The following is a 121,403-nucleotide window of genomic DNA, read 5'->3' as shown; positions in this document are numbered from 1 at the left end:
GGTCACTCTCTTTCAGCTCAACTCAACTCAAAGATTGTTATTGGGCAAATAGCAGGAGGAAGAAGTAATAGATAAGTTGATCACGTCTATTAAAATAATAAAAGTGGGATTTTAAAAAAATCTTAAAACGAAGCTTGCTTTTGTATTCTTGAATAGCTATATTTTTCCAAAGTGTGCAGAAAATATTGCCAAATAGGGATTATTTTTAGTGATTTAGGTTGCTTATGTGTGTTCACACAAACTTTAATACATTTAGTGGCTGCTGCCATCTTATGGAACTAAAATGTACAGTATTATAGTTCACGTCTATGGCTTTCGGCATATTTGCTGTTTTAGGCTACACAGAATATGTTGCAATATTTTTAGGATCAGACTCAATAATAATAATGAGAGTTAGAGGTTTAAATATATTTCTCTTTAATTATAATAGGCATTCTATATTCACTGAATATTCACAGATAGAAGCAAAGAAAATGGTGAAGGTGGCTCCTTATATATACAAAGGGTGGAGCCAAGAGTGGGAGTGGTGAATTATGAATACATTAAGAGTCAAAGAATAAGTTAACCCCTGATATCCCATATATACATTATTTACACATTAGGGAATAAGGCATTTACATCTGACAAATCCCCCTCTAAATGCCGGTTCGCTATACAACACCAATTACATTCAGATTCAGGACAATATAAGACATACAATTTGGAAGTTAAGTATTTGTGCTGTTTAGAAGGTAAAGGCTTCGTCAATATGTCAGCTAATTGTTCAGAGGTATCACAATGCACTGCTTTGATAAATCCATCTTGAGACAATTGTCTCACATGCTTAAATTTTATATCTATATGCCTGGATCTTTGTCCAATGGCATCGGATCTAGATATTTCAATGGCCGCTTTATTGTCTTCATGCATAACAAAAGGCAAAGCAGGTTTTTTCCAAACATCTGAAATTAAATCATTAAACCATACAAGGTTATTTGCAGCTTTGGATAAACAAACATATTCCGCTTCTGTGGTTGAAGTGGCTACCAGTTCTTGTTTACCAGTGTACCAGTAAACTGGACAGTCATTTAACAGAAAAATATAACCAGAAGTACTTTTTCTGCATGATATATCTCCAGCCCAATCCGCATCTGCGTAACATGTAAGTCTTGGTTCTTTATTATCACTAGGTTCTAATACTAGGCAAAAGTCTAATGTACTTTTCAGATATCTTAAAATTCTTTTGACAGCTTCCCAGTGATACATTGTTGGTTTGCTAACGTGCCTTGATAATAAATTGAGTGGTAATGCAATATCTGGCCTGGTCCAATTAGATATTTATTTATTTATTTATTTATTTATTAGATTTCTATACCGCCCTACTCCCGAAGGACTCAGGGCGGTGCACAGCCAAACAATAAAAACACATACAATACAAAATTTAAAAAATAGAATAAAATCAAATTAAATAATTTTGGCCCCGACAAATTTAAAACCCCAAACTTTTAAAACCAATTTAAAATTGAATATATAAATACTAAAAAATATTTAAAATTTTAAAAATCTTTTATAAAAGAGGGGGAAAATTAGGCTAGGCCGGCCTGGTGAAATAGTAAGGTCTTTAAGGCGCGGTGGAAGGTGCGCAGATCCGGGATCCTCCGTATCTCTGGGGGGAGCTCGTTCCAGATAGTAGGTGCCCCCACAGAGAAGGCTCTCCCCCTGGGGGCCGCCAGTCGGCATTGTTTGGCTGACGGCACCCGGAGGAGCCCCTCTCTATGGGAGCGTACCGGCCGGTGGGAGGCTATTGGTGGTAGTAGGCGGTCCCGCAAGTACCCGGGTCCTAAGCCATGGAGCGCTTTAAAGGTGGTAACCAAAACCTTGAAGCGCACCCGGAAGACCACCGGGAGCCAGTGCAGCTCGCGCAGGAGAGGTGTTACATGGGAACGCCATGTCGCTCCCATTACCACCCGCGCGGCCGCACTCTGCGCCAGTTGGAGCCTCCGGGTGCTCCTCAAGGGGAGCCCCATGTAGAGAGCGTTGCAATAGTCCAGGCGGGAGGTGACAAGGGCATGAGTGACCGTGCGTAAAGAGATATATAAAGAAATGAACCTATGACTGATCTATAAAATGTATTATCCTTGAATTCAGGGGAAGATTCATCAGTATTTCTAAGGAAATCAGTTTGCATAGGAGTGTCACAGGGTTTGGCATTGTTTAAATTGCATTTGTTTAGAAGTTCAATAATCTTATCTTTCTGAGTAAGTTTGAATCCCCTTCTAGTTTTGTTAATTTGTACACCAAGGTATTTGTTTACTTTACCTAGAGATTTCAACGAGAAATGTTCATTTAACTTGTTTACAAAGATTTCTCTTCTCTCTTTGTGTTTTCCTATATATAAAATATCATCTACATAAATCAATACAAATTCAATGTGATCATCACTCTTTTTGACAAAGAAACAGTTATCAGCAGTGGTAGCGTTGAAATCCATGGTCTTAAGTACTTTTACCAAGCAATCGTACCATCTTTTGCCAGATTGCTTTAATCCGTATAAACTCTTGTTCAATAGCCAAATTTCATTTTTATTAGTGTATTGACTGTGAGGTGCTCTTACATATATTTCCTTATCTAGTTTTGCGTGTAGGTACGCAGTCTGTATGTCATATTGAAATACATCAAGATTGAGTGCGGATGCTACTACTAGAGCTGTTTTAACACTCTCTGTTCTTACTGTGGGGGAGTATGTGTCAGTATAGTCCTCCGGATATTTTTGTGCATAACCTTGTGCAACCAATCTAGCTTTGTATAAGGTATTGCCTCCTTCTAAGTTCTTAATTTTATAAATCCACCTGGTACCAATAATTGTTTTATCTTTAGGTGCAATCGCAGGTGTGAATACATTTAATCCTTGCAAACTTTCCATCTCTTTTTTCATAGCTAGTTCCCATTTTTCCTTTTCTTCACGAGGGAGTTTTAATACTTCCTCATATGTATTAGGTGTTATTTGTTCACCATCCATATGCATTATGTAATCTCTGTATTTATTTGGTATTTGATTTCTGTTGTTCCTAATAGCTCTTTCTGGTTTGCTATGGTAGTCATGCAAATATCTTGCTTCCTTTTTTGTTAATGTGTCTGTCTTTATTTTGTGTTGACTATTTGTCCATGTTTTGGTTTTGTTTTTATTTTTGTTGACATTTTGATTTTCTATTGTCCCTTCCTCACGAGATTTGGTATCTTTGCATTTATTTGGAAATATTTCATTAAGATGTAATTTAGACCAGTTGGCCTGTTCATGGAACACAGCTGTTCTGGAAACTATAAATTTATTATTATTATCAATGAATCTGTACCCTTTGGTGCCAGTTTCATATCCCATAAATCTTAGTCTTCTGGATACGTTTTCTCCCTTTCTTCTCAACTGTTTGGGTATGTGTACGTCTGCAGTGACCCCAAATATGTGCATGTGTGCTAATTTTGGTTTCCTATTATACATCACCTCATATGGTGTCTTATTCACAATACTGGACCAGGTTCTATTTTGAGTGTAATTTGAATAATGTAGGGCTTCTGACCAAAATTGTTTGCCTAAACCAGCATCCTCTAATGTGCACCTAATCATGGTTTGTAATGTGGAATTCTTTCTCTCTGCAATCCCGTTCTGGAACGCAGAAAATGGACTAGACGTGTAATGTAGCATTCCTCTATCCTTTAACCATTGGGAGAATTCTTTAGACATGAATTCACATCCCCTATCTGTCATAATTTGTTTTATTCTGATATTATGTTGTGTTTCTATGCGTTTGTAAAATTCCTTAAATTTTTGAAAGGTTTCATCCTTGTGTTTTAATGTGTAAACAAAACCATAGCGACTGTAATCGTCTACTATTGTTAGGAAGTAACGTTTTCTATAAGTGATTGATGGAGTTAATGGGCCAACTAAGTCCATGTGTACTAAGTCAAAAATTTTGTTAGTTGATCTGGTGGATTTTTTTGGCCTGGGACTAGTTTTTAATTTAGTAGATTTACATACTGAGCATTCCAAATAATTTTCACAATTTTTTATTTTGACACCTTCTGCGTGTTCAGTCATTTTTTGTACTACAGGAAAACTTGCATGTCCTAACTTCCTATGTAAGATATGAGCACACTCGTCATGAATTGGTTTACCTATTTTTGGTTTCTTCTCATTGTGTGTATCTGTGTGATCATGAGATATTTTACATTCATCATTGTCACTGTTACTAATATTTTCATCATCTGCCTCAATACAATCTTCCATATTTGAATCAATGTTATGTAACCATCTTTCTTTTGTTATCAGATAGGGTAGGCCTCCTTTAATCATCACAGTGCCTACATTTGTTTTATTCTTCTCTAAAGTTGCTTTTCCCTTTGAGAAAACTATATTGATGTCAGAATCTCTGCTTAGTTTTATGGCACTTAGTATGTTATGAGGTATTTCTGGTATTAACAATACCCCCTCTATTTTTCCTAGACCAGGCAAGGTCACATTCCCTCTGCCTAATACTTGAACTTTTTCTTGATTAGCTACCTTTATTACAAACTTATCTTCTGTAAATGAAGACAATATATTTTTGTTATTAGTGGTGTGATTAGTTGCCCCAGAATCAATAAGCCAATTATTGTTCTCATTTTGTTGCGTTTTAGTGCTGTCTTGTTTATTTATTCCATTCAGTGAACCAGATTTTCTCTCTTTTGAATTTTCTCTGCCCCCTCTACTTTCTCTGTAATTTGGTGGGCTTCTATATTTATGTCTATCTGTGGAAGACTGTCTATAATTGTATTTATTCCTATATTCTGACCTATGTCTTTCCTTTGAAATTTTGGGACAATCTCTTCTATTGTGTTCCCTGGACCCACAATTGTGGCATTTAAAAGTTTCATTATATTTTTCTTGGAAAGCTACCTTCCTAAAAGATTTGTGTTCTGTGTGATTGCTATAACGATTTTTTCTTGAATTGTCTTCTGCTATCAATTTGTTAGACAGACTTTCTATTGATAAATATCCTAGATTGATGGTGTCTAAGTGTGACATAAAACTATCCCATGATGAATCAAGTGAGTTGATAATAACACTTTTCATTGTTTGATCTGAAATCACTTCCCCCCTCAAATGCAGCTCAGCTCTTATTTTGTTTAAAGATATTAAATGCTCACTTATGGAAACCCCTGGTTTTACTCTGGAAGAAAAGAAGTCCTTAGACATTCTTGTGGTGGTAGCTACACTATCGCTGTGAAACAAATTAAACATGCATTGAATTATTTCTGAAACAGTTAGATTTGGTTTGATGCTATGATACATTGCAGGAGACACGCTAGATATTATTAAGAAAAATGCCTTATGGTGTAAACAATCTATTTTTAAAGTCCAAGGTCTTCTTGGGGGACTAGTGATAAAAAATAGTAAATTTTCTTTCATAAAGACAACCTGGAGCTGTTGATACCATTCTTGTAAATTAATGCCATCAACCCTAAGTTTTGGGAAGTCACTGGGTAAGTTACCCACATTATTTTGTCCATTACTTACAACCTGAGGTAGTCCGTGGTCTCGCAAGTGTAGGAAATTGCAAAACGGCATGGGGATGCTCGCAACGAGTCTGCGCGGTTCTCTGGCCAGTTCAAGTCTTTCCGGACCGTCTACGTAGTTTCGCACATGCGCGTTGTTCATTTCTTCTTTGACGTCGTCGTGGAAGGTTCTCTCCATTGTAGCTCGCTCGCTCCGCTCCTCTTCAGACGAGTCGGTCTCTGGCTCGGTCTTAGGAGTTCTGATGGCGGCGACTGTTCTTCTCTTTCTTTTGGGTGCGTTGGCACTTGCTTCGGTCTGCGGTGTAGGGCGGAATCGACATGGCTCTCTGGGCTCGGGCGTCGTCGTTCTCGAAGTCAGGATGGGAGCGTGCAGGTCTTGAAGTATCGGCTTGTTCGCTTGCTTCTTCGTTGGCGCTTTGGAAATTTTTAATTTTGGCCCAAATGCAGCAAAAAGCGTCTTCATTGCTGACTTTACTTGTGATTTCGTTAAGTCGTCTTCATTTTTTGATTCTGGCTCTTCCGAAGAGTTTGAATCCTCCTTTTCACTTTCGTTGTCTGATAACGTTTTTCGCGCCAGAAATTTTGAACTGAGCATTTTGATTGGCTCTGCTTCGCTCACTTTGGAGGCTTGTTGAAACCAAGATGGCTGCCATTCAAAATTTCGCGCGGGATCACATTTTTTCTTTTTCATAACGACTTTCTCTGTAGTCATATCACTCACAGTTTTTTGGTCTTTGGGTTTCTCTTTAGCGATGTTTTTCTCTCTCGCTGCTCCGCTGTTCTTCAGCATTTCTTGGAGGTTCGCGATGAGGCTTTCATCATTCTTCTGGCTTTTTAATAACTTCAGTATCTCTGACCTGAGTTCGTTATTTTCTATTTCGATTTCCTCCTGGCCATCATTTTCATTTATTAATTCTTCTTCTTCAGTGGTGTATTCTTCGGATTCTCTCGAAATCGCGTTTGTGGATTCGTTGATTATTTCTTGTTCAGTTTCTATTTCTTTGCTGTAGGCCCTGGTGTTGGGCCTATCTTTCTTAGACATTTTTAGGTATTTATTGAGTCAATTAACCATCCTCTGCTACCAGCTTGTTGCAATATTTTTAGGATCAGACTCAATAATAATAATGAGAGTTAGAGGTTTAAATATATTTCTCTTTAATTATAATAGGCATTCTATATTCACTGAATATTCACAGATAGAAGCAAAGAAAATGGTGAAGGTGGCTCCTTATATATACAAAGGGTGGAGCCAAGAGTGGGAGTGGTGAATTATGAATACATTAAGAGTCAAAGAATAAGTTAACCCCTGATATCCCATATATACATTATTTACACATTAGGGAATAAGGCATTTACATCTGACAGAATATTTTCACTGACTGCCTGTGTTCAATTCTGGCAAAATAAAGAGCACCAGTTTTATGGTATAGTTAAGTGTTCTGCCCCAGCTACAGACCCCAAAGAACGCAGCATACACGAAGTCCGTTCAAACCTTATTTTACTAAATAAACCAGTTTTTTACAACAACGGCTGTTAATTAACTGCATTAACAGCCGCCAAGAATTCAAAGAATAATAACTGAAAGCTTACTGTGGTTGGCAGACTGCCCAGAAGCAATTTGCAGGAAGCTGATAAGATAAGCAAGACAAGACATGAAGGTATGTGAACAAAGTTGTTCCCTGCAAATTGCTTCAGTCAGTATTCCTCCTTAAATAGGCTAAGGGAGTGGCCAATTAGCCCCAAGCCTTACTCTCAAGGAGACTTCCTCCTGAGGAGCCATTCCTGCCTTTTGGCAGCTCTGCACCCCCGTGCATCAAGAAGAGGCTCCTCCTCTTCATCCTCTTCACTTATAGGAGCTTCTGGAGGTTCTGAAGGCCCTGGCTGAATCCCCACCTCTGGCACCACATCTTCTCCAGCCTCCTCATTGTCCAACTCGAGTGCTAGCTGCACAGGCTGCTGGCGCAGCACCACACCAGCCTCCTCGCTGTCTGAAACAGCTACTAGTTGCACAGGCTGCATACGGGCCACAACAGTTAAGTAAGAAGGTAAGAAATGGTGGAAGGTATTAGTAGCTCACGTGATAGGTAGCTAAACCAACCAACGACGGTGTCAACCACCAACCAACTCACATTACCTCCAGCCAGGGTGACCCCACCACCAGATGACACTCACAAGGCGTGACCAGTTGGTTACGTGACCAACTAACCACATATACCTATAAAAGCAGAAGAGAAGTGAAATAAGACGCTTCAGCTGATGTTTCGCTCATGTTACCTAGCATGGTGACAAAACGTTTGGAAACTAAGCAAGAAGCTTGGAGAACAAACCACCACCAAACATAAAGACTTCCCCTGTCCAGTCGTTTCTGACTCTAGTCTAGGGCATGGTGCTCATCTCCGTTTCTTGGCCAAGGAAGCCAGCGTTGTCCGAAGACAATTTCCATGAACATGTGACTAGCATGGCTATAATCTAAAGCTGAACTGAACACTGTTACATTCCCACCAAAGTGATACCTATTTATCTACTCGCATTTGCATGCTTTTGAACTGCTAGGTAGGCATGAGTTGGAGCAAGTAACGGGAGCTCACCCTATCACGAGCGCCTGGGTCTCGAACCTGGGCTGTCAGCTCTCCAGCTAACAACCTCCGCATCTTTAACTGCAGAACCATTGCGCCCCTTATGATTAAGTACTTTGATCTGTGTAAAAGTCTAAATGGATGATGTAATGGTAAGTGTTGAATATTCAAATACAGTCAGTCCCTAGTGGCCAAGTTAGTTACTACCTATTCTCTGATTGGTTGGAAGATGACAGCTCCGGGTATAAAAGGGAGCTGTCAAGCGCGGGAGTTTCGGCATGTTATGTATATTGAAGAGAGTTGAATAAACATTACTGTTGCTTAATTAATTAATTAATTAATTAATTACTGATTTACAGTAAATATAATAGCAATAGTAGGCAGCCGTTAATCTGTTCATCCATTTAGCAACAGACTCGCACATAAATAGCCACATGTTTAGCGACAAGTTAAGTGCTCATAATCTCATTTTTTTAAAAAAAAAAAAATTCCAGCTGCTTGTAGAATTTTTAGCTGCATCCCAAGCTTTGCTTAAACGGATGGCCATGAAAATGAAGAAATGGCACATTTATCTCATGTTCGTCATATGTGACACACTTCTAAATATATGTAATCTCCACAAAGGAAGAATTAGGACCCTAGATACGATTTAGAGCAGTTGGTGGGTTTATCCTTTTCAAAGGTGTCATTTTTAAGCCAGTTTAACAGTTGATGGCATACCGTGTTTTCCCAAAACACGCCTTGTGTCAGGCGTGCCTCCTTTCAGATTTCAAGAAAAAATAACCCCGACTCCATTTTCATAGATAAAGGTACTTTTACTGAAATTGAACTGAATGCAACCAATGAAAAGCAAGATCTGAGGCATAGGCGTGAAAATCCCATATAGAAAGCATCCCCTCCCAACTGTCCAGCGTAAATCATCCAATCCAAAGGTCTTCTAAGGATCAGGTGGAAGCACATGTCTGGCAGCGTCATCATCTTGGAATGCCACGACTGTTGACCTGATATCAACTTCAAAGAAAACTTCAAACAGAGCCTTGGTAGTACAGTGGTTTAATGCACCCTGTTATTAACACAGCTGCCTGCAATTTCTGCAGGTTCGAATCTTACCAGGCTCAAGGTTGACTCAGCCTTCCATCCTTTCCAAGGTAGGTTAAATGAGGACCCAGTTTTTGGGGGCAATAAGCTGACTTTGTATAAATATACAAAAGTATGAAGGCGATTGCTTAACACATTGTAAGCCGCCCTGAGTCTCCGGAGAAGGGCGGCATATAAATCAAATTTAAAAAAAAGAAAGAAAGAAAAGAAAAGACTACAGCTAAGATTCACTTTCATTTTCCCCTCCAGCATGCTTCCCCCCCAAGCTCTCCTAACTCCCCCTCCCCTCCGTTTCCATGGCAGCCGAGCAAGCAAGCGTTGAAAGAGCGGAGGCTGGCACCTTGTCTTATATTTTTTTGAACCCTGAAATAAGCTCTTGACCTTATTGCCATGCACTCAAAAGCCCAATTGGGCATTTATTATCAGGGGATGTCTTATTTTAGGGGAAACAGGGTAGTTCTTATTTGATAAAGGGATTCCTTCTCAAGCAGAGAAACTTGAGATTAGTTCAGTAGCAGATATTCTAAATTTGATCACCTTTCTTTTAAAAAATACATTTAGAATCCTGGTTGTGAAACTGCACAGGTGACACGAGTATACGAGTTGTGGTTTAAAACCACAAGTCACCAATTGTGTGAGCCGTTCTTTAAATCGCAGTCAGCAATAGTTTCATTCAAGGGAAACTGATATTTGTTGCAAGTTAGGGCTGTAAAATACTTCTTTTTCGTCCATCCTAAATCTCTAGCCCCGTGATGGCAAACCTATGGCACGCGTGCCACAGGTGGCATGCAGAGTCATATTGGTGGGCATGCGAGCATTGCCCTAGCTCAGCTCCGGAGTGCATTCATGTGCCGGCCAGCTGATTTTCGGGCCTTCTGGGCCCACCGGAAGTCGGGAAACGGGCTGTTTCCGGCCTCCAGAGGGCCTCCGGGGTGTGTGGGGAAGGCCGTTTTCGCCTTCCCCAGGCTCGTAGAAAGGCTCTGGAGCCTGGGGAGGGTAAAAAATGGGCCTAACAGGCCCATCGTGCCATTGTGTGCCAAAAGCGGGGGGAGTGCAGGGGGGGGTCGCATGTGCATGCGTGGGGGCGGGGCGCATTGAATTATGGGCATGCGCATGCACAACCCCCCCCGCTCCCTCCACTTTTGGCATGTGACGGCAAAAAGGTTAGCCATCACTGCTGTAGCCAGTCGGCTTTCTTGAGTCATATAAACCGCTAGTTTTGGACCAGGTTAATAATTCACTTTCCGTTATCCAGAAAACATGATGGTTTACCTTCAGATGCCATTCTTATATCTCCCCCCTTTATGTTTAATTTAATGTATTTATTTATTCAATTTACAGGTAGTCCTTGACTTACGTCCACAATTGAGCCCAACATTTCTGTTGCTAAGCGAGACAGATGTCGAGGGAATTTTGCCGCATTTTGCGACTCTTCTTGCCACGGTTCTTAAATGAACCACTGCAGTTGTTAAGTCAGTTAAGTGAATCTGGCTTCCCTCTTGACTTTGCTTGTCAGAAGCTCACGAGGGGATCACGAGACCCCAGGACACTGCAACCGTCATAAATACGAGTCAGTTGCCAACCGCCTGAATTTTGATCATGTGACGATGGGGATGTTGCAATGGTAAGTGTGAAAAACGGTCATAAATCCTGTAGTAACTTCAAATGGTCATTAAATGAACTGTTGTAAGTTGAGGACTACCTGCATACGCCACCCATCTCATTAGCCAAAGGGATTCTGGGGCAGCTTGGAATACAATAAAAGCAGAAATATAAAAACATTAACAGGTAACAGGTATTATATAAAACGAATAACCAGGTATACGAGGTGGGATCTTCTCTCTTACTGCTCCAGCTTTAAAGACCCCCATCGGGGCCCAAAACCAGTTAGCAGAGCCAAGGTTTTAAGGTTTTTAAGGAAAGTTACAAATCAAACTTTTATTGTGGTCAGTCTTCAGGGATCTTCTTCAGGTCTTCTTAACAGGCAGGGTAATTGAATATTGCTGGATTACCAAGGAAGCAGTTTTCCATCCACGTTCACGAAAGTGCCAGTTTCTTTCTCAGAGAGGTGGGCCAGTGTTTTGAGAATTTCTTGTACACCGTCCTCAGCTGTAGTTGGGGCTCTCAACTGGAAAGAAAAGAAAAGAAAAGAAAAGAAAAGAAAAGAAAAGAAAAGAAAAGAAAAGAAGGGAGGGAGGGAGGGAGGGAGGGAGGAAGAAGGGAAGGAGGAAGGAAGGAAGGAGAAGAGGAGGGAGGAAGGAAGGAAGGAAGGAGAAGGGGAGGGAGGGAGAGAGGGAGGAAGGGAGGGAGGGAGGAAGGAAGGAAAAGGAAGGAATGAAAGAAGGAAGGAGAAGGGGAGGGAGGGAGGAAGGAAGGGAGGAGAAGGGGAGGGAGGGAAAGAGGGAGGGAGGGAGGGAGGAAGGAAGGAAGGAGAAGAGGAGGGAGGAAGGAAGGAACGAGAAGGGGGAGGAAGGAAGGAATGAAAGAAGGAAGGAGAAGGGGAGGGAGGGAGAGAGGGAGGAAGGAAGGAAGGAAGGAAGGAAGGAAGGAAGGAAGGAAGGAAGGAAAAGAAACAAAAGAAAAAACAAAAGAGAAATAAAAGAATAAACATGAATGAAATATGCCAACTTTTCCCCTAATTTATTTGCAAATTCAATTTTTTTATTTTGCATAATTAATTTTACCTCCATTTCTCTTACTGATGTCGTAAACTTTTTAATTAGTTGTGAAATAACTTTCTTTTTCATTCTTTTTTTCATTTTTATCCGATGCAATGAGATACTTAATGGACTGCTTACTATAAGATGGTAATAGTTGAGATACGTAAGCCATGATTAAGAAATAAATGTTATGGCAAAAATAGAATATATAAAATTGTGTTAAAGATGGAACAAAAAGCTGAACAAATTTATGACCGGATCAATGCTCTGTTCCGAAAAGATGTATTGTATGTTTGTCTGTGTGGTTTAAAAAATTTTTTTAAAAAAAAATTGCAAAAAAAAAAAAAAAGATACTTAATGGACTATTCAACATCTTTCGTTTAAAAAAAAAAAAATCCCAACCGAGTCTAATGAACAGAGGACAAAATGTATTGCCACAAAACCTATTCCTAGCTACTGACTTAAAAAAAGAAGAATTGGACAAATATATGATTTTTTTATTCTGTAGGACTTTCTTGTCCAACAATACTCTATTGCCAAATTCATAACAATAAAAGAAAACAGTATTAAGTGATCAGGTGGCTTTCTTGATATCAAAGAAAGAATGTTACTTCATTAAACTGTTTTTTTTTTTCCTGGTTCAATTAAGGCCAACCCCAAGACTTTTTCCCCCCTGTTCTGTCCCCATCCCCACACACACACAAACAGCCAGCCAGGGGTTAAAGAAGTACTTGGCACACACCAGGTTCATTATCAGGAACTTGGCAGCAATACGATAACCGTCTGCCAAGTGCTTTACTACAAGAAGAGGGAGTGTTCCTCCACCAGATAACACCAACGAATACACACAGTTTTCAAAACAGTCCAGCTCAAACATGAAACCTTCAGCAGATTCGGCGTTGTACAAAGTGACTAGCCAGAAGTTAGCTTTGTCCGTCACAGAGTCTAAATGGCCACCACACTCTCTTATATAGCCTGTGAGGTGTGGTCCAGTGACTCAGCTTAATCCCTGACGCGCCTCCTCATCTGCTGCAAACGTTTATCTCGCCTTCGTTGGCGTGGATCCAGGAACGACTTATCACCCTCATCGCTGTCATCGGAGACACCTGGCTCCTGGTCAATTTCCTATCCCTCGGCAGACACCTGAGGCATTGCCAGAGAGGAGGGGCCTGGAGAGGGAGGCCTGGCTGGCTCCTCTCCTTCATGTTCGGAGCCTTCTTCCTCCGATAAGATGGGCTTGGGGGTCGGAGCCACAACACCCCCTAGCTGTTAAAAAAAATACTTTTGAATGTCCAGAAAGTGAATTAGTGTAATAGCATGTTAATGTAGCAGCTCATATACAATGGATCAGGGGTCTCCAACTTGGCGACTTTAAGACTTATGGACTTCAACTCCCAGAATTCTTCAGGCTGACTGAGGAATTCTGGGAGTTGAAATCCATAAGTCTTAAAGTTGCCCAGGTTGGAGATCCTTTCAGTAAATGTATTGACTTTATGGGGAGAAAGACTCCGCTACAAATCACTTACTGTTTCGTTTCCACTTCCCATATCTGTCTGCAGCCATCCAGGGTGCAATGCAACACACAGGATCTCGTCTTGGGCATATTGTAGGGACTGGCATCGGTTGAGCATGTTTAAAGCAGCCTAGAAGTGGGGGGGCATTGTAGAAAGAGGACGATGAATGGCACATCCTATATCTGCAAAGAATATTGTACGTTGTGCAGCAGCTGCCCAAAAAGCCAATGCAATCCTAGCAGTAGTGAAATCCAAATTTATTTACTACAGGTTCTGTGGGCGTGGCTTGGTGGGCGTGGTGTGGCTTGGTGGGCGTGGCAGGGGAAGGATACTGCAAAATCTCCATTCCCACCCCACTCCAGGGGAAGGATACTGCAAAATCTCCATTCCCTCCCCACTCCAGGGGAAGGATACTGCAAAATCCCCATTCCCACCCCTCTCTAGGGAAAGGATACTGCAAAATCTCCATTCCCACCCCTCTCTAGGGAAAGGATACTGCAAAATCTTCATTCCCACCCCACTCCAGGGGAAAGATACTATTCCCACCCCACTCTGGGGCCAGCCAGAGGTGGTATTTGCCGGTTCTCCGAACTATTCAAAATTTCCGCTACCGGTTCTCTAGAACCTGCTGGATTTCACCCCTGAATCCTAGGCTGCATTAACAGAGGAGTAGAATCAAGATCACATGAAGTGTTAGTGCTACTTTATAACGCCTTGGTAAAACCACTCTTGGAAATACAGGTAGTCCTCGATTTACAACAATTCTTTTAGTGGCCTTTCAAAGTTACAACGGCACTGAAAAAAGTGATTTAGGACCTGGTTTTCTCCGGTTCTTGAGAACCAGTAGTAAAAGTGGTGGGAGACTCCGCCCGCCCACCCTGACGTTATATTTGGCAATTTGTGCATGCACAGAAGCTTCTGCGTGCGCGCTCCTGTTGCAAACCGGTAGTAAAGTTAAGTAGAACCCAACCCTGCTCCATTGTGATTGTAAATCGAGCACTACCTGCATTGTCTGAGATTTTATATGAAAATCTATACATATAAGATCTATAAATCTGATATTTATACGACAATCTGGGCAGCGGCCAAGTCTTCTCCAAACCTTGCTGCAACGATAGTTGGGGATTTGCCCAATATCCCATGCCAGAAGGTTCGTGATGGAGCCGCAGTCACTGGATATATTCACAATTGCAGCTTTGCTGCAGCTCATGCCTTTCAGCAGACTGTCCTTGGATGCCTTCCTCAGCAAAGGTAGGAAGACCTGAAGAAAAAGAGTGGGGGAAATTAAAAACAGAGGCACGCTATGGCCGGGTATGGAAAAGTTCACCCTGGGAATCTGCAATAGCAATAGCACTTATATACTCCTTCACAGTGCTTTCCAGCCCTCTCTAAGCAGTTTTTATAGAGTCAGCCTCTTGCCCCCAACAATCTGGGTCCTCCTTTTACTCACCTCGGAAGGATGAAGACTGAGTCAACCCTGAGCCTGGTGAGATTTGAACTGCCAAAACTGCTGGCAGCCGGCAGTCAGCAGAAGTAGCCTGCAGCACTGCACTCTAACCACTGCGCCACCGTGGCTGCAAATGATAGTCCAGAAATTATTGATCCAAGGCTGTCTTATACTTTTATAATCCTGGTGCAAACTTCTGCCCTTTCCTAATTGAGAAAGCTACACCTGATGAAACACATTTCTTTTTATTGTTATTATTAGTTTATAATATAAAACACAAAAATCGGTTCTTTTGGTGCAGTAGAATAAGATAATAGCATCAAACCTCAACTTTTTTACTTTTACATAACAGTATAAACAAGCCATTTCTACAACAACAAACCTGTCTAATCAGTAAAACTCAAGAGCCTTGGTAGTACAGTGGTCTAAGGCACCCTGTTATTAAGCTGGTTATTAAGACCAGATGCCTGCAATTACTGCAGGTTCGAATCTCGCCAAGGCTCAAGGTTGACTCAGCCTTCCATCCTTTCTAAGGTAGGTAAATTGAGGACCCAGTTGTGGAGGCAATAAGCTGACTTTGTATAAATATACAAAAGGATGAAGGCTATTGCTGAGCACATTGTAAGCCGCCCTGAGTCTCCGGAGAAGGGCGGCATATAAATCAAAATTTTTTAAAAAAATCAAAGTTTCATTTTTTCCCACACCTCAAGCACAAAGTCCAGAAGCGGTTTCCAAATAGAAACAAAAGAAATTGTGTGGGGGTTTTTTAACCAAAGCCACTAGTTTAGCCATCTCTGCTAACTCCGTTAACTTTTGCAACCATTTGCCCATTGTGGGAATCAAAGTGCCCTTCCATTTTTGCTCATAAACCGATTATCACATTTTTTTTTATTTTTTAAACAAACAAACAAACTATACATCTTTGATCAATTCAGTGTTTCATCTGAGTACATATTTTGTGCCCTCTACATCCTCCTCCATCATTTTCATGCTGTGTTTCAATCCCTTTATTTCTTCATTTTGGCTTACATTTCTGTTTAATACTTCTAATGTCAATACAAATAGCAATGGGGATAAAGGGCATCCTTGTCTTGTTCCTTTCATTATATTAAACTTTCTGTCATATCTCCATTCATCATTACCTTTGCTGACTGTTTATTATAGATTGTTTTTATCATATTTACGAATCTCCCCCCCAAAATCCATGACTTGTAGTTGCTTTATCATAAATTGCCAATTTACGGTGTCAAACTCCTTCTGTGTATCCAAAAATATCATTGCCATTTGTTTATCTGAATGTACTTCATAATATTCCAGAGTATTCAAGATCGTCCTCATGTTGTCTCTAATCTGTCTTTTGGGTAAAAAAAACCATTTTGATCCATAGGTATAAATTCATTGAGCATCCTTTTTAGTCTACTCGCCATTATTGATGCAAATATTTTATAGTCTGCGTTCAACAATGAAATCGGTCTGTAATTTTTAATCTGTTGCAAATCTGTATTTTCTTTAGGTATGTTGGAAATGAATTCAACCAACAAGCACGGGTCGATGAAAACAAAGAGACTTTATTAAAAGAAAATAATAAAAAACAATTTTGCAAAATAGGGTGGTATCCCAGCAGATATCAACAAGGAGTTTGAGCCAGGAAGCCACACCTAAAGTTTCAAAAGCATTACATTTTATAGTTCCCTATCCCGACGCCCCCCCATGCCCCTCCTACATCGCATCCAGTGACCGATCACGGCTAATCCAAAGCACCTTTTAGAGAGAACATCATCTCTTTTCCCTAATTACATATTTATCAAAACACCTCCCCATAACTACCCATACAATATTTTGCAAGGATAGCTCTTTCTTATCTCTACTGCCCTAGCATTAAGGAATGTCCCCTTTTTCAAGGCCTCTTTCTAAAGGTCCTAAAACAAAAGAAGATTTATTCTAACACAGCATTGTTACATATTGGTCAGCATGTTCTCCAACTATCTTAAAGCAGAATAATATCTAACAAATTTACCAGAGTAGCAGAGTTGGGAGGGACCCTGCAGTCTTGCCAGGTGTCCACTATTTGAGCAGACAGTCTGCTTTTTTCACATTATGTTCACTATTTTTTTTCACAAAATAGTGGACATTTTTTTTATTCAAAAGCTTTATGGTGAAATGGTACGTAATCTAAAGCTGTACAGTAAGAGAATAAGGATAGGAGAATCGCGTTTTGTCTTTTTTTTTCAATAAGTTAGAATGAGACAAAGATCGAATATCCATTGAACTCAATGAAATTTCTGCCTTAGAAGAAGTTTATGTTCATCTGCAGGGTGATTCATCCCTTGATAAGTGGACGTACTTTTTCAAGAAAGAGCCAGCTCCGAGTTTACTGAAACTGTTTCAGTATTGTGCAACAATTCCGATATCAAATGCAAACGTTGAACGAATGTTCAGCGTCATGGGAAATTTGTGGACTGACAAACATAACCGACTGCTTGTACAATCAGTTCGAAGTGAACTTTGTATATCTTTTAATACTTCTCAACGTTGTACTGAAATTAAAGAATTATTCCTTAAACACAAAGAATTGATCAAAGCTGCGCAGTCAAATAAAAAATACACACGACAGCAAAGTAAAATGTAATTTAATATTTTACATATTATTATATTTGATGTTTTGAATTTTAAGTAAAGTTTTGAAGTGATTATTTTAATACGTGTTAAAATGTTTGTAAGAAAATATATAATTTAATTGTAATTTTTTTTTATTTTTTTACTACTTAACAGCCCCCCCCCCCCCGCTTGTCCGCTATTTTTTGGAAGCAGACCTGGCAACCCTAAATCCAACCCCCTGCCTAAGCAAAATTGAATCTTTACTTATATGCATTTCTAACCTATATACCTACATACTATTTTATTTTTGAATTTTCTCATATCCTACAGGTATAAGGGTAATATATGCCTCCATCCATGAGTTTGGTATCTTTGCATTTACTACGAGTTCCTTAAATACTTCCAACATTACATTGCTTAGTACATTTTATAGTATCTTGTATAGATCTGCTGGTCGTCCATCCGGACCCGGTGTTTTCTCATTCTTTTGTTTTTTTAATTGCTTCTGTTAGTTCCATCATCGTTATTCTTTCTTCTAGTGCTTTTTTATATTTTCCAGGTATTTTAGGTAAGTCTGATTTTTCTAGATTTTGTTCTGTCTTTTCTCCAGATAGTGACTCTCGTTTATATAATCTCTCATAGTAATTTTGAACTATTATTTTCTTTTCTTCATTTCTATAACATATAGTTCCTTTCTCATCTGGTCCTTAGCTGGTTAATTAATTTTCCTCCTTCTCTGTTTTTCATTTTGTATGCCAACCACCTGCCTGGTTTATTTGCATTTTCAAAAAAGTTCTGTTTGGAAGCCTTTGATTTATTTGCCAGAATCTCTTGTTCAGTTAAGTTCATTTCATGTTTTTTCAAGTCCATTTGTTTTTTAATTTTATAATTTTGTGTGTCTTTTTGTAGCTCCTTCTCCAGCTTTTTATACTCCTAACTTTTTTTGTGCTGGTCTTTTCTTTTTATTCTTTTTTCCCAAATATGTCATTACCAGCCCTCTAATATATGCTTTCACTGTATCCCATACATTTTGGAGTGATGTATCCTCTTTTTTGTTTACTTTAAAGAAAAGGACCAACTTCTTTTCCATAAATTGTTGAAATTTTTTTTCCTGTAAAATTGTCTGGTTCAAAGTCCATCTCGACCTTTTCTTTTGCCCTTTCCATTCAATTGTAATCGGATTGTGGTCTGCCCATATATTTGTTTAAATATTAACTTCTTGTATATTAACTAATAAATCTGTTGACATCCACATCATGTCTATTCTAGACCATGACATATGCCTATTTGAGTAAAAAGTATATTATTTTTCTTTCAGATGTCCTTTTCTCCATGCATCTTGTATACTTAATTCCTCAACCATTGTGAAAAAAGTCTTTGGAAGTGTTTTCCTAGATTTCTTATTTATCTTTGTTGTTTTATAGTCCAAACCTACGTCTATCACCGCATTAAAATCACCCATTATATAAATATTTTCATATTCAAATTCTAGTATTTTTCCGTGTAATTTCCCATAAAATTCTTCTTGATTATCATTTGGTGCGATAATGCTATCAACAGTATTTGTTTGTAATTCATTGTTACCTCCACCATAAGTATCCTCCCTTCTTCATCAACAAATATTTGCTTGGGTTCCATTTTTTCTTTAATATATAACGCTACCGCTCTCTTGCTTTGATCTATCAATGAAGTAGATAATACTCCCAGTTTTGTATGTTCTAATGGTTTTTTGTGTTGTTTTCTGCTATGAATCTTGCAAATATATAATATCCATTATTATATGTTTGTTTAGTCTATCTAACTTATTTAAAGTTCTATTCCTTTTTATCGCCGAATTTAATCCATTTATATTTATTGATATTGCTTTTATTTCTTCTTCTATGATTTACTTGTTAATAGTTTTTGTCACTCTTGTCGCTCTTATCTGTCTCTGTTCTTTTGCATCTTTTCCCATTGCTCCTTCTCTTATTGCTCCCTCTTCCTGTTCCTGTGTTCTTTCCTTTGTTTTGTCTTCTTTCTCCTTTACAGTTTCTTCTTGGTCTCTAGTCTCTCTTGCTTTTCCCAACTTTCCATCTTTGATTGAAGTCCCCAAAATTGCTCATAAAATATTTCCGCTTTTTCTATTGAATCTAATCTGTGTCTTTGTTCTTGCCAGGTCACCAATATTCCTTCTGGGATTAACCACCGAAAACTCACTCCTTTTTTTATTAACAACTTTGTCAAGAAATTATATTCTTTCCTCAGATCTCTCACTCTTCTGGGTATCTGTCTCAGCACTACTATCTCTTTATCTTTGTACTTTATTGGAGTATTCCTTGCTATTTGTAGTATTTCTGTTTTTATCACTTTCTTTGTAAATCTTACATGTACTTCTCTTGGTGGTTTATTTCTCATTGCATATCTTGTATATACCCTAAATATTTCATCGATCCCATTTAATATCTTCTCTTTAGGTTCCTCCATAATTTCTGCCAGTATCTCTGCCATAACTTTTGCCAGGCTTTCCTCCTTCTGACCACATTTCTTTAGTGACTTTATTCACATCTTGTTAGCTGATAATCCAGTCACATTGATTTTACCAATGGATTAGGCAGCCCAACCGCTGGATCCAAAGTTGCTACTGTAAGAATACAAGAGCCCATCCATTTCCTCCAGAACATTCGTCACATGAAGCTTTCTGCCAGCAAAATTCTACCAACACTTCATTCCATCGCTAGCTCTTTCCCCGTTGGCTGGAAAGTCAGCAGTAAATGTGGCATTCGGTGCATTCTGTTAATATTAGGGACATATGTTTTGACTTTCTGAGTTCTGTATCGGAGAGATCTCTTGTTTTGGACATTCTTTTCTTCTGGGTCTTTTTTCTTGAAGGACATACTAGACCTCAGTGGTGGTTGCCCCAAGTTCGCACCGGTTCTATAGAACCAGTAGTAAAACCGGCGGGAGGCTCCGCCCACTGACCCCGACGTCATTAAAACACTTCTGCACATGTGCAGAAGAGTGCGCGCACGGCCCCGCTGCGAACCAGTAGTAAAGGTAAGTAGAACCCACCCCTGCTAGACCTCATGTTATGACACTGAGTTTAAATGAATTCCCTATGGGGCTGACTGGTTAAAGTGAATTTAACCCTCTTAGGAACTGGGTCAGTTTTGATCAAATTCTACCCCTTTCAGCATTAGTTGCTTTGATCAACTGACCCCTTTTTGATGTTCCCATGTTACACTGACTCCTTCTCCACCCAGTTAAGCATATTTTGGATCAGGGCTATACTTTTGCCCAAGGCAGAAGAAATGCCTATTTATTTATTTAGAAAATTTATATTGCCACCTAATCGCACATGGCGCCTGTTCTTAAAATCACTATTTCCATTCCCATCAGCAAACACTGGTGTAGGTCCATCTGGTCACCAAATGCTAAGTGCAGTAGAAGAAAGATGAAAGGAAAGGTTTTCCTTGTCCAGTCATGTCCAACTTTAGGGGCAATGCTCATCTCCATTTCTTGGCCAAGTGAGCCAGCATTGTCTGAAGACAATTTCCATGGACATGTGGCCAGCATAACTATACGCCAAAGGCGCATGGAATACTGCTACTTTCCCACCAAAGCGGTACCTATTTATCTACTCGCATTTGCATTTTTGGATCTGCTAGGTTGGCAGGAGCTGGGGCAGGTAAAGGGAGCTCACCCTGTCACATGGTGCTCAGGTCTCAAACTCAGGTGGTTAGCTTTCCAGCCAACAAAACCACCATCTTAACTGCTGAGCCATGATGCGCCTAGAACAGGGCTGTCAAACTGGTGGCCCACAGGCCGGATACAACCCTCAGAGGCCATGTCTACCTCGGATTTGCAAAGGCAAAAAACATCATGATATGTCACGATCCAGCCCGCAACGCAATTGACTTCGACATCCCTGGCCTAGAACAAAGTGAAAGAGTTGTGGTGGCGCAGTGGTTAGAATGCAGCATTGCAGGCTAATTGTGCCCGCTGACAGGAGTTCGATTCCAACTGGCTCAAGATTGACTCAGCCCTCCATTCCTCCAAGTTCAATAAAATGAGGACCCAGGTTGTTGGGGGGCAAGATGCTGACTGTGTAAACATGTAAGAAAGTGCTATAAAGCACTGTGAAGTGCTACATAAGTGCTATTGCTAAGTGAGACCTAGTTAAAAGGAGAGATCTGAAGGACATTCCTACCTGGCCCATTACCATAGGACCAACGACATTGGTATTGTACACCTCTAACATGTTTTCTGGTGTCTCTGATTCCAGACTGGATGACTTTACTATTCCAGCATTGTTGAACAACAGATTCAAACCAGCTCCGTGTAGACATTCGGTAATTTTGGCTGCAGCAGCTTTGATGCTGGATGGATCAGAAGTGTCTAAAACAGAAATGAGAAAGATTTTTGTATGTGACGCAAATCCCTAGCGGGGAGGCAACACTGCTGTTGCCCAACAAGACACCTAACTGGATTTTATATATGAGAGTTCTCCATATATTAGAAAAGTGTTTCTTAACCTCAGTAGACAGGTTCCAGCAATCCCAGTCGAAGGCTGGATCGATAATTGCACCTCCCAAGAACCTGCTATAACTTGCAGAATTGCAAGATATAGTTGCAAAATGCAGAGCAGGAGAATCAAAACAATCATTTTTGGGAACTTTTATGAAAATATATCAATCTATACTTTCCAAAAGGGTGCTTTGATTGAAGAACCAACCACAAAATGTTCACGTCATTGCATTTCTCATTCTCTCTTGTTTTGTTGTTGTTCTTCTTGTTGTTCTTGTTGTTGTTATTATTATCTTTATTCATTAAATATGAAACTCAGTCAACTGAACATTCAAAAATGCATCACAAATACCATTGACTGGTGCTAATGGTTGATATGGGTTGCTGCCAGCATCCTAGGTATCAACCAAGTACCTTCTTAAGATGTACAATGTTCCAAGTAGCGCAGTTTTTTGCATTCAGGCTTACTGAAATATATATTCGCTAAGGTGTCTGAGAAAATGAATTATGGTTGAAGGTGCAGCAAATTTCTTCTAACCCAGCATGAAGACCAAAGATGCATTCTAAAACTAGGCATTATTATTATTATTTATTATTTATTAAATTTATATACCGCCCTACTCCCGAAGGACTCAGGGCGGTGAACAGCCAAAAGATAAAATATACATAGTACAAACGTTAAAAAACCATTTAAAATACATTAAATACTTTGGCCAAAAACAAATTTAAAACACCCCAATTTATAAGACAAATTTAAAAAGCAATTTAAAAGGGAAATTAGGCCAGGCTAGCCTGCTGGAATAAAAATGTTTTGAGGGCACGGCGGAAAGTACGCAGATCTGGGATCCTCCGTATCTCCAGGGGAGCTCGTTCCAGTTGGCAGATCCCCCACAGAGAAGGCTCTCCCCCTGAGGGCCGCCAGTCGACATTGTTTGACCGATGGCACCCTGAGTAGCCCCTCTCTATGGGAGCATACTGGTTGGTGAGAGGCTACTGGTGGCAGAAGGCGGTCTCGTAGATACCCCGATCCTAAGCCATGGAGTGCTCTAAAGGTGGTAACCAAAACCTTGAAGCGCACCCGGAAGACCACCGGGAGCCAGTGCAGCTCACGCAGGAGGGGAGTCACATGGGAGCGCCACGTCGCTCCCATAACCACCCGCGTGGCCGCATTCTGGACCAGCTGGAGCCTCCGAGTGCTCCTTGAGGGGAGCCCCATGTAGAGAGCATTGGAGTAGTCCAGGCAGGAAGTGACGAGGGCATCAATGACCGTACTTAATGTGTCCCGATCCAGAAAGGGACGCAACTGGCGAATCAGGCGAACCTGATAAAAAGTCCTCCTGGCCACAGCTGTCAAGTGCTCTTCTAAAGACAGCCGTGAGTCCAAGAGGATACCCAAGTTGTGAGCCCTCTCCGTGTGGGCCAACGACTCACCCCCAATAGTCAGTGATGGCACCAACTGACTATATCGGGACGTCGGAAACCACAGCCACTCGGTCTTGGATGGGTTGAGCCTGAGTCTGTTTCTCCCCATCTAAATCCGTACAGCCTCCAGGCACCGGGACATCACTTCAAGGGCATCATTGGGGTGATCCGGGGTGGAGATGTACAGCTGAGTGTCATCAGCGTACTGATGGTACTTCACCCCGAAACCACGGATGATCTCACCCAGCGGCTTCACATAAATGATGAACAGAAGGGGCGAGAGGACCGACCCCTGTAGCACCCCACATACAAGGGGCCTCGGGGTCGACCTCTGCCCCCCTGCCAACACAGGTGAATGAGATTTCACAGAACCAGGGCTGCATAACATCGTAGCTTAGGTAGGTAAAACCTGGCTAGAAAGAATATGCATATATATATATATGTGTGTGTGTGTGTGTGTGTGTGTGTGTGTGTGTGTGTGTGTGTGTGTATATTCTTGTCTTTTCGTAGGCCTTTATGTGTATTTTTCTCTCAGCCGGGTTTTTTCCTATGTAAATCAAGATCTTTATACAGCCATAGCTCAGTGAAATCCCATTCACTAATTTCTAGGCTTTTTCAGACATCAAACCAGCATTTTGTTGTCTGTTGGGAGACTAAAGGGAGACTAAGATAGATCTATTTCAGACTAATTAGTCCTCATCAGTATGATAATATATATATATATATATATATATAAGATTATACAGCACACCCTAAGATCCTTTGGCCTTGTATGGTGCCTATCCTATTAGCCTGTGTTTTATTTCTTAAATGTTATGATGCAACCGCTAACCGCCTACGTACAATTTTATCTAGCTTAAAATCTCAGAACGATAGAGAACAAATAAATGGCTTCATTTTTACAGCTTTTTTGGCAGCCATGCTTCTGGCTTTTAGTGCACTCCTTGAAAGACAAAGGAATGAACTAAAGGAGAAAACAACAGATATTGGTTCAGATAGTCCCTTTACTAGGACTGCAATTTAAGCAACAGACCTATGAAGCAGGCGTAACAAATTCCTGCAGGAAATGCACGACAGATGTGTGTTGACATGTCTACAGGTAGTCCTCGACTTGCCACACTTCGTTTAGTGACCATTCAAAGTTACAACGGCACAGGTGACGTATGACCAGCTTTCACACTTACGACCGTAGTAACAGCTCCATGATCACATGGTCAAAATTCAGACGCTTGGCAATTGACTCGTATATATGACCGTTGCAATGTCCCGGGGTCTTTTGTTCGTCTTTTGTGACCTTCTGACAAGCAAAGTCAATGGGGAAGCCAGATTCACTTTGACTAATTTAACGACTACTGTGATTCCCTTAACAGCTGAAGGTCGTAAAACAGGGCAAACCAACTTAACCAATGTTTCACTTAGCAAGAGAAATGTTGGGCTCAATTGTGGTTGTAAGTCAAGGACTACCTCTACTTCCATCTCAAAAAAAAAAAATCCCCATGCAAGTCAGCTCTTGGCCCATCAGGACAGGGGGTGGGGCAACCAGCGATCATCCAGACCCTGCCGAGCCACCAGTGGCTGGCTCTCAGACCCAGGAGGAAGGACAATATTAATAAATGCTAAGAGTTAGGAGCCAGCAATATCGGGAGGGCTGCAGGTTGCCTGCTTTGAATGTAAGGGCAGGAGCCCGGAACTCACCAAGCTGGATGATTTCTACTCGGTGCTGGTGTTGGGCAGCCAGATTCTTCAAGTTCTGAAAGGTACAAAAGCGAGAGGCTTTGGAAGCTGTTTTGAGGTTGGTGAAGAATGTGAGGCTGAACAGAAAGGAAAGCAGGAAGCCGTTAAATTATTTGCAGAAGAGAAGAGAATGTTTGTAAGAGGTTTTCATCTCATTCCTTTTCCCAAGCAATGCAGGCTTTGCCTGCCGTTAGAGCAAAGTTATTAATCCCAGCTGATTCCTTTGAATCCCAGTCCTCACCTTTGCACGAGGTCCCTCTGGGTCACGGCAAGTGGCAAAGATCCATTCTGGTGGGTCGCTTTTCTCCACCAGTTGCTTCACCAGCTCCAGGCCAATGCCCCGATTAGATCCTGTCACCAGGACACTGCGTGGATTCAGCACTTCCATCTCCTTCGGTAGACAGAGCCCAACTGGAAAAGTTATGCAACTTGTGTTCAATAAATCAGGATTTTGTCCCCTTTCATCTGGCTTTGGCTTTCAGAAACTGTTTCTGTTCTTTGCACTTCTGCTGCCTACATTGGGCAGACGTTCAGAAGCTCCGTAGGTAACAGCCCACACCCAATATGCAAAGGAAGATAAATGGTTTTAGAAGCTGCTGGTTGCTTAGTGAGGGAGGAGATTGGAGAGAATATTGTGTGTTTGTGTGTGTCTGTAAAGGAAGAAAAGAAGGAAGGGAGAGAGAGAGAGAAAAGAAAAGAGGAAGGAAGGAAGAAAAAGAGAAAGAAAGAAAGAGAAAGAAAGAAAAAGAAAAGAGAGAACGAATGAAAGGAAAAGGAAGGAAGGAAGGAAGGAAAAGAAAGAAAGGAAAAGAAAGAAAAAGAGAGAAAAGAGAGAAAGAGAGAAAAGAAGTAAGGAAGGAAAAGATAGAGAGAAAGAATGAAAGGAAAAGGAAGGAAGGAAGGAAAAAAAGAAAAGAGAGAGAGAAATGAAGGAAGGAAGGAAAAGATAGAAAAAATGGAAGGAAAAGGAAGGAAGGAAAAGAAAGAAGGAAGGAACGAAGGAAGGAAGGAAGGAAGGAAAGAAAGAACGGACGAAAGAAAGAAAGAACGAATGAAAGAACGAAAGAAAGAATATGAGAGGGAGGAAAAAAGAGAGGGAGGAGAGAAGTAAGGAAAGAAGGAAAAGAGACAGAATGAAAGAGAGAGAGAGGAAGGAAGGAAGGAAGGAAAAGGAAGGAAGGAAGGAAAAGAAAAGGAGAGAAAGAAAGAAAGAAAGAAAGAAAAAAAGAAAAAAAGAAAGAAAGGAAGGAAGAAAGAAAGGAAGGAAGGAAGAAAGGAAGAAAGAAAGAAGGGTGATCTTCAAATGTAGCTTGGAACAAGTGGGCATTCTTTTCAAAGACCCAATTTTCTTCTGAGGGTGATGGAGGACTGACTGGATCCCTGCTGGATTTTTGTCACACCGCTTCCAAACAAATGCACCAGGCAGTCACTGCAAGGTACATGCAGGGAGGTGAGAATCATGGCTGATTCCCTCCTTCTTCCTTCTCTCCTTCAGCTCTAAGCAAAGGGCAAAGCACTCATTGGGACCCCATTTGCCCCTCCCCCCACCCCTCTGGCCTGGTTTGAGCATTCAGCCATGCTGGGAATCGGGAAGAAACAGATGTCCAGGAAAGAGCACAGCTCATTCTCCGCCTGTTCTGCCTGGATGGTTTAAGGACAAAAATACGACGTGGTGAAACAAAGCGTATCCAGCCAGATGTCTGGAAGGGACTCCGAGTAACGCTGGCATCTGCCGGTGGTTTCTTTTACAGCTTAAATCTTTTGTTTTAGCACCTGCGTTTTCCACCACCTCAGCATAAGTTCCTGTAGTGGTGGATTTCAATACCTTGACCCGTACCAATCGGGCTTCCGACACGGACACAGCACGGAAACGGCATCGGTCGCTCTGGTGAATGATCTCTGGCGGGCTCGGGATGGTGGTTGTTCCTCCATCCTGGTCCTACTTGACCTCTCAGCGGCTTTTGATACCATCGACCATGGTATCCTACTGCAGCGACTTGTGGGGTTGGGGGTGGGAGGCACTGTCTTACAGTGGTTCTCCTCCTACCTCTCGGGTCGCTTTCAGTTTGTATGGGCGGGAGGGCAGAGATCCACCCCGAGGCCCCTAAATTGTGGGGTGCCTCAGGGGTCGGTTCTCTCCCCCCTACTCTTTAACATCTATATGAAGTTCTCTGTGGGTGCTCCCACCCTCTGGAATGAATTACCTACCGAGCTCCGGGCGGCTCCTGATCTCCGCTCCTTCCGTCGGGACCTGAAGACTTGGCTGTTCAAACAAATAGGCTGACTCTGATTCCGGGTTTTATTATTTACTATTAATTAGTTATTTGGTTTAAAATGGGATTTTATTGTACTTGTTTCTTAACTGTGTTCGCCGCCCTGAGTCCTTCGGGAGAATGGCGGCATATAAATACATGTAATAAATAAATAAATAAATAAATCTCATCCCCCCCCTGAAGGAGAATATTTGTATCTATGCCCAGTTCCTGAACGGTTAGCAGAAACTGGGCATGGCTAGTCTAGTGAAGAGAAGGACCAGGGGAGACGTGATCGTCCAGTATCTGAGGGCCTGCCACAGAAAAGAAGGGGCCAAGCTATTTTCCAAAGCACCCGAAGGCCAGACAAGGAAGAATGGATAGAAACTGAACAAGGAGAGATTCAACCTGGAAATAAGGAGATTTTTTTTCTGACAGGGAGAACAATCCACCCATGGAACAGAAGTTGCCTTCAGAGGTTGGGGGAGCTTCATCACTGGAGGCTTTCAAGAAGAGATTGGACTGCCATTCGTCAGAAATGGTGTAGGGCAGGTGTCAGCAACCTGTGGCTCCGGAGCCGCATGCGGCTCTTTGGCTCTCCCTCTGCTGTGGCTCCATGTCAAATGATCCCACCACTAGTTGGCCCCGCCCCTCTCCCTCCCCTCCCAGTCACTCCTTGCCTGGCCTGAGAAGGTAAGAGAGACAGTGGGGGATGGAGAAGCAGCCAGGGCAGAGACAGAGAGATACAGAGAGAGGGGGAGAGAGAGAGACATAGAGAGATACAGAGAGAGGGGGGGAGGGAGGGAGGGAGGGAGAGAGATAGATATGTTAAAAGGGTTTTTTGATTCCCAGTGTTTTTTAACAACTGGTTCTCTGTCCTAATGACTGGCTGGGTAGGCGTGGCTATGGGGGAGTCATGTGACTGGTGGAAGTGAGTGACGTTGAGTTGGCCACACCCACCCGAGTTTTGTGGCTCCCGGTGTTTCCTTTTCTGTAGGAAATGGGTCCAAATGGCTTCTTGAGTGTTTAAGGTTGCAGACCCCTGGTGTAGGGTCTCCTGGTTGGACAGCGAGGTTGGACTAGATGACCTACAAGATCCCTTCCAATGCTGTTAATCTTCATTTACCCAAACTAGATTACATCATCGGTGCATGTCGGCAAGAAAACAAGCAAGCTCAGAGAGCAACCAAGGAGCCGTCTCTCCTATCTCTGTTTTCAAGAGCAGGGCTTCTCGTTTCTGCTCCGGCTTGTTTGAAACGGCTGCTGCCAAGCTCGTATTTTCTCTTGGAGTTGCTGAAGCCAAAGCCGATCCAATTTGCTTGGCATTGCAGACCCGGAGTGAGGCAGATCCATTTTCCTCTGGCAGGAATTCTGGCCTCATCCTGCCTTGCAATGTCAGTGCTGCAGCCAGCCACGAACCTTTCCCTTCGCCCCATCCCATAAAAATACGCGTCATCTTGCAGGGTTCGCTGCCATTAGAGGTGATTTCACCTAATCCAGCTGTCATAGCAACATGTAATTATGATCTGGAAAAGAAAAGAAAACTCCCTCTTTCCAAAATCACCTAAAGTTAACATTTCCATGGCATAACTCAATTCTTATAAATCAATTTTATAACTCCCTTTACTGCCTCCCCTGATAGGGAAGTGTTTTTGGTTTTTTTAGCTATCATGCAATACCCCAGGGAAAGTCACAAAAATGCGTGTTGTGAAAGGCAGAGAGAATGTGTTGCGACCAGCAACTCGGTAGTTAAATGAAGCAGTCGCTAAGAGAAGCATTACACACCCTTTGATGATCTTAACATCAGCTCTCCTTCTCCTTACAGACCTGTGAAAATTGCAATGCGAGAACCGGTTGGAAAGATACAATTTCATCCCCACCTTCGCCGCGGTCGCTAAACGAGGACTGCCTGGGCTTCCCTGTTGAGTAGAGCAGGGAGAGGAGGTTTTGTTACTTTGCGAGCCAGTGGTAAAGCAGGAAAAAACCAGATTGAAATGTGGTTTTGGCTTTAGAAGGGAAATTTCGACCTGAAGTTACTTCACAAACGTTAATGCATTTTTCACGACTTAAGCTGAAAAGTATGAGCTCTAACATTCATTCGGGCAGGGCTGAAATTGAAGATCTGGATTTCTGAGGTTGACCCTCCCCTCTCCTGGATTAGAATGCTAATATTTTTTTCTCTTATTGCACCAGAGGGCAAAAAAAAAAAAATTCCATTTTTTTCCACCAGTGAAGCTGGGAGTTCATGAAACAGATGTAACTTGAAAAATCCCAGATGTTAAAATGATGGTTAAAAAAATCAGTCAGGTTTCAATTATATTTTAACCAATTAGGCTTTGCATGACCAAACCCATCTCCTTGCTTATTTGTCGTATTTTTCGGAGTATAAGACACACCGGAGTATAAGACGCAGCTTAGTTTTTGTGGAGGAAAATAGGGGGGAAAAATCTGCCTACCAGGTATTCATCTGGCTAGCATTCTTAGTCTGGTCAGCTTCAGCACATTAGTTTGTTAGTTTTTTATCCCCTGCTTGGAGATAAAAAAAACAGCTTCTAAGGCACAGCTGAGAAGAAGCAGCAATGAGAAAAGCAGGCAAAGCACAGGGAGATCGTTTCACTCGGCTAGCACCTAGTTAGGGCTGGAAAAAAGGCTTCTAAAGAACAGCTGAGAGTCTGAGCAAAGCATGGAGTTTGCTTCACTCACCAGCGCCTCCTTAAAACATAGCGGAGAGTCGAGGGAGCAGGCAAAGCTGGGAAGATCGCTTCCCTCGCTCGTGCCTCGTTAGCACCCCGTTAGGCTGAAAAAAAGCTTCGAAAAAGCTACATTCGGAGTATAAGACGCACCCAAATTTTCAGCCTCTTTTAGGGGCGGGGGAAGGTGCGTCTTATACTCTGAAAAATACGGTATATTGCATGTACAATGCAGAACACGGGGGTTGGGTGATAAACATGCAATTTTGATGCCCATTTTGAATGGATTGGATTTTCCTGCAGACCCCAGTCTGGAGCAGTTATGGCTTTTCCAATGGTTCTGAATTTGTGGGATGCTTTTAGTATTTTCTTTTGCTGATGTAAAATCCTGGCCATAGGTTTTTTTTTTTAGATTTTAGATTTTATTGAATTTCTATACCGCCCTACTCCCGAAGGACTCAGGGCGGTGCACAAGCCATGAAATAAAACACATAGATATACAAAATTTAAAATCGAATAAAATGAATTAAATAAATTTGGCTGAATTAATACCCATAATTTAAAATTCCCATATTTTAAAATACAGTAAAAATTTAAAATTTACACTTAAAAGGGAGAAGATTTAGGCGAGGCCAGCTTGATGAAATAACAACGTCTTCAGCTCGCGGCGGAAGGTGCGCAGGTCCGGAATCCTCCGTATCTCTGGGGGGAGCTCATTCCAGATCGTCGGTGCCCCCACAGAGAAGGCTCTCCCCCTAGGGGCCGACAGCCGACATTGTTTGGCCGACGGCACCTGGAGGAGCCCCTCTCTGTGGGAGCGTACTGGTCGGTGGGAGGCTATTGATGGTAGTAGGCGGTCCCGTAAGTAACCAGGTCCTAAGCCATGGAGCACTTTAAAGGTGGTAACCAGAACCTTGAAGCGCACCCAGAAGACCACCGGGAGCCAGTGCAGCTCGCGCAGTAGAGGTGTTACATGGGAGCTCCATGTTGCTCCCATAACCACCCGCACGGCCGCACTCTGCGCCAGTTGGAGCCTCCGGGTGCACCTCAAGGGGAGCCCCATGTAGAGAGCGTTACAATAGTCCAGACGAGAGGTGACGAGGGCATGAGTGACTGTGCGTAACAGTTCACTAGCATCCCGTCCCCTATCAGATAGCAATAGCACTTAGACTTATGTACCGCTACACAGTGCTTTACAGCCCTCTCGAAGCGGTTTACAGAGTCAGTATATTCCCCCCAACAATCTGGATCCCCATTTTACCCACCTCAGAAGGATGGAAGACTGAATCAACCTTGAACCCATCAGGATCGAGCTCTTGGCAGTGGGCAGAGTTAGCCTGTAATACTGCATTCTAACTAGTGCACCACCAAGGGAGGGAGGGAAGGAGAGAAGGAGAGAGGGAGGGAGGGAGGGAGGGAGGGAAGGAAGGAAGGAAGGAAGGAAGGAAGGAAGGAAGGAAGGAAGGAAGGAAGGGCAATAGCACGTAGACTTATATACCGCTTTACAGTGCTTTACAGCCCTCTCTAAGCAGTTTACAGAATCAGCCTATTGCCCCCAACGATCTGGGTCCTCATTTTACCCACCTCGGAAGGATGGAAGGCTGAGTCAACCTTGAGCCTGGTGAGAATCGAACTGACGAATTGCTGGCATCCAGCAGTCAGCAGAAGTAGCCTGCAGTTCTGCACTCTAACCACTGCGCCACTGCAGCTCTTTTTATCTCGTTTTGATCTTAATGTTGTATGGGTGGTTGGGAAAGTCTATGGCGATCCTTGGTTATCCAAGTCAAGGTTGTCCCAAAGGTGCTTTTTCAAAAGGGCACTCGGCTTTGATTTTCCTTGAAGACATTTTGCTTCTCATCCAAGAAGCTTCTTCAGTTCTGACTGAATGGTGGAGGATGGAAGGGTGGTTGGGAAGCTTATGAAACCATTTATCAAGTGGTGGGGGGCGTGTTGATATATGGGAGTCACTCAACCACAGAATATCCAGGTACATGGCTGAAAACTAGACGTATGGGGTATGAGGCACAGGTAACACCCCGAGATGGAAGATTTGGGGGGTTTGATGAATAGATGCCCAACACCAGGACTCAAGATACTCAAGATCTTCACCCCATTGGAGCAGACCTTTGATTAAGGAGTTGCCTGGTTCTGAACGAGTTAGTTCTTGAGGTTGTGTGCTTGCAGCCGGAAGAAAACATAAGAAATCTGGATGTGAACATCTGACCATCTTACTTTCCTCCCTGCGGCCTTGTCCTCTTTCTGACCAATGACCCAGAAGAGACCTGGAACTTGGTGACATTAATTTGGACTTCACTGCTTCAGTGGGTCAAATCCAGGAATTCACAGTGCCTTCATTTAGCATTTGGCACGCATTCAATTGATCGTAATTAAATTGCTTCCTTCTTCCCAGTTCCGTAGAGTTGTCGCTTGGGTTTGTCCCTAAATGTGGGAGCTTGTGTGCAGACTTTCTACATCAAGCCATTGGTTTGAGAGAAGGGTAGAAGTCTGTTGGCAACTGATAACAAATCTCTTAAGTTGCTGCTTTGGTAACTCACCGTTGCTAGAGCTTTAAATGTCAGATAATTGTGCTGTTTATCACACTGTGTTCTTTTCTATGAAAGCTGCAACTTGTGACTGTGGACTAGTGCCCTGTGTACAATTTACAAATGATTGGAAATAGAAGGTCAAATCCAGTGTCTTTGGAAAGGGATAAATTTTGATTTCAAGTTGCATCATCTATTTGATTTTGGGGGATTATAACTTTTGGGGAAAGGTAGTTTGAACTGCTGGGCTGCCTATTCCACCAGCGTAGGTGTCAGCAACCTGCGGCTCCGGAGCCCCATGTGGCTCTTTGGGCCGTCTGCTGTGACTCCATGTCAAGTGATCCCACCACTGGATGGCCCCACCTCTCTCCCTCCCCTCCCAGTCACTCCTTACCTGGCCTGAGAAGATAAGGGTGACAGCGGGAGATGGAGAAGTGGCCAGGGCAGAGACAGAGAGATACAGAGAGAGATGGGGAGAGAGAGAGGGAGAGAGAGAGAGATGTCAAAAGAGTTTTTTTGATTCCTGGTGTTTTTTAACAACCGGTTTTCTGTCCTAATGATTGGCTGGGTAGTCGCGGCTAGGGGGATCATGTGACTGGTGGAAGTGAGTGACATCGAGTTGGCCACACCCACCCAGGTTTTGTGGCTCCCGGTGTCAGCCTCTGGAGGTTCCGAAGTCCACCCATCATTCCCCGATGGCCCTGGCCCCATCTCTGCCTCCCTCATCCAGCTCTTCCCCAACCTCCAGGACTGGCCCATGTTCTTCCTCAGCCTCATCTCCGTCCAACTCTGCAGCTTCACAGGCTGTGGGCGGACCACAACAGATGGCCCTCAAGGAAAGGTCTGTAGAAAGTCAAAATGCTCTTAGAAGATATGCTCATTGTGATCTGTGCTCCTGGAGAACATCTCCTCTTTAGAAGTATGTTTATTACAGCCGAAGTTCCCAGCATTAAGGGATCTTTCACTTGCACAGGGCACGATTTCCGTGCTTTATGAACACTGTGTGACTGATACAATTGGCATGGGTAAGAGCTTTAACATTGCTTCTCTTCCTATATTTAGATATAGGCTCCTGTCCCAATAGCAATAGCACTTAGAATTATGTACCGCTTCGATCTAGGACTTCTTTCTTTGTTGTTTTTGCAGTCCATGGGATACGTAATCGTCACCTCCAGCATCCCAGTTCAAAGGCATCCACCCTTCTCCCTCCTATCTGCCTTTTTCAAAGTCCAAGTTTTGCAGCCATAAATTGCAGTTGGAAAACTAAACAGTTGCTAAACGCAGGTCATGCCTGCATTATAAAAACAATAGCATTGAATGATATTTATGTAATTCCTATAGATTACCGCTGGTAATTTCATTGATTTTTCATCTTCATGGAAATTGTTTGGGAGATTTTCAAATATATTTCGTACCCGTGGAAATCTTCAAGTCCATTTAAATGTGCCTGTTGTAAGGGGGTCCATTTGTGGTTACACAAAGAAAAAATGTTTTTACACAATTTTTGGATAATTGGATCCAGGTTTGGGAAGTGCTGTGCTAGGACAACAAGAACCACCAGAATTTATCGAATTAGATCACCGGGTAGTTTTTAATTCCCTTGACTCGCTAACTAAAATTGCTCTTTGGACCAAAGAATCAGAAGTTTAGCTTCTGGCAGGAGAAAGAATTGGCAAAGTTGACCTTGTTAAAGATTGATTTTGTTTTATAGGCTGCTATGAATACGGTCACTGCCTGCCTCGCCCAGGAACTGAAAAAAGATGGAATTTTATGCCCTTTGATCCACTTTGGCTGGGTGAAAACTGACATGGTAACCATGAAGGTACAGTGAAGTCACCATTCAGAAACAGTTGCAGGAGAGAAATAATCATCGACAATGCAATTAAGGATTCTTGTTGCAGCGTCTCATAAATGCAGAGATTATAGCTGAAGGACAATAAGATTGTGCAACTCAGTCAGGCTAAATAGATAAAATAATCAATCACAACAGGTGGAGGCTCAATTTGTAGACTCTGCCTCTATATAAAATGTTTCTACTTGAAGAAATAAACTGGCATAACCTGGAGAAAGTTTCTGTCTTCAGGACTGTGAAAGGTTGCTCATCCAGAGTTAGACGTATAGAATAACAGGGTTGGAAGGCACTTTGAAGGTCTTCAGTTCAACCCCCTCCTCAGGCAGGAAACCCTATACCAGTGATGGCTAACCTTTTTGCCATTGCGTGCCAGGAGGAGGGGGCGCAGGAGGGGCTTGTGCACGCGTGCCCACAGCCATAATTCTATATGCCCCAACCCCGTGCATTTGTATGTGCCCCCCCTCCCCGCTCCTGGCATGCGATGGCCTGGTAGGCCCGTTTTTCCTTCTCACCTGGCTCCAGGGCCCCTCTAGGAGTCTGGGGAGGTCGAAAACGGCCTTTTCCCCCCTGGAGGTCCTCTGGAGGCTGAAAAACGCCCCCTTTAACAACTTCCGGTGGGACCGGAAGTTGTCAAATGGGGCGTTTTCGGCCTCCAGAGAACCTCCGGGGGATGGGGATTTTTTTTCATTTCTATCTATCTATGAATGGAAGAAACAGGTGATATATTGAACTATGAAACATGTCATGTTAGACCGGCGGTCCTGTGGAAGAGATCCGAAAAAGCATTTCTAACGGTTTTTATTGCAGTCTTTGGAAATTGAAATTCTTTATCGTATTTTCTTTTAAAAAATATTTTGAATCTATTCCCTCAGTGCCATACATCTATAGACCATAAATATTTGGTCACACATCGATGTTTTAATGTTTAAAGTCTTAAAATGTGACTGCCTGCCTAACTTAACAGTTGAACAGCAAGTAGTTTAAGCAGCAGGGGTCATGTATGGAGAGTGAAACAATGACTTATTTCTTTAGATTGGTGCTTCACAAAAGAAAATGAAGATAAGTCTAATAATAATAATAACTTGATATGCAATAAAATAACAAATCCAATCTAAACATCTGGCTGATTGTAGAACCAACCACAATAATAATAACAGTTTACACCCTGCAACAATACTTTTAACACCATCAAATAACATGGGCCATCCTGGAGTCTGGGGAAGGCCCGGACGAGGGCTCTGCATCGGAGGCAGAGATAGCGCCAGGGCCATCTGGGAGTGATGCGCGGACTCCAGAGCCTCTAGAGTCAGACAGCAGAGAGGCAGAGGAACAGGAGGATCCTGTTCCTATTACTCACATGCACAGAGCTGCCAGAAGGCATGAACAGTTAAAACAAAAGGGACAACTCGGGAGTAAGGCCAGGAGAAGATTGGCCCCTCCCATAAGACTTAAAAGAGGAGCAAAGGCACATGGCACTTTGCAGGAAGGCAACATTGTTAATTCTGCTCCCAGTCAGCATCTCTGTTTGATTCTGGAATCCGTGTGGCTTTGCCACATAGGTCTTTGGCAGAGTGTCAAGGGAGATAAAAGTTGATGATTATTCCGAAGGAATTCTCCTGAAGGACGTTTTGCAACTAATTTGGACTCAGCTGTGAATGAACCTAATTCACAGCTGTTGCAATAAAAGAGGTTTTTGGGACTACTCGTGGGTTTTAATGACTCAGGAAGCCTAGGTCACAACAGGTTCTTAGAACTCAATTGGTAGATAAAATTGCCAAATCCACTCTAAACATCTGGCTGGTTGGGTGACCAACCATGATTATAATAATAGTAACAATAGTAGGTGCATTGGGTTCAGTTCCAAAACACTTGGACACCACTTGAGTACCATCAGCATTGACAAAATCATCTGTCAATTGCAAAAGGCAGTTTCACTTGGAATAACTTACATCCCATGGCAATACCACTAACATCATCAAGCAACAGCATCTGCCTATCCCACGTCCATGAGAAAGGCTCAATAGGTGAACAAAAATGCCAAATCCAGTCTAAACATTTGGCAGATTATGCAACCAACCATAATAACAATATAACAACTAAGAGTCACAAAAAGAGCTGGAGAATACTTTAAGTTGCATGATTTCCAGCAGAGGTAAGTCATATTTATGGATGACAAACCCACAACTAATTTAGACTTGAAGTTGATTCCAGCCAAGGACTTTATCTACAATACAAACAAATTAAAAGTTGGAGGTCACTCCCTAGTGAAAGTTTCCATCTTGATTGGTTGGATGGTTGTTTGGTTGTTTGGATGGATGAATGGTTGGTTGGTTGGTTGGTTGGTTGGTTGGTTGGATGGATGGATGGATGGATGGATGGATGGATGGATGGTTGGATGGTTGGTAGTTGGTTGGTTGGTTGGTTGGTTGGTTGGTTGGTTGGATGGATGGATGGATGGATGGATGGATGGTTGAATGGTTGGATGGTTGGATGGTTGGATGGTTGGATGGTTAGTAGTTGGTTGGTTGGTTGGTTGGATGGATGGATGGATGGTTGGATAGTTGGATGGTTGGATGGTTGGTAGTTGGTAGTTGGTTGGTTGGATGGTTGGTTGGTTGGTTGGTTGGATGGTTGGATGGTTGGATGGTTGGATGGTTGGTAGTTGGTTGGTTGGTTGGTTGGATGATTGGTTGGTTGGTTGGTTGGTTGGATGGATGGATGGTTGGATGGTTGGTTGATTGTGTGGTTGGTTGGATGATTGGTTGGTTGGTTGGATGGATGGATGGATGGATGGATAGTTGGATGGTTGGATGGTTGGTTGGTTGGTTGGTTGGATGGTTGGATGGTTGGTAGTTGGTTGGTTGGTTGGTTGGTTGATTAAATATATTTCTAAACCATCAAAATCAGAACTACCCTGGTAATTTACAGCAAATGAAATATAAACCATTCATGATACAAACACTAAAAACACAACAGCGATACAAAAATACATTTTTAAAAATTTTTTGATTTATATGCTGCCCTTCTCCGGAGACTCAGGGCGGCTTACAATGTGTTAAGCAATAGCCTTCATACTTTTGTATATTTATACAAAGTCAGCTTATTGCCCCCACAAACTGGGTCCTCATTTAACCTACCTTAGAAAGGATGGAAGGCTGAGTCAACCTTGAGCCTGGTAAGATTCGAACCTGCAGTAATTGCAGGCAGCTGTGTTAATAACAGGGTGCTTTAGACCACTGTACTACCAAAGCTCTTGGTTAATTAAAAAAAGACATCTTTTTTTTCTTGGTGGAAAGAACAAGCCCATCTCACCAAGGGAGTGTGTTGCCTTCCCAGTCGAGAAAGGCCCCATTGGAGGCCGATGATAAATTAGCAAGCACATTGAGGATGCCTCGCACACTGTTCTGCACAGTCACAGGAGCCTGGGAGAGAAAGAGAAGCAGGGTTACTATCCTCAAGGAAGAAAATTTGAGCCCTGTACCTTCACCCATTCATTCTCCCTCTCTGGCTAAAATAACAGGAACAAAAGAGTAGCTGCTACAACCACTGTATAGCATAGCATCGTGTTTCCAAACCTTGGCAACTTTTAGATGCACGGACTTCAAGTCCCAGAATTCTCCAGCCTAACTCAGAGCTGGCCCAGGGTTCAGATGTAATACTGATGGTATCTGACCCCAAACTGATGGATGACCTCATTTAACATGATAGATGACCTCACCTTACATGTAGATGTCACCAGCACCAAAGAAGAACCATCACAAAATGGTGCCACCACTCCCAGCCCCTGAAGTTGATTCAAAAGGATCTTATGGTCCACAGTATGAAAAGCTACTGAAGATTGAAGAGCAGTGAGACGGATACGTTATCCCATCTCAGCTCCAACATGGGACCACTGTTGTCTCTGTAGTAAACCCTGGCTCTCCCTCTTACATCCTTTGTGGTACCTGCTCCATTCCCATGTCTGTTTTCACCCAGCCGGGATGGATTACAGTACACAAGATCCCTTCCTCTTTCAGTTCCAAAGCGAAGCAGACCGTCACCATGTTCAAAGCAGCCTGCAAAGAAAATTAAACTCCTAAGATCAGGTCCTCATCCTTTTCTTTCTTCTCTGCTCTGATGCCTGACCCAATCACACAACCCCCTGCTATCAAAGCATTGGCATGATTGATAGCAAGAAGGGCGGGTTTTACCCCTTTCAAATATACTGGAATATGATTCCCTAACCTCTGGCTGCATTGGAACTGTAATCTCAAAGGACTAAAAGGGCTTAAAAGGTGAAAGGATTAAAGGGTGCAGATCAGCAGTGAAATTCGTCCGGATCTATCCGGCTCGCGTGAATCGGTAGCGCCGCCAGCAGGAGGCTCCACCCACCTGCCGGGATGTCATTACGTCCCTTTTTTTTTTTTACTCTCTGTGCCTGCGCAGGAGAGGCACGCACTCCCGTTCCTGAACCAGTAGCAAAGGAAAGTGGATTTCACTGCTGGTGCAGATGTGAAAGGCCTAAAGGAGAGAAGGCAAAGACTTAATCAACATAGGACCAGGGTAATCAGCAGCAGAACCCCCAAAAAACAGCACGATGTCTACGCAAACAAAAGTCTGCCCCTTTTTTAGATGTGTCACATCTGCAACACATTTTTAAGAAGGGTGGTCAATGATTGTAAGTGAATAGAATAGAATAGAATAGAATAGAATAGAATAGAATAGAATAGAATAGAATAGAATAGAATAGAATAGAATAGAATAGAATAGAACAGAATAGAATAACAGAGTTGGAAGGGACCTTTGAGGTCTTCTGGTCCAACCCCATCTTAGGCAGGAAACCCTACACCACTTCAGACAAATGGTTATCCAACTTAAAAACTTAAAAACTTCCAGTGTTGGAGCATTCACAACTTCTGGAGGCAGGTTGTTCCACTGATTAATTGTTCTAACTGTCAGGGAATTTCCCCTTAGTTCTAAGTTGCTTCTCTCCTTGATTAGTTTCCACCCATTGCTTCTTGTCCTGCCCTCAGGTGCTTTGAAGAATAGTTTGACTCCCTCTTCTTTGTGGCAACCCCTGAGATATTGGAACACTGCTATTGTGTCTCTCCTAGTCCTTCTTTTCATCAAACTAGACATACCCAGTTCCAGCAACTGTTCTTCGTATGTTTTAGCCTCCAGTCCCCTAATCATCTTTGTTGCTCTGAATGGGCACCATCTGAATAATTCCCAGCCAGATCCAAGGAAGATTTATTTATTTATTTATTTATTTATTTATTTATTTATTTATTTATTTATTTATTTATTTATTTATTAAATTTATATACCGCCCTATTCCTGAGGGACTCAGGGCGGTGAACAGCGAATGATAAAAATACATGTAATACAAACGTTAAAAAAAAAACCAATTAAAATATACTAAACACTCTGGTCCTAGATAATTCAAGACATCCCAGTTTAAAACAAAATCAAAAGCAATATAAAGGGAAAGTTAGGCCAAGCCGGCCTGCTGAAACAGGAATGTTTTGAGGGCACGGCGGAAAGTGCGCAGATCCGGAATCTTCTGTATCTCTGGGGGGAGCTCGTTCCAGATGGTGGGTGCCCTCACAGAAAAGGCTCTCCCCCTGGGGGCCGCCAGTCGACACTGTTTGGCTGACGGCACCCTGAGAAGCCCCTCTCTATGGGAGCGTACTGGGCGGTGAGAGGCCGGTGAGAAGATGGGTGGGATATAACTTGAATGAATGAATGAATGAATGAATGAATGAATGAATGAATGAAATGTTCCTAAAAGCAGACAAGATCTGATAAACTGGACACATAGACATGTTCTGCTATCTCACCAGCTAATTCTTCTGGATGAAAGGAATAATGTGTCCCTCCAAGGAAAACCTACCTTGCTTGCACGATAAGGGTACATCGGTCCCTTCATGACTTCAAAGCCCCGTTCAATGGAGGCCAACTTGGAGGTTATATTGATGATGGCTGCCCTCTGGCAACTCATCTCCTTTATGGCTGCCTCTCGAGCTGCTTTCTTCAGCAGAGGCAGAAATTCCTGAAGGAAACGAGATACGTTAAGTTGTGAAATAAGGCCACGATGACCCAGGAACTGTATGACTAGTATCAGAATCATTTACTTATCTCTAAGAAATTACCTTGAAACTCAACATTAAGAAAACTAAGATAATTGCATCCGGCCCGCTCAATTCCTGGTAAATAGATGGGGAAGAAATGGAGGTAGTGACAGATTTTATTTTCCTGGGCTCCAAGTTCACCGTAGACGGGGACTGCAGCCAAGAAATTAAAAGACGCTTGTTCCTGGGGAGGAAAGCTATGCCAAATCTAGATAGCTTACTAAAAAGCAGAGACATCACCCTGCCAATAAAAGTGTGTATAATCAAGGCTATGGTTTTCCCAGTTGCAATGTATGGCTGTGAAAGTTGGACCATAAGGAAGGCTGAGCACCAAAGAATTGAGGCCTTTGAACGATGGTGCTGGAGAAGACTCCTGCGAGTCCCTTGGACTGCAAGGCGATCAAACCAGTCAGTCCTAGAGGAGATCAACCCTGACTGATCTTTAGAAGGCCAGTTCCTGAAGATGAAACTCAAATACTTTGGCCACCAAATGAGAAGGAAGGACTCACTGGAGAAGAGCCTAATGCTGGGAAAGATTGAGGGCAAAAGAAGAAGGGGACGACAGAGAATGAGGTGGCTGAATGGAGTCACTGAAGCAGTAGGCGTGAGTTTAAATGGACTCCAGAGGATGGTAGAGGACAGGAAGGCCTGGAGGAATGTTGTCCATGGGGTTGCAATGGGTCAGACACAACTTCGCAACTAACAACAACAAAGATATTACCCATTATTTTTGTTGACTAAGGCTACCTTTGCTTCCGATTTTCTTTGGTCTTAGCAGACCCATTCCTTCTTATTATTCTCTTTCACAACTCCTTAGTCACACTTCCATCTCACATCCAATTCAAAGTCCCAACAATATTTACACATTTCTCTGATCACTGAACCGACTTCAGTTTTAACTTTAACTTCTACATGTTAATAACACTTTACAATGGAATAGAATGGAATGGAATTCTTTCTTGGCTGAGTATGATTGGACAGTCATAGATCATAAGATTTATCATAGAATATGATAATATTATAGGACATGATAGATAAAGTTAGAATAACAGTTGGAAGGGACCTTTGAGGTCTTCTAGTCCAACCCCCTGCTTAGGCAGGAAACCCTACACCACTTCAGACAAATGCTTATCCAACATCTTCTAAAATCTTTCAGTGTTGGAGCATTCACAACTTCTGGAGTCGAGTTGTTCCACTGATTAATTGTTCTAAGTGTCAGGAAATTCCTCCTTAGTTCTAGGTTGCTTCTCTCCTTGATTAGTTTCCACCCATTGCTTCTTGTCCTGCCCTCAGGTGCTTTGGAGAATAGCTTGACTCCCTCTTCTTTGTGGCAGCCCCTGAGATCTTGGAAGACTGCTATCAGGTCTCCCCTAGTCCTTCTTTTCATTAAACTAGACATACCCAGTTCCTGCAACCATGATAGGATGGGAATCAGTAGTCTATCTGGCATTGTTAAATAATTCCAGCCACCTGCGTGGTCAGTGGTAATAAATATTGGGAGCTGTGGTCCAACACCTCTTAGAGGGCCATAGGTTCTCCACTGTTGGTTTAGTCTACCGTATTTCATAATACACAAGACCAAATCATCATTCTCCTGTTTCTTTCCCAGAAAGAAGACAATGATTCTCTTACCTTAACCACAAGGATGGGCCCTACCACATTGGTGTTGAAAGCAGACAGCATCTCTTGCTGCTCCACAGTTTCCAGAGTGGCATAGGAGTTTACACCGGCATTATTGATCAGAAGATTTAAGCCTTTACCATGTAGAAGAGACTCAACCTCCAAAGCAGCTGCTTTCACACTGGACTGATCCTCCACCTCTTCCATGGACATGTGAAAAAAACGAGATCCTTATCAGAGAAGCCAAAAGCTGATGTGGGGCCTAGAGCAGGGGTCTCCAACCTTGGCCCCTTGAAGTCCCTTGTGGACTTCAACTCTCAGAACTCCTGGCTGAGGAATTCATGGGGATGGGGAATCCATACTGGCTGAGGAATTCTGGGAATTGAAGTCCACAAATCATAAAGTAGCCAAAGTTGTGTTCTGCCCTAGCTATGGACCCCAAAGAACACAGCACACACAAATTCTGTACAAAACTTAATTTATTGAAATAACTTGGTCTTTTTTAAACAAAGGCTGTTAATAAACTTTCTTAAGAAACCTACAAGAAACCAAAGATAAAGTAATCACAATCTTACTATGGTTGGCAGAAAGCCCAGAAGCAATTTGCAGAGAATCCAGACACGAAGGAAAGTGAACTAAAGTTGTTCCCTACAAATTGTTTCAGTCGGCGTTCCTCCTTAAATAGGCTAAGGGAGTGGCCAATTAGCCCCAAGCCTTACTCTCGAGGAGACCTCCTCCTGAGGAGCCACTCCTGCCTTTTGGCAGCTCTGTGGGCCCGTGCATCGAGAAGAGGCTCCTCCTCTTCGTCCTCTTCACTTAAAGGAGCTTCTGGAGGTTCTGAAGGCCCTGGCTGAATCCCAGCCTCTGGCACCACATCTTCTCCAGCCTCCTCATTGTCTGACTCGAGTGCCAGCTGCACAGGCTACTGGCACAGCACCACATCATCCTCCTCGTTGTCAGAATCAGCTACAATCCGCACAGGCCGCTGATGGGCCACAACAGGTTGGAAACCCCTGGCCTAGACGATTGTGGGTCAGCAATTGGGAAGAACCAAATTTCAGTTGCCCTAGCTGGTGCCTACATGACACTTTGCATAGACAGTCCTTGACTTACAACCATTTGTTTAGTGGCCATTCAAAGTTACAACAGCACCGAAAAAAGTAACTTGGGACATTTTTTTCACCCTTACGACCGTTATAGCATCCTCATGGCCACATGATCGACGCTTCAGACGCTTGCCAACTGACTCATATTTATGACGGTTGCAATGTCCCGAGGGTCATGTGTTTCCTTTTTGCAATCTTCTAACAAGCAAAGTCAATGGGAAAATCAGATTCACTTAACAACAGTGTTACTAATTTAACAACTGCAATGATTTCCTTAACAACTGTGTTAAGAAAGGTGCTAAAACGGGGCAATAACTATCTTGCTTAGCAACAGAAATGTCGGGGTTAATGGCAGTAGTAAATCAAGCATTACCTGCACTGAGATACAAACGTTTTAAAGCTAAAATACACATACGGCACAGTCAAACTGTCCATAGTCCATGTAGATTTCCCAATGGATTTCTTTTTAAAAAAGACAGAGGTCAAATCGGAACAGAAAAGAAACAGGAAGCTCTCATACCCAGCTGGATGATGTGAATGTTGGAATGCTTGCTAGCGAGATCATTCAAGGTCTGGAATTAAAGAGAAGATGTCAAGAGAAGAGAAGAAGATCCGAGGAGCAATGGAAAACATTGGCTTCCTATCCTTAGGTCCTAAGGAACTTTCTCCCAAGCCATTCTAATTGCTCTTCGATCTCTTTTACTTAAACCGGACTGTATTTTTTTTTTAAAAAATAATTTTCATGAAAAAATTTTCAGCAAAAACAATATAAATACTGAACTGAAGATAAAGAGGAATGGAGGTGGGGGGAAGTAATGAGAAAGGGAAAAAAAAATACAGTCACCAGAAGTCAAAAAGAAAGAAGAAAACATACCAAGAAGTGCCTTCCGATCTTAACAGCAGCTATACGCATATTTTTTTAAAATTTTACCTTCTCTAAGATTACATCGTAATTTCCTTCTTTCCATAATCTACCCTTTTCAGCCCTCAAGTCCATAAATCACCAGTTCATTTCTTTCTTTCCTTTTTTGGTTCAGCAAAACGTTTCAAAAAGTTGAAACTATTTCTGAAAATAATTCATTCTGGATTACTACTAGAGTTGTGGGGGTGGGGGGAGAGAATTATCTAGATGTTGTCTCTCTCTTCCTGTTCTATGTCTCATGTCAGTGAACGTGCATTGAGGTGATTTTAAAACAAGTCTAGACAAGCAGGCTTTGAAGAGCGGCAAAGCTTCTAATTTTGCTTTCGGGGTAATGTCGTCCTTCTAAGTAGCCCGTGGCTGGCAGCTGTATGGGATTTCCTGTTTTTGTGTGCCTCGAGCTTCCTGGATCACATTTTCTCTCTGCAATCCATCATCTCAAGACAACAAAAGCAATGCTTCAAAAAAAAAAATGACAACAAAATTATCTTGTCTTTCAATATCCAGTGAACATTTTTTTTTTACTCTGCCCAAGTGATCTTATTTCCTGTGCAACATTGCCTCGTCCGTGTGACTCTTGACACTTCACCCCCATCTCACTTCTGAGTCACCAAGAAGTAATCCATTTTAGAGCTGTAGTTTAGTTAATTGTTTTTGCTATTTCAATCTCCTCTGGCAAGATGATGGCATATGTCCCACAGTAATTGCCAGCAAGATAGTTCTTCCCACCCCTTTTGGCTTACCTGTCGAATTCCCTCCGTAAGGAGGTTCACGCAAATATTATTGTTTCAGAGGCTAGGTGAATGCTTTTTTTCTTTTCTGCATTTTTAAGCAGTTTGCTTTTCTTTTCTTTTTTTTTTTATTTTAAGCTTTATATCTTACTTCCCTGGAGAAGTATCTCTGTAGGATCTGCTATCCTCTGTAGCTTTAGTCCTGCAGAAATATTAAGATAACCACAGACGATAGGGAAGCCACCTGTGTCACCTTCCTCAAAAACGGAAAGCAAAGCTGCTTAGATAGCAACAGGGCGCCTTCACCCTGCTCTTCAATCATGGTAACTTTCTACAAACCTTCCCGCCCGGTCCGGTTGGGGTTCGGCAAGTTGCAAAGATGTGTTCTGGAGGCTCAGCCATCTTCACCAGTTGTTGGATCAGTTCAAGTCCGATTCCCCGATTGGAACCGGTCACCAATATGCTATGAGCTAACGGAGCCATCCTTTCACTGAACTCTTACTTTTTTGTATGCCTGGACTTTGTTCAGTAGTTTAGTAACTATAGTGTTAGGACTCAGGAAAAAGGTGTGTCTCCTGACACAATCTCTTCATTTGCCTGGGGCTATGTCATGCAAATCTTTCCCTGGGAAGAGAAGGTCTTAAGGCATTGTTTTGGTGACAGCTCCTTGGATGGGTGTTTCAAGAGCACAGCGGGAAGAATTGCTAAGGAAAACAGGCCTTGCATGTTTTGAGCCAATCCTTGACACTTGACATGGTTGGGAAAAGCATCTCCAATGATCAGAAGAAATATAATACACCTGCTGTCTGCTAGCCACCCAATTTGCACATTCTTTGTGATGCTTCTGAACCTTCCCTCTTAGGCCTAGATTCACACAAATGAATAACCCAAATAAATGAATCCACATACAGACGGGAAGTTGAACAAGTAGCCTTGTGGTGCAACCAGAACAATCTGGAACTGAATACACTCAAACCCGTAGAAATGGTGGTAGACTGTAGAAGAAACCCTCCCATACTAACACCTTTTACAATACTAGACAACACAGTGTCAACAGTAGACACCTTCAAATTTCTAGGTTCTACCATATCTCAAGAACTAAAATGGACACCTAACATCAAAAACGTCATCAAAAAAGCTCAACAAAGAATGTTCTTTCTGCGCCAACTCAGAAAGCTCAAACTGCCCAAAGAGCTGCTGATGCAGTTCTACAGAGGAATTATTGAGTCTGTCATCTGCACCTCTATAACTGTCTGGTTTGGCTCTGCAACCCAACAAGACAAACACAGACTTCAACAGATAATTAGAACTGCAGAAAAAACAATTGCTACCAACCTGCCTTCCATTGAGAACCTGTATACTGCACGAGTCAAAAAGATGGCTGTGAAACTATTTACAGACCCCTCGCATCCTGGACAGGAGTGAAATCTACTCACCTTCCTTACCAGTTCAGAAGCGCACTAGGGGTAGGTTCTACTTACCTTTACTACCGGTTCGCAGTTATAACCAGTAAGTAATGACACCCGGGCGGCGATAGCTACCGGATTGCCGAACCACAGGAAAAAATCACTACCGGATCAGGTGACCCGGTCCAATCCAGGAGCATTTCACCCCTGAAAATTGTTTCAACTTCTATCCTCAAAATGTCGCTAAAGAGCACTGCACACCAGGACAACTAGACACAAGAACATTTTTTTCCTGAACGCCATCACTCTGCTAAACAAATAATTCCCTCAACACTGTCAAACTATTCACATTAGGCTGCATTACTATTCCTATTAGTCTTCTCATTGTTCCTATCACCCATCTCTTCCCACAAATGACTGCATGACTGTAACTTTGTTGCTTGTATCCTTACGATTTATATTTATTGTTTCCTAGTATGATTTGATTGCTTACTTGTACCCTATGACTATCATTAAGTGTTGTACCTTATGATTCCTAACGAATGTATCTTGTCTTTTTATGTACACTGAGAGCATATGCACCAAAGACAAATTCCTTGTGTGTCCAATGACACTTGGCCAATAAAGAATTGTATTGTATTGTATTGTATTGTATTGTATTGTATTGTATTGTATTGTATTGTATTGTATTGTATTGCAACTGCCTTGTTGCCTCCCACATTTTTTTTGTGGTCTCCTTGGCTGCCTTCTTCAGGAAAGGCAAGAATTCCTAAAATACATATGAAACAATAGGCCAAAATGTTACATTTCTCTTCTTCCTAGGTCTCATTGAGATCCTTGTTTTATTCTCACTGGCATTTTTATTTCCCACATCATGGCTTTTTTTTGGTGCCACCTCTGATCCCATTCGCTCATGGTTGACCTCCTTGGAGCCCAAGGGAGCTAATGACGGTAGACATTGTCACGTATAAATGCCCACACCACGAGGCAAAGACCTGTGAGGGTTAACTCCCACAGCCCCCTTCACCTCTTGACCCCTCCTCACCTTAACTCCGCCTCCAAGGTATATAAGCTCTAGCCATGCGGTCCGGAGGGCAGTTCCAGCTGACCACCTGTGATAGATAGACATATAAATAAATACTTGCTGATTCAACATCTACTTTGTGTGCTGGAGTTATTGGGCCAGATCCTTGAAAATAAGCAACAGACACGTTGACAACAACTGCCTTGTTTTGTTTTGTTTTGTTTTGTTTTGTTTTGTTTTGTTTTGTTTTGTTTTGTTTGTTTTAATTTGATTTATATGCCGCCCTTCTCCGGAGACTCAGGGCGGCTTACAATGCGTTAAGCAATAGCCTTCATTCTTTTGTATGTTTTATACAAAGTCAGCTTATTGCCCCCACAAACTGGGTCCTCATTTCACCTACCTTAGAAAGGATGGAAGGCTGAGTCAACCTTGAGCCTTGGAGAGATTCGAACCAGCAGAAATTGCAGGCAGCTGTGTTAATTACAGGGTGCACTAAACCCCTGTACTATCAAGGCTCTTGTTTTGTGGTCTCCTTGGCAGCCTTCTTCAGGAGAGGCAGGGATTCCTAAAATACATATGAAACAGAAGGCTGAAATCTTACATTTCTCTTCTTCCTGGATCTCCTTCAGATCTTTGTTTTATTCTCATTGGCTTTTTTTGTTGTCAGAGTATCTCAAAAGAGAATCACATGACCCCAGGACACTGCAACAGTCATAAATAGAACCAGTGCCAAGTGTCTGAATTTTGATCCCATGACTGTGAGGATGCTGCATCAGTTGTGTTGAAAACTGTCCTGAGTCAGTTTTTCCAGTGCTCTTGTAACTTCGAAAAGTCACTATATGAATTGTTCCAAGCTGAGGACTATCTATACAGCACCTGGGCCCCTAAACCAGACTTACTTTGACAACTAGGAGGGGCCCCACTGCATTGGTCTTGTATGACATTAACATATCTTCCTGATCGATGTTTTCCAGGTAAATGGCTTGGGAATTTCTGCCAGCGTTGTTGATTAGCAGATTGAGCCCTTTTCCTTTCAGATGGGATTCCACTTCTGACGCAGCCCGCCTGATACTGGAAAGGTCTGTCGTATCTACCAGACACAGAAGAGAAAGCTAACAGGATAGGTATCAATAAAAATCACTTGGTTCCTAATTTGATGTGTGCAGGAAAAGTGTAATGGAAAAGAAAAAACCTTCGGAGACAGAAAGAAAAGCTGCACCGTAGATAACAGTCTGATAAATGAATTTTGCCCACCTAGCAGTTCAAAAGTATGCAAACGTGAGTAGATAAATAGGTACCACTTTGGTGGAGCACCGTACCCTAGAGTCACATGATCGCCGTTTGAGACCTTCCCAACCGGTTTCTGACAATCAAAGTCAATGGAGGAAGCCCAATTCCCTTAATGACCATGTGATTTGCTTAACAACCATGGCACAAAAGGTCATAAAACCAGGCACAACTCTCTTTAACAATATCCTTGCTTAGCAATGGAAATTCTGGTTCCCATTCAGGTTGTAAGTCGAGAATTACCCGCTATTGTGTTTAAGAGTGTTTAATGAGTATTTCCATTTTGTCCACCCCTGCAAAAATGGACAATATGTAAACACAAATGCAAACACATATTCACACAATTTCCTAAGTGATCTTGGGGTTTCTTTGCCTTGGTCTTTATGCCAACCTAATCTTGTAGTTTCTTGTCTTCTAATAGGTGAATCCAGCCACTTGTAGGTGAGTCAATAATTTATAGTAGTTAAGACAAATCTGATGTATCATGATACATAGACCATCTTCTCAAGCCTCACCTTTGAGAATTAATCCGTCATGTGGTTGGTTTGGGTTTGGGGTAATGTGTTGTGTGAACCCAGCTACTTAAATTTTCCAACTTGGGTTTATGGTTTAGTGTTTAGTCTATTGTGTGAACCAAGCCACTGTGGTTTATTCTACAAACCATTACTGAAATGTACCATAATACAGTGCAGGGTGTGAAATCAGCTTCAGAATCCAGGATAACAGAATAACGGAAGGGACCTTGGAGGTCTTCTAATCCAACCTCCTGCTCAAACAGGAGACCTTACGTAATTTCAGACAAATGGCTGTCCAGTCTCTTCTTTAAATCCTCCAGTGTTGGAGCACCCACTACTTCTGAAGGCAATATATTCCACTGATTAATTGCTCTCACTGCCAGGAAATTTCTCCTCAGGACTTCCCCTTCTTAAGCTTTCATCCATGATTCATGATCTTGCCCTCAGGTTCAGTTCAGTCAGCATCATAAAAGTATCCAAATTTTCCATTTTATGGTAAAGTCAACATTTATTTATTTAGCGTATGGCACATCACCCATGAACTAGCAATATATGTTGTTTGTTGTTGTTGTTAGTTGCAAAGTCATGACCGACCCATTGCAACCCAATGGACAACTGTCAGGTATGCTTCCTTCAGTATCCAGGAAAGAAAACCCCAAAGTCAAGCATTTTGAAGAATTTGGTACTTTTACTGAATAAGAAATGATTAACAACCCAGTTAAGCTGGAAGTGAGCAAAACGCGCGAAATGCATCTACTAAGCTTCTTCCCCCCCTCGTGTTTATAAATCCTCAGCCAACCCAAAGGTCTTCCAAAGGTCAGGTGGCAACACGTCTGGCAGCGTCATCCATCAGGAATGTCGAGACAGTTGGTCAGCCGTCCCCTTTTGAAAATACAGTTTCGATTCCCATGAAGTCCCCTCCTACAAAGACAAACCCCCTCCTGCTCTCTTCCCCCCCTTTGCTCCATACCTAATCCCTCCCCGTTTCTTATGGCAGCTGAAGCAGGCAAGCTGAGGCTGACATTCGGCCCCCCTTGCAGAAGAGACGTTAGTCCTAAATAAAAGGAAAGAAGAGAGAGAAAAACAGAATATATACAATGATTAGGGTTTATCAGGGTATTTGGTATAGAATTGTTGTACTTTCTTGGGAGCTCGGACATCCCGTTTATTTACCCATTCAGCCTGAGATAGTGGAAAATGTTTCCAGGCAATCAGATATTGGACTTTACCATGGTGTTTTCTAGAGTCCAATATTTCCTTAACCTCAAAATGTTGCTCCCCTTCTATGAGAATGGGAATTGGAGGGGTGCTTTGATCAGCCCTTAGGGGAGATGAGTGTTCAGGTTTCAATAAACTAACATGAAATACAGGATGTATCCGTCTCAAGGTTTTTGGCATCATGAGCATATTTCAATATGGTCGGCCTTAATGTGGTCGGAACATACAATTTCGATCCAACCCAAGCTAGTCCGTCGCGAAGTGTGCATTCATTCGAGTGGATTTTAAACCACTCGTCAGCTTTTAGCGCTTCTCGTAACTTTTCGAGTAAATCCCCCGAGAGTTCTGGATTGGTTTTACTCTATGCTCTGGTAGTGACAGGTGTTGCCAATTGAGTTAAGGGGATCATCGGTTGAACCACTTCCTTCTTTATGCTGTTGTACTGTGGCAATCTGGAAAGTGCGTCCGCCATGAAATTTTTTCCGCCAGGAAGGTAACGTAAAGTGAAATTGAATCGCTTGAAATGTTGGGCCCAGCGTGCCTGTTTCGGTGATAGTTTGCGTGGAGTTTTTAATGCTTCTAGATTCTTATGGTCAGTCCACACCTTGAAAGGGTGTTTTGCCCCTTCTAAAAATTGTCTCCATGTTAACAGCGCCCATCTAACTGCAAACGCTTCTTTCTCCCATATGGCCCATCTCCTTTCTGTCTCGGATAGTTTACGGGATGTGTAAGCACAGGGTTGTAATATTCCATTCTCATTCTTTTGCAAGAGTATTGCTCCTACGGCGACGTCGCTAGCATCAGCTTGTACTACAAAAGGTTGTTCTATGTCGGGGTGTTTGAGCACAGGTTCAGCTGCAAACAAGCTTTTCAGTTTTTCGAAAGCGGCCTGACAGTCCATAGTCCAGTCTAGTGGTTTTGAGGGTTTGGGTTTTACTTCCCCTTTGGTTTTTAGCAAGTTTGTAATTGGTAGTGCGATTTTCGCGAAAGAGGGGATAAATTGTCTATAAAAATTAGCAAACCCTAAGAAACTCTGTAGCTGTTTACGGGTGCGCGGTGCGGCCCATTCCATTACTGCCCGGACCTTTTCCGGGTCCATCTCTATTCCCTCATGCGATATACGATATCCAAGATAGTCGATTTTGTCTTGATGGAATTCACATTTAGAAAGTTTAGCATAGAGCTCAGCTGCTCTGAGTTTATTTAAGACCGCTCGAACCAATCTTACATGGTCGGCCATGTTGTCAGAATAAATTAGGATATCGTCCAAATAGACCAACACCCCCTTATATAGGTGTTCATGCAACACTTCGTTGATCAACTGCATGAATACAGCCGGGGCCCCCTGTAGTCCAAAAGGGAGTACTCTAAACTGGAAACATCCCAGTGGGCAATTAAATGCTGTCTTCCATTCATCTCCTTCTTTTATTCTCACTCGGTAGTATGCCTCTCTTAAATCAAGTTTGGTAAAAAATTTTCCCTTCCCTAAATGGGCCAACATGTCCTTCATAAGTGGGAGGGGATAGACATTTTCCACGCAAATGGCGTTCATGTTTCTATAATCAACAACTAATCTGAAGGATCCATCTTTCTTTTCGCGGAACATTACTGGCGCTGCCACCTTGGGTTTGGCTCGTTCGATGAATCCCCGTTCTAAGTTTTTGTCAATAAAATTTCGCAATTCCCCCAGTTCCCGAGGTGTCATGGGGTATATTTTTGGTTTGGGAAGCTTCACCCCTGGGAGTATTTCAATGGTGCAGTCAGTGGCCCTGTGGGGAGGTAGAACATCCGATGCTTTTTCACTAAACACTTCCTTGAGGTCCCAATATTCCTTTGGAATTTTCTCTTCTCCCTCAATATAGTTAATGGCTACTGCTGCCCTTTCTGGTTTTATGTCGTCCCTTAGGGAGGGGCCTTCCTTTTCCGGAGTAGGTTCTGCCGTACGGATGCGCAGGACCCCCGTTCTCCAATTTACTCGTGGGTTCCATTTACGAAGCCAGGGCAGTCCTAGAATGAGGGGCCTTTCCATGCCAGGTGCTACGATAAAGCTGAGCTTCTCTACATGATTCCCCAACTGCAGTTCAAGGGGTTCGGTCATAAAACTAGCTGGGCCCCCTCCTGCAATCGACCCGTCTAATTGACAAAATGCAATGGGTCTTTTTAAAGTTTTCAATCTCAGTCCCATTTCTTCCACTACTTTGGGGCTAATTATGCACCTAGTGCACCCAGAGTCCAACAGGGCTAACAATTGCGCGTGAGTTCCTGTGGAGGGCACCCTTACTTCTACGGGGATGAGTAAGGGTTCTTCCGTGCGACTCACCCATTCGTCGGTGTCAGAGTCGGAGTCCGTCTCGCTGTCGTCATCGTTGGTCGGAGTTCCCAACTCACCCTGGTTCCGGGGAGTGAACTCAACGACTTCTCCTTTCAGGGCGGTGCCGCGGGTTTTGGCGGGTATTTTATCGCCTTTCTTTTGGCTGGTCCCGGTGGCTTTTGGCGATGGTTTGGAGAAACATTCGGCCGCCCGGTGACCCTCCTTCCCACATTTGAAACAGGTGAAGGGCTTTGACTTGGGTTTGGTTTCGGTTTTCCCGCCAGTCATTTTGGGCGGTCCCTTACGGTAGAAAGAGGATGACTGTTCTCCCATTCGCCTTCCTTGGAGTTCGCTCCGTTTCAGCTCGATCTCCACATCCTCAGCTACTATGTACCATCTATCCAAATCATCGGGGACCCCCATGCTCCTGCAGTCTCGATATATCTCTTCATTCAATCCATCTTTGAAGCTCTCCAAAAGAGCCATTTCTGACCAGCCTGTCATATAGGGTGCCAGTTCACGAAACTCTTGGATATACTCTGCCACCGGCCTCCGGCCCTGCTGAATGCTCTTCATTCTGAGTCTCGCCTTTCATTCGGCTAAATGGTCTTCAAAATGCCTTCTAAGGGCCCTCATGAACTGGTTGTAATTTCTCAGCAAGGGGGAGTTGTTATTGTGGAGAACCACCATCCACTCAGCAGCTACTCCCTCTAGGGCATTCGCAACGTCTCTGACTTTTGCTGCCTCTGTTTCGTAGTCCTCCCCCCAGTCCTCCATGTGGTTCCACACTTGGGTCAGGAAAAATCCCAAGGTTTTTGGATTCCCATCAAACTTCCCAGGAAGGGGGGGGATTTTTGGCTTTTTTCGTCTGCGGGGAGGGGCCTGCAAGGCTGGGGTTCTCTGGCCGGCTGCATCTCTCCCTCGAGCTGCCGAAGCCTGGGATGTTTCCTCCTCAAACTCTTCCTCTCCCCTGCAGGCTGTCTCTTCGGGCCCCCCCCCCCGGGGCCTGCTTCCCCCTTCTCCACAGGAATTTCAAAAGACTCACGGTTTTTTCTGCTTTCTTCCACATCACGGATAAGCTGCAAGGCTTGATCTATCATGAGGCGTTCCTTGTGCTGTTGCATCCACACTGCCTCTCTTTTCCGGGGTCTGGAAATTGTCACTCCCCGGGGTTCTTCTCCCCAGTCCGGCAGTCTCCCCACACCTTTTGACCATCTGGCCTCCTCCGTCTCCAGACGAAGTTTTTCTAACCATTCTGCAGTCTCCTTTTCTGACTGGAAGGCAGTTGAACTGGCTGCCCCCATTTTCTCTTCTCCATCACTCCCCCGATCTGACATGTTTGGATTTACAGTCCCCTCGGTTTTGGTCCGGGATGACTGGTTGTGTCTTCCAGCTTAATGTCAGGTATGCTTCCTTCAGTATCCAGGAAAGAAAACCCCAAAGTCAAGCATTTTGAAGAATTTGGTACTTTTACTGAATAAGAAATGATTAACAACCCAGTTAAGCTGGAAGTGAGCAAAACGCGCGAAATGCATCTACTAAACTTCTTCCCCCCCTCGTGTTTATAAATCCTCAGCCAACCCAAAGGTCTTCCAAAGGTCAGGTGGCAACACGTCTGGCAGCGTCATCCATCAGGAATGTCGAGACAGTTGGTCAGCCGTCCCCTTTTGAAAATACAGTTTCGATTCCCATGAAGTCCCCTCCTACAAAGACAAACCCCCTCCTGCTCTCTTCCCCCCCCTTTGCTCCATACCTAATCCCTCCCCGTTTCTTATGGCAGCTGAAGCAGGCAAGCTGACAACAACATTCTTCCAGGCCTTCCTGCCCTCTACCATCCCCCAAGTCCATTTAAGCTCACACCTACTGCTTCAGTGATTCCATCCAGCCACCACGTTCTCTGTCGTCCATTTCTTCTTTTGCCCTCAATCTTTCACAGCATTAGCCTCTTCTCCAGTGAGACCTTCCTTCTCATTAGGTGGCCAAAGTATTTGACTTTCATCTTCAGGATCTGACCTTCTAAAGAGCAGTCAGGGTTGATCTCCTCTAGGACTGACCAGTTTGACCGCCTTGCAGTCCAAGGGACTCGGAGAAGTCTTCTCCAGCACCAGAGTTCAAAGGCCTCAATTCTTTAGTGCTCAGCGTTTCTTCGGGTCCAACTTTCACAGCCATCCATTGCAACTGGGAAAACCATAGAAACCATAGTCTTGACTATACACACTTTTGTTGGCAGGGTGATGTCTCTGCTTTTTAGTAAGCTATCTAGATTTGGCATAGCTTTCCTCCCCAGGAGCAAGCATCTTTTAATTTCTTGGCTGCAGTCCCCGTCTACGGTGAACTTGGAGCCCAGGAAAATAAAATCTGTCACTACCTCCATTTCTTCCCCATCTATTTGCCAGGAATTCACACAAATAAATAGCACAAATAAATAGCAACAGCATCCACTCCCACACTTGGGATGAAAGGTGATGGCAAGATTTTGTGTGACCAGGGCACGTTTATTGATAATAAACCACAGAGAGGCCATCAAACTGTGTTTAGGGACAAGGTTCCTCCTGCAGCAGAAACCAGAGGGAAGATTTCTCTTTTCGGTTCACAAAGGTATGATTCTTTTCCCCAGCGAGAAAATCAAGGATGCCGATTCTGTTCACCAGACTACTTTTTTCCCCTCCCAATCCAAAAAAGTGCCAGATGATGACAAATCTAAGCCAGCAATGACCTTCATCATACTCTTACTACAGGTCTCCACTGTTACGGGGGCCTGCAGGAAAAGGAGAAGCTGGATTAAGGTTTTGCAAATTGGTTTACATTATTATTCTCATTATTATTCTTGTTGTTATTTAAGATTTAATTTTCAATTTGATTCACACTCTGGGACTGGAAAGCCAGTTGGGTGACCTTGAGCCAATCATCAAGAGATGGTGAATTCTAGTCCCACCTTAGGTAGTTGGTGACTTTGGGCCAATCACCAGGAGATGGTGAGTTCTAGTCCCACTTTAAGCAGTTGGTGACTTTGGGCCAATCACCAGGAGATGGTGAGTTCTAGTCCCACCTTAAGCAGTTGGTGACTTTGGGCCAATCACCAGGAGATGGTGAGTTCTAGTCCCACCTTAAGCAGTTGGTGAATTTGGGCCAATCACCAGGAGATGGTGAGTTCTAGTCCCACCTTAAGCAGTTGGTGACTTTGGGCCAATCACCAGGAGATGGTGAGTCCTAGTCCCACCTTAAACAGTTGGTGACTTTGGGCCAATCACCAGGAGATAGTGAGTTCTAGTCCCGTTTTAGGACAAGGTTGGGCTAAGACAGGGTTGGGCATGAAAGCCGACTGGGTGACTGCATCAAAGTGGCTCTCATTTACATCATTTCCAAATTTTTGAGAATATTTATTACCACCACCACCCTGCCACCTTATAGTACCTGTTCTGTTCCCATGTCTGTTTTCACCCATCCAGGATGGAGCGGAACACATACAATTCCATCCTTTTTCAGTTCCTCTGCAAGGCAGGCACTGACCATGTTCAGCGCCGTCTATCAAACAAAGCGTGAGAGAATGAATGTCAGAACCGGGGGGGGGGGGAGGGAGGGATAAAAAGAGGGTTCAGTCTAGAATCCCTACATAGAGGCAAGTGAACTAAGTCCAACCCTCCTTGAGTGCCGTGGACCTAACTCCAAGCAGATGCTGTCTCATGGTTTAGAAGATTCCTGTGCACCACAGGAATAAATCCTGTGAAATTTATTTAGCAATAAATCAGTTTGCAATAGTGGCAATTCTCTGTAACTCAGGTGTAGGATGAGAGTGAAGGTTCGTTCTCTTGAGCTTGTGGGTTGGTTTCCAATTGTTTTGTTGCCAGCCTAGGTAACATCTTCAGCAGAGTTTAGGGGATGTCCGTGTCGATGTTCTTCTGCTTTAAAGGCTGTGTGGTCAGGAGGTCTTGTGATGGGGAGGTCACATCAGATGAGAGTCATGTCAGGTGAGGGTCTTTATGACGGGACTTGTGATGGGTAGGTGTGGGTTGCGTCAAGTGAGGGTCTTGTATTCTCATGGGTCTTGTGATGGATCTGACAACCCAAGTTGACCCACACCTGACCCATCACAAGACCCATCAGAAAACAAGACCCTCACTTGACCCGACCCAAACCTACCCATCACAAGTCCCACCACAAGACCCTCGCCTGGCATGACCCTCACCTGATGTGACCTCCCCATCACAAGACCTCCTGATCACACAAAACCCCTACAAGCAGAACACCGACACGGACATCCCCCTAAACTCCACTGAAGATGTTACCTAGGCTGGTAACAAAATGTTCAGAAACCCTCCACTCTCAATAAATCAGTAGAACTAGAACTAAAACCATGTGTGGATCTGAGTTTTCATCATCATTTTAACAAGTCTTTCCCTGATAGTCAAACATCTTCTGAACCTTGGTCCCAGGTCCAGTTTCACTTTACGAAGATTTCACATTGATCAGAGGCTACTGGAGCTAGAATAGAATAGAATAGAATAGAATAGAATAGAATAGAATAGAATAGAATAGAATAGAATAGAATAGAATAGAATAGAATATGAGCCGAGGCGGCACAGTGGTTAGAGTGCAGTACTTCAGCTGACTGCTAGTTCAGCAGATCAGCGGATCAAATCTCACCGGCTCAACGTTGACTCAGCCTTCCATCCTTCCGAGATGGGTAATATGAGGACCCAGATTGATGGGGGCAATATGCTATTTAGTATACTGTCTTTGGCGTAAGCCGCCCAGAGTCCTCGGAGAGTGGGTGGCATAGAAATATGACTAATAAATAAATAAATAAATAACAGAGTTGGAAGGGACCTTGGAGGTCTTCTGGTCTACCCCCCTGCCCAGGCAGGAAACCCTACACCACTTCAGACAAATGGTTATCCAATATCTTCTTAAAAACATCCAATGTTGGAGCATTCACAACTTCTGGAGGCAAATTGTTCCACTGATTAATTGTTCTCCTTGTCAGGGAATTTCTCCTTAGTTCTAAGTTGCTTCTCTCCTTGATTAGTTTCCACCCATTGCTTCTTGTCCTGCCCTCAGGCGCTTTGGAGAATAGCTTGTGTCATGCCTGGAAGCCATATTACCTGTGTGCCTTGAGGATCCAGGTCTGCCGCAACCATGCCGGGGAAGCTGGGAGGGGGGATTGCATGAGTGAAGTAGAGATAGCCATAACAGAATTCTCTAAGAGAAGTTCAAGGCCATGGTTTGCAAAGAAGAAATTGGAGGATGTCTTCTGTTTGGGAAAGAACTGATTGGAGCTGTGTGGACATGTGGGAGATGTGGGCAAGGACTTGAACTTTCTTGTGGGTGAGGAAAACCCGGGAGCTTTCAGATTCGGGTTTTCCCAGGTGTGCCAATATGGCATCTCTAATAAAAATTAGCTTTGAGGAACAAGCCTCGGAGTTTGATTTTTGTTGGGGGTGTTACTTGGAACCCTGACAGCTTGACTCCTTCTTCTTTGTGGCAGCCATATTGGAACATATTGGAACACTGCGATCATGTCTCCCCTAGTCCTTCTTTGCAATAAACCAGGCATACCCAGTTCCTATGTTTTAGCTTCCAGTCCCCTCATCATCTTCACTGCTCTTCTCTGCACTCTTTCTAAAGTCTCAACATCTTTTTTTTAAAGTTTTTTATTATATTTTTATTGTTAAGGAATAACAAAAAGGAAAAAAAATCAATACAAAAAATCAATAGTAAGGAAAGAAAGAAAAAATTTCCCCCAACGTGCTATACAAACGGAAAGGAAGTTTTAGGAACTTGAAGTCTTCAATTCTTCCAGAAATCTCTTTGATAAGGTACTGGTGCCGATTCATCCAATCTCCCAAGTGCAAAGTCCACAAATGGTTGCCAAGTGTTCCAAAAAACATTTTCTTTATATATACCACTTCTAATTTTAATATCACAAGTCAATTTATCATTTAATGCAAATTTCCATGTTTCATTGTACCATTCTTCTAATTTTAAGTCAACATTTAATTTCCAATATCTAGCAATTATAATTCTCCCCATTATAACCAAAATCCTCACCAATTCTCTTTCTCCAGTTGTTAATGTTGTTTCATTCAATATTAATAATAATATGGTTTCCAATTTCAATTTGACCATTTTTCAACATCTTTTTTAAAGATCGTCCCAAGAGGGACTTGGACTGTCTTGTTGGTTATGTTCAAAATAACAAAGTTTCTGAATTACCTTGCTGACACGATATTGGTACATTGGAGGAACAGGTTGTCCAAAGGATGTAAAACCTAGTCCAAAGGAGGAAACTACAGAGGACACATTGACGACAACTGCGTTGTTGCCTCCCATGTTTTCTTTTGTGGTTTCCTTGGCAGCCTTCTTCAGGAGAGGCAGGAATTCCTAAAATACATATGAAACAGAAGGCCGAAATCTTACGTTTCTCTTCTTCCTCGGTCTCCTTCAGATCCTTGTTTTATTCTCACTGGCCTTTTTTTATTTCCCAAGTCATAGCTTTTTCTTGGTGCCACCTCTGATCCCATTCTTCTTCCCAGAAGACTACCTATACAGCACCTAAACCAGACTTACTTTGACAATTAGGAGGGGCCCCACTGTATTGGTCTTGTATGACAATAGCATATCTTCCTGATCAACGTTTTCCAGGAAAAGGCCCGGGGACATTCCGGCAGCATTATTGATTAGCAGATTGAGCCCTCGTCCTTTCAGATGGGATTCCACTTCTGACACAGCCCGCCTGATACTGGAAAGATCTGTCGTATCTACCACACACAGAGGGGAAAGCTAATAGGACAGGTATCAGTAAAAGTGTAATGGAAAAGAAAAGACCTTCGGAGAAGGGAAAAAAACCTTGCGGCCTAGATAACAATCTCATCAATGAAATTTGCCCACCTAGCAGTTCAAAAGCATGCAAATGCGAGTAGATAAATAGGCACCACTTTGATGGAAATGTAACAGCGTTCTGGGCGCTTTTGGCTTATAGCTATGCTGACCACATGTCCATGGAAATTGTGTTCAGGCAATGCTGGCTCCCTAAGCCAAGAAAAGGAGATGAGCACAGTGCAACCGTCATAAATACATGCCCGTTGCCAAGCGTCCGAATTTTGATCACACGACTGAGGGGATGCTGCCATGGTCGTAAGTGTGAAAACAGTCATAAGTCACTTTTTTCAGTGGCATTGTAACTTTGAACAATCACTAAATGAATGATTGTCAATTGAAGACTAGTTGTAGTGGTGCTATTTATTATAAGGCTATATTAACAGGTCTGGAATTACCTCTACCATAAATTCTAAACAGGAGGAATCTTAGGAAGATTTGCTCCATTTAAAAAACTATTCACCTGTTGAATTGATATCACTACACTGGTACTAGAGAAACGGATATTAAAAAAATCCCCAAACTGACAATTAATTGCACTACACTTTTTATATACTCATGGAATTAATGATGATAGATATAATCATGTTTTGTGGTTTTCATTGCAATAATTACCTAGAGAGTAACGATCCCATACCTAATTGAACCACGCGAGTGTTGTCGTGCTGACTAGCAAAATTCTGCAAAGCCTGCAATTGAGAAAGAAAATGTTAAAAAGAACAGGCTGAATAGATAAAATATATTTTAAAAGTATAATCTGCAATCTCAGTTCCAATATAGCAGATTTTTTTTCTTTTTATAACCCTTTAATCCAGGGGTGAAATCCAGCAGGTTCTGACAGGTTCTGGAGAACCGGTAGCGGAAATTTTGAGTAGTTCAGAGAACCAGCAAATACCACCTCTGGCTAGCCCCACCCACATCTATTCTCTGCCTCCCAAGTCCCAGCTGATTGAGAGGAAATGGGGACTTTGTAGTAATCTTCCCCTGGAGTGGGGTGGGAATGGAGATTTTGCAATACCCTTCCCCCAGGAGTGGGGAGGGAATGGGGATTTTGCAATATCCTTCCCCCAGGAGTGGGTAGGGAATGCAGATTTTGCAATATCCTTCCCTCAGGAGTGGGGAGGGAATGGGGATTTTGCAGTATCCTTCCCCTGGAGTAGGGTGGGAATGGAGATTTTGCAGTAACCTTCCCTTGCCACGCCCACCAAGCCACACCACACCTACCAAGCCACGCCCACAGAACCGGTAGTAAAAAAAATTGAATTTCACCACTGCTTTATTCCCTTTTATTTGGGTTGGAGTTGGTGAGACTGAGTAGAGCTGAGTGTTTACTGGCTGGACACCATTCCTGATGCCTACACAGAGTTCACAGCAGAATTTTTAGCTTTCCATCCTGATATCTGACATCTGCTGCGTGGATTGAACTCTCAACCTTCCGAGTGGGAGGCAAGCCTCTTCACCTCTAACCCACCACACCCCTCTTCAATTCCTTTATAGCAGAATATCGTAATGGATTGTTTTTATCAGATATTGTTATAATTTGCAGACAATATTTTCTTAACCAGAACTAGCTGTTTATATATCTCTTTTTGTTTACATTATCATAGTTGTATTGTTGCTCTTTGTGTTAAGTTTATTTAAAATAATCCAGGAGGTGCATAAACCGGATGAATTTTCTGGTTTGGTACATCTTAGCATGAGGTCTGAATTCCAAGCCACGTTGCATTAATCAATGGACTGTGATTCAAAAAATCCTGGTTTAATCTTTTCTCTCAAATGCCTCAATTCCTTGATGCCTGGAACGGAAGCCCACATCAGTACATTACCCCAGCTTGAATCTTAAAGATGCTGAATTAATTTTGATCTTCTACATGCCTTTGATTCAGGTCCAGTAGGGTTCCTACAAGTTGCAAAAATATGTCCAGAAGGCGGGTTCAACTTCACCAGCTCTTTCACCAGTCCAAACCCAATTCCCCGGTTGGTGCCGGTCACCAGGACGTTCCGAGCTACTTGAAACATCCTGAGACTCTTGACTGTTCCCCTTTGGAGAGGTTAAGACATCTGCATCTCCAAATAAGAAGAGGTTACTAATATTAAGCTAGCCTGAAGTGGATTCTCTTAAACACAAACAACGGTAATTCTCGACTTACAACCGGAATGGGAACCAGAATTTCCATTGCTAAGCAAGGCGATTGTTAAAGAGAGTCGTGCCTGGTTTTATGACCTTTTGTGCCATGGTTGTTAAGTGAATCACATGGTCATTAAAGGAATCTGGCTTCCTCCGTTGACTTTGCTTGTCAGAAGCCGGTTAGGAAGATCTCAAATGGCGATCATGTGACTCTGGGTGGCTGCAACCATCGTGAATACCTGCCAGTTGTACAAAAGCCCAAATTTTGATCATGTGATCATGCTGTGACAGTCATTAAAGTGTAAGGACCAGTTTCCTGTGACACGTAGAAACAGTTAAAGGGCAAGGCCCATGTTTATTCTCCATGGTACATTTTATTTATTTATTTATTTATTTGTTTGATTTTAAAAGCAAATCTTTATTAAACCTATAAAAAGTAAAATATTATACCATGTATATACAAGATACATATTAAAACCCACTTTTTCCAGCAAGCCGGGCTGGCTTAGGAAGAAATTTTTAAAAAATTTTTAAATGTTTAATTGGTTTGTGGTTTTTTAAATTTTGGGCCAAATTTATATAGATTTTAATTGTTTTTAATATTTGTATTTCATGTTTTTAATTCTGGCTGTGCACCGCCCTGAGTCCTCAGGCAGAAGGGCGGTATATAAATTGAAAAATAAAAATAAATAATAATATATATTAATACAGACGGCAATACATAAAAAGAAAAAGTGACTTTGGCCATACGTCCATTATCTTATTAACGGTGCATATTTGTTAATTATTATTATCGTACAGAATTTTACATTTACTCTCATTTCTACGAGTTATCCAATCATACCACCTATTCCATGCTATATAACATTTTGAGTCTACCTTATCCTTCATTTCAAATATTAGTTTGTGCATTTCTGCACAGTTATAGATCTTTTGGATTATCAATTGATCTGTTGGCAGTTGATCAGTTTTCCAATATTGGGCAAATGCCAATCTGGCTGCAGTGACTATGTGTAATATTAAATTCATTTTATTTAATGTGTATGGCTACATAACCATCTCTACTACTGAACTGTATGGTTATATAATAATCCTCTGCTATCTTGCTAAATGCCCAAATTTTGATCATGTGATCATGCTGTGACAGTGTGAGGACCATTGTAAATCCCTTTTTACAATGCTTTTGTAACTTTGAATGGTCACTAAATAGGTGGTTGCAAGTCGAGGACTACCTGAAGGCAAAGTAGAACATTAATCAACTCTTTAATTCATATAATTCTATACTACACCATATGTTATTATCTATAGACTTCATTCTTGTGAACGCATGGGTGTGCATGCTCTTCTACTCCATGTTAGAAAGCTAGACCAAGCTATAACTAGGATGAAATTACCCATATTTTTCGGAGTATAAGACGCACCTTTTCCCCACATAAAAGAGAGTGAAAATTTGGGTCTGTCTTATACACGAAATGTAGCCCCGCCCAGCCTTTGAAATGAAGGTTTAAGAGGCTGAAAAAAGCCTCTGAAATCTCCGTTTGAGACGATGAAAAAAAGCCCCTGAAACCTCCATTTGAGAGGCTGGAAACGGAGGTTTCAGAGGCTGAAAAAAGCCTCTGAAACCACCCCTTGAGAGGTTGAAAAAAAAGCCTCTGAAACCTCCATTTGAGAGGATGAAAAAAAGCCTCTGAAAACCTCCCTTTGAGAGGCTGGAAATGGAGGTTTCAGAGGCTGAAAAAAGCCTCTGAAACCACTCCTTGAGAGGTTGAAAAAAAAGCCTCTGAAACCTCCATTTGAGAGGATGAAAAAAAAGCCTCTGAAACCTCCATTTGAGAGGATGAAAAAAAAGCCTCTGAAACCTCCATTTGAGAGGATGAAAAAAAGCCTCTGAAAACCTCCCTTTGAGAGGCTGGAAACGGAGGTTTCAGAGGCTGAAAAAAAAGCAAGGCGCAGAGCTCACAACCAATGAACCTGTTGCTAAAGTTCACCTCTGGGAACAGCTGATTGGGGGTATTCCGGGAAGCCGATCTACCTCCAATTAGCTTTTTTCTTATTTTCCTCCCCAAAAACTAACGTGCGTCTTACACTCCAGTGCGTCTTATAGTCCAAAAAATACGGTAAGCTAAACCTAGGATATATACATTTCCTTATATGAAAACGGTTGCAGGATTGGTACATGGCTAGTCTAGAGAAAAGATGGACTAAGAGGGACATGATAGCAGGATTCCAATATTTGAGGGGCTGCCACAGAGAAGACAGGATCAACTTATTTTCTAAAGCACCAAAAGGCAGGAAAAGAAACAACGGATGGAAACTCATCAGGGTAAGAAGCAACCTAGAACTAAGGAGAAACTTCCTAACAGTGCGGACAATTAACCAGTGAGACAGCTTGCCTTCAGAAGTTGTGGATACTCTATCACTAGAGGTTTTTAAGAAGAGATTGGATGACCACTTGTCTGAAATGATATAGAGTCTCCTCGTTGAGCAGGGAGTTGGAATTAGAAGACCTTCAAGGTCCCTCCCAGCTCTATTCTCAATTATTTGTATACTATAATATTTCTATCACTTCTCACAGCTTAGGCTATCTAGTGAAAGCAGAAGAGGAAATTCCTGCAGAGTCACAAACTTTAAGATGGGCTTTGCTATTCCTTATGTAATCAGATTGTCTTCCAGGTATTTTACCTGAAGCAAATGGAAGAGTCCCCAAGAAATAGTTTCCCTGGACAATTTAAATCAAGGAAGAGCAAGATGTCTCCTTTTCGTCATGATCTATGAACCCTCAAAACAGATTTGGCAGCATTACATAGCTCTTCCTATCTCATCCTTTCTATGGCACCATCTCTGTGTTTCCGTTTTCCACTTCATCTAAAACTTTTCCTACCCAGGGAAAAACCATCTCACCAGCTGTAAGGACAAAAATATATTTTCCCCACTGACTGTGATTATTGTGACATCATTTCTCTGTTCCCACGGTTATGACTGACTGCAGTTTCATTCCCTGAGCCTCTGCTGACTTTATGAAACGTTAATATATTGTATATTGCTAGTCCATGGATGATGTGCCATACACTAAATAACTAGCAATAGCAATAGCAATAGAACTTAGATTTATATACCGCTTCACAGTGCTCCACAGCCCTCTCTAAGCGGTTTACAGAGTCAGCATATTGCCCCCAACAATCTGGGTCCTCATTTTCCAACCCTGGAAGGATGGAAGACTGAGTCAACCTTGAGCTGGTGAGAATCGAACTGCCAAACTGCTGGCAGAAGTAGCCTGCAGTACTGCATTCTAACCACTACGGCACCACGGTGTTGACTTTATTATCAAATGGAAAATTCGGACACCTTTATGATGGTTATTGAAGTACACCTGAGGCAGAGGTGGGTTCTACTTACCTTTACTACCGATTCGCAATGGATCACATTCTGCGCATGCACAGATCGCCGATACTGACATCCGGGGCAGTGGGCGGGGCCTCCCGCTGGTTTTACTACCGGTTCTTGCGAACCGGTCTGAACCACTGACCTGAGGGCAAGATCATGAATCATGGATGGAAGATTAACAAAGGGAGATCCTAAGGAGAAATTTCCTGATAGTGAGAGCAATTAATCAATGGAACATCTTGCCTTCAGAAGTTGTGAGGGCTCCAACACTGGAGCTGGCTGGGGAATTCTGCATGTTGATGTCACCCATCTTGTCTCACCCATGAACTGAAAGAAAAATCAAAATTGCTGGCAGATCCATATCCCGCTGATATCAGTGAAGATCTTGTAATGGAGATAAGTCTTTTGCCATCTGTTCATCAAGCAAATTTTGGAGGGGGCCAACCGAGTCCATTGGAGCTACTGAATTGCTTGAAAAGATACAAGCTGGAAGGACTCTTTCCAGAGGTGGGTTTCAGCAGGTTCTGACCAGTTCTGGAGAACCGGTAGTGGAAATTTTGAGTAGTTCAGAGAACCGGTAGTAAAAATTCTGACTGGCCCCACCCCCATCTATTCTCTCTCTCCCAAGTCCCAGTTGATCGGGAAGAAATGGAGATTTTACAGTATCCTTCCAATGGAGTGGGGTGAGAATGGAGATTTTACAGTATCCTTCCCCTGCCATGCCCACCATGCCATGCCCACCAAGCCACACCCACAGAACCGGTTGTAAAAATTTTTGAAACCCATCACTGACTCTTTCCCAATATATGTGTCTGCCTCCGTATACTGTTAACAATTTCTGCCACTGTCGCCTCTGCAGAGCACTCATTCAGCAAACTAAAGCCAATAAAAAATTAACTAAGATTGACTATGTCACAGGGCAACTGGTAGATTTGGCAAGTATTGAGTCTGATCTTGCAAAAAACTATTGCAAAACGATTTGATTTTGATGATGTGATTCACAATTTTGCCAGGAAAGAAAGCCAGGAAAGCACCTTTGGTTAGCAGAATATAAATGTCATTACAACTCAACTATATATGGTAATAACTGTTATGAGCTTGTAATTGATCTAGTATTAAACTCATTGTTTATGTATATTGTTTCATTATTGTTTGTATACTGGTGTGTATTATTGTTTTTATTATCTTTTACAGAAGTACCTGTCCTCTTTTTAATATATTTGCAAGTATGTTTGAATGTAATTAATAAATGTATAATTATGACATTATTGATTTATGTGTTCATGTGTAGGAGGGGCCATTTATGTGTCCATGTGAGTGGGCCCATATTAAGTCTTGTTCCAGCACTTAATAATCCTCTTGGCAGCCCTGTCCTTGCTTACATAATTCTGGATCAGTTAACTGATTATCTGGGGTCCCACATTCTGCATTTGGGATCCTTAATCTTTTTGTGTGCAACATGCTACTTCACAGCCGTTTTAGTTAAATATACATTCAATGTTTATGTGATCTTCAGTAAGGCGACCAATCGTCCTTCTTTAGGGAGGACAGTCCTTCTTTTTTAAGTTCTGCCCTCTCTCGAAAAGTGTCCTTCTACATGTCCTCCTTTTCGATATTTGAAGACTAATCTGTAAATCTCCGTATTCGACCGATGCTGATCCGATCCGTTGCGTGTGATGTGACGTATTTATATATTTGACATGACGATTCGTCAAGGCTCGGTACAGTGAGGCGAAAACCCGATTATGAGATGCATGCGCTCCGCACAGGAGAATTGTTTTGAGTGAGTGCGCCATGCGCAAGTGGCTTTGTTCACTTCTTACCGAAACACGACACGGCACACACACACACATTAGACTCACTTCTTTTTTTTCTTCAATTTATTTGTGTCCTTCTTCTCATTGTAAAAAAGTTGGTCGCCTTATCTTCAGAGATTATTATTATCACTCGGAATTTCTATTGTACTGTAGGAAGAAATACTGTAGGAAGAAAATGGGTTCAGCTCCAAGTGGGGAAAAAGACACTGGAAACATGGAGACTGCTTGGAAAGATGGTTTAATGGTGGACAGGATCACATGGCTTGAGTTCCTGAACAGAAAAGGGGCGAGACGCAGCAAGTACCCGGGTTTTATGCCCTCTCTGGCTTTGAACTTCCTGGGGCCCAGAAAGAGTATCCTGATTGGTTGTCAGACTCCCAGGGGGGGGGGATCTTAGCTAGCCTTGCTGGTGCCATGTGGTGAGTTTCTGTTGTAGATGGGTCCTATTGTGTTGCAGATGAGTTTCAAAGATTGAAAGATTGAGTTTCTGTCTCTGGCCCATTGACAAAGGGTGGGGACAGGAAAGTGGGAGCTGCTTTGTCTTTAAAACATGCTTCTCCATTTCTCATACAGGGAAACATAATATTCTGCCTTTTTAATATTTCCCAAAATATTTCATTCCTCTAGGAAAGGGGTGGGTGCTAACTTCCTACAGTATGGTAGCTTTTTTTTTATTTTATGCAATTGGGGTGCTGTTTTCACCATGCTTCAAGGGTCTTCAACACACACACACACATTCTGGGAGAAATGGTATAAATGGTTAGAGGAGAAAGGGGGAAAAAGGGGGCCGGACAAAAGAAAACTAAACGATGGTTAAATTAGGAGGAAGAATATTGAAACAAATGGGAAGATGTAAAGTGTGGAAAGGAAACTAGGTACCTGTTTATGTTAAATGTAAATAAAATATTTAGATTAAGAGAATATATTATAACGGTATATATATGATATACTAGAAATATATGTATAAAAGATAAAGAGAAGAAAGAGAAAATGTATAAATATGGATTACTGATGCGAAGATGTTGAAAAGAAGATGTAAATATCTGTTTTTGTTTGTTTTTTAAAAACTGTTTAATAAAAATTATATTTAAAAAAATCATTTGAAAATTTAAACACACACACATACAAAATAATAAATCCACATTCACATTCCACAGAGCAGAATGTTCCAGGATGCAAAATTCCCATCTTGTGTTTCCTGACATTGCAGAAAAGGAAAAAAAAGATGGATTCTGCAAAATATTCAGAGGGCTTATTTTCACATTTTAAAAGAATAGTGTATTTTATTTTCAAATGTCAATTTACTCATTTCTGCACATTCCATTATTTTCTTAATAATTTCTTCTTGCGTTGCGATTTTCTCATTTTTTCCAATTTGAAATTAGAGAACAAGAAGATAAACAATACTGTGAGATATGGGACTTATTTTATCAATGGTTAGATAAAAATATATGGAAATGAAATATGATTTTTCTGATACAAAAAATATAGAATTATATAAAATATAATATAAAGATGTACTATTATTGGAATGACATAAGAGGATGAAATGAATGGTACAATACAAATTAACTCAAATTCTAGAAGATCGGGTATGAAATGAGGGAAGAAATAGCCATAGTTAAACATATGATTAACCAGGATAATAATATATGGATATATATATGAATAAGGTGAAGATGCACAAAAGACTAGCCATAGTTAAACATATGATTAACCAGGATAATAATATATGGATATATATATGAATAAGGTGAAGATGCACAAAAGACTTGTAACCAACCGACACACCATTTGCATTTGTAATTGAAGATGGTTTTTTGTTTTATTTGTTTAAAAAATAAATTTTTTATATAAAAAAAAAAAGAATAGTGTATTTTAACGGCGTGGTCCTTCCTCCTTCATACATTAATCCTATCCCACCAATCTCGAATTATTAACCCTTCTCTGTAATACAGGGGTGGGCAACTGTGGCCCTTTTACAACCCTGTGGACTTCAACTCCCAGAATTCCTGAGGCAGTCAAGCTACCTCAGGAATTCTGGGAGTTGAAGTCCACAGCTCATAAAGGGGCCATATTTGCCCACCCCCTGCTGCAATAAGATCTTTCCTTCCACGCCTCCCGGGCTAGTCTCTCTTCCCTTAATGGAGGCCCCCTTGCCGCCTTCATGCCCTTCCCTGGGAGGCCACGTGACCCCGGTTTCGCAGCCATTGCATCAGCCGGCCCAAATCCTCAATCTCAGCATGCTTGTAATAAACGCTGGCATGTCGGCGTGACTCGGCCCCTTTTTAAGATGATAGACAAGGCTTCGGACCAATCGCCATCCGCCTTTCAGCCTGTTAGGCCAATAGGACGCGCGAGCTAAAGAAAGGTCCGCCCCCTGCGGGGTTGCGTAGCGAAAGCGACGCCGCAGCTGCTGGAAGCGACATCGCGGGTTGGGGGGAGAGTCGGAAGAAACCAGGTAGGCTATTGGGCGGGGGGGGTCGTCTGAATGGAAAGCAATAAAATAAATGCGTTTGTTTCACTCCAGCATCTCTTGTCTGGTTTCCAGGCTCAGAAAGCGGCGTCCTCCTCCTTCTCCTCCGTGGTTGCCTCCCTCTCTCTCTCTCTCCAGTCTATCTGCACAACAACCCTGCAAGGTAGGCTGGGCGGAGAAAAAAACCAGCTGAGTCTTCAAGCACGCCATAAACGTGGTGGTGAGACGGTTGCTTGTTGTAGGCATGTTGGATCATGCATGGACCCCCTTTTGCATTTTTGCCCCTTTGCTCCAGCTTTCCACCTGTAAAAAGGAGCTGGGCTTATAGGTTGCTGGTTTGGAGATGCTTAAATGCCCCATGCTGGGTGTGTGTGTGTTTGTGTGTTTCCAACCCTGTGTGACTACAGGGCTTCTCAATCATTCATCCCAGGTCACGGTTGTCCCAAAAGTGTGCTTTTTCCAAAAGATGAATTGGACTTTCTTGGGGGTGGTTATTTTTTTCCCCCCCTTTGAAAACGTTTCGCTTCTCATCCAAAAGAAGCTTCTCCCGTTCTAACTGACCTGTGGGGGAATGGAAAGACTGAGTTGTTGTTCTGCCCCAGCTCCGGATCCCAAGGAGTGTGACACACACCCAAAGCTTCAAAAACTCCGTTTAATACAAACAGACCCCTTTCAAAATGCAGGCTTTCAGTGCAAATGTCCTTATCAGCCTACTATGAATTACAGAGAATAAACAAAAGTCCGACAAGGGTTGGCAACCAGCCCAGAAACCACGATGTAACAAACTCACTCTCAAAATGCTCTGTGTAGTAATTAAATGTTGTTTCCAGCAGCGTTTGCTATCTGTGAGCGAACTTAAATAGGCTAAGGGAGTGGCCAATTAGCCCCAAGCTGTACTCTCGAGGAGACCTCCTGAGTAGCCACTCCTGCCTTTTGGCAGCCCTGCGTGTCTGAGCATTGAGGAGAGGCTCCTCCACTTCACTCTCTTCACTTGAAGGAGCTTCTGGAGGTTCTGAAGGCCCTGGCTGAGTCTCTGCCGCTGGCACCACATCCTCTTCAGCCTCCTCGCTGTCCGACTCGAGCGCCGGCTGCACAGGCTGCTGGCGCGACACCACACCAGCGTCCTCCTCGTCGGGATCAGCCACAATCCGTGCAGGCCGCTGGCAGGCCACAACAGTTGTCAACAAACAGATGATTGCAAAGAAAATAAATCTTTCCATTCCCCAGCAGGTCAATTGGAAGGGAAGAAGCTCCTTGGATGCGAAGAGAAACGTTATCAATGGAAAAAAACAACAAGAAAGTCCAGTTGCTTGTTTGGAGGGGGGAAGAAAAAGCACCTTTGAGACGCCAACCCTGAGGCTCAGGGTGTCCACGTTGAATTTGATTTATGGCCAGCAACACTGCAGTCATGGGTCAAAGTGACATACCATGTCTTAAGGCCCATTGTGCACCCTTTGTCCTAAAGTCGTAACATGGTTTCTTCTTTTTTTCCCCCAGGTTTATTTATTTATTTTTTATTATAAAATTGTCAAATCAATGCGTGAACAATATGGCATACATTCCAATACAATTAAAATTAAATCAGATTAAACGTAATTATTGCACTCAATCAACTTGTGTATTTCTAATAGCAATACACATCTGTGTTCGATTGCAGTTTTATCATTATTCAGTTATTCCACATTTTCTCGTTATTACTTTCATTTTATAAGATAAAAATGTATACATTCATATTCCCCTTATTTCTATCCCTTACTCTAGCTTTTAATCATGTCACCCTTTATTACCTTTATTATTTTATTTAATTGACCAAACTAAGTAATAATTTTAATTAGCAATTTTATGATGTTTGTGTGTCTATATTTTTCTTGACTGTACACCGCCTTGAGTCCTACGGGAGAAAGGCAGTATAGAAATATAATTAATAAATAAATAAATAAATAAATAAATAAATAAATATTACGAAACTTTTTCTTTCTTACCTATCAAACTTCTAATCGGGTTGAGTTATCACTTAACAACATAAATGTTGGGCTCAATTGTGATTGTAAGTCAAGGAATACCTTCATATCTAATGCTCCCTCTTCATCCTATTTTCTCCACAAAAACAACCCTGTTAGGTTTCATGCCTTAAGGTGGGACTGTCTTTTTACAACTTTTCCTTACTTCCTTCAAGTCTGATGTTTCTTTTTCCCACCTCTCTCTCTCTCACCATAGTGCTGAGCAGAGATCTCGCAATGGAGACCCTGACAGCCAGTGAGATCCGTCAACGTTTCATCAATTTCTTTGTGGACAACCAACACACTTACGTACACTCGTCTGCCACCATTCCTCTGGATGACCCTACCCTCCTCTTTGCCAATGCTGGCATGAACCAGGTCAGTGATAATAGATGCCTTACGGAGCAGAGGGAATTGTACTCTCTTTTTTCATAATTTCAGGAATTGGGGCTCAACAAAAAAAAAAAGAAAAAAGCAATAGCTCTTAGACTTATATACCGCTTTACAGTACTTTACAGCCCTGCCTAAGTGGTTTAGAACAGGGGTCTCCAACCTTAGCAACTTTAAGTCTTGGCGGACTTCAACTCCCAGAATTCCCCAGCCAGAATTCCCCAGAATTCTGGGAGTTGAAGTCCGCCAGGCTTAGAAGTTGCCAAGGTTGGAGACCCCTGGTTTACAGAGTCAGCATATTCCCCCCAACAATCTGGGTCCTCATTTTACCCACCTCGGAAGGATGGAAGGCTGAATCAACCTTGAGCCTGGTGAGTTTTGAACTGCCAAATTGCAGGCAGCCGGCAGTCAACAGAAGTAGCCTGCAGTACTGCACTCTAACCACTGCGCCATCGTGGCTCATGTTTTTAAAAATGTTTATTAAACGTTCTCGGCCTACGTTGCATGGAACTCCAGGGCTGAGAATTGTTTTCTTCTTTGTTATCCCAGTTCAAGCCGATCTTCCTCAACACAATTGACCCTTCCCATCCCATGGCCAAGCTGACACGAGCCGTCAATACCCAGAAATGCATTCGAGCTGGCGGCAAACACAACGACTTGGACGACGTGGGCAAGGATGTGTATCATCACACTTTCTTTGAGATGCTGGGCTCCTGGTCTTTTGGCGATTATTTCAAGGTACGCCGTGAGCACAGCAGGAAGCTCTCAACTCAGGGGTACGACGTAGGGTGGATTGGGTTGAGGGGCGCTTACTTTTGCTTGTTGCACACAGAAGTCTTGCATCTTTGGCCTCATCAAATAAGGTTGGGAATTCTCTTGCGTAAATCTAGGAGACCTCTGTCAGAGTTTCTTGCAAAAATCAAATCCAGAAGCACACACTGATTCAGCAGGATTCATTAACTTCTTTATATACATATAATACATGAAGATAAATGTACAATACCAATATAGATTCTTCTTCAACGTAGTAGCAGTTACAAGCAAAACACAAGGCAGGAGAGAACAGTTAGTTTCATTTCAGCAGAGCAGAGTGTTTCACTTTCTCTGCACAGACTCAGAAGCTGCAGACTAAGACACGCCCTGGCTCCAGTCTGTCTCAGCTCCCAAACAGCTTTCATTGGCTGACTTAGTTGCTATGCCTATACATTGGCTGACCTTGTTACCATGTCCTATTCCAGTTGATGAATATACTCTTGACAAGCTCTTCTTTGAAATCATAGTCAGTGAAAATGGAACACTGATCTGATCTTGCATGTTTGGGATGTTGGTTTGGCTACTGCTCGATCATCCGAAAGAACAGAGGCAGCCTGCTCGTATTTCCAGACTCATCAAATACAGATACCCTGTTTCCCCGAAAATAAGACATCCCCTGATAATAAGCCCAATCGGGCTTTTGAGCTCATGCACTAAAATAAGCCTCCCCCAGAAAATAAGCCCTCCCCGAAAATATTTAAACACAGAGCTGGAAATCAGGTAAGATGGCAAGAGGAACTCCATCTTGCTCCACGCGCCCCAAAATAATACCTGCCCGAAAAAGGCGAAATGTGAAAAGAAAGGCGGTAGACGATCATTCTTTCTGGCAAGACCTTCACAGCCGTATTTTTCACTGTCCACTCAGGAACTGGCTTGCAAGCTTGCTCTGGACCTGCTCACCAAAGAATTTGGCATCCCCATCAAAAGGCTCTATGTGACTTATTTTGGTGGCAACGAGGCAGCCGGCTTGGAGCCTGATTTAGATTGCAAACAAATTTGGCTGGATCTCGGGTGAGTTTGGGGTTACCCAGGAAATTCTTCCTTAACTGTCAGAAAGCAACCCCAATCCCTCCCAAAAGAAGCGAAGAGGGTTAAAGACCAGGCAAGGAGGTGTAATAAGAGAGCTCACCTCTCTTAGTCTTTCCAAACTCTAGTCTGTGCCTTAAATTTCCCCTTTCTTTGCATCGTGCAAAAACTCTTGTGCGCTAAGAAAAAATAAACTGGGAATAAATGTAACGGATTGCAGGTTTGTTGTTACTTTTGAATTAAGAGGTTTTTTTTGTTGTTTTTGCTTTAATTTATATGCCGCCCTTCTCCGGCGACTCAGGGCGGCTTACAATGCGTTAAGCAATAAGAGTTGTGATTTAGAAGTTTTACTTTAGTGCAGTGCTTCTTAAAGTGTATTCCCAGGACCTCCAACAGGGGTCTGTGAAATAGAAATTATTTTGCCATCTTTAAAAATAATAGTGTGTTAAAATCCCATCACTCTTTTTAGAGTCCTGCGTAATTTTTAAAAGTGGGAAGGGATCCTGAAAGAAAAAAAAATTATGAAACTTTAGTTTAGTGGAAAGCAGGCCATTCAGAAACCACATCTTGACCATCTGTCCTGCTTCTCATATCAGATGTTTTAAACCAGCGGTCACCAACTTGTGGTCCGTGAGAAAATTTTGGTGATTTGCAGCAAAATTATTTGCATTTTTTATATTCTATTAAATCAAGAGTCCTCAAACTACAGCCCTTGGAGATTAGGGACGGAATGGAGATTTACAGTATCCTTCACCTGCCACGCCCACCAAGCCATGCCACGCCTACCAGGCCACACCCACAGAACCAGTAGTAAAAATTTTTGAAACCCACCACTGGAGTCCACCTTTGAGCTGGTCAGAATCGAACTCCTGACAGTGAGCAGTGAGTTGGCCTGCAATACCACCTTCTAACCATTGTGCCACTACAGCGCTGGCTCTTGAATATTTTCAAAGCTATTTGAAAAGAAGTGTGGTCTCCTAATTTAATCCGGAGCACTGAAGCTGTAATTTGTGGGCTCTTTCCTCACTCTTGTTATTCATGGAGCTTTTTTTCCTTCAGTCTGGCAGAGAGTAGGATTCTTCCAGGTAGCATGAAGGACAACTTTTGGGAAATGGGAGACACAGGGCCCTGTGGCCCTTGCAGCGAGATGCATTACGACCGGATCGGGGACCGAGACGCTTCCCACCTTGTCAATCAAGATGATCCCAACGTGCTCGAGATCTGGAATTTGGTGTTCATACAGTTCAACAGGTGATGCAGGAATCAGTTTCCTTTTGCTTGAGATCTCGCAGCTGTGGGTTTTCCAGTCAATCAAAAGGGAGACCACATATATAAAAAAAATTCAAAAAAAAAAAAAAGAGGGAGACCACTGAAGAATTTCATCCCTGCTTTTACATTTATACATGTATCTTCATGATGTATTTATTTTACCTATGTACAGGTAGTCCTCAACTTTCTGCCACAATTCAGCCCAGCATTTCTGTTGCTAAGTGAAATGTTTGTCCCATTCTGCGACCTTTCTTGCCATAGTTGTTAAGTGGCGTTAACAATTGCTAAGTTAGTAACACAGTTATTAAATGAATCTGGCTTCCCCATTGACTTTGCTTATCAAAAGTCACAAAAGGCGATCGCATGACCCCAGGACACAGCGACCGTCATAAATACGTGCCAGTTTGCCAAGCGTCTGAATTTTGATTACTTGAACATAGGGATCCTGCAATAGCAAGTGTGAAAAACGGTCATAAGTCACTTTTTTGGTGCTGTTGTAACTTCGAGTGGTCACTAAACAAACCGTGTTGTAAGTCAAAGACTAACTGTATTTCATTGCTCTATATTGGTTTTAATTTGCTTTTAAATACACGGTTTAAAATTGGAGTTCCTAGTTTTCATGAAGTTGGGACGAAGGGGAAGGACTGGATTTCTGCTCGTGTTTCCTAATCCCAATGATTATTATATATACCATATTTTTCGGAGTATAAGACGCACCTTTTTCCCCCAAAAAAGAGGGTGAAAATCTGGGTGCATCTTATATTCCAAATGTAGCCCCGCCTAGCCCCAAACAGGTTTCAGAGACTGAAAAAAAGCTTTAGAAACGAAACTTCAGAAAAAAAGCCTCCAAAACAGAGCTTCAAAAAAAAAAACCTCCGAACAGAGCTTCCGGAAAAAAAAGTCTCTGAAAGGAAGCTTCAGAAAAAAAGCCTCCGAAACAGAGCTTCAGAAAAAAAGCCTTTGAAACTTTGATTCAGAGGCTTTTTTTCTGAAGCTCTGTTTCGGAGGCAGAAAAAAAACGTTTTTTTCTGAAACAGTTTCAGAAGTTTCAGAGGCAGAAAAAAAAGCCTCTGAAATTGAGGTTTCAGAGGCTGAAAAAAAAAGCAAGGCACAACCAACGAACCTGTTGCTAAAATTCACCTCTGGGAACAGCTGATCGGGAGTATTCCGGGAGGCCGATCTACCCGCCGATGAGCTTTTTTCCTTATTTTCCTCCCCCAAAACTAAAGCGCGTCTTATACTCCGAAAAATACAGTGTGTGTGTGTATATATAGACACACACACACACACACACACACACACACACATATATATATATATAAATGTTATTTTCTTCTTGGGCCAGAGAGGCTGACGGGACCTTGAAACCACTGCCAAAGAAAAGCATCGACACCGGGATGGGGCTGGAACGGCTGGTGTCCGTGTTGCAGAACAAAATGTCCAATTATGACACCGATCTTTTTGTGCCTTACTTTGAGGCTATTCAGAAGGTATGTCCCAAGTTCAGGGTGGGTCAGTTTGTCAATATGTGGTTCAGCCTCTGGATAGCATAGCTCAGGCTGTTTAAAGTCATGTTAACAGAATAACAGAGTTGGAAGGGACCTTGGAGGTCTTCTAGTCCAACCCCCTGCTCTAGCAGGAGATCCTATACCATATCAGGCAAATGGCTGTCCAGTTTCTTTTTAAAAGCCTCCAGTGTTGGAACAAATTTCAAAACCAGTATTCGAAATCTCAAGGAAAAATGGATGATCAATGCAAGAAATAATAGGAGTTCCACTTATCTACCGCTTCACAGTGCTTTACATTCCTCTCTAAGCGGCTTATAGAATCAGCCTATTTCCCCCAACAATCTGGGTCCTCATTTTACTGACCTCGGAAGGATGGAAGGCTGAGTCAACCTTGAGCCGGTCAGGATCGAACTCCAGGCTGTGGGCAAAGTTAGCCTGCAATACTGCATTCGAACCACTGCACCACCAAGGTTTCTGAGATGATGGATGGATAGATAGATAGATAGATAGATAGATAGATAGATAGATAGATAGATAGATAGATAGATAGATAGATAGATAGATAGATAGATATTAAGTACATACTGGCTCACATTCCTGAACATTTACGGTTTTATTCCTTCTTTTCAATAGGGGACTGGCTGCCGACCTTACGCCGGGCATGTTGGTGAGGAAGATGTTGATGGCATAGATATGGCTTATCGAGTCCTGGCTGACCACGCCCGAACCATCACCATAGCCCTTTCGGATGGGGGGAGACCTGATAACACTGGCAGAGGGTGAGGCTGCCCATAATTCCCCGGGGTGAAGCCTGGGTAAAACGAAAGGGGGATTCCTTGAAATGGAACTGAGGTGCTGGGACCCCCCTTTGAAGCTTTTCCCCCCTAATGGAGCTGTCCCTAACCTTTCCGGCTTGGCAGCCCAGCAAGGGATGGGGAAGAAGGGATACTTCCGTGCAAGTGGCAGGTATGCGCATTTGCGTGCGCAGCTCAATTTCTGTGACGGGCACGCGTGCCGCTCACACAAACAGCTGCTTGTGTAAGCACAAGCACCTGCTGCTTGTGCAAATGGAGCTGCACACACTCACACACTTTGCCTTTTGTGGTCCAGTTCCAGGCTGTGGCCCGGAGGTTGGGGACCTCTACCCTAATGCACTCGTAGTCGGTTCTCTCTGCATCTCAATGTTTTCAGAAATAGGACTAGCCAGACAGTGGTGGGTTCCTCCCGGTTCGGCCCGGTTCGGCCGAACCTGTAGCGGTGACGATATGATGTCACTGAACCGGTTCTGCACACACACCCCGCCCACCCCCATCCCCCCTGCATTATTCTTACCTTTTATTTGGCCCCATCCCCAATCTATTACTGCCTCCTGAGTCCCAGCTATCAGCTAGAGGGGAAAAAACTGTTTAAACTCTTGCCGCAGGGCTTCAAAGGGCCGCCTTACAGCTGATACAAGAAAACAAATGAGTAGACCGGTGCCTCCAAAAACAAATGAGTAGACTGGTACAGCTCTACAAGCAGTTAAAAGCCTGGTAGACCAGTACCTCCGCTAAATCCTAAAGAATTGTCACATGACCATCACGCCACGCCCACAAAATAAGCCACGCCCACAGAACCGGTAGTCAAAAAAATTAGAACCCTCCCCTGTAGCCAGAATGTGAAACGGATTCTTCCCTCCTTGTTCCTTACTGCAGGTATGTTCTGAGGCGCATCCTCCGACGTGCTGTGCGCTACGCTCATGAGAAGCTCAATGCTCCCAAGGGATTCTTCGCCACGCTGGTCGACGTGGTGGTTCAGTCGCTGGTAATCCTCCTCTCGTGTTTTGCTCTTGAGCAGTTGTCCCCAACCTCCTGCCCTCTGGTTACAGTAGTGGCCAAACTTGTGGAAACCTTTTGGGAAAAGTGTTATTTTTGAGGTTTGATGGCTAATAACACCCACTTTTTTTTGGAGTTTCAAGATAATCCTATTCCACTGCTGGAATGGCCTGGGAATAGCCCAGATCTTAACCCAATTGAAAATCTATGGAGCCGACTAAAGACACTTGTTAGTCAGAAGCGACCCAGCAATAAAACCCAGTTAATACAAGCCATCCTTCAATCTTGGTTTCACACGAGAACAGCTGCAGAACTAAAAGACTTGGTTCACTCCATGGGAAGACGTTGTAAGGCCGTCATTCATGCTAAAAGTTACCCAACTAAGTATTAAACTGACATGGTGATAATTTTTGTATATCTCGTTTTTTCTACGCGTTTCACTTTTCTTGTTTATACTGTAACTGCTATTCTAATAGCAAATCCTTCATAAAGGATTTATGGGCGTGGTGGCTCAGCAGACTAAAAGCATTGTGATGAACACCAGCTGCCTGCAATTACTGTAAGTTCGAATCTCACCAGGCTCAAGGTTGACTCAGCCTTCCATCCTTTCTAAGGTAGGTGAAATGAGGACCCAGTTTGTGGGGGCAATAAGATGACTTTGTACAAATATACAAAAGGATGAAGGCTATTGCTTAACGCATTGTGAGCCGCCCTGAGTCTCCGGAGAAGGGCGGCATATAAATCATTTTTTTTTAAAAAAAAGTTATTGCATTACATTCTTGATTAAATTATCTTCCCATTGATATATAATTTTATGGTACTACTCCAAAAAAAAAAAGTGGTGTTATTAGCTAGTTTTAGAAAATACACTTTTCCCAAAAGGTTTCCACAATTTTGGCCACTACTGTAGAATAGAATCATACACTAACCAACTGGAATTCTGGGAGTTGTAGTCTCCAGACTACCTAGAAAGCATCAGGGAAGGCTGCTCCTCACACTTCTCTAAGATGCATGGATGGCTGAGCAGAGATGATCTTCCTTCCCTGAATCCTGTTCCTCTCAGGGTGGAGCCTTCCCCGAACTGACAAAAGATCCAGACATGGTGAAAGATATTATCAACGAAGAGGAGGTGCAGTTCTTGAAGACACTCAACCGAGGACGCCGCATTCTTGACAGGAAGATTCAGAGCTTGGGAGACAATAAAATAATCCCTGGTATGTCATATGTTACCCTTCCTATTAATAGTCCCCATCACCTCAAAAGATCATGTGAAGTCGCATCTCTCAGGATAGTCTTATTCCTCTTAAAGGGTCACTTGTTATTATAACATACGGTAGGGCTGGATAAGAATCTGTCAGACCTGCCCCAGTCTGATCCCTTAGGAAAGAAAAACCCTCGACTTCCATTTGATTGAAGTGAAAGGTACTTTTACTAAAAGATGCTAGTTGCAGTAGAGTCAGGGGGAATCTCAGATTCCCACACATCAATACAAAACTGTTTCCTTCACTCCCGGTCCCTTCCTTCATGACCAGTCCAAAACCAGCCAATGCAATGCCGCTGAGATGCTTTGGGAACTCTGAGGTGTTTGGTCTGGTAATTTTCCATACTCAGGGTAAATGGCCTTGAAGATGCCTGGCATGAACTGGTTCCATTTTGATCTGTTCTTCCTCAGCTGTCATTCCCCACCCCCCTAATTCCCACAATAGATACATACAGGTTTATTGCCCATTTGTCCCTCACCCCCCTGGTCCTTTGATGGCAGGATGCCAGCGAGGCACCAAGCCAACAATGGTGGACCTGACAGAATCTTTCTGTCGACTTTTGCTTGAGTCTTAAGGATAAAGTCTCTTGAGGTGACCAAAGAGGCAGAATTCTTCCATCAGGTGGAGAAGGAGATACAAAACAGCTCAACTCTTTTCCACCTTTATTCTGTATTTTACCGCATTATTTATTCCTTCATTGCTCGTGAGCCTCGTCAGCAGGAAGTTCTGTGTTTTCACTCCTCGTAGTACTCATCGTTCTTACTTTTTCGCCTTTATTTTTTTTCAACTGATAGATTTTTTCCCCCCCTTCCAAGATGTAAACCAGAGATTCCCCAACACCCACACACCCACCCACCCCGGTTCATGACCCACTGGCAGCCGTAGCCCGTTCGAAATCGGGCCACAGAAGTGGTGGGTGAGTACAGGCATGGCCAAAGTTGGATTTGTGAAAGTAACACATATGTGTTCTGACCTAGGCTTCCGCAAAAAGCCCGAAGTAGAATCCTGGTCCCGACAAAACCCCTTTTATTAAACAAACAGTGAATTCCTCTCATTCGCCTTCAGTAGAGTCTTTCAAGGGAGAATTTACAGTCACAGACTTTATCTGGCTTGGAGAGCTGCCAGGCCGATATCTTCAAAACTTGGCAAGGAGCCTCGGAGAGTCACAAACCAATTAGGCGAATTAATTGTCTCCTGCAAACTCCGCTCCCCTTTCACTCCTCTTTTATTCCCTCTGGGAGGGGCCATTCATCGTCCACCTGTGGCCTTACTCCTGAGTCGACCCTTGTTCTTTAGCTGTTCCCTTGGCAATTCTGCACATGCCCACACTGGGAACAGGCTCCAGCTGTTCATCTGCCTCACTGATGTCCGACTCCGAAGGCAGCTGATAACTGGCATACGGCCCTGGCCCCCTCTCTGCCTCCCATGCAGAGCCCTCATCAGAGCCTTCCCCAGACTCCAGGACTGGCCCATGTTCCTCCCCAACCTCCTCACTGTCCGAATCTGCTGCCAGCTCCACTGGCCACGGTCAGGCCACAACAATATGTACGTGAAACCATTCCCTCTCTCCACCCTGCCGCCACTGCGTCCGCTGATACATGGATCAACCGGAAAGATGGCTGATGTAAACCACAAATTTAGGGGCACTAATTATTAGGGGGCAAGTGTACTTTATCCCCTGGTGTGAAAAGACGTAACTTCATTCACATTAGATTTCTTTCCTTCTGTTAAAAAAAATCTTTTTTTTAATACTGTTTCTTCCCACAGCCAGCTCTCCGTGCGTGTTGTTCAAGGTCCCTCCTTTTCCTTCTCCCCTTGCTTAGAGAGCATGACGAGAAAGGGAAGCTCAGCTGTTAGGCAGGGTGACCCACAGGGTATCCTTTTGCAGATCGAGATGTTTTCCTGGCGCTTTGACCATTGGCTCTTTCTTTCTGGCCCCCGTCCAGGAGACACAGCCTGGCTCCTATATGACACGTACGGCTTCCCTGTGGATCTCACTGGACTAATTGCGGAAGAGAAGGGGTTAAGAGTCGACATGGAGGCCTTTGAGGAGGAAAGGAAGACTGCTCAGGTAGGGCTGGGCTACTGCTGACCAGATCTCAAACTTAGAGGGCATCTGTATAGGTCAGTGACGGCGAACCTTTTTGGCATAGAGTGCCAAAAAGGTCGCGTGGAAACGTCGTGCACACATGTGAGTGCTCGTCAGGACTGCGTTCTGGAAAAGCAGAAACCTACGGATTCGAGCGTACATGGACAGGGCAGTTTTCGGCACTGCCATGTGCTCGAAGGGATTGCACTCCAGAAAAGCCGAACTTTCGGGTTCTGGCATGCAGACACACCCAACAATCAGCTGGCTGGCGAGCATGTACACACCGGTTTTTGGCACTGCTGCACGCCTGAAGGACAGCTGATCATCGCTCACACATGCGCGCCAGAAACCGAGAAGACAAATAGGCAAGGCCGCATGTGCCGGGCGACATAGCTTTGTGTGCCACTTTGGACACGCGTGCCATAGGTTCGCCATCACGGGTATAGGTGGTCCTTGACTTGCAACTATTCATTTGGTGACCATTCAAAGTTACAAGGGCCCTGAAAAAGGTGACATTTTATTAGTTTATAATATAAACTACAAAAGAAAATAGCAGGAAAATAAGGGAGGGAAAAGTACAGGGCAAAGGGAAAAAAAGAAAGAAAAGGCATTGACTTCCGACTTCCTTTGGTGCAGTAGAATAAGATAAGAGCATCAAACCTCAACTGAGTCCCTTAATCCAACCTTCACATTTGGGTTTGTTAACGTTTCCAGCTGAAGTCCCAGGGCAAGGGAGGTGGCGATGAAGATCTCATCATGTTGGACATCTATGCAATTGAAGAGCTGCGTGCCAGAGATCTGGAACCCACCGACGACTCCCCGAAATACAACTATCGAGCTGATTCAGAAGGCTTCTATGGTGAGTTCCAGGCTGTTCCGTGTGTGTGTGTGTGTGTGTGTGTGTGTACATATACAGTACATATACATATACATATATATATTCATTTATAAACCTTTTTTGAAAAATAGTGCATTGTCAGAGTATCATTTACAAATAGAACAAAACCAAAGAAAGATGGTAGTAAATATTAACACACAAACTAATAGTGATAGTAATAATATAATAGCAGTAATAATAATAATAGAACCAATGATAATAATAGAACCAGGCTGTTCCTTTATGCAGCATCTTCTGCCCGTCCCAGGGCCAACATGTTTTCCTAGGTATCTAAAACATCTTCAGATGAGTAGGGACTTGCAGGCAATAAATTCTGGGAATTGTTGTGTTCCGCCAGCAGCCTGCGGAGCTGGCAGCGGAGTCGGACAGTGAGGAGGCTGGGGAGGACCATGGGCCAGTCCTGGAGCCTGGGGAAGGCCCGGATGAGAGCTCTGTGTCAGAGGCAGAGAGGGGGCCAAGGCCATCTGGGAGTGATGCGTGGACTCCGGAGCCCCCAGAGTTGGGCAGCAGAGAGGCAGAGGTACAGGAGGAGCCTGTTCCTAGTGCACGCATGCGCAGAGCTGCCAGAAGGCAAGAGCAGCTAAAGCAAAAGGGACGGCTTGTGAGTAAGGCCAGGAGATGATTGGCCCCTTCCATAAGGCTTAAAAGAGAAACAAAGGCACTTGGGCCTTTTGCAGGAAAGCAATGCTGCTAACTCTGTTTCCAGTCGGCATCTCTTGTTTGTTTCTGAACTCCGTGGGGCTTTGCCAAGTAAGGCCTTTGGCAGGGTGTCGAGGGAGATAAAGGTTGGTGATTATCCCAAAGGACTTCTCCCGAAGGACTTTTTGCAACTAATTGGGACTCAGCTGTGAATGAACGTAATTCACAGCTGTTGCAATAAAAGAGGTTTTCGGGACTACTCGTGTGTTTTAATGACTCAGGAAGCCTAGGTCACAACACGGATTGTATCCCAACACATCCAGTTGAAGAAGGCTGGCCCCTGAATGGTCTCCTCTGCAAATGTCAAGGTTCTCCTTGCCCAAATTTTGCACGGTCCTTGTTGCTTCCTGATGTGATAACGAAGCTCCCCTGACGTTCTTTGGTTTGTTTGCTTTTTACCCTATTTGGGGTGTTTCGTTTTGACCTACAGAATTTGGTAACCCTGGGGCCACAGTGAAAGCTCTCCGACGGGAAAAGACCTTTGTGGAGGAAGTTCATACAGGCCAAGAGTGTGGGGTTGTACTGGACAAGACCTGTTTCTACGCTGAGCAGGGTGGACAGATCTACGACGAAGGCTACCTCGTTAAAGAAGACGATGGCGCAGAAGATGTAAGTTGGCCAAATAGATTTGGTGAGAACCTCGATCCGTTTCAGGATGGGAGGGCTTGGTAGACAAATATGCCATCCTTCTCCCCCTTAATGCCTGTTGACTAGCAGGTTGGAGGATCACAACCGGTTCTTCAGTCTAGTAAGAAGTGATCAGGACAGGTTCTAGGATCTAGCATGCTCTCGGCTCGTTGGGATCATCGGTCTTGTTATCAGTCTCCTTGGCTGAGTTGATGAACCACTGTCCACTGACTCTCTCTCCTTTGCTTTGCAGAAGACGGAATTCACGGTGAAAAACGTACAAGTCCGAGGAGGTTATGTACTCCATGTGGGCACCGTCTATGGGAGCCTGAAGGTGGGAGATTTTGTGTGCTTGTTTATTGATGAGGTGAGTTGACTCGAGGAGGGAAAGAAGGTAAAAGAAATTTGACTTGGATTCTCCCATCTAATCCTTTTCTTATGGTCAAACCTTGGTAGTACAGTGGTTTAAGGCACCCTGTTATTAAGCTGGTTATTAAGACCAGCTGCCTGCAATTACTGCAGGGTTCGAGTCTCGCCAAGGCTCAAGGTTGACTCAGCCTTCCATCCTTTCTAAGGTAGGTAAATTGAGGACCCAGTTGTGGGGGCAATAAGCTGACTTTGTATAAATATACAAAAGGATGAAGGCTATTGCTGAGCACATTGTAAGCTGCCCTGAGTCTTCGGAGAAGGGGGCATATAAATCAAATTAAAAAAAAAAAAAAACAGGGTTAAAATTGGATGCACTAGCTCAGAGTTCCCCAGCCTTTCCGGCTTGGTGGGGGGAGGAGAGGGTATGGTTCCATGCGAGTGGCCGGCAAGGGTGCGTGCGTCTCTCCATTTGCACGAGTGGCAGGCACACATGAGGAGGCTGGGGAGGACAATGGGCCAGCCCTGGAGTCAGGGGAAGGCCCGGACGAGGGCTCTGCGCTGAAGGCAGAGATGGGGCCAGGGCCATCTGGGAGTGATGTGCGGACTCAGGAGCCTTCAGAGGCAGATAGCAGAGAGGCAGAGGAACAGGAGGAGCCTGTTCCTAGTGCACCTATGAGAAGAGCTGCCAGAAGGCAGGAGCAGCTAAAGCAAAAAGGATGACTCGGGAGTAAGGCCAGGAGATGATTGGCCCCTCCCAGAAGGCTTAAAAGAGCAGCTCTTGGGATCTTTGTAGGAAAGCTACGTTGCTACATTTGTTTCTTGTCGGCGTCCCTTGCTTCTGAATTTTGTGGGGTTTTGCCAAGAAAAGCCTTTGGCAGGGTGCCAAAGAAGACAAAGGTTGGTGATAAGGCCAAAGGACTGTTTATGAAGGACTTGTTTTGGACTTAATTTGGACCAAGCTGAGAATGAAATAATTCTCAGCTGTTCTAATAAAATATGTTTGTTTAGGACTGATTGTGTCTGGTAATAACTACTTGGGCCTCGGTCACAACATATCCTTCCTTCTCTTGTAGATCCTGTCATCTCCAGTCACCTCTCTCTCTTTACCTTTCAGCCAAGGCGAAGGCCCATTATGAGCAACCACACGGCCACTCACATCCTCAACTTTGCTTTACGTTCTGTCCTGGGAGAAGCCGATCAGCGAGGCTCCTTGGTGGCTCCGGACCGATTGCGGTTTGACTTCACCGCCAAGGGAGCCATGACTACCCAGGAAATCAAGAAGGCAGAAGAGATTGTTAATGGGATGATTCAAGAAGCCAAGGTACAGTGAGACGGAGTGCCAGTGTCCTTGCGTTGAATCCCTTTGGAATATAATTACTTCCCTGGGTTCCTGGATAACTAGAGACAACTGGATTTCTCTATCCAGATGCATATCAGGGTATAGAGAAGATAGGTCAATCTCTTAACTTTCTCTACCAATTGCTTATAGCAGTAGACTTACATACCGCTTCACAGTGCTTTTCAGCCCTCTAAATGGCTTACAGAGTCAGCCTATTGCCCCCAACAATCTGGGTCCTCATTTTACCAACCTCCGAAGGGATGGAAGGCTGAGTCAACCTTGAGCCGGTCAGGATCGAACTCCTGGCAGTGTGCAGCGTTCGCCTGCAATGCTGCATTCTAACCACTGCGCCCCCACAGCTCTTAATACCTAGAATTTTAACTCATTATTTTATTTATTAAAACCAACCAAGTCCATTTATCGCATGTGGACACAGCCGCTAGATTTTTGGCCTGATTCTAACTTTTCCCGGAATTATTTTATAGAGTTGACATTAAGAAGCTGCTCAGCTGTCTAAAGGAAATTAAACTGAAGCCCACGTTGGCTTCTCCTGGTATGGTTAGGGGCCATACCAGGAGAAGTTGGCACGCGTAGCCATATTGGTGGGCACATGTGCTCAGCTCCGGCGCGCATACACGTGTCAGCCAGCTGATTTCCGGGCCTTCTGGGCCCACCAGAAGTAGGGAAACAGGCTGTTTCCTGCCTCTGGAGGGCCTTGGGAGGTGGTGGGGAAGGCCTGTTTTTCACTCTTACTGGGCTCCAGAGCCTTTCTAGGAGTCGGGGGACGGCAAAAGCGGCCTTCCCCACCCTCCCAGAGGCCGGAGACAGCCCGTTTGCCAACTTCTGGTGGGACCGGAAGGCCCGTTTTTTGCTGTCCCCAGGCTCCAGAGCCTTTCCACCCCCCCAGAGGCGGCCTCTGGGAAGGGTTGGGAAAGCCATTTTCGCCCTCCCCAGACTCCTAGAAAGGCTCTGGAGCCTGGTGAGAGAGAAAAACAGGCCTACCGGGCCATCATGTGCCAGGAGCAGGCGGGAGCTTGGGAGGGGTCATGCGTGCATGGACGGGGTGCATATAATTATGGGTGTGGGCATGCACACGTGCGACCCCCCACCCCACCCCTGCTCCTGGCACACAATGGCAAAAAGTTTAGCCATCACGGCACTAGGTACAGCCACTAGATCCCCTCCCCTGGAATCTGCTAATCCTCAATGTCCCTGTGATCAATTTCCCAGGTTGTGTACGCGCAGGACTGTCCGCTGGCAGCTGCCAAGGCCATCCAAGGCCTCCGAGCGGTATTCGATGAGACTTACCCAGATCCTGTACGTGTTGTCTCCATTGGCATACCAGTTGAGGACATGCTGAATGATCCGTCCAGCGCAGCAGGTGCCATCACATCGGTCGAGTTCTGCGGGGGCACGTGAGTACATTAGGGTCGCGGGGGGGGGGGGAGAGGCCTGCATCGGGAAACCAAAAACTACAAATCATGCATTACCTAACAGATTAGGTCTTCAGATCCAGACATTTATTCAGTTGCTGAGACGAGAGGTATTAAAAACTCGCCTATGGCCTCTGAACTTTCCGTCTGTAGAGATTCTCAGTCATCCAGGTCATGGTTGTCCCAAAGGTGCTTTTTCAGGAGGCGACCTGAATGGCGTGGGAGTAGGAATGGATTTCCAGAGAGAGAAAAATTGCAGACTACAGGAACCAGGAGCACTACTCAGGTGACCCTGAGGACACAGATAAACCTCCAAATGCTTAAACCACCCTGTTCTGTCCCCGTCTCACACACGCACACAAACAGTCAGCCAGGGGTTAAATAAGCTTGCAGACAATAAATTCCTTCGATAACAGGATTGGCAGCAACCCAGTAGCTGCTTGTCAAGAACTTTACTCACAGAGGAAGGTGTTCCTCCTCCGTCAGATAAACCAAAACAAATACACAAAGTCAAAGAATTGTCAAGTCCAGTCCGTATTAAATCCAAGGCAGGCAGATAACATAGTTTCAGAGATACAATGCAACTCGCTAGTTGTTTAGTTTTGTCCGTCACAGAGCCTGAATGGCCACCACACCCCCTTTTATCCCCTGTGGGGTGTGGTCCAGTGACTCAGCTTAATCTCTGGCACGCCTCCTTTTCTGCTGCGTGCGTTTGTCTCTCTGATGCTGGCGTGGATCCAGCCAAGACTTATCTCCATCACTGTCCGACTGCGACTGTTCGGAGATACCTGGCTCCTGGCCAATCTCTTCTCCCTCAGGAGACACCTGAGGCATTGCCAGAGAGGAGGGTCCTGGAGAGGGAGGCCTGGCCAACTCCTCTCCTTCACCTTCGGAGTCTTCTCCCTCCGATAAGACGGGCTCGGGGGTCGGAGTCACAACACACCCTCTCAAAGAATGCCCATGACCAGCTGTCTGCAAGGAATATAAATCCTTCCATTCCCCACTATCTAGTTAGAGCTGAAGAAGCTTCTTGGATGAGAAGCGAAACGTCTTCAAACGAAAAAAACAAGGAAGTCCAGTTGCCTCCTGAAAAAGCACCTTCGGAACTGAACTCGCCATGTTTTTACAGGCATTTGCAGAACTCGAGTCACGCCGGACACTTTGTCATTGTGTCGGAAGAAGCGATAGCGAAGGGCATCCGGAGAATAGTGGCCGTCACTGGTGCCGAAGCGCAAAAGGTCAGTGGAGAAGGAAGAGAGAGCCAGATGCTCTGGGGAAGCTGAGCGAGTTGAGGACCTGACTTATTTAGGACAATGGATCAGTCCCACCAGGACTGATCCATTGGATCCCTGTTTAATTTTAAGCTAAGAGACCAGTCAACCTGATTGTTTTCCCTTTAAGCATGCTGGGCAGAGGCTGCTGCCGGTTTGGACCGGTTCGCCAGAACCGGTCACTCCGAGCATGGGTTGGTCCCACCCCCGACGCTATCCAGTCTTAGATATCTCACTTTCAGACTAACTCGCCCCATCCCGCAGCCCAACTGATTTGCACACCTCTCTCGTTCTACTAACCATGACTGACCTAGCAGGTGTGCAGGAAGACGCCCCCACCGAAAAAGTGTAGTTTTAGGTGTAGTGTGCATGCGCACACGCTCACATTTTCGGTGAACCAGTTGTTAAAAGTATGTGGAGCCCATCTTTGATAACATCCCTTTTCTCTTCAAGGCCTTGAGGAAATCAGAAGGTCTGAACAAGCAGCTGGCTGACCTAGAAACCAAAGTGAAGATCCAAACGACACCCAACAAAGACGTCCAACGTGAGATTGCGGATCTTGGCGAGGTAAGGAAAGAGAAAGGAAAGGAAAGGCCTTGTAACCTTAGGATCCTCTAGTACAGGGGTCGGCAACCTGTAGCTCTGGAGCCGCATGTGGCTCTTTCTTCCCTCTGCTTGCGGCTCCCTGTTGCTGGTCGGCTCCACAGTTGATAGGGCTTTTGGTTAGGACAGGTAGAGGAAAAAAGACGCCAGGCTAGGAGAAAACTCTATGTGGTGGTGATGGGAACTGTACTTCCGGTAAGCAGAGGAAAAAAGGACACTGCGCTAGGAGGAGACTTATGGTGCGGGAACCGGACTTCTGGTTGGCTCCAGAATTGAACGGGGGGTTTCTGGTTAGGGCCTTTGTGGCTCTTTAAGGTTGCCGATCCCTGCTCTAGTAAGGCTGGTCATCTCCAAGCTACTGGCTAAAGAGTGGCAGTTTACAACTTGCTGGTTGGGTTTTATAGACAGGACTTTACATATCGGTACCAAAGAGGCTCTCTGCCTATCAAGTGCAAATTCAGGAGCTGTCATATTCAGGAGCCGTGGTGGCGCAGTGGTTAGAATGCAGTATTACAGGCTGACTCTGCCCACTGCCAGGAGTTCGATCTTGACTGACTCAAGGTGGACTCAGTTTTCCATCCTTCCGAGGTCGGTGAAATGAGGAGCCAAATTGTTGGGGGCAATATGCTAACTTTGTAAATTGCTCAGAAAGTGCTGTAAAAGCACTATGAAGTGGTATATAAGTCTTAAGTGCTTATTGCCGTATGCTGGAGTGTGTTGTGGTCCGCCAGCAGCCTGCGGAGCTGGCGGCAGAGTCAGACAGTGAGGAGGCTGGGGAGGACCATGGGCCAGTCCTGGAGTCTGGGGAAGGCTCGGGCGAGGACTCTGCGTCAGAGACAGAGATGGGGCCAGGGCCATCTGGGAGTTACGTGCGGACTCCGGAGCCTCCAGAGTCGGACATCAGAGATGCAGAGGAACAGGAGGAGCCTGTTCCTAGTGCATGCATACGCAGAGCTGCCAGAAGGCAAGAACAGTTAAAACAAAAGGGACGACTCAGGAGTAAGGCCTGGAGATGATTGGCCCCTCCCATAAAGCTTAAAAGAGGAGCAAAGGCACATGGGCCCTTTGCAGGAAAGCAACGTTGTTAATTCAGTTCCCAGTCGGCATCTCTGTTTGATTTTGGACTCCGTGGGGCTTTGCCAAGTCGGTCTTTGGCAGCGTGTCAAGGGAGATAAAGGTTGGTGATTATCCCGAAGGACTTTTTGCAACTAATTGGGACTCAGCTGTGAATGAACGTAATTCACAGCTGTTGCAATAAAAGAGGTTTTTGGGACTACTCGTCTGTTTTAATGACTCAGGAAGCCAAGGTCACAACACCAAGGTACGAGTCCCAGATTAAAGAATTTAATTAAATTAATTAAATTAAATAAGAATTAAAAATTTTAGTGATGGGAGCCCACCACATCTGAAGTTGTAACATCGAAATGTTTTTCATTTTGCAGGCCCTGGCTACAGCCATCATTCCCCAATGGCAAAAGGATGAACTCAGAGAAGCCCTAAAAGCACTGAAGAAGATTATGGATGATTTGGATCGGGCCAGCAAAGCCGACATCCAGAAAAGAGTGAGCCTGTCTCCTGATTTTCTTTCCCCGTGCTGTTACTCACGAAGAACTTAGAAATCGTTCTAATTTCTAATGAGAACTCTCTCTGCCTCTGCAAGGAACATCGTTTTTCCATCTCTCTGTCATTTGCAACCTCAATTAGGCAACCTCACATTTGTCTCGTGCTTCTCTTTCTTCTCCAAGGTGCTGGACAAGATGAAGCAGCTCATTGAAGCTTATCCCAACCAGCCTCTGGTCATTCTGGAAATGGAGAATGGCGCTTCTGCTAAGGTACTGTTTTGTTTTGTTTTTCCCCCCAGTGCAACCATCCTTTGTGAGGCCGTGGTGGTGCCGGGGTTAGAATGCAGTATTGCAGGCTAATTCTGCCAACTGCCAGCAGTTCAATCCTGACAGGCTGAAGGTTGACTCAACCTTCCATTCTACCGAGGACGGTAAAATGTCAACCCAGATTGTTTGGGGGGGAGGGGAGGACGGGGACAATAGGCTGACTCTGTAAACTGTTTATAGAGGGCTGTCAAACACTATGAAGCGTTATATAAGTCTTTAAGTGCTATTGTGAAAGGGGCAGAGGTGCATAGAGAGATATAACCGATGAGGTCGCAAAGTGTTCTGACTTAGGCTTCCTTAGAAAGTAAATAGCACAATCTTAGTCCCGGCAAACCTCTTTAATTCAAACGGGTGTGAATTATTGTCGTTCCCAGTCTGAAAGGCTTCTCAAACAGTCTTTCAAGGGAATGTTTATAAACACCCACCTTATCTCCCTTGGAATGCTGCCAGAGAACTAATTGCCAAACGCAGCACAAGCCAAACTTAGCACAGAGTCAAAACAGAACTTTCCCAGAGCTTTTACCGACCAGATGAACTAATTGCTTTCTGCAAAAGCTCACGTCCCGTTCGCTTCTCTTTTATGTCTTATGGGAGGGGCCAATCATCTCCAAGCCTTACTCCCAAGTCGACCCTGTTTTCTTAATTGTTCTTGCCTTCTGGCAGCTCTGGGCATGTGCACGCTGGGAACAGGCTCACACCGTTCTTCTGCCTCGCTGATGTCAGACTCTGGAGACTCCGGAGGCAGCAAAGAACTACCAGATGGCCTTAGGCCCCGCTCTGCCTCTGACGCAGAGCCCTCATCCGAGCCTTCCCCAGACTCCAGGACTGACCCATGTTCCTCCCCAACCTCCTCACTGTCTGACTCTGCTGCCAGCTCGGCTGGCCGCTGGCGGGCCACAGCACAAAGAGTCAGACCTGACTTAGCGACTGAACAACAACAAAACAGAGAGAAAGTTGTACGTTTGGTTCCCATCTAGAGGACAAAAAGTGGCTGCACACACACACACCACCTTGGCATGAAATGATCTGTGGGCTTCCCTCCGGCCTGATCTCGATTGCTAAATGATGGGTTATTTCAGTTTTTTAGTTCTTTTCTGGTCCAGCTTCAAATGCCAGTTCCCAGGACGCTCTTTCTCCACAGGCCTTGAATGAATCCCTGAAGTTCTTGAAGACACATTCTCCTGAGACAGCCGCGATGCTTTTCAGCGTGGATAACGAAGCAGGCAAAATTACCTGCTTATGCCAAGTTCCTCAGGTAAGAAAGAGCCTTGGTAGTACAGTGGTCTAAGGCACCCTGTTATTAAGCTGGTTTTTAAGACCAGCTGCCTGCAATTACTGCAGGTTCGAATCTTGCCAAGGCTCAAGGTTGACTCAGCCTTCCATCCTTTCTAAGGTAGGTAAATTGAGGACCCAGTTTGTGGGGGCAATAAGCTGACTTTGTATAAATATACAAAAGGATGAAGGCTATTGCTTAGCGCATTGTAAGCCGCCCTGAGTCTCCGGAGAAGGACGGCATATAAATCAAATTAAAAAAAAAAAAAGATTGGGAGCACCTCTGAGTCTGGGTAGAATACGGATAATTCAAAAAACAGAAGTTCCATTCTTTTTTTAAAAAAAGTTATAGATCTAGAGCAGGGGTGGATCCGGCCAACAATGTGGTCAGATCCAGCCATAGGGCCGTCCTGGTCTATCCGCGTCGCTTCGGCCCAGTCTACCCATTGTGAAGAGGAAACATGCCAGCAGTTTGGGGGGGGGGATGTCAAGCTGGCCACACCCACCCAGTCACCCCCCTGGCCTCCCCTCCAAGGTCAACTACAGCCCTGATGTGGCCTTCAGTGAAATTGAGTTTGACACCCCTGATCTAGAGCAACGATGAAAAGCCTATGAGATTTCCCCAGATATGACATAAACCGTAATTCCTAATAGCCTCAGCCTATGTGGACATTGATGGAGGATGCTGGGAATTGCATCCGACTTTCCTTTATCATGGTGTCAGGGTTCTGACAAAATCATGAGCCTCGAGCCAAGCTTCAAATCCAGTTACTTATTAGGAGCTTCATGTTAGCACATACCCAAATGAAGCCAACTCTGACCCCACGTAATTTATGGCCCTAATCATGACCCTGTTTCCCCCCTCCCCCCAGGGTGTGTCATCAGTCACATTTGCCAATGGAGCAGGTTGTAGAGATCACTCCGCGCCAGCCGCTGTGGGTAACCCTGGGAGACAGCCTTGAGAAAGATATGTCTGGAATGTGCTCCTGTCTTTGGCTGCCGTATCGCTTCATCGGTTTCCCATCCCCCTTGCCTATGGCAACTCAAGAGCAGGCCAGGGATGCTTTGCGAGTTTGACACATGGTTTGTTTAACTGCGGATTTGCAAGTGTTTTGTCTTTCAGGAAGTTGTGGCATTCTTGGTGCTCTTGAGCTTGGTTATTTTCTTGCAGGCATTTCATTCCCAAACTAGGTAACATATTTGATAATGAAACATCTGCAAGAAAACAACCGGGCTCAGAGAGCACCAAGGGACCTCACAGTTCAATCTAGAGCTACAAATATTCTTTTCTGTTGGTTTCAGGAAGTTGCCGGCAAAGGGCTGAAGGCCAGCGAGTGGGTACAGCAAGTCTCCGTGCTGATGGACGGCAAGGGAGGAGGGAAAGACCTCTCTGCCCAGGCTACGGGCAAAAACACAGATTGCCTCGAGGAAGCCCTGAAGGTGGCCACCGAATTTGCCAAGCTGAAGCTCAGCGAGTTGAAGAACTGAACCCCCACCTGGGATGATCAAACTCGGGAAGGATGTTCCTTGCCTGCAGGCCAATAGCTTAGATGTTTCTTTTAGCGCCATCGGCGGAGGACTAGACCATACGTGGTTGTCCTACATTCATCTGGCATGAACTCGAGATGGTTGGAAAAGTTGATTATCTGGATACTTGGCCACGAAGCCAGAGCTATTTCCCTTTGAGCCCCATCTCTTGAGAACAGCCATGCCATCTCAGGACACCTGCTGCTAAGGAACTGACCCTCCAGTTGTCACATAAGTGTATATCCTTCATTGCAATGCCACTGTGCAGTTTAAAGGGAATTGTGCAGTTAGTTTCCTTCTCATCTGTGATTAAGCACTAAGTTCGGGGCGTAATGTGAATATACGCAGGGATGGATCTGACCTGCCGTCATCCCATTTCTTCTTTTCTAACCGTAGAAACCTCCTTCCCCCTCATTGTTTTAACCTCCGTTAGAACGAGCCTGCCCTACCCCGTGGAAAATTGGGGGGAGTCAGATAGGGCCAGTGCTGAATAAAACAAGCAGACTCTGTGTATCGCACAGTGGAAATAACAAGTGTGTCGTTTTATTGGATCAGCGCGTTGCACGCCAGCAAGAAAAGATTGCAAGCTTTGGATTTACACGTTTCATTCTCCTTTAGCTCCTTTGCAGAAAACATTAGGGAAAGTGAAGCCTTTTTTATCCCTATCACGTAACAAGCTGTGGTTATGGATGATGGGCTGATTGAAAGCGTAACTCAAAACAGATACGAGGCTTATTGAAATTGTCTTGATTACCGTATTTTTCGGAGTTCAAGACACACTTTTCCCCCCTAAAAGGGGGTGAAAATTTAGGTGCGTCTTATACACCAAATGTAGCCCCACCCACCCACTGCCCCCCCCTTTGGCCCCTGCCTCCCAGAAGTTACCTCCTTGTAGCAAGCAGCAAGAAGAAACAGCTCCTTTCAGCTTCAGCACATCCTAATTAGCACAAGTTGATTGGATCGGCCTCCCGACTCTCAGCTGTTTTGCTCTCCGCTGTTTTGCCCGGGCCTCTGCTGCTTGCTGCAAGGAGGTAAATTGCTGGAGCAGATTTTTTTTTCTTGTGCTAATCAAGCTATGCTGAAAACGAAAATGAAAGTAAAGCAGGCTGTTTGCTGCAACGAGGCAAAATTGCTGGGAGTCAGAGGCAGATTTCTTTTTCTTCTTTTTCTCACCAAAAAAGGCAGGTGCATCTTATACTCCGAAACATACGGTACCTTAATTGTGCCCAGCTACCAGTTTCCCCCAAAATACGACCTACTCTGAAAATAAGTCCTAACTCTCTAAAAGAATGCAAATGACCGGCTGTCTGCAATAAAAAATTCTATTCTGTTCTATTCCCCCCACCATCCAGTCAGAGGTGAAGAAGCTTCTTGGGATGGGAAGCGAAAGGTCTTCAAAGAAAAACCAGAAAGCCCAGTTGCCTCTCGGGTGGGGGTGGGGGGAAAACACCTTTGGGACAACCACGACCTGGATGACCTGAGAATCTTTATACCAGGGGTCTCCAACCTTGACAACTTTAAGACTTGTGAACTTCCAACTGGCTGGGGGATTCTGGGAGTTGGAGGTCTACAAGTCTTAAAGTTGCCAAGATTGGAGACTGTTGTGCCTTATGATTCTTGATGAACGTATCTGGTCTTTTTACTGAGAGCGTATGCACCACAGACAAATTCCTTATGTGTCCAATCACTTGGCCAATAAAAAATTCTATTCTGTTCTATTCTATTTCCCCCACCATCCAGTCAGAGCTGAAGAAGCTTCTTGGGATGGGAAGCGAAAGGTCTTCAGAGAAAAACCAGAAAGCTCAGTTGCCTCTCGGATTGGGGGGGGGGGAGAAACACCTTTGGGACAACCACAACCTGGATGACCTGACAATCTCTATAGCAGGGAGTCTCCAACCTTGGCAACTTTTAAGACTTGTGGACTTCCAAACTCCCAGAATTCCCCAGCCAGCAAAGCAAAGGTGGCTGGGGGATTCTGGGAGTTAGAAGTCCACAAGTCTTAAAAGTTGCCAAGGTTGGAGACTGTTGTGCCTTATGATTCTTGATGAACGTATCTGGTCTTTTTATGTACACTGAGAGCGTATGCAGCACAGACAAATTCCTTGTGTGTCCAATCACTTGGCCAACAAAAAATTCTATTCTGTTGTGTTCTGTTCTATTCTATTTTATTCTATTCTATTCTATTCTATTCTATTCTATTCTATTCTATTCTATTCTATTCTATTCTATTCTATTCTATTCTATTCTAGACTAGACTAGACTAGACTAGACTAGACTAGACTAGACTAGACTAGACTAGACTAGACTAGACTAGTCTAGTCTAGTCTAGTCTAGTCTAGTCCCCCACCATCCAGGCAGAGCTGAAGAAGCTTCTTGGGATGGGAAGCGAAAGGTCTTCAGAGAAAAACCAGAAAGCTCAGTTGCCTCTCGGATGGGGGTGGGGGGGGAAACACCTTTGGGACAACCACGACCTGGATGACCTGAGAATCTCTATAGCAGGGGGTCTCCACCCTTGGCAACTTTAAGACTGGTGGACCTCCAACTCCCAGAATTCCCCAGCCACCTTTGCAACTTGACTTCCAACTCCCAGAATTCCCCAGCCAGTTGGAAGTCCACAAGTCTTAAAAGTTGCCAAGGGTGGAGACTGTTGTGCCTTATGATTCTTGATGAACGTATCTGGTCTTTATGTACACTGAGAGCGTATGCACCAAGACAAATTCCTTGTGTGTCCAATCACTTGGCCAATAAAAAATTCTATTCTGTTCTGTTCTGTTCTGTTCTAGACTAGACTAGTCTAGTCTAGTCTAGTCTATTCCCCCACCATCCAGGCAGAGCTGAAGAAGCTTCTTGGGATGGGAAGTGAAAGATCTTCAGAGAAAAGAGGAGCCTTGGTAGTACAGTGGTCTAAGGCACCCTGTTATTCAGCTGGTTATTAAGACCAGCTGCCTGCAATTACTGCAGGGTTCGAATCTCGCCAAGGCTCAAGGTTGACTCAGCCTTCAATCCTTTCTAAGGTAGGTAAAATGAGGACCCAGTTTGTGGGGGCAATAAGCTGACTTTGTATAAACATACAAAAGGATGAAGGCTATTGCTTAGCGCATTGTAAGCCGCCCTGAGTCTCCGGAGAAGGGCGGCATATAAATCAAATTAAAAAAAAAAAAAACCAGAAAGCTCAGTTGCCTCTCCGATGGGGGTGGGGGGGAAACACCTTTGGGACAACCACAACCTGGATGACCTGAGAATCTCTATTCCAGGGGTCTCCACCCTTGGCAACTTTTAAGACTGGTGGACTTCCAAACTCCCAGAATTCCCCAGCCAGTTGGAAGTCCACAAGACTTAAAAGTTGCCAGGGGTGGAGACCCCCTCCTCTCTACAGCCGTCGGGCACGGAGCAGCGATCCAAGCTTTTGCGCAAAAGCGCTCTTTTCAACCGGGCGCCTCGGAGAGCCGAAGCCGGCAGGGGGAGCTCGGGCCGAAAGGCTTCCTTCGCCGCCGCCTTCCTCCGCCCTTCCCTTTCCGGAGCCCAGGGCGCGCCAAAGCCGGGGCCATGCCGTTGGATCACCGCCGAATCCCGGGCCCGGAAGACTCGCAGTCGCCTCTGCTGTACGTGCCGGCCGAGCCGAAGGAAAGCGGCGAAGCGAGCCAAGCCCAGCGGGACCCTTCGGCTCTGCGGCCTCTCTTCGCCCGCGTGGGGCTGCTGAGCCAAGCCAAAGGCTCGGCCTACGTGGAGCTGGACGGAGGCACCAAAGTCTTGTGCTCCGTTGCCGGACCGCGCGAAGCAGCCGGAGCAGGCGGGGTTCCATCCGAACAACGAGGCCGGTTGGTTTGCGACTTCCGACGGGCTCCTTTCTCCGGCCGAGGAGCCCGGAGCCGTCCGGGCGAGAAAGAACCCGAGCTGGCTCTGGCGTTGCAAGAAGCCTTGGAACCGGCCGTGCGCTTGGCGCGTTACCCGAGGGCGCAGCTGGAAGTGAGCGCGCTGCTCCTCCAAGACGGCGGTTCTTCTTTAGCCGCCGCTTTGTGCGCCGCCGGGCTGGCGCTGGCCGACGCCGGCATCGAGCTCTACGACCTGGTGGCGGCTTGCGCGCTCAGCCGGACCGGCCCGGAGTGGCGCCTCCAACCCAGCGAGCCCGAAGAGCGCGCCGCCTCCGCCCGCCTCACCGTGGCTCTCCTGCCTTCCCTCAACCAAGTCTCCGGCCTGCTGGGCAGCGGCGACGGCGGGCAAGCCGACAGCTGGGCTCAAGCGCTCCGCCTGGGGCTCGACGGCTGCCAGCGCCTTTATCCGCTGCTGCGCCAAAGCCTCCTGCGCGCCGCCAAGCGCCGGGCGCCGGATCCACAGGAGCCCGCCGGGATGGATACGGAGGAAGCTCAAGCGGGGACGGCTTGAAATCGCCCTCTCGGGGGTGGGGGGGGGCTTTTCCACGCGCAGGGATCGTGGCAGCCTGCAAGGGGGGGGTGGGGGGGGATGACACTGGACCTCGATGGAGGATGCAGGTGAAGGATAGACGGATGCCGAGCGAGAGACCTGCCTGATCCCCAAGGATTGAATTTGGAAACTTTGTGCCCCCTTTGGGAAAGGGGGGGGAGATTGCTGCAATGTCCCCCACCTTCTCCTGCGTGAGAAGGAGGGGGTTGGACTAGATGACCTATCAGATCCCTTCCAACTCTTGTTAAACTGTTAAATCGATGAAAGGATAGACGGATGCCGAGCGAGAGACCTGCCTGATCTCCTAGGATTGAATTTGGAAACTTTGTGCCCCCTTTGGGAAAGGGGGGGGGTGAGATTGCTGCAATGTCCCCCACCTTCTCCTGCGTGAGAAGGAGGGGGTTGGACTAGATGACCTATCAGATCCCTTCCAACTCTTGTTAAACTGTTAAATCGATGAAAGGATAGACGGATGCCGAGCGAGAGACCTGCCTGATCCCCTAGGACTGAATTTGGAAACTTTGTGCCCCCTTTGGGAAAGGGGGGGGTGAGATTGCTGCAATGTCCCCCACCTTCTCCTGCGTGAGAAGGAGGGGGTTGGACTAGATGACCTATCAGATCCCTTCCAACTCTTGTTAAACTGTTAAATCGATGAAAGGATAGACGGATGCCGAGCGAGAGACCTGCCTGATCCCTTAGGACTGAATTTGGAAACTTTGTGCCCCCCTCCGCTTTGGGAAAGGGGGGGTGAGATTGCTGCATCGTCCCCCACCCCACCTTACCCCCAAGAAGCTGGGGCTGGGACTTTCAAGACAAGCGTGGACTGCCAGTTGTCAGAAATGGTGTAGGGTCTCCTGCGTGAGAAGGAGGGGGTTGGACTAGATGACCTATAAGATCCCTTCCAACTCTTGTTAATCTGTTAAATCGATGAAAGGATAGACGGATGCCGAGCGAGAGACCTGCCTGATCTCCTAGGATTGAATTTGGAAACTTTGTGCCCCCTTTGGGAAAGGGGGGGGGTGAGATTGCTGCAATGTCCCCCACCTTCTCCTGCGTGAGAAGGAGGGGGTTGGACTAGATGACCTATAAGATCCCTTCCAACTCTGTTAAACTGTTAAATCGATGAAAGGATAGACGGATGCCGAGCGAGAGACCTGCCTGATCCCCAAGGACTGAATTTGGAAACTTTGTGCCCCCTTTGGGAAAGGGGGGGGGGTGAGATTGCTGCAATGTCCCCCACCTTCTCCTGCGTGAGAAGGAGGGGGTTGGACTAGATGACCTATAAGATCCCTTCCAACTCTGTTAATCTGTTAAATCGATGAAGGACAGACGGATGCCGAGCGAGAGACCTGCCTGATCTCCTAGGACTGAATTTGGAAACTTTGTGCCCCCTCCACTTTGGGAGATGAGGTGACTTTGCTGTAACATCCTCCACCCCCAAGAAGCTGTGGCTGTCACTTTCAAGACAAGCTTGGAACTGCCATTTGTCAGAAATGGTGTAGGATCTCCTGCTTGGGGTGGGGCGAGTTGGACTACATGACCTATAAAGTCCCTTCCAACTCCATTAATCTGTTAAATCTGTTTTGACTCCCAATTTTGCACCGTTGACTTCTTTTTTCCCCCTTTTTGTTTTTGAAGTTGGGTAAATGGAGGCGTCTCTCGAACCCACAACCGATGCCCTGTTTTGGTGTTGAAATTGGACATGGATGAGATGAGATAATGTTGCTCCTGCGGAAGGAGGCGGCCTCTGCCCTGTTTGTTGATGCGGTCCTTCTTTGGGTGAAAAGGGATTCGACAGATTCAGAAGACTTGGTTTCACCGGAGTTATCTTGCAAGTTAGGGTTTAGGTTGAAGGGATGGCTTGAGTTTTCACCAGAAACCACAGTTAACCACGATCAACCTAAAAGAAAATCGATAGGCTGATGTCTTAAAGAGGGTCGTCTGTGGGGATTCAGGTTCTGACATTAAACAATAACATGGCTTGTTTCGTTCATTATGAACCCAGCGTAAATCCAGTGGTTAACCATAATTTATTTAGTGCTTTGGACAGATGCAGCCAGTTGCTTGTGTAAATGCATGTTTTTAAAGGTCAAATTAATGTTGATACCATTTTTTTTCAATTTTCACACAAAGATAAAAAAATAAAAACTCAGTTTGTTTGTTTTGCTTTGCTTTGTTTTTCCTGGCTTCTTCTGTCTGGGAAATAAGCCACATTGTTATCTTTTATTACTTGTTTTTCATCCTAAATTGACTAAATCCTTGTTAGTACAGTTTTTTTTATTATCTTCTCCAGCCTCTTTCAGCATTCTCCTGACTTTCATTCAGTGTGATTTTTTCCCCCCCTCAGATAATAATTCACTGGGACTTGATTTTCTGGCAGTTACCCAAACATATTAGTTCAACAGACCGGTTGTCTTGTTTATAATTAAAACACCCCTTTTGTAAAGCTTTGTGTTTCCTATAGGTTTGCTTTGTATATTGAAACATTTTGCTTCCTCCCGTTGTAGAGAATAAAGAACATTATTTTAATGAAAATAAGCAAAAACTGTACTTAGGCGAAGGGGCGTGGGTGAAACTTTTAAGTCCAGAGAGATGAGATAACATTCATAAAAGGATCGGGTAGAGACCTTCCCCCCAATTCACAGAAGTATAAAGGGAGGAGGAAGAATTCACAGAAGTATAAGGGAAGGAGGAAGGGGAATCAGACTTGGAAAGAATATGTTTAGCCTATCTCAATCAAAGTAGTTTTAGCTTTGTGTGGAATTGATTTCTTGGTCTGGCCTACCTATAGTGTGCTAATACCCATTCTGAGAATAAGATTATTCTCTAAAACCAGCGGGAAGTCAAATTAAAGGAAACATATTCATGTGGCAAATGACGTTAAGAGGTGGCATTTTGAGTGCCAAGGTGAAAGGATGGCACTGGCTTTGGTGTATTAAGAGATAAGAGGAAGGTCTTAATGCTCTCTAGTTATTATGGCTATACAATAAGTCCATGGTCCAGTTCTAATGCCATTTGGTGGAGAACTTTGTGGGTTTTGCAGAGACATCTGGTTAGTCATCTTTGGCCTGATCTGGTAAGATTGATTCTTATGATAAATTTGTAAAGTGCATTAAGTCAGAACCCAAATTCATTCTGCATGTTGTGTAAATCCAGGTGATGATCTGGAGCAGGCTATAATCTATTCCTATTCCTATTTTTATTCCATTCCAATTCTAAAAAGATAAAGGTTCCCCTCGCACATATGAGCTAGTCGTTCCCGACTCTAGGGGGCGGCGTTCATCTCCGTTTCAAAGCCGAAGAGCCAGCTCTGTCAGAAGACGTCTCCGTGGTCATGTGGCTGGCATGACTCAATGCCAAAGGCGCACGGAACACTGTTACCATCCCATCAAAGGTGGCCCCTATTTTTCTACTTGCATTTTTTACCTGCTTTCGAACTGCTAGGTTGGCAGCAGAAGCTGGGACAAGTCACGGGAGCTCATCCCGTTACGCGGCACTAGGGATTTGAACCGCTGAACTGCCGACCTTTCGATCGACAAACTCAGTGTCTTAGCCACTGAGCCACCACATCCCGAGAATTCCAATTCTCTTCCTATTCTAATTCTCTTCCTATTTCTATTCTCTGGATATTACTCAAATGCATTCTCAAACCTCAGCAAATTTAAGGTGTGTGGATTTCAACTCTCGGAATTCTCCACCCAGTTTGGCTGACAGGAAAATTCTGGGAATTGAAGTCCACACATCTTGAAGTTGTCAATTTTGAGAAACACTGATTTAGTGTGTCCGGTAGTTCCAGCCATTGTAGTTAATTCAGTAAATTATGTTTAAAATAAGCTATGGTGAGTACGAGAACAGACAAGCATTATGTAGCCATGTATGAAGTGGTGGGATTCAGCCACTTCGCACCACTTCAGGAGAACCGGTTGTTAACTTTCTGAGCAGTTTGGTGAACTGGTTGTTGGAAGAAATTATTAGGGCAGAGAACCAGTTGTTGAATTATTTGAATCCCACCACTGCACGTATGGCACGTTGTTTTCAAAACACTCCCGGAGTAAGCAGAGGAAAAAAAATGTGTACAGCCTGTGCAGTTTTGATGGGAGTTTCTTGGACACCTTTTACCCCTTAAACCGTGTGGATCCAGTTGTCAAGTTTCCGAAAGATGCCCTAATTAATTCATGAGCCATGATCCAAACTTCAAAGGAAATATAGTCATTTATTAGGAGCACCATTCTGGCAATACTGGGATGCAGTTAGGACTAATCCTACATAGATTTACGTTCCCCTATGACCCTGTCTCTCCCCTCTTCTCTGGCCATGTCATAAATCACCTTCTCCAATTAACCACTTTGGCTGGCTGTGAAACCTAACACCCTCCTTCTGATTGCGGTCAGGAAGAATGTATGGAATTCACTTCAGTTCTCCCTCCCTCCTGCTCATGGCAACTTGAAAGCTTTGCAAGTTGACACCAGTCTTTCTTGTAAGGGACTAGAGCAGTGATGGCAAACCTTTTTTGGCACCGAATGCCCAAACCGGAATGCATGTGTATGCATGTGTCAGAGCGCCGGAAACCCAAAGACCAGCATGCGCGCACCAGTCAGTGGATCATTGGGTTACCGGCATTCCGGCACACACAAAAAGCAGCTGGGCGGCGCATATGCGTGCACTGTAAACCAGAAAAGCAGCTGGTGATGGCATGTATGCCCACAGAGAGGACTCTGTGTGCCACTTCTGGCATGCGTGGCACCTCTGGCATGAGGAGCCTGAGTGGCGTAGGAGGCTAATGCCTCCTACTAAGGCAGCATTTAACATCCAGCTGCCTGCAATTACTGCAAGTTCAATTCTCACCAGGCTCAAGGTCGACTCAGCCTTCCATCCTTTCTAAGGTGGGTAAAATGAGGACCCAGATTGTGGGGGCAATAAACTGACTTTGTATAAAATATACAAAAGTATGAAGGCTATTGCTTAATGCATTGTAAGCCGCCCTGAGTCTCCGGAGAAGGGCGGCATATAAAAATAAATAAAAATAAAAAATAAAATAAATAAAAATAGGTTCACCATCACGGAACTAGAGGAATCTGCACCAAAGGCACCCATGATATCTATCATTAGTCACCTAACAGCCCCTCCTTGAGGGAGATGGGTGGTTTAGAAAATTCACACCATAAAATCTTCGTCCAGCCTTGCTTAGAACAACGTGTGCAACGCAAATCCCAGAACGACCTCTTTTGATGTTTGCAGACAAGATTAACCCCTGGACTCGAAGCATCCTGAACCTGACGTGCAATTTGCTCTTTGGACACTCATAAATACAAAAAAAAAGGACACGTTTGATCTGTAGCACGTTGCTACTGTTTATTTCGGAGCCACAAATGTGCAGTCGCAGTGCCTGCTTTTCCTTCCCCTCACTCCCCCTTTCTCCCATCCTGGACCTATGTTTAAGGTTGTTATCTAACAGCAGCACCCCAAGGTCCTCCCTTAAGTTGACGTAGGAAGCTCTCCACCAGCTGTAGGAAGCTCTCCACCAGCAACGCTGCAGCTGGACTCCTGTCTCCTCTGTACCAGCACGGATTGCAAGGAAGCGACGTCGGAGGCTGCACAAGCTGAAGTCATGGGAAGAAAACGCAATACATAGAAAAGGAAGCGCTTGGCGAGGGATCCCAGCAAGGTGGCCCTCCCTACTTGCTTCCTTCGGGATCCGGCGTGTGGTTTCTCACCTGCAAGGGAACAAAAGACCCGTATGGCAACTCTGAGCTTGTCCAATTGCAGCTGCTCTGTTTTTAAGCCGATTGGAGGTCAGCCATGGCTTCCTATGGCATCTGAACCAGGTCACCATATCTAGAGCTAGAGAAACGTATTATATTTCGTAGTTCCCAAATGCCGGAGAGCTATGGAAAGCGGAGAGCCATTGAGTCCGAAAGGAGAAGGGCGGTATAGAAATTCGAATAATAAATAAATAAATAAATAAATAAATAAATAAATAAATAAATAAATAAATAAATAAATAAATAAATAAATAAAGCTGGAAGGAATAACATCTTCAGTGCTCAATCCACTTTCAGAATTACCGTACTTTTCGGAGTATAAGACACACTTCCCCCCCTCCCCAAAAGTGGGTGAAAATTGCGGTGCGTCTTATACACCGAATGTTGACAAAGCCCCCCACCCCCACCCGCCAGCCTCCACCCTTTGGCCATTTTCGGCCTCCGCACATCGCAGTTTTGGCCTTCGCACACTCCGTTTTAGAGCCGTTCCAGGCTGCGGGGATCACCACAGCACATCGTCGGCGATCGCCACTTCCGGCTGTCGCATTTTTGGCCTCTGCGTGTCACCTTTTTGGCCAGTTTCAGGTGGCAGGGATTAGCAGTGGTACATTATGGTTTAATGTTAAGGATGAGCCCGATCACTAGCTGGCAGCCACTCACCAGGTTTTAGTTATTTCACGCCTTGCCCTTGAAAGCCTGTGTCGGTTCCAGAATCTTCCAAACGCCACTGCCAAATTGTAATTTTTAATGTCTCGGAAAGAGAGGGTGATTGGATGCAAGAAGAAGCAACGTTAATTGTCTAATTAAGTTGAATTTAATTGCGGCTCAATCAGGGACATTATTTCTTGGTTCTGCTTCCCTTTTTGTGGTCTTGCCCTTTGGAAGCACCTTCACGCTCTTGCGTGGTCCTTAGCCTAAAAAAAATTGGGACCTCCTGTCCTACACTATAGGTAAAGGTTCCTCTCGCACATATGTGCTAGTCGTTCCTGACTCTAGGGGGCGGTGCTCATCTCCTTTTCAAAGCCAAAGAGCCAGCGCTGTCCGAAGATGTCTCCGTGGTCATGTGGCCGGCATGACTCCATGCCAAAGGCGCACGGAACGCTGTTCCCTTCCCACCAAAAGTGGTCCCTCTTTTTCTACTTGCATTTTTTTACGTGCTTTCGAACTGCTAGGTTGGCAAAAGCTGGGACAAGTAGCGGGAACTCACCCCATTACGCGGCACTAGGGATTCGAACCGCTGAACTGCCAACCTTTTTATCGACAAGCTCAGTATCTTAGCCACTGAGCCACCGCGTCCCCTTCATTTCATCAATCTCTTGGCAAATATCCCAAATATGCTTTTTCGAAAAAAGCACCTGGACTTTTGTTTTTCCTTGAAGACGTTTCGCTTCTCATCCAAGAAGTCCTTCCATTCAGAACGGAAGAAGCTTCTTGGATGAGAAGCGAAACGTCTTCAAGGAAAAAACAAAGGAAATCCAGTTGCCTTTTGAGACAGCCGCGGCCTGGATGACTGAGAATCTCCAGAGACACTCTTGGCGGCTTCCTAAGTGACCCAGTGGCTTGTCGATCAGAAAGGTCTGCGGTTCGAATCCCTCGTATAAGTCTCCTGTGTGAGCACAGGGGGGTTGGATTAGATGACCTCCAAAGTCCCTTCCAACTCTTGTTACTTCGAGAGGCTGCTTAACAAGCAGGAGTGACAAAATAAATAATCTGAGCAGATTACGACCCAGGCATTAATTCAGCGACCAAATCATCTTTGCAGCTCGGTGTTTTCCAGCTAAGCTACCTTCGACAGCGAAGACCTCTAGAATGGTATCGTCCATTTCCACCCTGAAGTGGACGATACCATTCTGCCCTCCCCTTTCTCCCCCTCCCTCCCTCCCTCCCTCCCCCTCCTCCTCTCAATGCTTCTGAGCCATCGGATAACAGGAGGAGGAGAAACAGCAGCGTAAACATGCCATGGAGGCAAATGACGATGGATGCTCTGAAGTGTGAAGGGAATGCAGTAAAATCCCATCTGGTGGAGTAATGCTGCTCCCTCAGCATCAATCTCACAGCCCCACTTACCGCCGTGGCTTCTTCGGTGTCTGTGCTCTCCTCTGCGCTGTCAACCTCTGGCTGAGGGGCGTGATCCTCATTTTTGGCGCTTTCCTTCATCCTGATCAGTTCTCCTGCCGGGGAGGAAGCATCCACGCTGGTGAACAATTTCCTCTTGCTGTCCTTGGTACCTGTCAGATCAGAGATGTTCGAGGTGGGGCGGGGAGGTGTCTCCTATTCTAGCCAGAAGGAGCAGGGAGTTTTGGGGTTTGCCCACCTTCGATACATGTTTTAAATGCAGGTAGTCCTCAACTTAACAACTATTTCACAGTTGATTCAGCCTTCCATCCTTCCGAGGTGGGTAAAATGAAGATCCAAATTGTTGGGGGCAATATGCTGATTCTTTAAACTGCTTAGAGCAAGGGACTTCAACCTTGGCAACTTTAAGCCTTGGTGGACTTCAATTCCCAGAATTCTGGGAGTTAAAGTCCGCCAGGCTTAAAGTTGCCATGGCTGGAGACCCCTTGTTGTGACCCCAACTCCCGAGCCTGTCCTAACAGAGGAAGAGGACTCAGAAGGTGATGGGGAGGAACTAATAAGGCCTCCCTCTCCAGGACCCTCCTCTCTGGCAATGCCTCAGGTTCCATCCGAAGGCCAAGAGGAACAGCCTGGGATATGTCAGGAGGAAAGCATATCGGAACAACAACAGATAGGGAGCGAGGATGATGAATCCTGGCTTGATCCCAGGCAGCGTCGGAGGGAGAAGCGTGCGCAGCAACGAAAGAGGCATGGGAGGGCCAGAGATTGAGCTAAATCACTGAGCCACACCCCACAAAGAATAAAAGTGGGTGTGATTGCTCTTCAGGCTTTGTGACGGTCAAAGTTAAAAATCTGAGAGTCACATCGCGTTACCTGAAATCTGGCTTGTGCATATTTGGATTGGACCTTGGCTAACTCTTGCCTCGTGGATTACTTTTTGCTACTGAACTGCGGAGTGTGGCTCAGCGACTCAGTTACTGGTAGGCCCGGTAGGCCCGTTTTTTGCCCTCCCCAGGCTCCAGAGGCTTTCTTGGAGCCTGAGGAGGGTGAAAATGGCCTTCCCCACCCACCCTGGAGGCCGGAAACAGCTCAATTCCTGACTTCCGGTGGGCCCGAAAATCAGCTGGCTGGTGCGCGCATACACGCTGGAGCTCAGCTAGAGCAACGCTCGCGTACCCACAGATATAGCTCCATGTGCCACCAAAGTGGCACGCGAAGCCATGTTGCCCGGCACGCGTGGCCTTGCCTGTTTGTCTTCCGGGTTTCTGGCGTGCGTGCGCACGCGATGATCAGCTGTCCTTCGTGCACATGGCAGTGCTGAAAACCAGTGTGCTCATGCGCGCCGGCCAGCTGATTTTTGGGTATGCATGCGCCAGAGGTGGGTTCTACTTACCTTTACTACCGGTCCGCAATGGGGCCGCATGCGCAGAAGCGTCCTGATGATGTCCAGGTCAGTGGGCGGAGCCTCCCGCCAGTTTTACTACCGGTTCGTGCGAACCGGTCCGAACCAAGGGCAACCCACCACTGGCATACACGCCAGAACCTGGAAGTTCGGCTTTTCTGGGGTGCAATCCCTTCATGTGTGTGTGGCAGTGCCAAAACCCGCCCTGTGCATGTGTGCCAGCCAGCTGATCATCGGGTACGCATGCACACTAGAACCCGGAAGTTCGGCTTCTCTGGAATGGGGGGCTGACAAGTGCGCGGACATGCAACGTTTCCGCGCAACCTTTCCGATGTCGAAAAGGTTCACCATCACTGGTCTCCTGCCTTGGGTAGTGGGTTGGACTAGAAGATCTCCAAGGTCCCTTGTAGCCCTTTGATTCTGTAAGACCCTTCTCTCCCTCACCTGTGGGGTGTTCCCGCTGTTGGTCCATCCGATTGAGGCTTTCCAGCAAGTTGTCCACCTGTACTTTGATCTGGCTTAATTCCCCTTTGATGGAGTGCAATTCTTCGGCTCGCACTGCAGGGAGGAGGGGAGAGAGAGAGAGAGACGGAAGAATGAGCTACGCTCCTTTTTTTAAAGGCCCTCTGCGGAAATTGAACTGGGAAACGTGGGCTGGGGTGGGGGCGGGTGTGTGTGGAGGAGTTCGTTCTTAGCTTTTATGCCCGCAGCCATTTGCATCTGTGCTAATGAACAGGATAATTTCCCAGCTTTTGCAAGCAGCAAAATCTAAAAAAAAAACAAAAAAAAACAGCAGCTGCAAAAGACACCGCAATAAAGATCAGGAGAATTGTTTCCCGGTGCACATCTGCAACGAACAAATTGGCTCATATCGAGTGTTGTTTTTTTTTTAAAACCCAGAAATCCTTTTCCTTCCAAAGAAGCAGATTTGTATGGAAACGGCTTGTACATTATTCCTGGTTTTTCTAGCCCTTGATTGAATCGGCTGGCTAGTTCAGATCAATACGAAATGCTGCTTTCGTTTCTAAATTTCCACCATCGTTTCTCCAGGTTACGTTGCCTGTTCTGCCTTTTCCCTTGCGGCAACCAAAATTCTGCTTTCTCTATCTTCATTGTTTCTGCCATGTTTGAAGACCTGAATGGTGTAGGATTTGCTTGGGCAGGGGGTTGGACTAGATGACCTACAAGGTCCCTTCCAACTCTGTTAATCTGCATCTGTACCTCCTTCTGTCTTCTTCTTGCCCACGAATGCTTTTTCCTAATTTCCCTTTTTTTTTTCCTAAAAAAAGATGAACTGGAACACATGTCAGCAGCCCTGCTGAGCATCCTAAAGATTTTGCTGCACACAGCTGCTCAGCCAACCAGAATTGACTGCTTGACAACAAATGTACAAAGGAATATTTAACCTTGATTAGACAAACATAGCCAAGTCTCTGCATCTGATGACAGGAGCTTTAGCCCGTGGAAACTTTTGCCTTGGAATAATGTGGTGTGATGTGGGAGCTTCATCACTGGAGGCTTTCAAGAAGAGATTGGACTGGCATTTGTCAAAAATGGTGGAGGGTCAGTGGTGAAATCCAATTTTTTTTACTACCGGTTCTGTGGGCGTGGCTTGGTGGGCGTGGTGTGGCTTGGTGGGCGTGGCAGGGGAAGGATACTGCAAAATCCCCATTCCCTCCCCACTCCAGGGGAAGGATACTGCAAAATCCCCATTCCCTCCCCACTCCAGGGGAAGGATACTGCAAAATCCCCATTCCCTCCCCACTCCAGGGGAAGGATACTGCAAAATCCCCATTCCCTCCCCACTCCGGGGGAAGAATACTGCAAAATCCCCATTCCCTCCCACTCCAGGGGAAGATACTGCAAAATCCCCATTCCCTCCCCACTCCAGGGGAAGGATACTGCAAAATCCCCATTCCTTCCCCACTCTGGGGCCAGCCAGAGGTGGCATTTGCTGGTTCTCTGAACTGCTCAAAATTTCCGCTACCGGTTCTCCAGAACCTTTCAGAACCTACTGGATTTCACCCCTGTGTAGGGTCCCCTGCTTGGCCCGGGGGGTTGGACTAGATGACCTACAAGATCCCTTCCAACTCTGTTAACCTAGTGCAATAAAACAGATTCGATGGAAAAGATGCTACCAGACGCCTGATTTTTGCCACCCGAAATCAGTGTTTCTCAATCTTGATAACTTGAGAAGATGAGTAGACTTCAACTCCCAGAATTTCTGGCTGGAGAATTCTGGGAGTTGGAAGTCCACAGATCTTCAAGTTGCCAAGGTTGAGAAACACTGCCCTAAACTAACATGTTTCTTTGTACTACAAGTTGGCTCAATAGACCATCTTGCCACCGAAGTCTCTCTCCAACATCGGGGTCCCCCAGACACTCACATTTTGTACGTCCTGTTGTGGGATTGCTGTTGCTTCTTAAGTCTGTGTGTGGGCTCAGTCTGCTTTTACTTTCAGCACCTAGATGGCTTCTCCTGGTCTTGATAGGAATGTGTCCAATAAGAGGTGGGATCTTCTGGCATTCGTAGATCCTGCAGGAAAGATGGACAGGAGAAGTTGATTTCCTAGTCCCTTTTTAAAGCCTAAATTCAAGACAGAGTAGCGTAGAGGTTTGGGGAGATATAAAAGCTAAGGAAGTTGCCATCTCTATGGTTGAATTGCAAAACAAAGAGACAAGATTGAAGCACTAAACTCACCTGTATGGCAAATCATCTTTATAAAGCTCATAATCCAGGTCACAGTTGCTCCTGCAAAGGAGAAGAAAAGCTTAGAAATGCATATTTTCGAGAGCGGATAACTCGCCATCTCCTCCTCAGCAGATTTGAACCAGCACCTCCTTAACCTTGATCCCATTCCCCGTCTTATTTTTTAGCCAGCCCAATTATCATCCCCCAAAATCAAAGGTGGCCTTTGCTTAAAAGAAAAACCACTGCAAAACCGTTCAACCTCCCTGTACGTCTGAACGAAGGAAGACTGGAATGCATTGAAAAAATAAATCTGCTCTTTTAACCAACGAAGACCGCCAAATGCCAGACATGAGAAACTTTTAATATGGTTCCACTTTGGAATTTAGGCTGTTCTATCTTCCTTTGCTAGTGTAGGAAGTTAGCACCCACCCCTTTCCTAGAAGAATGAAATATTTTAGGAAATATTAAAAAGGCAGAATATTATGTTTCCCTGTATGAGAAATGGAGAAGCATGTTTTAAAGACGAAGCAGCTCCCACCTTCCTGCCCCCCCCTTTTGTTAATTGGCCAGAGGCAGAAACTCAATCTTTGTCAAAAGACCATCATCTGCAACACAATAGGACCCATCTAGCAACAGAAACTAACACAATAGGACCCATCTAGCAACAGAAACTAACACAATAGGACCCATCTAGCAACAGAAACTCACCACATGGCACCTGGGAAGATTACATCAGCCAGCAAGGCTAGCTAAAACCCCCACCCCCTGGGAGTCTGACAACCAATCAGGATACTCTTTCTGGACTCCAGGAAGTTCAAAGCCAGAGAGGGCATAAAACCCGGGGACTCACTGCCAATAAATGGGCTCACATTGGCTGACTTGCCTCCCTTCCTTTGTCTTCCTTTGCTCCTTCTATGGCTTCGCCACTCCAGGCTAATCTACCTAGTCTCTGTGTTGTAATGAAATTACACCTCAGATGAATGAGGAATTCCATCCACCTTGTTGCATTGTATGGCACTGAATGCTGGGCAGAAAACAACAGGGACCGAAAGCTCTCTCCATGCCATGGAAATGCGAAGGCTCCGTTGGATAACGGACATCTCCCTTCTTGACCACATCACAAAAGACAGCATTCGACAGCATTTTGGTGTGGCACCAATTATAGAGAAGACGAGAGAAGGCCGGCTCCGCTGGTATGGACATGTCCTCAGAGCAGGACCTTCCACCGTGGCTAAGACTGCCTACCGACTAGAAGTCAATGGTCAGCGACCTTGTGGGCGCCCAAAACAAAGATGGCACGACACCATCAACAAAGATATGCAAGCCACGGGCCTGTGCCCTGGAGACGCAGCAGCTGACCATGAAAAGTGGCATTCAATGATCCGAAAAACAGACCTGCAGTTGCGGGAATATGAGAAGGAGAAGGAGGAGGAGAAGAGGAGGAGGAGGAGGAGGAGAAGGAGAAGGAGAAGGAGAAGGAGAAGGAGAAGGAGAAGAAGGAGAAAGAGAAAGAGAAGGAGAAGCCAGGCTCAAGGTTGACTCAGCCTTCCATCCTTTCTAAGGTAGGTAAATTGTGGACCCAGTTTGTGGGGGCAATAAGCTGACTTTGTATAAATATACAAAAGAATGAAGGCTATTGCTTAACGCACTGTAAGCCGCCCTGAGTCTCTGGAGAAGGGCGGCATATAAATCAAATTTAAAAAAAGAAGGAGGAGGAGGAGGAGGAGGAGAAGGAGAAGGAGAAGGAGAAGGAGAAGAAGGAGGAGGAGGAGGAGGAGGAGGAATATGTTCCTTTACATATCATGAGTTGGACGTCTCAACTGTTGGCCACAACTGTGGAGTTACGTTTCCAATTGTCCACTTCTTCCTTTGGTTTTCTCTTCCTAGAGGCAGAAGAGAAAATTGCCTTGCAGTTCTGGGAAGGAACCCTATCATGAATATGCATGTTTCAGCTCCGATATGCCATTTTCCCTTGTTTTCCCTGCTCTTTTGCTTGTTTTCTGCACGACCCAGAGAGCAACAGCGATTGAAGAGCACTTTAGAGATCATATTTGAACAGAGGAAACCTCCGTGATTATGCAGAGCAGGCAGACTTTTGCAAACAAGTGGCTTTTAGAGCCATTCGCTTGGGCACTCTACTAGAAACTAAGAGGACGCACGCTGAGCGAGTGGAACTAATATTCTACTTCAAGGATGTATTATTGCCAGTGCTATACGCTGTGATTGCACCAGGGAATGGGTGCAGAATGTGAATATTGCTATAATAATAATGTACTGAAGGTACATACTACCTAACGCCCAATAATGTGGCCGTTGGCTACACATTTCAGTGGAACAATACAAAAATAGGTTTCTAGCCATGTTTTTCCACAGCTCCACTTTTCTGGCTCGGGCAGAGCAGGAAGCCCCAGACCATTCCTGGAAGAACAGCTGCATCAGGTTTTCAGTGTTGCAAACAGGCAGAGAAGCCAACACAAGGCATTTGGAGCAGAAGAAGTTGATCAACAGGACCTCTACACTGGAAGAAGACATCTGGTGGGCCAGGCTTCAATTTGGAGATGCTAGCGCCATACTCAATTATAATATACATGATAGCAGGCTTCTACAGATTGGACCTTGGCCCACACCCATAATTCTATGCGCCCCGGCCCCTCACATGTGCACGCGACCCGCTCCTGCGCCTGGCACGCGATGTCCCGGTAGGCCCATTTTTCTGTCTCACCTGGCTCCAGAGCCTTTCTAAGAGCCTGGGGAGGACGAAAACGGCCCGTTGCCAACTTCCAGTGGGACCGGAAGGCCTGTTTTTTTGTTGTCCCCAGCCTCCAGGGCCTCTCTATAGGAGTCTGGGGAGGGCGAAAACAGCCTTCCCCAGCCCCCCCAGAGATCCTCCGGATGCCAGAAACGGCCCGTTTGCCAACTTCTGGCGGGACCTGGAGAGGCTCTGGAGCCAAGTGAGGGAGAAAAACAGGCCTTCCCCACCCCACTCCACCCAGGCCCTCTAGAAGCAGGAAAAAAGCCTGTTTCCCTATTTCTGGTGGGCCCAGAAGGCCTGAAAATCAGCTGGCCGGCGCACACATGCGGGCTGCAGCTGAGCTCGCGTGTCCACTGATATGGCTACATGTGGCACACGTGCCATAGGTTCACCATCACAGTTCTAGAGTGTATTTCTGGATATGTTTTGAGGCTTTCTTCCCCCCCCCCCCACTCTCTTTGTGTTCTTCCCGTCTTTCTATCCTCAGAGTGGCACACGGCTCCTCCAGACCAATTGGTGCCAAAGACAAAGACCTGAAAGCAGGGCGGTGCCCATTCCCAGGATGTCTAACCCCCGAAATGGAGCAGAAAGCGAGTCTGGCATCCAGGAGGGATTTACGAACCACTCACGACAGCTAATAAAAACGTCCCTCCTCCTTTTAAAGGCAAAGAGAGGCAGCCTGCTGGCAGCCATGAGAATGGACCAAGCCAGGAATTCCAAAAAGCCTGTGCAGAGAAGCTATTGTTTTCCCTCTGGAAGTTATTTTTGGGTTCTTTGTTAAGGCCTTTTGTTTTCCAAGCTTCCATCTGTTGGCTGCTCCCACTGGTCCAGAGGGACCGATTTGCTGAAATGAGACCTGCTTGACATGTTCTCTCAAAGGCACCTAGGTTGCAGCTTTGTGTGTATCCTACGATCAGGAATTGGGGGAGGGTCTTTCTAGATTCCCCCAGATTCTGGGGATCTTGAGTAACCACCTCCCTGCAGCCTCATTTAAATTCATGTTACTTAGGGTCGGGTGAAATGCTCCCGGTTCGGACCGGATCGCCCGATCCGGAAGCGATGGAGGCAGGTGGTTTGGAGAACCGGTAGCAAAAATCCCTGCCCCCCCCCCTTTGCCTGAGCCGCGCAATCATCAGAGGCTTTTTTTTAAAAAAAGCATTTTTTCTACAACCTCTTTGGCCGAAAAAATGCTTTTAAAAGTAAAAAAAAAAAGCCTCTGATGATCGCGCAGCTCAGCTGGGATCCTCAGAGGCTAAAAAAAAAAAAAAAAGCCTCTGCCGATCAGGCAAGTCAGCTGGGATCGTCAGAGGCTTTAAAAGCATTTTTTTTACAGCCGAAGAGATTGTAGAAAAAATGGTTTTAAAAGTAAAACAAAAAACAAAAGTTGGCCATGCCCACTCAAGTCATATTAATCCCCTCCCACCAAGCCACGCCCACAGAGCCGGTAGTAACAAATTTTACATTTTACCACTGGTTAGTGTGCCATGTCTAAGAAGCTCTGACTGTATTCACACAACCTACTTAGCCAGGTAGACTAAACTAGGAGTCAGAAACTGGGCCACGCAAAGAAGCGAAGCCCCATCCGCGGGATGCAGGCAGCAATAGTGAAACCACGTCCCTTCCGGTCCACGCAAAAACCTCGCTCCACAGAATCAGGCCCTGGTGCCCAAACCACCTCTGTGAGTTCATTCAGATCACACCCTTAAGCACCCTTAAGCTAGTTTCATGCTTGGTTAAGCTTAACGCATGGCAACAATCCATTTGTTCTTTTGGGATGCAAAAGTGTTATGAAAATCTGGTCACCTGAATTGTCTCCAAAGTCTACCCTCAGCTGACCTTGATGCTGTTGGCCCAGTGTTTCTTAACCTTAGCAGTTTTAAGATGTGTGGACTTCAGCTCCCAGAATTCCCCAGCCAGCTTGGGAGTTGAAATCCACACAACTTAAAGCTGCCAAGGTTGGGAACCATTGTACCTTGTTCCTGTTTCGCTTTGCCCAGGTCTCTTCTATAGACGCGGTGGCTCAGTGGCTAAGCCGATCGAAAGGTCGGCAGTTCAGCGGTTCAAATCCCTAGTGCCGCATAACGGGGTGAGTTCCCGTTACTGGTCCCAGCTTCTGCCAACCTAGCAGTTCGAAAGCACGTAAAAAATGCAAGTAGAAAAATAGGGACCACCTTTGGTGGGAAGGGAACAGCGTTCCGTGCGCCTTTGGCGTTGAGTCATGCCGGCCACATGACCACGGAGACGTCTTCGGACAGCGCTGGCTCTTCGGCTTTGAAACGGAGATGAGCACCGCCCCCTAGAGTCGGGAACGACTAGCACATATGTGCGAGGGGAATCTTTACTTCTTTAGAAACAGATTTACTTTAGCAGCTGTGTCCCTTGGCATTGAGAGAACAGCGCAAGGTTTCTCCTAGCAAATGATTCCCAGATTCCACCAGAATCCAGAGAGATGGAAAATCAACCTCCAGCAACTACATTTCTCTTTTTTTTCCCCCACTTTTTTTTTATTACATGCACTGACTTCCCACCGAAATACTGTTTGCAACCAAGTCATTTTCCTCCCCCAGCCCTAAATAAATAAACAGATGATAAACCCCATCAAAGCCCCCAATCTATTCCATCAACTCCCTTCTAATCTCTTTTATTGGCAGCGAAGAGGAGTCCCTTAAGAGGATCAAACCGGAGGAGGAAATCTACGTGTGATAAAAGATCACAGAGCTTGCTCTTTTTATCTGCGGCCATTTCTGAAAGCAAACGGCTGTCAAGAGAAAATCGTCTTCTTGCTGACGGACCAATATTTTATTTAGCATGAAAGTGGAGTTTTATCCAGGGTTGGCTCAGAGGATAATATATATATATATATATATCTCTGCCTAGTTTTATATGATTAAAGCTGAAACAGGAGTGGAGACTTCCTAAATACAATGTATAAGATGTCAATCAGAATAGACTGATGGACTCCTGGAAGGGACTCCTGGAAGGGACCTTGGAGGTCTTCTAGTCCAACCCCCTACTCAAGCAGGAGTCCCTATACCATTTCAGACAAGTGGCTGTCCAATTTCTTCTTTAAAACTTCCAGTGATGGAGAACCCACAACTTTTGAAGGCAATCTGTTCCACTGGTTAATTGTTCTCACTGTTAGGAAGTTTCTCCTCAATTCCAGGTTGCCTCTCTCCTTGGTTAGTTTCCAGCCATTGTTTCTTGTCTTGCCCTCTAGTCTTTTGGAAAAGACCCCCTCCCCTCTTCTTTGTGGCAGGCCCTCAAATCCTGGAATACAGCTAGTCCTTCTTTTCGTTAGGTCGAAGAGGTTGTAGGAAAAAAGAATGCCTTTAAAAGCCTCTGACGATCCCAGCTGAATTGCCTGATCGTCAGAGGCTTTTAAAAGCATTTTTTTTCTGCAACCTCTTAAGGTTGTAGAAAAAATGCTTTTAAAAGTAAAAGAAAAAAAGTGGTGACTCTTTCATCCCTCTGCTACAGCTCCCTGGTGCTGGTCAGCTCCACAATTGATAGCACTTTCAGTAGAGCAGTGGTTCTCAACCTGTGGGTCGGGACCCCTTTGGGGGTCGAATGACCCTTTCACAGGGGTCCCGTAAGGTCATCGGAAAACACATATTTTCAATGGTTTTAGGAATAATTTTATGGTTGGGGGTCACCACAACATGAGGAACTATATTAAAGGGTCGCGGCATTAGGAAGGTTGAGAACCACTGCAGTAGAGGAAAAAGGATGCCCTGCTAGGAGGAGACTCTATGGTGGGGGAATCGGACTTCCAGTCAGTTCCAGAATTGAACAGGGGCTTCCGGTTAGGACCTTTGTGGCTTTTTGAGTGTTTAAGGTTGCCAATCCCTGGGTTAGGGTTAGGGTACATAATCATCAATATACACATAATCAATCTCACAGTACAACACGCAACTTCCTACTCTGGTCTTCTCTGCTCAAAAGCAGCTTGCATGCTTTCCCTAGCAGTGCTCAGAAGCAAAGAGAAAATAGGATTTAGGATATACGTCCACAATCAGAACTAGAATTTTGATTGTTAAGCAAGGCAGTTTCACGCCTAAGGGGTGCCTGGAACTCAGTCTCCTGGTTTCTAGGCCAGCCAGCATCTTCACCATTACTGTGGCTTCCACCTCCTTTTTACTTTGTTTCTTTCCCTACGAAAAGTAGGATATTCACATGTTCTTAATTAAGCACCGTCCATGAGAATATCTCCAAGGTATCTATTTTCCTTTGAAATTCTCTCCTGCCAAAGTGAATGAGAATGACCAGAGGAGGAAAATGGAGGATTTCTCTGCCCTACAAGCATTTGATCCCCTCTAAGTAAATCTGTAAACCCAAAAAGTAATCCTGGATCAAAACTAGCTCTGAACGCTAGTTTGGCAGTCCAGATGTCTTTTTCTTCTCTGTAGAGTTGCCAATGTTTGAACTGGTCCCTGTAGGAAATTGTTATCCATCGTGAATTTAATCCATCCTTGTCAAATCCAGCCTTTAAACTGTGTGGAGACTACATCTCCCAAAACTCACAGCAAGAAAGGCCAAGAACTCCAGGAATTGTAATCCCAATATATATTGAAGGACACCAAATTGAGGAAGACCATATTAATCTAAGTTAGCTCAGGTTAGAAATGTAACTTTAATGTCCTGACGTTGGAGATCAATGTTGGGTGTAATGAAGTAGATTTTCCCTCTCCAAGGACCCTTTCATGCAGGGTCTTTCACTTCTCAAATCCTCAGCATCGTTTGCGGAATTTCCTGCAATTATCCTTGAAAAGTTGAGACTTCTACAATAATCAATCAGGTTCCCAAAGAGGAACACAGAAATGAGCATTGGGATAGCCCCCCATCCTCTCCTTTCTTTGGGCTTCATTTAGTTCTCCAGTGATAGGACATGTTCTTGTTATAAAACTGCATTCATAGCAAATCTTTCTGTACCATATCTGAGTAAGAAAGAATCTGTTCTGGTGCCTTGGTAACAACGGTTGCAATATTGATTTAGGAGGGGTGGAAAACATCTGTGGGGAAGTGTCCACAGAAGCATATTTGACAATTATTGTCCAGGTTGTTAGATTTAATTATGACAGATGCAAACAGCTGGCTTTCTGTCTGTCTAAGGCCGTGATGATGAACCTATGGCACGCGTGCCACAGGTGGCACGCGGAGCCATGTTGCCTGGCACGCCAGCTCAGCTCCATCAGCTGATTTTCGGCACTTTTGGGCCCACCAGAAGAGGGCCTGGGGTGGGGAGGCCCATTTTTCTTTCTCCCTGGCTCCAGATCCTCTCTATGCCTCTGGGGAGGGCGAAAACAGCCTTCCCCACCCCCTCGGAGGCCCAAAATGGCTCGTTTCTCAACTTCCAGCCTCCAAGGGGGTGGGGAAGGCTGTTTTTGCCCTCCCCAGATGCATAGAGAGGATCTGGAGCAGGTGAGAAAGAAAAACGGGCCTACTGGGCCATCATGTGCCAGGGAGGGGGGAAGGGGGGGTCGCACTCACATGCAGATGGCAGGGCACATAGAATTATGAGTGTGGGCACATGCATGTGCAAATCTCCCCCGCCCCTCCCCTTCCTGGCACACGATGGCAAAAAGGTTAGCCATCACTGGTCTAAGGGATTCTTAGTCACATTCCAATTTGTGCCATATCAAGAACTTCAGAAGCCATATCACACTGGCTTTGGTGAAACTAACCCCCAGAATATATGCTGGTTGGTTGGTTGGTTGGTTGGTTGGTTGATTGGTTGGTTGGTTGATTAGCTGGTTGGTTGGTTGGTTGGTTGGTTGGTTGGTTGGTTGGTTGGTTGGTTGGTTGGTAGATCGATTGGCTGGATTGGAAAGAAGTCCATATCTTCATATAGCCTTGAAACTCACTGGGGAATTTAGAGGTCACTAACCATCCTATTCAATCTCATAGTGTAGTTGTGAGGAGACAAGGAGAAATCACCTATGTCCTTAAGGTACTTAACTGGAAGGTTGAACAGAAGGAAATATATCTGGCCCCGAACTCCCATTTCTCCGCTTCCAAATTTGCTGCTATCTTTTTACCAAGGATCTTTTGGAAAAGCTACATCTTCTTCCTTCACCATCCAGCCTCAGCTGCGGACATGAATGCACAATGGGCAAGACATACCGAAAGGAGTGATTCCACAGTTAGAAGGGACAATGAAGTTAAGAACTGGATGTTCTGTGCCTCAAGCAATTCTCACCTTCTAAAATTAATGGGCTGGTCTTATCTTGCCTATTTGCATCCTCATCTCTGAAATATACTGTATATAATTTGGTGTTCTTAATCCAGTCTCCAAGGAGATTTGATTTTGATTACAGCCCTATCTGGGTTTGGGCCAATCTGGAGATAAATAGAACCATTCCAAGCAATTTAAAGTAGAAACCAAGGATTAGGTTTGGGGAGAACAGTAGCAATGGGGGAGGGTGGGGAGAAATGACAGTGGTGGGGTGGACTCACGGATATAGGCTCTCACTGTGCTGCCTCTTCTGACCAGGCCTGGTATGTCTCAGTTTAGGCTCTTGGGCCATGTTTATATCTAGAGAAAAAGAAAAATTTGGCAACTAAGGAGAAACAGCAGAGTCAAACTAGAGCACAAGTAGGAGAGGACAGATATGGCAAAAGAAATAGCACTTAGATTTATATCCCATTTCACAGTGCTTTTACAGCTCCCTCTAAGCGGTTTACAAAGTCAGCCTATTGCCCCCAACAATCTGGGTCCTCCTTTTACCGACCTCGGAAGGATGAAAGGCTGAGTCAACCTTGAGCCAGTCAGGGTCGAACTGCTGGCAGTCGGCAGATTTAACCTGCAATACTGCACTCTAGCCACTGCACCACTGCGCCACCACAGCTCATGAGCCTTTTGTCACCCAGACGAAGGAGAGAAAGTTGAAGCTAAGATTCAGAAGGAAACAAGGGACATCTTTTCGACCTATCCGTGCTATTTATCAGCTTTGGAATTGTCTGAAGACAGAATTAGACTTTTCACTCAGAGGACTGGCAGCATAGATGCAATTTTAACCCCCTGGGGAGGGCAAAGTTGCTCCTTCTGGGGGTGGGGGGGAAAGACCACCCTGCTTCTTTCCCACCTAGCTTGCAAAGGATGAATCAAGATTATTATTATTTTTTCCCTAATACAGAATTATTGTTTTCTGTTTGGTGGAGAGAGAAAAAGAGCTGTGTTTCTTTAGCTGCACTAAAAATTCAAAATGCATTTAAAAGATGAAGTACTTCCTTAACTAGGAACTGTAATTGGAGCAGCTTCCTATACTTACCTATATATATACTTATTGATTATATATAATCAATAAGTATATATATACTGATTGCTCTAGGTTCTTATCACTCTAGGTAAGTGTGTGTATGTATGTGTGTGTGTATATGTGTATATATATATATATATACACACACACATATACACACACACACACACATACATACATACACACACACACACTTATATATATATATGTAAGCTTAGTAAAATAAAATTTTAATTATTTAAAATTTTAAGTTCCGGAGTTCGCAGGATGTCTGCTTCTTTCTTTACATACATACATACATACATACATACATACATACATACATACATACATACATACATATATACACACACACACACACACACACACATACACACATTTACCTAGAGTGATAAGAACCTAGGGCAATCAGTAGGATTTGGGATTTCAGATCTGAGCATTCATGGGAACGCGGGAAGACCGGCTACACGAGACAAACTTTGTCCTTCCAGAAATCTACTTCTCTCTTTCGGTTTTTGTCCATTCCAGATGGATTCCCACCCACACCTCCAGCCAATAATGGCACCCCCCCAGAATCTATTTCTGCTTGGAACATTCTCAAGATATATAACCATCAACTGCTGTTTGGGGTGCTATCAAATTCTGGATGCCATCACTTCTGAAATGAGTTCTCTGCTTTTTGTTTTTGCTTTTTCCTTTCCTGAAGAGGATTTCACAGTTGACAATTACAAACCGTGCTCAGAGTCCTTTTATATCGAAGAAATGGCAGGTAGAATCCTGATCTGTTAAAGCTATTTGTGCTAGCAGGCAAAAGAGAGATGGCTTTCTTGCGTTGGTACCTTGTTTTGGACCAAGCTTTCCCATGGTTTGCTGATCCAGCCCAATCTTCCCTCTGTATAATAACAGGTCACACATGAACTAGATCTCCAAGCTGGAACCAACAGCCTCTTAGCTAAAACGTACTTGACTAGGACGCCATGCAAACCGAGCCACTGAAAAAGGCAGAACTTCAGTATATATATAATGGCATGCTAGAAGACAGGAGCTTAAGAGCAAAGAAGGCTTATTTTTCCCCAAACCACACACACACACTCATTCACATCCTCGTGCCCATACATGCCACCATGGTTTCAGAGATGCTTGATTGCCTTCTGACTACGGTTCTCGGGAGGTCCTATGGATTACCTTAAGGCACCTTAAACAACCTTTCCCTGGGCAAGCTCTATCGATCCATACCGTGTCCATTTTTACTGATCGAACTTTCTTTCAACCAAAGAGCTGGTTAATATAGAGAAGAAAACGGAAGAGAGGGTGAGCGAATGGCAGGCTTTGTTTCCATGCAAGAAACAACACCCCCCACCCACCTCCCAAACACACACACACAAACACACACACACACACACACACACACACACACTGGTTATTCTGCATAGCAAAGTGTAATAATACATCGATTTGTGTTGCTTTTCTTCCAATGGGTCTGGCTGGGTACTGTATCCAGAAGAAGGGACGAGGCTGGTTAAATGTGGAAGCAACCCTCCTTCCCTCCCTCCCTCGCCAAGGCTTAATTCTCTCCCTCCTTCACTCCCTCTTCTTC

General features: G+C 44.5%; 7 protein-coding genes and 1 long non-coding RNA gene across 18 annotated transcripts in view; 3 read left to right on the top strand and 5 right to left on the bottom strand.

Moving 5' to 3' along the window:
• Positions 1–8,899: 8,899 nt before the first annotated feature.
• Positions 8,900–25,776, bottom strand: LOC117670539 (uncharacterized). Of its 2 annotated transcripts, XM_060681598.2 has the most exons (7): positions 25,323–25,685; positions 25,043–25,097; positions 21,609–21,796; positions 14,480–14,638; positions 13,390–13,506; positions 12,946–13,129; positions 11,242–11,331 (listed from the first exon to the last, which is right to left on the bottom strand). In XM_060681598.2, the coding sequence occupies exons 1-6, from the start codon at positions 25,467–25,469 to the stop codon at positions 12,989–12,991; spliced, it is 807 nt and encodes a 268-aa protein (XP_060537581.2). In that variant the 5' UTR covers positions 25,470–25,685; the 3' UTR covers positions 11,242–11,331; positions 12,946–12,988. The 2 variants fall into 2 exon arrangements, with proteins under 2 accessions (XP_034281674.2, XP_060537581.2); XM_034425783.3 differs by lacking the exon at positions 12,946–13,129 and having other exon boundaries at positions 8,900–11,331; positions 25,323–25,776.
• A 1,763-nt stretch (positions 25,777–27,539) lies between these two features.
• On the top strand, positions 27,540–32,436 carry LOC132709425 (uncharacterized). The gene is made up of 2 exons (XR_009620441.2): positions 27,540–28,026; positions 29,159–32,436. It is a non-coding gene; the product is annotated as an uncharacterized LOC132709425 (long non-coding RNA).
• Positions 32,437–35,197: 2,761 nt separating this feature from the next.
• Positions 35,198–45,878, bottom strand: LOC117670496 (uncharacterized). 2 transcript variants are annotated; one of them, XM_034425704.3, is made up of 6 exons: positions 45,244–45,878; positions 43,775–43,826; positions 42,161–42,348; positions 40,291–40,449; positions 38,363–38,473; positions 35,198–37,840 (listed from the first exon to the last, which is right to left on the bottom strand). In XM_034425704.3, the coding sequence occupies exons 1-6, from the start codon at positions 45,385–45,387 to the stop codon at positions 37,727–37,729; spliced, it is 768 nt and encodes a 255-aa protein (XP_034281595.2). In that variant the 5' UTR covers positions 45,388–45,878; the 3' UTR covers positions 35,198–37,726. The 2 variants fall into 2 exon arrangements, with proteins under 2 accessions (XP_034281595.2, XP_034281597.2); XM_034425706.3 differs by lacking the exon at positions 45,244–45,878 and adding an exon at positions 44,186–45,219.
• Positions 45,879–49,804: 3,926 nt separating this feature from the next.
• LOC148112271 (uncharacterized) lies at positions 49,805–54,370 on the bottom strand. 2 transcript variants are annotated; one of them, XR_015729637.1, is made up of 2 exons: positions 53,711–54,370; positions 49,805–50,190 (listed from the first exon to the last, which is right to left on the bottom strand). XR_015729637.1 is itself a non-coding variant. In XM_087877232.1 (2 exons), exons 1-2 carry the CDS (start codon positions 53,239–53,241, stop codon positions 50,185–50,187), a joined length of 573 nt encoding a protein of 190 aa, XP_087733358.1. In that variant the 5' UTR covers positions 53,242–53,697; the 3' UTR covers positions 49,805–50,184. The 2 variants fall into 2 exon arrangements, 1 of the variants encoding a protein (XP_087733358.1); XM_087877232.1 differs by lacking the exon at positions 53,711–54,370 and adding an exon at positions 52,675–53,697.
• Positions 54,371–55,139: 769 nt separating this feature from the next.
• On the bottom strand, positions 55,140–61,560 carry LOC117670503 (uncharacterized). The gene is made up of 6 exons (XM_060681585.2): positions 61,417–61,560; positions 60,179–60,230; positions 59,233–59,423; positions 58,879–59,046; positions 56,080–56,190; positions 55,140–55,423 (listed from the first exon to the last, which is right to left on the bottom strand). The coding sequence occupies exons 1-6, from the start codon at positions 61,558–61,560 to the stop codon at positions 55,310–55,312; spliced, it is 780 nt and encodes a 259-aa protein (XP_060537568.2). The 3' UTR covers positions 55,140–55,309.
• A 7,738-nt stretch (positions 61,561–69,298) lies between these two features.
• AARS1 (alanyl-tRNA synthetase 1) lies at positions 69,299–93,974 on the top strand. Of its 2 annotated transcripts, none has more exons than XM_034425781.3 (22): positions 69,299–69,331; positions 69,422–69,509; positions 71,564–71,724; positions 72,286–72,474; positions 73,415–73,560; positions 74,635–74,826; positions 76,190–76,334; positions 76,986–77,131; positions 78,047–78,155; positions 79,230–79,380; positions 81,375–81,499; positions 82,232–82,376; positions 83,545–83,723; positions 83,995–84,108; positions 85,225–85,431; positions 86,680–86,864; positions 88,012–88,120; positions 88,607–88,720; positions 90,199–90,318; positions 90,502–90,588; positions 91,787–91,900; positions 93,220–93,974. In XM_034425781.3, exons 3-22 carry the CDS (start codon positions 71,584–71,586, stop codon positions 93,403–93,405), a joined length of 2,904 nt encoding a protein of 967 aa, XP_034281672.2. In that variant the 5' UTR covers positions 69,299–69,331; positions 69,422–69,509; positions 71,564–71,583; the 3' UTR covers positions 93,406–93,974. The 2 variants fall into 2 exon arrangements, with proteins under 2 accessions (XP_034281672.2, XP_034281673.2); XM_034425782.3 differs by having other exon boundaries at positions 69,401–69,509.
• A 2,922-nt stretch (positions 93,975–96,896) lies between these two features.
• EXOSC6 (exosome component 6) lies at positions 96,897–100,031 on the top strand. The gene has a single exon (XM_087877230.1). The coding sequence runs from the start codon at positions 96,991–96,993 to the stop codon at positions 97,825–97,827; it is 837 nt and encodes a 278-aa protein (XP_087733356.1). The 5' UTR covers positions 96,897–96,990; the 3' UTR covers positions 97,828–100,031.
• Positions 100,032–103,192: 3,161 nt separating this feature from the next.
• LOC117670536 (heterogeneous nuclear ribonucleoprotein C-like 3) overlaps positions 103,193–121,403 on the bottom strand; it is an 18,982-nt gene continuing 771 nt past the window's right edge. For 2 of the 7 annotated variants that reach the window (XM_087877317.1, XM_087877316.1), the window contains exons 2-7: positions 119,004–119,082; positions 109,808–109,858; positions 109,494–109,642; positions 107,551–107,664; positions 105,696–105,799; positions 103,193–103,580 (exon numbers count right to left, since the gene is read on the bottom strand). In XM_087877317.1, coding sequence (XP_087733443.1) covers positions 103,542–103,580; positions 105,696–105,799; positions 107,551–107,664; positions 109,494–109,642; positions 109,808–109,858; positions 119,004–119,074 — 528 coding nt within the window. In that variant the 5' untranslated portion in view covers positions 119,075–119,082 and the 3' untranslated portion in view covers positions 103,193–103,541. Of the gene's footprint in view, positions 103,581–105,695; positions 105,857–107,550; positions 107,665–109,493; positions 109,643–109,807; positions 109,859–119,003; positions 119,083–120,645; positions 120,745–121,403 lie in introns of those variants that run through there. The other 5 variants (XM_060681599.2, XM_060681600.2, XM_034425777.3 and 2 more) reach the window with 5 other exon arrangements.

The sequence above is a fragment of the Pantherophis guttatus genome, chromosome 11 (genome assembly GCF_059756535.1).
Source record: "Pantherophis guttatus breed Tessera chromosome 11, ASM5975653v1, whole genome shotgun sequence".
Taxonomy (NCBI): Eukaryota; Metazoa; Chordata; class Lepidosauria; order Squamata; family Colubridae; genus Pantherophis; species Pantherophis guttatus.
The sequence above is the reverse complement of the archived record's forward strand: the minus strand, read 5'-3'. Positions and strand labels throughout refer to the sequence as shown.

What these genes read in the sequence shown, in the direction of transcription:
- EXOSC6 (XM_087877230.1), top strand. Translation starts at nt 96,991, where the DNA reads ATGCCGTTGGATCACCGCCGAATCCCGGGCCCGGAAGACTCGCAGTCG.
- LOC117670539 (XM_060681598.2), bottom strand. Translation starts at nt 25,469, where the DNA reads ATGGAAGTGCTGAATCCACGCAGTGTCCTGGTGACAGGATCTAATCGG. An exon ending in CAGAGGGACCTCGTGCAAAG is followed by an intron (nt 25,098 to 25,322) that starts GTGAGGACTGGG and finishes TGTACCTTTCAG; the next exon opens with AACTTGAAGAATCTGGCTGC. An exon ending in GTCCTATGGTAATGGGCCAG is followed by an intron (nt 14,639 to 21,608) that starts GTAGGAATGTCC and finishes CTTTTTCTTCAG; the next exon opens with GTCTTCCTACCTTTGCTGAG.
- LOC148112271 (XM_087877232.1), bottom strand. Translation starts at nt 53,241, where the DNA reads ATGAAGAGCATTCAGCAGGGCCGGAGGCCGGTGGCAGAGTATATCCAA.
- AARS1 (XM_034425781.3), top strand. Translation starts at nt 71,584, where the DNA reads ATGGAGACCCTGACAGCCAGTGAGATCCGTCAACGTTTCATCAATTTC. An exon ending in ACTTTGAGGCTATTCAGAAG is followed by an intron (nt 76,335 to 76,985) that starts GTATGTCCCAAG and finishes TCTTTTCAATAG; the next exon opens with GGGACTGGCTGCCGACCTTA. An exon ending in TGATTCAGAAGGCTTCTATG is followed by an intron (nt 82,377 to 83,544) that starts GTGAGTTCCAGG and finishes TTTGACCTACAG; the next exon opens with AATTTGGTAACCCTGGGGCC.
- LOC117670503 (XM_060681585.2), bottom strand. Translation starts at nt 61,560, where the DNA reads ATGTTTCAAGTAGCTCGGAACGTCCTGGTGACCGGCACCAACCGGGGA. An exon ending in CTACTGGACCTGAATCAAAG is followed by an intron (nt 60,231 to 61,416) that starts GCATGTAGAAGA and finishes TCTCAATTGCAG; the next exon opens with GCTTTGCAGAATTTTGCTAG. An exon ending in CACTCGCGTGGTTCAATTAG is followed by an intron (nt 59,424 to 60,178) that starts GTATGGGATCGT and finishes TGTGTGTGGTAG; the next exon opens with ATACGACAGATCTTTCCAGT.
- LOC117670496 (XM_034425704.3), bottom strand. Translation starts at nt 45,387, where the DNA reads ATGGCTCCGTTAGCTCATAGCATATTGGTGACCGGTTCCAATCGGGGA. An exon ending in GGCCCATCCTTGTGGTTAAG is followed by an intron (nt 40,450 to 42,160) that starts GTAAGAGAATCA and finishes CGTTTCCTTCAG; the next exon opens with GAATTTCTGCCTCTGCTGAA. An exon ending in ACCCTTATCGTGCAAGCAAG is followed by an intron (nt 38,474 to 40,290) that starts GTAGGTTTTCCT and finishes TTTTCTTTGCAG; the next exon opens with GCTGCTTTGAACATGGTGAC.